The sequence below is a fragment of the Salmo salar genome, chromosome 04 (genome assembly GCF_965601325.2).
Source record: "Salmo salar chromosome 04, fSalSal1, whole genome shotgun sequence".
Classification (NCBI taxonomy): domain Eukaryota; kingdom Metazoa; phylum Chordata; class Actinopteri; order Salmoniformes; family Salmonidae; genus Salmo; species Salmo salar.
The window spans coordinates 47174262-47307000 of record NC_138294.1 but is presented as its reverse complement, the minus strand read 5'-3'; the positions used below and the strand labels follow the sequence as shown (position 1 = coordinate 47307000).

The 132739-nt window shown below is 43.4% G+C and overlaps 2 protein-coding genes across 3 annotated transcripts; one reads left to right on the top strand and one right to left on the bottom strand.

Moving 5' to 3' along the window:
• The first annotated feature begins 11862 nt into the window (after positions 1 to 11862).
• On the top strand, positions 11863 to 50434 carry LOC106603107 (calpain-5). Its single transcript, XM_014196334.3, has 12 exons — positions 11863 to 12038; positions 32755 to 32950; positions 34073 to 34204; positions 35652 to 35860; positions 35971 to 36163; positions 40030 to 40220; positions 40358 to 40435; positions 43705 to 44023; positions 48685 to 48887; positions 49015 to 49136; positions 49263 to 49399; positions 49557 to 50434. The coding sequence occupies exons 2-12, from the start codon at positions 32786 to 32788 to the stop codon at positions 49737 to 49739; spliced, it is 1932 nt and encodes a 643-aa protein (XP_014051809.3). The 5' UTR covers positions 11863 to 12038; positions 32755 to 32785; the 3' UTR covers positions 49740 to 50434.
• A 3323-nt stretch (positions 50435 to 53757) lies between these two features.
• LOC106603108 (serine/threonine-protein kinase PAK 3) lies at positions 53758 to 113228 on the bottom strand. Of its 2 annotated transcripts, XM_082974477.1 has the most exons (17): positions 113009 to 113228; positions 79696 to 79889; positions 74738 to 74827; positions 74389 to 74489; positions 73787 to 73940; positions 73584 to 73621; positions 71959 to 72021; positions 70138 to 70281; positions 69610 to 69784; positions 68949 to 69012; positions 55772 to 55820; positions 55492 to 55604; positions 55059 to 55176; positions 54836 to 54935; positions 54501 to 54697; positions 54251 to 54388; positions 53758 to 54044 (listed from the first exon to the last, which is right to left on the bottom strand). In XM_082974477.1, the coding sequence occupies exons 2-17, from the start codon at positions 79865 to 79867 to the stop codon at positions 53955 to 53957; spliced, it is 1806 nt and encodes a 601-aa protein (XP_082830603.1). In that variant the 5' UTR covers positions 79868 to 79889; positions 113009 to 113228; the 3' UTR covers positions 53758 to 53954. The 2 variants fall into 2 exon arrangements, with proteins under 2 accessions (XP_082830603.1, XP_014051812.1); XM_014196337.3 differs by lacking the exon at positions 74738 to 74827 and having other exon boundaries at positions 113009 to 113226.
• Between the last annotated feature and the right edge of the window lie 19511 nt (positions 113229 to 132739).

Here is a 132739-nt window from a genome sequence, read left to right as displayed (position 1 = left end):
AACAAAAATATAAACGCAACATGCAACAATTTCTAAGATTTTACTGGAACTGGAACACGCAGTCGTACATGTCGAACCAGAGCATCCCACACATGCTCAATGGGTCACACGTCTGGTGAGTATGCAGGCCATGGAAGAACTCTGACATTTTCAGCTTCCAGGAATTGTGTACAGATCCTTGTGACATGGGGCCGTGCATTATCGTGCTGAAACATGAGATGATGGCGGCGGATGAAAGGCACGACAATGGGCCTCGTGGTCTGCGGATGTGAGGCCGGTTGGACGTACTCCCAAATTCTCAAAAATGACTTTCGAGGCGGTTTATTGTAAAGAAATTAACATTAAATCAAAAATCAGCATGCCAAATTCTCTCTCCCTCAAAATTTCAGACATCTGTTGCATTGTGGTGCGTGACAAAACCACACATTTTAGAGTGGCCTTTTATTGTCCCCTGCACAAGCTGCACCTGTGTAATATTGGATGGATTATCTTGGCAAAGGAAAAAGGCTCACTAACGGATTTAAACAAAATTGTGCAATTTCTTTTAGATAAGCTTTTTGTGCATATGGAACATTGGTGGTCTTTTATTTCAGCTCATGAAACATGGGACCAACACTTTACATGTTGCGTTGATATTTTTGTTCAGTGTAATTTCATTGAAATTACATCGAAACTGTGTGTGCCCAGTTGGTAGCATCAAAAAGTAATGAAACTGTTACGCAGCGGATACAAGCGTGACATTTGGTAGAGCTTCTCTTTGGGATGTATTCATTGATATTAGAAGGGGTGCCCAAATTTTGGGGCAATTGGGTAATTTACTCTGAATGTGACGTTAAACTGGAGATGGCCATTCTAACATAGGCTTTTACATTACGCTGCAATTTTCTAATGTCACCTTGATATGAAACCGTTAGGGTAAAAGCCTTTGTTAGAACAACCATCCCCAGTTTTAGGTTATATTCAGAGTAAATTAACCGTGTTCTCAATAAATTAGCTACATAATGTAACTCCTAGGATGTGATGGCAATTTTTTTACTTGATAACATGGTGTTTTTCAAGCATCAAATTTGGTAGAGATTATCTTTGAGATGTATTACATGATATTAGAAGGGGTGCCGAAAAATTGGGGCATGGCACCCCAATTTCCTTTTTTACATAATCCAATATAGCCTCCAATATAGAATCAGATTTTTGGGGGGGGAAATTGCTGTTGAATTTTTGTTGCCATATATAATCAAAATCTTGCGTATTTGTGAGTAGTGGACCAGTCTTCAACAATATGCCATTATATTTCATCATTTTGTTGAACTACTACATGAATCACCTTAAAAACATCATGTTATCAAGCTTAAAAATTGGCAACACCCTAGGAGTTACATTATGCAGTTAATTTATTGAGACCATGGCTAACAACAGTCAGCATAGAAAGCTCCATTTTAACAAACCTAACGTTATGATTAATCTAAGCGCTGGCGGTAACGCTATAGGTTTGGGGGATGTGTCAGAAATATTTTTGCTATTTTCACAACCACAAATATCGGCACAGTTGCTGGCGTTGGCGTGAAAGGGCTGGGTTTTGATGAACAAACAAGTTGTGGGTGTGTCGAGGCTTGGCTCCTCACTGGCCAATCTGAAGGTGCTCCATGGCTATATATGTGGTTGCTTCAAGTTCTGTATTTATAGTCTATGATGTATTGCCTTGGAATCTACTCCAATTCCAATGTTAGTCCATTATAGTTTGTTAAACAGCTTACAGAAACAAAATAGCTAAATGTAACCTTTGCTAAATACGTTAACTTGAACCTGTCTGCAGTCCACATTGTTCTAAGTAACTGCATGGCTTCAATGTGGAAATATATACATAGCATTCACCTTGATATAGGGGCTAGGCCCACTGTAAATTGCATTATGGCTGAGCGTGGATATGCCAAATGTTGTCTATAAGCAAGATTAAATTCATTATTGACAAACCCTAAAAAGAGAGCGAATAATTCAAAGCAAATTCAAAGCAAAACAACAACTTCTTTTAAATAGGCCTTTTCTACAGTAACACTTACAGGCACCATACTTATGAGCTTCCTGTGGGCATATAATATCAAAACAACACAAGCCATGGAGGGTTTTACACACATCCAAACTTTTCACAGTAGTTGGACAAAGATCCAATATAAAGAGAAAGGGAGAATGTCCACTCACCGTTATACTGCTCCCAAATATGTTTTATATACATATTGGAACCATTTTACAGATCGCATTCACACTTCTCCAGAAGTTGCATTGGACAGTGAATCATTCTAATAGGTTTGGGTATAATTAAATTCAATGAAAAACAAGCAATCTGTTTGTTTTTTTTCAACAACAATAAATACATGTAAAATGTATTGATATCATAAAATCTCCATTGCTGTTGAGCCAGCTTTTCGTTATAGTAGGCCTAGGGAAAGGGTGGCCTACGGAGGGCTTAGTTTTTACAAATATGAAACAAACAATTATTACAGGAAAATAACTTCTAAATACGAGGTTCACCCTCATGATTGTTATTTTATTGTGTTACTTTAAATGTTTTACTTTTGTTTATTTAGTAAATATTTTATTCACCATTTTCTTAAAACTGCATTGTTGTTTAAGGGCTTGTAAGAAAGCATTTCACTGTTGTATTCAGCACATGTGACAAATAAAATGTGATTTGATTTATTCACAGAGGTTCTCATCTCTCGTTTCATGATGGGCATGGACACATGTAGCCTACATCATGGAGGGAGTTTTACTCACGTCCAAAGCATGGCTAAAATAATGTACACCCGCCTACAAACAGGCCGAGTCGGACTGGGTTGACGCACTGGAAGCCTGATGCGTGGTGCTGGTACTGGAGGTATCAGCCTGGGAACACGCACCTCAGGGCTAGTGCGGGGAGCGGGAACAGGACGAGTCGGAAGGGGCTGACGCACTGGACCGTAGAGGCGTACTGGCGGTCTCGAGCGCAGAACTGGCATCGCTCTTACTGGCTGGATGCCCACTTCCCCCTGGCAAATGCGGGGCGCTGGTATTGCGCGTACCGGCCTAAAAATACTTGGCCTCGCCACAGTACCCATTACCTCGAAGCACGGGACCTGTCCAGTCACTGGTTGCCCAAAAAAGGTACGGGGATTTGGCCTGGGGCTCAATCCTCGCCCAGCCAAACTACCCGTGTGCCCCCGGCAAAAAAATTATTGGGGCTGCCTCTCGGGCTTAAACGCCAGTCGTGTTGCCCTGTAGCGTTCCCTGTCATCGCTCCACTTCCTCCATGGACCTTCTCCGGCCATAATCTCCTCCCACGTCCACTTCTCACGATCGTCCATATCAAAGTCCATTTTCTCAGCGTTCCTCCTCTCCTTCTTCCGTTGCTTGGTCTTGTTGTGGTGGGAGATTCTGTAACGGTTGTCGTCGGGAATGGAGGACCAAAACGCAGCAGGTATGTGGATGCTCATCTTGTATTTATTTTAAAATAAAGAGAACACCAAAATAACAAAAAACCGAAGAACTCACGAACAACAAAACAGTCTTGTCATGCTCACACAGGCAAAACAAGAAACAATCTCCCACAAACACTTAACCAAACACATACCCATATATAGGACTCTCAATCAGAGGCAACTAGAAAACACCTGCCTCCAATTGAGAATCCAACCCCAATAAACTAGACATAGAAATACAAAAGACTAGAGACCACATAGAAAATACAAACCTAGAACATAACCCCAAAAACCCGGAAATAATAAATCAAACACCCTACTACATAAAACACCACCCCGAAACACAAAAACAAAATACCCTCTGCCACGTCCTGACCAAACTACAATAACAAATAACCCTTATACTGGTCAGGACGTGACAGTACTTGATTAGCTACATTAGGCAGGACAAAAAGAAAAAACACTTAATTGAGAGGAGGGGGGCTATACTTGGTTTTAAAACAAATAAAACAAAATGGGGAAAGAACATTAGTGTTTTATGTTTCTAAATACGAAGTATACAGGCACCAAATCACATATTGTTCTATGCGCATATGGGCAGTGTGCGTAACGGCTGGAAGGCTGCGTTTTCGCTGTCAAAATCCATGCAATAACCAACTGCGTCACCACTAAAACCAATTTTTGGTTGGTCTTAAATATCCCTACCAGCGTTGCCTGAAATTAGCACTTTGAATCATGTTTTTAAGGACACGACTCAAATATTTCCACCCCTCCCATCTGAGCGCAAGCGTGCTGATGTTAGACAGGTAAATTGCCAAACCTGGCGTTAGGGCTGGAAGATGTCAGTGCGACTGTCTTTACTTGACGAAATTGCAAACTAACTTGCGTTTGACACTAGCTCTGCCTTAACGCCAGATGAAAACAGAGTCCATAATATTAATTCATTGAGAAACTAGGCACTTCTCAATATAAAACATATCACAAGGAAGTAATTGTGGATAGGAACACATCTATCCATCAGAGCATTAAGAGGAATAATGTACCACTGCTTAAAAATGGAAACCTAGATTTGTTTTTCCACCTTCCAAGCGAAAAATCAGATATGCTAGGCCTGATCCTTGTAGATTCCTACCCACCTGTGCCCTGAAATCGATATTGAGTGGGACACATACAAAGAAGATAGTCTACAAGACTCAACAAGAGAGAAGCGAGGAAAAGGCATCTGAAAGAAAGTTGGGAAGACAACCAAGCTTCCATGTAAGTTCTCTGACTTTCTCAGAAATCCTAATAACAAACAGGAGCTTTTCAAAATGTTGACACAGAAGGTGTGCCAATGAATTTGAAGATGGAAAAGAGATATATGCTACAATTGATGAGTCTGTGGTCACAAAAAGGGCGCTCTGACATCAACGGCGGAATGTGACCACGAAGAGGCAGATAGAAGAGTATGCCTTCATCTTAAAACCTGTTGAGGACAGACGTTCCGCTAGCGGAACACCTGGCCAACATCCAATGGAACAGCATGGCGCGAAATACAAAACCTCAAAAATCGAATAATTTCAATTTCTCAAACATAGACTATTTTACACCATTTTAAAGATACACTTCTCCTTAATCCAACCACATTGTCCGATTTCAAAAAGGCTTTACAGCGAAAGCAAAACATTAGATTATGCTAGGAGTACATAGACAAAAATAACCACACAGCCATTTTCCAAGCAAGGATATATGTCACAAAAACCCAAAACACAGCTAAATGAAGCACTAACCTTTGATGATCTTCATCAGATGACACTCCTAGGACATCATGTTACACAATACATGTATGCTTTGTTCGATAAAGTTCATATTTATATCCAAAAACAGCATTTTACATTGACGCGTGATGTTCAGAAAATGTATTCCCACCAAAAACTTCCGGTGAATTTACAAAAATACTCATCATAAACGATGACAAAATACATAACAATTATTTTAAGAATTAGAGATACAGTACTCCTTTATGCAACCGCTGTGTCAGATTTTAAAATAGCTTTAAGGAGAAAGCACATTTTTCAATATTCTGAGTACATAGCTCGCCATCACAGCAAGCTATACAGACACCCGCCAAGTTCGGGGTCACCTAAACTCAGAATTAGTATTATAAATATTCTCTTACCTTTGCTGATCTTCGTCAGAATGCACTCCCAGGACTGCTACTTCCACAATAAATGTTGTTTTTGTTCGAAATAATCCATATTTATGTCCAAATATCTCCGTTTTGTTCGTGCGTTCAGGTCACTATCCAAAGGCATACCGCGTGAGCGCAATTCGAGACGCAATATGTCAAAATGTTCCATTACTGTCACGACTTCCGCCGAGGTTGGCCCCTCTCCTTGTTCGGGCGGCGTTTGGCGATCGACGTCACCGGCTTACTAGTTACCACCGATCTATGTTTCCCTGTTCGTTTGGTTTTGTCTTTATTATACACACCTGTTTCTTATTCCCTGATCATGTTCATTATTTAACCCTCTGGCTTTCATGTTTGTCTTGTCCGTGATTGTTTCCTGTTTTGTAGTTGTTGGAGGTGTTTTCTCCCAGCCATGTTTTATTACTGTGGGAGAAGTTGGATTATTGTTTTTGAGTAAAACGTTTTGTTTGCACTCATCCCTGTGTCCTGCCCCTGACTCCGATACTTCTCCTACGAAAAGCATTACAATTACCGTACTTAGAAGCATGTCAAACGTTGTTTAAAATCCATCTTTATGGTATTTTTAACGTAAAATTGCAATAATATTCCAACCGGACAATAGCGTATTCATTCAAGGAGAAAAAGAAGGAACAGCGCGCTCGTGGGACCGCGCATATCCAATCTCTTTGTCCCCAGGCAGTCCAGTCAGTGACTGATACTCTGCCCAGTGACAGGAGAATGCTCAAACAACTTTCTGAAGGTTTTTGACAGCCAATGGAAGCCTTAGGAAGTGCAACGTGACCCCACAGATAATGTAGTTTCGAAAGGGACTAGAAAGAAGAACTAAAATTCTCAGATCCTCCACTTCCTGGTTGAATATTTCTCAGGTTTTTGCCTGCCATATGAGTTCTGTTATACTCACAGACACCATTCAAACAGTTTTAGAAACTTCAGAGTGTTTTCTATCCAAATCTAATAATACTATGCATATTCTAGTTTCTGGGAAAGAGTAGTAACCAGTTTAATTTGGGTACGTTTTTTCATCCGGCCGTGAAAATACTGCCCCCTATCCTCAACAGGTTTTAAAGATTCCCTTCAAAAGGGTGCACAAACCATTATCATTTGAACATTGGATATAGACATCATTGTCCTCCTTGCTGGGCTGTTCTTCCATTTTACCAAGGATTATCCAACCACCAAGTTGTGGGTTGGTGGTTGGATAATGGCAGCAGATCAAGATGTTGGTTGTCTCCCCAACCCCTTGATCTGGATTGAAATGAACACCCCTTCTTAGATGTTTTCATATAATCTGAGGAATGTTTCTACCAAATGTCGTGCTTTTATCTGTTGCATAATGTTTTTTATGGTCAAATACCAGCTATTATGGAAGCCATTTACAATTTTTTTGATAACTCGTTTCCAGGTTCACTTTGAAGTGGGCACCCATTCTGGGATGTTTTAATAATCCTGAGGAATGTTTCTACCACATTTCATGCTTGTATCCACTTCGTAACGTTTTCTCCTCTAAGGCCATGGACTATTGTGAATAATCACGATCAACTCATACACAACAACACATGACTCGCAAGACACAGATCAAATAGAGGAAAACACTGAGTGCTCCCTAGCCTAGGCCATGTCCCTCTGATCTGATGGCCATGTGGCGTGAATGTGTGGCTCTGGTGCCCTCTGCTGCAGGACTGAAGTTCTGCCATCGACAGACCCCAGCATGAGCCATAGACCGGATGTCGTGGTACTCTTGGCTCTGGAGACTGACAGCCAGATCGTGCTGCATTGGAAGTTGAACTGACCCTCTCCCTAGTGTTACATTGGAAGTTGAACTGACCCTCTCCCTAGTGTTACATTGGAAGTTGAACTGACCCTCTCCCTAGTGTTATATTGGAAGTTGAACTGACTCCCTCCCTAACATTAGGGTTACTGCTATGGTTAGGGTTAGGAAAGTATTTATGAATCATTTAAAAAACAGGTTTGGAGAGCCTTTATGTGCTAAATATATTGGTGAATAAAAAAATGCGTTGGTTTGAATCTTCCTAAAAGTTGCCATATTCAATCCATGAAATATTGGAGGGTGAGATGTGTACAATAGGGGTTGAACAGTAGTACTATAAATCTACACTAATAATCCTCACTAATCATGGAACTGTGATAACAACGGTCCAGTCATTGTGAACCATGCATCAGGCTCCAGATTTAAACTGCTATGTTTGGTTTGCCTTCCATAATGATTCGAATAGGCTACATGTCCCAAATTATTGCACAGCTTGTAATATGTTAGCCCAGGTATTCCCAAACTGGGGTGCATGCAATGACGTCGGGGGTACGCCAAATAAAAACGTGATTCACATTTTTTTTAAATTATAATAAAATAAAAACTTTATTTAATTTTTTTCTTCACATTTTCACAGCCTCGTTTTACTGCCAAAAATCTAATGAAACCATCTTGTGTTCAGTGAAATAACAACACAATGTCAAATACAGGTAGCCTGGTCAAATAATTAACAGCCAATCACATTAACCGTTACATAGCTGCTGCTCATTCCATTTGCTCGAAAATGGATAAATGGTTAAAAATAGTAAGGCCCGCGTCCATAGAGACACATACAGTACCAGCTCTACTGGTAGTACTGCTACTACCAGCAGTACTACACCTGCACCTGTTGACGACACAAGTTGTTCTGCTTCCACGAGCACATCCAATGCTAGCATCAGTAATTCTAAATTTGTTCATAGCCCAGGTAGCATGGACACTGACAGTTGTGAATCTGATGCAGCCGAAGAGCTACTGCCCCCTTACCCGGGAAAGCACCGAACAGACAGGGACGTTGGACCATCGAAGAGGCGCAAATATGATGAGAACTACATTGATTTGGGGTTCACTTATATTGGGAGTAGTGCCTTTCCTCAGCCACAGTGTGTTATATGTGCAAAAGTACTATCTCACAACTCGTTGAAATCTTCACTCTTGGGCAGACATTTAGAAACAAAACATGGCATTTTGAAAAATATGTTTTTTGGAGCGAGCATTAAGATGACTTTCGAGTAGTAAGACATGTATAAAAGCAACAGATACCATTAATAAGAATGGGCTAGAAGCGTCTTATATGGTGAGCTCCCGAGTGGCAAGGACAGGCAAGCCCCATACCATTGTGGAGGACTTAATTCTTCCTGCTGCCACAGATACGGCTTGGACAATGCTGGGGGAAAAGGCCAAAAAAACTATACAGACAATGACTTCATCAAACAACACTGTTTCACGACGCACCAGTGACAGGGCTGGAGATGTTTTGAAACAATTACTGCTTCGCATACAAGCCAGTAAATTCTATGCGTTACAGCTGAATGAGTCAACAGACTTGGCAGGCCTGGCACAGCTCCTGGTATATGTCCGTTACATTTGTGGGGGGTCAATTAAGGAAGACATCCTATTCTGCAAACCACTGGAAACCAGGACAACAGGAGATATTTTTTAAGTACTGGACAGCCTTGCGACATGAAATGAACTTTGGTGGTCAAGATGTGTTGGTATCTGTACTGATGGCGCAAAAACCATGAGAGGGAGACGCACTGGAGTGGTAACGCACGTGCAAGAAGTTGCACCCGACGCCACTTGGGTACACTGCAGCATCCACCGAGAGGTTTGTACTGCCAAGGGAATGCCTGACAGCTTGAAATACATTTTGGACACCAGTAAAAATGGTTAACTTTGTTAAAGCAAGGCCCCTAAACTCTTGTGTATTTTCTGCATTATGCAATGATACGGGCAGCGACCATGTAACGCTTTTAGAACATACAGAAGTGTGCTGGTTATCAGGGGCAAGGTATTGACACGTTTTTTTGAATTGAGAGATGAGCTTAAAGTTTTCTTTACTGACCATAATTTTCACTTGTCTGACCGCTTGCATGATGACGAGTTTCTCACACGACTGGCCTATCTGGGTGATGTTTTTTCTCACCTGAATGATCTGAATCTAGGATTACAGGGACTCTCCGCAACTATATTCAATGTGCGGGACAAAATTGAGGCTACGATTAAGAAGTTGGAGCTCTTCTCTGTCTGCATTAACAACGACAACACACAGGTCTTTCCATCATTGTATGATTTTTTGTGTGAAAATGAACTCAAGCTTACGGACAATGTCAAATGTGATATAGCGAAGCACCTGAGTGAGTTGGGTGCACAATTACGCAGGTACTTTCCCGAAACGGATGACACAAACAACTGGATTCATTATTCCTTTCATGCCCTGGCTCCAGTCCACTTACCGATATCTGAACAAGAGAGCCTCATCGAAATTGCAACAAGCGGTTCTGTGAAAATAGAATTTAATCAGATGTCACTGCCAGATTTCTGGATTGGGCTGCGCTCAGAGTATCCTGCCTTGGCAAATTGCCTGTTAAAACATACTTCCTTTTGATATATTTTTGGACTAACTGTTTTTCCATGTATGAATCTGTTATTCAATGCATTTCTATGGGATAATAGCAGTAAGGCCAAATTCAATGTATCATCAAATAATTTTTTTATATCTTTTTTTGATACCTACAGGGGTCCTAAAATTCAAAATAAAATAGCTAAATGATCCTTAGCATGACCATCATAAAACAATTCCATAGGCTAGCTTAGTAGAACTCCAGCCCCAGGCCCTTAAGACCTTATTCATGTCTGTTATAAACAGTTCCCATTTTCTCTATTTGCTTCGTTCTGCGGTGAACCCCATAACAAAATGACTACAATCACTCCTGTCCTGACTTTGGACAATTCATCACACATATAGTGTGCTTCCAAACTGTTATGTAGAGAGATAGGGAGGGGGAAAGGGAAAGGGGGAGAGAGAGAGAGGGAGAGGGAGCTGCAGTTATCTTCCACAAGCTAGAGCTGAGAAGACAAAATAACTCACAAATCATACAGGACAGTAAAACAATGATGGCAGAGGCATCATCCCTCAGGGACTCAACAGCAAAACCACAACACCTGAAAATAGCCCTTTGTCTGCCGCAACACTACAATTACGAAGTCGAATAGAGACGGAAGAGGAAGGGAAACATCCCACTCTCTCATTTTTTCTGTTTCAATGAAAGTCAATGAACTAAGTACACCAGACCCAGCTGCTGTCGCACTGGTGTCTCTGGGAGAGTCTCCCCCTTAAGATATTGATGCCCTTTGCAACCAGGTACCTATGTGAGAGTGGATTCAGTTTGCTGCCATATGACTGGTTTCACATCTGTTTCCAGCGACCATAATATAAAATCGATCTGAAACAATTGTCATTTATATTTACAATCCCCTTATCCAAACGGCTTACTAATTGACCTAGCTCTTATCAATTTGTAAATTACAGTGCATGGAGAAAGGTTTTATTTCTATCGTAAAAAAAAATATGAAACCGACAGGTTGCTCGACATTATTCATCGTTTCATCTCGCATAAAGGTGTTGGAATAATGAGGGAATTAAGTCAAGATCAGAATACGGTATATCTGTAGACACGCCTTCGCCACACCTTCATTTATTTGATCTCCACCCCCAAACGAATAGCGGGTGAATAGAATACTATTCAGAATACGTGCAGAGAGAAAAGTGCATAAAGATGGAATTACGTTCCATTTACGCACGCTTAATGAACTATGTCTGGGCAGGGCGAAGCCAGAGGAAACTCTGGTGGAGGTCCGTAGTGGTCCTGACGTGCACATCGGTCATCCGACCTGGGTATAGGGTGGCGAAATACTCATCGAACAATCTAGTTAGTAGCTGGTTCCCTCCGAAGTTTCCCTCAGGATATTACCTTAGGTCGGAATTCCCACCTAAATGAATCCACTTAAAGCTTGGCATGAGGACCCGAGGTCTGGACTCTATAATTACTGCAATTACTGAAACACGTACAATGATTTAGCTTTGTGTGAACTGCTGATTATAGGTTTCAGCTGTGGTTGCCCTAGTCATATGTTTAGAAGGGAAATGGGTTTATAGCTAACAATCGTGTCTTATTGTATTTAACCGGCACAGGCAGGGCCAGACACAAGTTACCAATAGAGGAGTAACAGTTAACTCTGCAGTAACTACAGAAAAAGTGACTTCTCTCTCATACAGCTTTAATGTAATGTTGTCTCTGTAGCTGGAATACACACAGAGGTTATGGGGAGTTTTCAGACTGAGGAAAAGGGCGCAGGCTGATTAAGATATAAATAGCCGTTCATGGGACACATCTCTGCCAGTACACAAGTGGAGGGCTGTGCGTTGTTTGCCTTTGAACACAACGCTCCACAGAATGACAGGAGATAGCTTTTATATTCACCACAAGATGTCTGGGAATGAATCCGCAACTATATGATGCAGCGACTTCCTATTCATTTTCTCATGGATCACACAAGGACCTTGACCTTGTGTACGCAATTGATGGTGAGAATGTTAAGGAAGGGACATTTTTGAGAGTTGTTGTGTAAGAAGTTCTGTTTGTAAGTATAGTCATTAGTTTGAATGACGTTTTTGGAGTGAGTCAGTGTGGTTTTCGGAAATATCTGGGTACCCTAGAGTGTGCCCTGCCGTCACATCAGCATGGAGAGTACTAGTCATGCTGCGTTACATACAGTGGTGGAAAAATACCCAACTGTCATACTTGAGGATACCTTCATAGAAAATAACTCAAGTAAAAGGGAAAGTCACCCAGTAAAATACTACTAGAGTAAAAGTCTAAAAGTATTTGGTTTTAAATATTCTTAAGTATCAAAAGTAAATGTAATTGCTAAAATATACTTAAGTATCAAAAAAAGTATTTCAAATTCATTAAATTAAGCAAACCAGATGGCACGATAGCCAGGGTCACACTCCAACACTCAGACATAATTTACAAACTAAGCACTTTTGTTTAGTGATTCCACCAGATCAGAGGCAGTAGGGATGACCAGGGATGTTATCTTGAAGTGCCTGAATTGGACCATTTCCCTGTCCTGCTAAGCATAAAAACATTTAAACAGTACTTTTGGGTGTCATGGAAAATGTATGGTGTAAAAAGTACATCATTTTCTTTAGGAATGTGCTGAAGTAAAAGTAAAAGTTTCAATAATATAAACAGTAAAGTAAAGTACGGATACCCCCATAAAAAATACTTAAGTAGTACTTTAAAGTATTCTCACTTAAGTAATTTACACCACTGGTTACACAATCTATAACTGGACCCTTGAGAGAGTTAAGCTGGACTGCAGAAACTACATGCACAGTAAGTTCATCATGCATCCTTATTCGTTCATGCTTCGCTTACAGTATATTAGTATTGTGATATTGATGTTGTGAACTTTGCATAGGAGACCTCAGAGGCAGCAGCTCAGATGGTCCATTGTTGCTCCTCTCTGTTAATCCAGCTGTGTTCCCTTTATTTGGGGAACCTCTTCAGGCCATGTGTTTCACTCCAGCATGGATATGACCTAATTTGCTGCAGCCATGTTCAGAGTTGTGTGACTGTCCCCTGGCCCAGGCCAGGCAGCCAGACAGGGTTTGTGTATCTCTGTCTGCTGGGGCCTTGTTTTATCAAAGGTGCATGCACACAAAAAAGACTCCAAACCTTGCATGCTCCAGTTTTCCCACAAAGGTTGATATATACATTTTGAACTTGATGGGAAAGTGTGCTTATCTCCTTGCAAATCTAAGACCATCAGTACACAGAACTGTTAGTGCATGATCAACTGTATTGCAAGCAAATGTTGTTATTTTTAGGGGAAATGGAGGTGTTTGATGCACTGGAATTAAAATAATGTTAGGTTAATAAAAACATATAAACATAGGCCTGATTATAAAACAGATGCATTTGCCGTTTGTAAGAAGATTGCTTAGCAGCATGTCGCCTCATATACTTATTTTACTTTTATTATATACAGTAGGCCTAAATCATAATCATATTGCAGGGCATGTCTCTCCTTTTTTGTTGTTGCTAGGACTGTCTGGGAGTGGTCTGAGTGGGGAGGGGAAAACTAAAAACTAGCTCTTATTAGCTCTTATTGGCAGAGAGTTTTTGAACTCTCTTTTTCATTGGTCTATTAACCAATTTATCGCCTGGTGAGATCACCAGGCAAGCCAAAACTCTATCCCGGCAAACAGGCTGAAATTTCAGACGGCCTTTTCAAACAACTCTTATACTAAAAATGCTTATCATAATCTCTTCCTAAAGCTTGTCTCATGTCAAACAGGTCCCACCAGACCACTACATTATGTGGATGACCACACAGCTTATCCCATTACCAATGCTACCTCATCAAGACAGTACATGGCTCTGTATACTAAGCTAATATTTTGCTGTATTTTCAGCCCATTAACTTTTAATATGGCACTGAGTTTCCGCTTCATTAGACTGAGCAACCAGCCGTCAATAAACAGTCAGCTTCACAGACAACGGGTGCATGACGAAACATTGAAGGGAACCAGACTGTATTCCTGGAATTCTGTCGGTGCTCACAATTTTTTGGGGGGGGAGATAACATCTGAATAGAAAACCCTAAAGGCAATCATGCAGATTTAAAAATATATATATATTTCACCTTTATTTAACCAGGTAGGCTAGTTGTCAGTTACAACTGCGACCTGGCCAAGATAAAGCAAAGCAGTGCGAAACAAACAACAACATAGAGTTACACATGGAATAAACAAGCGTACAGTCAATAACACAATAGAAAGTCTATATACAGTGTGTGCAAATGGCATGAGGAGGTAAGGCAATAAATAGGCCATAGTAGTGAAGTAATTACAATTTAGCAAATTAACACTGGAGTGATAGATGTGCAGATGATGATGTGCAAGTAGAAATACTGGTGTGCAAAAGAGCAGAAAAGTAAATAAAAACAATATGGGGATGAGGTAGGTAGATTGGATGGGCTATTTACAGATGGGTTATGTACAGCTGCAGTGATCGGTTAGCTGCTCAGATAGCTGATGTTTAAAGTTAGTGAGGCAAATGTAAGTCTCCAGCTTCAGCGCTTTTTGCAATTCGTTCCAGTCATTGGCAGCAGAGAACTGGAAGGAAAGGCGGCCAAAGTGGGTGTTGGCTTTGGAGATGACCAGTGAGATATACCTGCTGGAGCATGTGCTACGGGTGGGTGTTGTTATCGTGACCAGTGAGCTGAGATAAGGCAGAGCTTTACCTAGCATAGACTTATAGATGACCTGGAGCCAGTGGGTCTGGCGATGAGTATGTAGCAAGGGCCAGCTGACTAGAGCATACAGGTTGCAGTGGTGGGTAGTATATGGGGCTTTGGTGACAAAACGGATGGCACTGTGATAGACTGCATCCAGTTTGCTGAGTAGAGTGTTGGAGGCTATTTTGTAAATGACATCGCCGAAGTCGAGGATCGGTAGGATAGTCAGTTTTACGAGGGTATGTTTGGCGGCGTGAGTGAAGGAGGCTTTGTTGCGAAATAGGAAGCCGATTCTAGATTTAATTTTGGATTGGAGATGTTTAATATGAGTCTGGAAGGAGAGTTTATAGTCTAGCCAGACACCTAGGTATAGCATGCATTTGGTTTTATTAGCGTTTAAGAGCAGTTGGAGGCCACGGAAGGAGTGTTGTATGGCATTGAAGCTCATTTGGAGGTTTGTTAACAAAGTGTCCAAAGAAGGGCTGGAGGTATACAGAATGGTGTCGTCTGCGTAGAGGTAGAGGGAGAGGAGGGAATAGAGGGAATAGAGGGAATCACCCGCAGCAAGAGCGACATCGTTGATATATAAAGAGAAAAGAGTCGGCCTGAGAATTGAACCCTGTGGTACCCCCATAGAGACTGCCAGAGGTCCGGACAACAGGCCGTCCGATTTGACACACTGAACTCTATCTGAGTAGTTGGTGAACCAGGCAAGGCAGTCATTTGAGAAACCAAGGCTGTTGTGTCTGCCAATAAGAATACGGTGATTGACAGAGTCGAAAGCCTTGGCCAGGTCGATGAAGACGGATGCACAGTACTGTCTTTTATCGATGTCGATTATGATATAGTTTAGTACCTTGAGCGTGGCTAAGGTGCACCTGTGACTAGCTCGGAAATCGGATTGCACAGCGGAGAAGGTACAGTGGGATTCGAAATGGTTGGTGATTTGTTTATTAACTTGGCTTTGGAAGACTTTAGAAAGGCAGGGCAGGATGGATATAGGTCTATAACAGTTTGGGTCTAGAGTGTCACCCCCTTTGAAGAGAGGGATGACCGCGGCAGCTTTCCAATCTTTAGGGATCTCTGACGATATGAAAGAGAGGTTGAACAGACTGGTAATAGGGGTTGCAACAATGGCGATGAATAGTTTTAGAAAGAGAGGGTCCAGATTGTCTAGCCCAGCTGATTTGTAGGGATCCAAGTTTTGCAGCTCTTTCAGAACATCTGCTCTCTGGATTTGGGTGAAGGAGAAGCTGGGGAGGCTTGGGCAAGTAGCTGCGGGGGGTGCGGAGCTGTTGGCCGCGGTTGGGGTAGCCAGGAGGAAAGCATGGCCAGCCGTAGAGAAATGCTTATTGAGATTCTCGGTTATCGTGGATTTATCGGTGGTGACAGTGTTTCCTAGCCTCAGTGCAGTGGGCAGCTGGAAGGAGGTGCTCTTATTCTCCATGGACTTCACAGTGTCCCAAAACTTTTTGGAGTTAGAGCTACAGGATGTAAATTTCTGTTTGAAAAAGCTAGCCTTTGCTTTCCTGACTGACTGCGTGTATTGGTTCCTGACTTCCCTGAAAAGTTGCATATCACGGGGACTATTCGATGCTAGTGCAGTCCGCCACAGGATGTTTTTGTGCTGGTCGAGGGCAGTCAGGTCTGGAGTGAACCAAGGGCAATATCTGTTCTATATCTGATCTTAGATACATCTCTGTGGTTTCATCCAAACAGCTGTTGTGTATCCTGGGACTGTTAGCTCTGCTAACAGGTATGCTAACTATTGTGGGGATGGGTCTATCAGTAGAAGAGATGGGAACGGGCACGGCCTGACCCCTTTAATCCAACAGAGTGGGAGTAGGCTCTCCTCCCAACTCCTCTCCTGGCTCTTTCAATACTTCCCCTCTCAGCACCCTGCACCTTGGAGAGCCTAACAGCCCCAGGCATGCAGTTGATAACATATCTCTCATTTTACCTCACTAGCCAGGAATTTGGCTGGGAGACAGCACTTTGCATGATGCCAACTGCCCAAAAAACTTGTCAGACCTTTTTTCAGTCAGTGTGTGTGTATGAATGTGTTGAGGGGATACAATCCTCCTAGGAGTGGAACATAACACTGCGATGTATCCCAGGCAATCCCTAGGTGAAAAACCTGAAATTCACAAATTGTATAAATCTGGCTGCTCTGCCCTCATATTTAACCTTGCATTGACATGTTTTACCATTTAATTATTAGGACAGCTAGGGCTACAAATAGAACACAAAACAATTTGCATTAATGACTTTTAATGACAAATGTCTATCAAAAAATATGGATCTTAGGGAGGTGGATAGAATTTGTGCCACCCTGTTGGTATATGAATGGTATAGTAATGTAACGGTATAGTAATGTCAAAATACCAAAATACCTTCTGATTGGGCACCTACACTGTCATAAGGTAGCACCTTCATTACCTTGTTTAGGAAGCTCATTGGATCTCACCCAGGGCATGGTCAAATTGACCGTTTTTTCGCACAGAGAGGGAAGAAATGTGTTCACTTTTGCAGACAGCTACAGCTAATAATAGTCTAGCTAGCAACTACTAGCTTCGTTAACTTCTGGTAGCGGTTTGCTGAATAATTATAGCTTGCTAAATTTTGATCAGCATGGAATTTTTACTAGGATTAAATTATCAGGAATTGTGGCAAACTGAGTTTAAATCTATTTGGCTAAGGTGTATGTAAACTTCTGACTTCAACTGTAGATCACTCTTCTGGTTTAGACACTTCCCTCTTGCAGAGTAGAAAGAAATTACAGCATTTCATTAAGGACTTAAATCTATGTGAACCTTGGAGGACTCAGAACCTGAGTAAAAGGGAGTTTTCATGTTACTCGTCGACATTTAAATAATATTCTCATATAGACTGCTTTTTAGTTTCTTGCTCAATGCTTCCCGATGTAGCATGAAGTGGATATGATAGTATTGTTCTGAGTGACCATTCCCCTGTGCCATTATTCTATAGGGATACAAGACTAGTAAAAGGATCCTCTAGATGGCGATTGCATCGCAGATGGTTATGGGACCCAGACTTTTTACATTACGTTGGAGTGCATATACAGTTGAAGTCGGAAGTTTACATGCACCTTAGCCAAATACATTTAAACTCAGTTTTTCACAATTCCTGACATTTAATCCTAGTAAAAATTCCCTGTCTTATGTCAGTTAGGATCAGCACTTTATTTTAAGAACGTGAAATGTCAATAATAGTAGAGAGAATGATTTATTTCAGCTTTTATTTCTTTCATCACATTCCCAGTGGGTCAGAAGTTTACATACACTGAATTAGTATTTGGTAGCATTGCCTTTAAATTGTTTAACTTGGGTCAAACGTTTCAGGTAGCCTTCCACAACAAGTTGGGTGAATTTTGGGCCATTCCTCCTGACAGAGCTGGGGTAACTGAGTCAGGTTTGTAGGCCTCCTTGCTCGCACACACTTTTTCAGTTCTGCCCACAAATGTTCTGTGGGATTGAGGTCAGGGCTTTGCGATGGCCACTCCAATACCTTGACTTTGTTGTCCTTAAGCCATTTTGCCACAACTTTGGAAGTATGGTTGGGGTCATTGTCTATTTGGAAGACCCATTTGCGACCAAGCTTTAACTTCCTGACTGATGTCTTGAGATGTTGCTTCAATATATCCACATAAGTTTCCTCCCTCATGATGCCATATATTTTGGGAAGTGCACCTGTCCCTCCTGCAGCAAAGCACCCCCACAACATGATGCTGCCACCCCCATGCTTCACAGTTGGGATGGTGTTCTTCGGCTTACAAGCCTCCCCCTTTTTCCTCCAAACATAACAATGGTCATTATGGCCAAACAGTTATATTTTTGTTTCATCAGACCTGAGGACATTTCTCCAAAAAGTACGACCTTTGTCCCGATGTGCAGTTGCAAACCGTAGTCTGGCTTTTTTATGGCGGTTTTGGAGCAGTTGCTTCTTCCTTGCAGAGCAGCCTTTCAGGTTATGTCGATATAGGACTTGTTTTACTGTGGATATAAATACTTTTGTACCTGTTTCCCCCAACATCTTCACAAGGTCCTTTGCTGTTGTTCTGGGATTGATTTGCACTTTTCGCACCAAAGTACGTTCATCTCTAGGAGACAGAACGCGTCTCTTTCCTGAGCAGTATGGCGGCTGTGTGGTCCCATGGTGTTTATACATGCGTACTATTGTTTGCACAGATGAACGTGGTACCTTCAGGCGTTTGGAAATTGCTCCCAAGGATGAACCAGACGTGTAGAGGTACAAGGTAGGCCTTGAAATACATCCACAGGTACACCTCCAATTGACTGAAATGATGTCAATTAGCCTATCAGAAGCTTCTAAAGCCATGACATAATTTTCCAAGCTGTTTCAAGACACAGTCAACTTAGTATATATATGTAAACTTCTGACCCACTGGAATTGTGATACAGTGAATTATAAGTGAAATAATCTGTCTGTAAACAATTGTTGGAAAAATTACTTGTGTCATGCACAAAGTAGATGTCCTAACCGACTTTCCAGAACTATAGTTTGTAATCAAGAAATTTGTGGAGTGGTTGAAAAACGAGTTTTAATGACTCTAACCTAAGTGTATGTAAACTTCCAACGTCAACTGTATATGTTTATTTTACATTGAACACTGACCAAACGTCAGCGAGTACCAGATGGGAGACTTTCAAAGCATATATTAAGTGGCAAATGTTTTACCAGTTTCAAATCAATGAAATCTGAAAATGAGTGAGATGGACAGCAAAATCAGAGAATTGAAGAGGGAAGTTATATTGGATAACTCAGTAGAAGTAAACAAAGGAATTATTTGCTCTTAAGATCAGTATGAAGAACTTTCCACCTGAAAGGCTGCGAACAGCCTGGACCAGTCCTTCTATGATCAAGGTGAAAAACCTGGTAAATTGCTCACCTGGTGCATTAAGAAGTTACATTCAGACAGAGCCATTAATGCAATTAATTATTTAAAGGACAATTATCAATGTATCCTGTAGAAATAAAACAAACATTTGCTTCCTACTACAACACACTTTACAACTCTGAATCTTCTGAGAACTTAACTAATCAGACATCCTTTTTGGATGGTCTTGATTTTCCCTCTTTTTCAGAAGACACAAAATTGCATCTGGATGGTGTTGAAATATCTTTTGCTATTTTCATTATGAAGGGAGGTAAAGTGGCAGGTCCAGATGGGCTCCCAATAGATATTTATAACATATTTAAGGACAAACTTCTAGGTCAACTTTTGGATATGTATACTGAATCCTTTCAGAAAGGTTGTTTCCCCCCCTCTCTAAGGAGTGCTTTAATCACTCTTATTCTGAAGCCTGATAAATCCCCAACAAAATGTGAGTTACAGACCGATTTCTCTTCTGAACTCCGACTCAAAAATTATTGCTAACACCTTAGCCAGGAGATTGGATAGAATGCTCCCATATCTAATACACCAAGACCAAAATGTCTTCATGAAAAACATCAAGGTTACTAAACATGTGTGAAGGGTCCCCTGATACAGCCATACTCTCACTTGATGCAGAGAAGGCATTCGATAGAGTTGAGTGGTCTTATTTATTTGAAGTGCTTAAGAGATTTGGGTTTGGGAACTACTTCTGTAAATGGAATAAGATATTATATACCGACCCCACTGCAGAAGTCGCCACTAACAACTTGATTTCACAACCTTTTAAGCTTTTTTGGAGCACGAGACAAGGATGCCAGTCCAGGACTCTTTATTTTAGCTATAGAATCCTTTGCCATTGCAGTAAGGGCCCACACGTAAATTAGTGGAATTAAAACATCAGATTTTGAACTTCGAATAGCCCTGTATGCCGATGATACCCTCTTATTCATAATAGATCTAAAGAATTCTATCTCTTCCCTCTCCAATTTAATTAATAACTTGGGTCAGTTTTCTGGGTATAAAGTTAATAAAACCAAATCTTCCATTATTTTCCTCAACAAGCAAAAGAGACTGAATCCAGTTGTACAGCATCCATTTGTGAATACAGAACAAGGTTTCACATATCTTGGTATTAAAATCACACCAGAAATTAGCTCCTTGAGTTCAACCAATTATGAACCCATGGTAACGAGTTGTCACACCCTGATCTGTTTCACCTATCCTTGTGCTTGTCTCCACCCCCTCCAGGTGTCACCCATCTTCCCCACTTATCCCCTTGGTATTTATACCTGTGTTTTCTGTCTGTCTGTGCCAGTTCGTCTTGTTTGTTCAAGCCTACCAATGTTTTGTGTCTCAGCTCCTGCTTTTTCCAGTCTCTCTTTTCTCGCCCTCCTGGTTTTGACCTCTGCCTGTCCTGACTCCAAGCTTCGTCTGCCTGACCGCTCTGCCTGACCCTGAGCCTGCCTGGCATCCTCTACCTTTGCCCCTACTCTGGATTACCAACCCCTGCCTGCCTTGACCTGTCGTTTGCCTGCCCCTGTTGCTACAATAAACATTGTTACTTCTACACAGTCTGCACTTGGGTCTTACCTGAAACCTGATGGTACGAACTGGCCATGACTGACCCAGCAGACTTGGACCAGCTCCGCAATGCCATCTCCTCCCAAGGAGTCACCATTAGTACACACGAGGAGTTGCATCGTGGTCTGATGGAAGGGTTCCAGGACGTGGCCGAACATCACAACCTAGCATTGGACGCATTGCGGGAGCAATTTCGTGGGCTGCTTACCAGGCAGCCTACCACAACGGTAACCTCCCAGCCCCTCAGTAACATGGCTGGTAGCAGCGCAATCACCCTGGTTTCCCGGGAACCCTGCTTACCTCCCCTGGAGCACTACGATGGAGATTCCCGAACCTGCCGGGCCTTTCTCTCCCAGTGCTCCCTCGTTTTCGAGCTGCAGCATTCTTCGTTCCCCTTGGACCGTTCAACGATAGCGTACATTATTACGCTGATGTCCGGGAGTGCACTCGCCTAGGCCACGGCGGTGTGACAGCAACAATCCACCATCTGCCTCAGTCTGGAGGTATTCATGGCGGAGGTGAGAAGTTTGAGGCTCCGGTGTCTGGGAGAGAGGGTGCCCGGAAGTTACTCCAGCTTCGGTAGGACACCCTCAGTGTGGCAGACTATGCGGTGGAGTTCCGCACGCTAGCAGCAGAGGGTACCTGGAACCTGGAAGCACTGTTCGACATGTTCCTGCACGGATTATCGGAGGAGGTAAAGGATGAGCTGGCAGCCCGAGAACTACTGACGGATCTCGACTCACCCATCGCTTTAACCATCCGGATCGATGGAACTTAGGAGGGAGAAGAGGTACGATTGCGGTCCCAATCGCTCACTCAGGGATATCACCTTGCATCTGATGAAGTCCCCGGCGTCTACGTCCCCGAGAGGATCCGAGCTTACCTCTATCCCTCCAAGAACCTCTGGAGACTGCCGGTTCACCTCTTCCCGAGCCGATGCAGCTCGGTAGAGCTAGGCTGTCTCCAGCCGACCGCGTACGCAGACTTGAGACCTAGAGTTGTCTGTATTGTGGTACTGCCGGTCATTTTGTCTACCTGTCCCTTCAAGAGACCCAGCTCATTGGTTTGAGTGACTACACCGGTGGGTCTTAAAGATAATTGTTCTTCTCCCCTTACTCGCCCCCCTCTCCATGCCATCCTGCTGTGGGGCGACCAGTCCAAGTCTCTCCAGGTACTCATCGACTCGGGCGCCGATGTGAGTCTCATGGACGTTACCCTGGCGTCCGAGCTGGGCAACCCCACTCAACCCCTCTCCATTCCCATGGGTGTTAGAGCACTGGACGGGTGCTTTATAGGCCGGGTCACCCACCAGACCACCCCCGTCAGCGAGACAATCAAATCCCTGCTGGTTGAGTATCCTCAGATTCCTGTGGTATTGGGATTCTCTTGGCTCCAGCGACATAATCCCTCCATTGACTAGGCTACTGGTGCCATCGTGAGCTGAAGCCCGTCCTGCCACACTCATTGCCTGAAGTCAGCTCTGCCTGCCCCGGGACATCTCTCCGCCAGCTCCGCAGACTACCAGGACCTCAGGGAGGGGTTCAGGGGCCACTTTGCTTCCACAGCACCGACCGGTATCCAAGAAGGTCAAGTCTGAGGTGCTGGCATGCTGCTATAGTGCCGCGGCTACGCCCCCGGAAGCTGAGACCTTTTCCCCCCGCTCCAAGATCATTAGCCCCTCTGCTGTTCGTCCTTTGTTGCCCCGTACCCTCCATATTTTTCCTACCTTTTCTGTGTCTGACTGCCCCTTGTCTTCTGTTTCGAGGCCCAGCCCTCCCCGTGTCTTCGATGGCCAGCCAGCGTACACTGTGAGACACCTCCTGAGGGTTTGACCACGGGCAGGGGTTTCCAGTACCTGGTTGACTGGGAGGGGTATGGCCCGGAGGAGAGGTGCTGGGTTCCCGCTAAAGACATCCTGGACCCAGCCCTCATCGCCGCCTTTCACCGCCGGCACCCCAGTCAACCAGGTATCTGCCCAGGTAGGACGCCAGGTGGCGTCCCTAGAGGGGGGGAGTACTATCACACTATCACGTACTATCTGTTTCACCTGTGCTTGTCTCCACCCCCTCCAGGTGTCGCCCATCTTACCCACTTATCCCCTGGGTATTTTTACCTGTTCTGTCTGTGCCAGTTTGTCTTGTTTGTTCAAGCCTGGATTATCGACCCCTGCCTGCCTTGACCTGTCGTTTGCCTCTCCCTTATACAATAAACATTGTTACTTCTACACAGTCTGCACTTGGGTCTTACCTGAAACCTGATTATGAGTGTAACAAAATCCATCAACAGATGGACATCATTGCCTACACAGGAGTGATGGGTGCTGATAATGGGCCTCTGTACGCCTATGTAGATATTCCATAAGAAATCTACCGTTTCCAGCTACAATAGTCATTTACAACATTAACAATGTCTACACTGTATTTCTGATCTATTTTAATGGACAAAAAAACAAGGACATTTCTAAGTGACCCCAAACTTTTGAACGGTGGTGTGTTTCACCCCTGTTAAGGTCCACAAAATTGACCCTAATATCCCAGACCTGTGTGTTAATAGTAACACACATTTAGGCACCTTAGATCATTGCCTGTGGGAATGTTTTGGATCTCAGTACTGCGCTATATCTCTGACATTATCTCTGAGACTACCCCAATACCACTAATCCCTAAACTTTGCATCCTAAATCTTTACCCAGAGAATTTCTCTTTACATAGGAGAGAGAAGAAATGGTTGACCTCTGTTTATTACAAACTAGACGTTCAATTGCTCTCCACTGGAAGTATGTCAGTTCCCTCACTTGGTCATTGGTTAAAGGAATTAACGTCAAGCCTGGCTCTTGAAAAATGTACTTATATAGTGAAAAAGATGCCCCAGAGTTTCATGATATTTGGGATCTGAGTTTTTGCAAACCGGTGATATTGTAGAAGCATTGTAACTGTAAATCTGTATATTCTCTATTTTTTTATGTGAATATTGGCTATAGTCGAAGCGTAATCTGCACTATCTGTGACTGCATATTATACTTTTTATTTATTTGTATTAGAAATGTGTTTTTTTCTGTTAATGTTTGGTTATGGTTTTGTCTATTTTAGGGTTGGGGGTGTGGTATGTGTGAAAAACAAGAACATTTCATTTCTGAAATTATTGATTGTCCTGTTTGGAACTAATAAATATATGTGTAATTTTAATCAAAATAGTTAATGTGTATATATATATATAATTTATCTTTCTTGTGTTATTATTATATAAAGCAACGTTTGTGTATGGCTACATCTCAGATAAAACATTTGCACATTTGAACAGTATAGGACCAATCTAACTTGTGTTATTAGGGCTCTAAAACAATTCTAGTTGTGCCCCCCATGGATTTAAAATGCCGTCTCAGGCATGTCATCCTGGCCTGTCCGCCAAGCAAAAACCTGATAGAAAATCAATTCAAAAGATTGCTGTAAATACAGAAATTGTTTGCTCAGTTGGAAATTAAACTAGTCAGTTCATGACAGCAACTATGTGAGCTTATTTTAGTATTACAGACACTATTTCCTGGGATGTCCAATGATCTTCTATGTCGAACTCTTACCTTCTGGCAACTTTTGTGTGGCTCGTGAGTGTCATAGAGCAAAACAGATTACATGCGTGTTTGTGTGAGTCTCAGCTTTTCGTAGTGGAGTCATAATAGTTTTTCTAGTTCTAACTGTTCAGACTTTACAGACATTTTTTTGTGAGAAGTACAGTTTTGGGGATCTGCCATTGTCTCACAAACACTGCTCTAGCTCAGCCCCTGTCAATTGCACAGGCTAATGGTTGGTATCAGCAGACGCAGAAATCTGTAGCTCAAAACCAGTGTTTAAAAGGGTCACTAAAACGTGCCGACGTTACCGTGGGTCTCAAAGAGCTAGTAAGTAGGAGTCAAATGATGCAGAATGTTTTCATAGGGAGGGGACAGATAGGACACAACCCTTTGGCTGTAGTTGGAACATCCCAGTAGAACTTGACAAGGCGTATCAGAGGTGGCATCTTAACAACCCTGTAAGGAACTCTAGGATTCCCATTGGGATTTTAGGAGGACAAGAACAGGTAAGAGCCACAACACTGTGGAGAACTAGGCCTACATTTGGTTTGACATTAACTTGAGCCATTTTTCTTGTGTATGAAGTTGTCAAATTGTCTTGTTTAAGAGGGCTACATAGCATGTACTCCCCTTCAGAAGCAGTATCACTCAATTTCTTCAGTAGCAGTTGTAGAGGGAACGGAACGCTGTCTATCACAGCCTCCATGAAACAACTTGCATCTAGGGCAGCTCTGCTATGTTAAACTGAAACCAAATTAGATGTGTTGGCCTACATACATTAGATAGTGATTATAGTATTCCAATTACAACATGTATCATACAGACATTATGACAGTGAATTAAGTTTTTAGTTTTGCCACCATTCTTTTCCTAACTGTATTAGTAACAAAACCTTTGATAATGCATTCTTATGAACTTACCAAAATCATTTAAACAGCCACAGCTTTTTAGTAGATTGTTGGTGACACCGAGTCTATGACCATTGTATCAGTATGCACTAAAATAGACCATTATCATAGTAAACACAACAACCGTGATAAGTAGAACAGTGACAGTGCGATTTGATTGATAATCTTCAGATTTCAGATAGGCCAAGTTCGGGTGGCTACTTGATATATGTCTTAAGATAAGCAGCTGTATTATCACACTGCCTTCAATATTATGGGAAAAAGATGTAACATATTCTGCTGAATTTATTACGATATTTGTGAGGAACAACAATGACCACCACCCAAAAGGCCACTTTGGAAACTGGATGTTTAATGGTAATTTCTGTTCATTCAAACAATATATTATTACATTCATACCATTCTCATTCCTTTAGTGGAAATGTGTGGAGTGCTCAAATACCGTGTGACTCTTGTGCTATATAAGCTTGGTTTATTTAATTATATTTACCAGTTTTGTCATTTCCTTAATTGTCTTTGGAGAACATGTGTCCAGTTTCTCCATCTTGTCCAATGTTGTTTAACACCCATAGATGTTTTTTAATCTTTATTTAACAAGGCAAGTCAGTTAAGAAAAAATTCTTATTTTCAATGACAGCCTAGGAACAGTGGGTTAACTGGGGCAGAACAACAGATTTTTACCTTTTTTCCCTCAGGGGCAGAACGACAGATTTTTACCTTTTTTTCCCTCAGGGGCAGAATGACAGATTTTTACCTTTTTTTCCCTCAGGGGCAGAACAACAGATTTTTACCTTGTCAGCTCAGGGATTTGATCTTGCAACCTTTCAGTTACTAGTCCAATGCTCTAACCACTAGGCTACCTGCCACCCCATGTACCTGGCGTGTGTGCCGCAATAGGTGTGGCTTGTTGCATATAAAGTGTCCGTTTGGGAATGTTTCGGCAGATCACTTTTGGGTAGCTCAAGGGGAGGCAGTATCTGAGCTGAGCCTGGTAGACCCCACCCGTGCCTTGTATGGTTAGTACAGGTTTTGCCTGAGAGATTTTTTCTTTTGAATAGAAACTTTTAAATCTAGAACTTTGTAAATATAATTGAATTGTACATTTGTCACCATCATCACCAGCGCTGTGTAAATACATTGAACCCCAATGTACACCTCTACCTGCCTGCCTCCTGCTGAGGAATTTGGTGTGTTATAAATGAATTATGAAAGTAATGTTTATTTAAAAAACAATGTAATGGCCTTTTTTCATTTTGAGAACAAATGTCTGTGCATAGCCCTTGCTACCCGGCTGGCAATGAGCACTCTGCAGCCTGCAGACCAGCCTGGTCTCATAGACTAGACCTTAATATAGTAAACGTAAATCCGAGACACTCAGATTAGTATGATATGTTAGGTTTGGTGTGGGTGGGCGTATAACACACACGTCTAGCAACCCAAAGGTTCTGAGTTTGAATCTCATTGTGGACAACTTGAGCTAATTAGCAACTTTTCAACTACTTACTACTTTGCAACTACTTAGCTAACCCTTCGCCTAACCCTAACCTTAACCATTTTAGCTAACCCTTCCCTTAACACTAACCCTAACATTAACCCTTTAACCTAATTCCTAAACTTAACCCTAACCACTAACCCTAACCCCTAGCCTAGCTAACGTTAGCCACCTAGCCACCTAGCTAGAATTCGTAACATATTATACATTTAGCAGATACGTAACATATTGTACGTTTTGCAAATTCTAACATATAATAGGAATTGTAATTTGTAGCATATCATACAAAATGGGCGATGGACATCCACAAATTAATACATGCCATACGAACCTAACATATCGTACTAAATGGAGTGTCTCGGATTTACCTACAGAGTAATATGAAATGCTCTGAGACCAGGTTGTGCAGAAAGGCTTCCCTCCAAAGTGATGGTGTGGTGCAGACAGAACATGCTTTCTATCCGATTCTGCAGCCTCATCTACAAGTAGGCCATTTGATTATGCTTGCTCTGGGGCCTCATTTATCAAACATGCGTGCACACAAAAAAATACACTCTTGGTATTTATACATTTTGAACTTGACGGGAAAGTGCTTGTGCGATATCTCCACGCAAATCTCAAACCATCCATGTGCACAACTTCTAGAAGGTTGATCAACTACTGCAAGCAAATAGGCTTATTGTTCGTTTGGGGAAAATGTGAGGTGTTTAATGCACCGGAATTATAATAATGCCAGGCTAATAAAAACATTTAAACGTAGGCCTGATAGAGCAAATACATTTGCTGTTGGTAAGAAGATAAACGCATAACAGCATGTCGTATAATGTTTTATTTTACTTTCTTATATAGGCCTAAATCATAATCATATTGCAGGCCGTCTCTCCTTTTCTGACATGACTGATTTAAATGATTTCCCGCTTCACAACAAGTAGTAGGCTACCATTTATCAATCACTAATTTAATAGCTGTCACGACTTCCGCCGAAGTCGGCCCCTCTCCTTGTTCGGGCGGCGTTCGGCGATCGACGTCACCGGCTTACTAGTTACCACCGATCTATGTTTCCCTGTTCGTTTGGTTTTGTCTTTATTATACACACCTGTTTCTTATTCCCTGATCATGTTCATTATTTAACCCTCTGGCTTTCATGTTTGTCTTGTCCGTGATTGTTTCCTGTTTTGTAGTTGTTGGAGGTGTTTTCTCCCAGCCATGTTTTATTACTGTGGGAGAAGTTGGATTATTGTTTTTTGAGTAAAACGTTTTGTTTGCACTCATCCCTGTGTCCTGCGCCTGAATCCGATACTTCTCCTACGAAAAGCATTACAATAGCCAAGCATGCCCTAAAGTAAATAAACCGGAAGCCTTGACAGTAGCCTATGTGACAGTGTGGGTAGGCTATAGTACTGCTGTGCAATAGGATTAGGAGCGTGACATCATATTGTAGCCTATTTAATTTCAGAGCCTATACCAAGGCAGGAGATATAAACAAAATAATGTAATAATAAACAAAATATTGAACAACAATTCGTATTTTGCATAGAAGCGTGGGCCGTAGCATTATATTTTTTATATCCAATTGCGATCTTGTCTCATAGCTGCAACTCCCCAACAGGCTCGGGAGAGGCAAAGGTCAAGTCATGCGTCTTCCAAAACATGACCCGCCAAGCCGCACTGCTTCTGAACACCCACTCGCTTAACCTGGAAGCCAGCTGCACCAATGTGTCAGAGGTGTCCAGCCCGCCACAAGGAGTTGCTAGAGCGCCATGAGCCAAGTAAAGCCCCCCTGGCCAAGCCATCCCCTAACCCACACAACACTGTACGAATTGTGCACTGCCCTATGGGACTCCCGGTCACGGCGGGTTGTGACATAGCCGGGGATCAACACTGTGATGCAGTGCCTTAGACTCCTGCAACTCTTGGGAGGTCACAGGCTCTAGCATTTATTTAGATATTGTTCAAAAGGACAAATATAACCCTTTGGTTGTTCTCAATCTCTGACACTAGCACCTCTATTTAAGTCTAGGGAAGAAAAAAATGTCTAAGCTTTTTTTGGTTGCGCGTTTGTATTTCATAGTACGGTGTTGTATAGTCCCCCCCGGCTTGAAAGGGATGATTTTAACCATATATGGTTAATTAGGGGCATTTGAAAGATCATGCACGAGCACTGAGCCTGAGATGGTTATCTGAGGCTGAGATGGTTATCTGAGCCTGAGATGGTTATCTGAGGCTGAGATGGTTATCTGAGCCTGAGATGGTTATCTGAGCCTGAGATGGTTGTCTGAGCCTGAGATGGTTATCTGAGCCTGAGATGGTTATCTGAGCCTGAGATGGTTATCTGAGCCTGAGATGGTTATCTGAGGCTGAGATGGTTATCTGAGGCTGAGATGGTTATCTGAGGCTGAGATGGTTATCTGAGCCTGAGATGGTTATCTGAGCCTGAGATGGTTATCTGAGCCTGAGATGGTTATCTGAGCCTGAGATGGTTATCTGAGCCTGAGATGGTTATCTGAGCCTGAGATGGTTATCTGAGCCTGAGATGGTCAATGGTTATCTCCTACTGGTGTGCATATTACGGTCGTAGGATTGTTTGATAAATCACACTTTTTCTATGCATAAGAACATTCTAAATTCCATTTGTAAGCAGTATTTTAGAATAGTTTATACACAATATTGATAAATGAGGGCCCTGTACTCCAGAGAAGTGACATGATATATCCCCAGTTGATATTGGCTTTCAGCTCCAAATGCAGGTGTAAAACGCAGATTATTTCGTTTTTCATGTGCGTGGGGTTTGTATGTTTTGTACGACTCCTTTTTGAGGGTTGCAGGTCAAAATGTTTGAAAACCACTGGAATACATGACAGTGGCAACAAACGGAGTTGGGTTGGATATAGTCATGGTAGACTACATTATCTCTTAAATATCTTCTATTTTGACTGGAATTGTGTTGGTCGTTGTTAATAAGTGTAGAATTTATTAAAGTTCAAAATAGTTTAGCAAAATACTTTACTCATCAGTGTGCTGCTTTCCCCTCGTATTGTAATAATTGCTTAAAGAATCTGTGTCTCCGGGTGCAGGGAAATCTTTTTTGGGGTGCACTTTTTGTTGTTGTTGACCACATGCCCCTCAAAATGTCTGTGCACAGCCCTGGTAAGTGCCTCTACTCTACTGCTCTTTGCCACTACGCAAATGCAATGCTATGCATACAGTGCTTTATTATAAAGTTAAAAAAGATATCATGCGTTCCTGTACCTCAGAGCTCCCCAGTTCTCCCCCTTCTCGCGCTCAATGTTTGTTACAGCAACTCCCGATTTACAAAATGTAGCAGATAATACAGGTAGTATAGACTCAAGCTAACCACCATATACAATATCCACACAAGCCACTAGCCAGCCAGACATACACTCACCGGACAGTTTATTTGGTAGACCCATATAGTACCGGGCCTGAATTCTTTGGGGCATTCTACACGGTGTCGGAAACGTTCCACAGGGATTCCACCAATTTCTATGAGTGAGGTACAGTAGACAGTAGTTTTGCTGAGCTTTCTTTTAAAGATACTTCAATTGGGAATGATTGGTATAGTACTACACATATGTAAAATGTGTGCACCATGACTGTAAGTCGCTTTGGATAAAACTGTATATTATTATTTATTTAGCAGGTTGTCATTTATTGTCATGCGTCTTACCCTGGAGGCATCTAGTCAGATGTCATGGTCACTAGCTGGCACAGCCACAAAGTCATAAAATCTGACTTTAAACCTAACCCTAACCTTAACTACACTGCTAACCCTAATGCCTAACCTTAGATTAAGATCAAAAAGAAAAGGTTTGTTTTCATACATTTTTACTATATAGACAACCTAGACTTTCCCATCTAGTGGAAATTGCTCAGTTCTGCCTCTAGGGCAAGATTCATGATGACAAACGTCTGTAATATAAATAATACAATAAGCAACCTGCATATATTGAAGTATCTCTTTGCTTTCTTTGTCTTAGTTTGAGGAAGATACATGCAATAAATGTACATTGTGGCTGTTCTGAGTGTGAAGGAAGGAGAGAGAGATACAAATATTCTAATTTATTCCACTAATTATTCTAGTGTATTGAATGTGGGGGCTTTTCTGCTTAATGTTCTGTCTGAAAACTGAAGGTAGCAGAATGTTGGACATGATGATAATGAACTGTCATCATCCTCATGACAGCCTTATCATGTACTGAATCTCACTGTGATACTAATGGGCTTCGCTTTGAGAGGCATTTTCTAAACTGTGTAATGTTTTTGGGAAACGTAATTACCGACAACTCACTGGGAGTTTAGAGCTTGATTGCGCTCCGGTGACCACAAAATGGAATTATTTGTGTCTGTGTTATTCATGGCAGACAGCAAAAGGACGTGACGGCAGTGGCAGACAGTCACAATATCAGATCTAATCTTGTTTATAAAGAGTTTGACCTCTGTGGTCAGGGGTCAGGGTGATGGGGTAAAGTGCGCTGTACCAGTCAAAGAGTTAGAAAATCATAATATTCCCAACGGACAGAAGATGTTTTGAACAGATGTTTTTCGTTTAAAAACCTGGCACACATGGGATGTTTCCATCACAAAACCAGTAAAAGTTGAGCCTTTTGCTGTTTTGGTAACACTTATTTTTAAGGGTCCATAATAAATAATTTACAAGGCATTTAGAAAGTATTTACCATTTATTAATCATTACTCCCACATGTATAAATCATTTACTAATCATTACTAAAGCACCTTTTCAGCCCTTAATCTAAAGTGAGCGCTATTTATGCTTTTTACATACTTTATAAATGTTTTGAGTTACCACTGTAATTTCTCACACAAAGATGTGCATGAAATTGCTAGACATTCCAGCAGTACCTGGTAAAAGAATAAGCACACAACACAAAACATTTAAGGAAATATGTATACATTTGTGAAAAACTAGCTTACTAACTGTTAAACATTATGGAGTATTGATTAATAAAGGGTGAGCAAACTGTAAATGCCTTATAAATGGTTTATAAATGCCTTATAAATGTTTTATAAATGCCTTATAAATGTTTTTTATGGACCCTTAAAATAAAGTGTTACCGCTGTTTTTGAGTCAATGGTCAGAGTACAGTAAAATACTGTATGGTTGACCATAACTTTGAAAGTGATGTAGAGTATTTGTTCGTAGATCTTGTTTGTAGAAGACTGTTTTTACTTCCATTTATTAAAATATGCACAATAGTTATTAGCATATTGGGTATTGGATGTATTTATCCTGAGACCAATTGTTTGCCCTGTGGGAGTTTGCCTTGGAGACTATATCCAAACTACGATGATTCAAAGGAAAAATGCCATTACAACATTTTCCAAGAAAGAGCTACTCTGGGATTTATGGGGTGTATTAGTGTACGGTATGCTGAGCTCTTGTCCAGACACCCAGAGTCAAAGGTGAACAATGATACACCCTCAGCTGACAAGGACTCTCCAGATAGTCTGCCTATAAAGTAACATGACGTCTTCTTCTGTGGTCAGTTTGCAGTTTGGAGATTGCAGCGTCGGAACCATGTTCTCCACGGCCACTTCATACAAGAACCAGCATTACTCGGAGCTGAAGAAGGAATGTCTGGAGGACAAGAAACTGTTTGAGGATCCAGAGTTTCCAGTTACCAACGCATCCCTGTTTTACAGGAAACCACCTCCTGGTATCGTGGAGTGGAAGAGACCAAGGGTGAGTGACTGAGACGACTAAACCGAGCGCTTGACTCATTCTAAACTTTTCTATTTGATTTTTGATTCACCTGAGCAGTCACCTGAGCAGTCACCTGTGAGCAGATTTGACCAAGAGAAAAATAAACCTTTGTGCTTTATTCTTTTATATTTAATACCAAAATCAGAGTCTGCATGCACTGTCTGCATGCAAAAACACCAAACAGGAAATAGAATGTCACAATTTGTATTGCTCATGTTTTTCCTCGTAGTTTTGGGGGAAATGTTATTGCTTAAAACACCAATTTATAGGTTGATTTTTGATGTTTGTCAAATTAAAGCTTATCAGAGTGCTATAGACTGCTGTCTGGGACCAGATCATGGTCTTCCTCTGGTGCAATATTGAAACCAATGTCATGTTTATGATTGAACTTTCATATGTTCTGGCTTTTACAAGACTTTTACAAGACCTCTGGCGTTGATGTACAAACAGTATGACTGTGTTATATTTAGCCATATAAAGGTATTGTGGAAGGTGTTGTTTGCTCATACAATATTTTGTGATGGAGTACTTCAATGGTTAATTCCTTTTGAGTAGTTGTCTCTGAGGATTGTGTTAAAAGTTGTCCAGAAGGAACAACAATGCTGGCCTTGGCGATGTATGTCATGGTGAATGTCATATCCACAGTGGTCATGGTGGTGACAGACAACAAACTGTGGTGTGAAATTGGGGTGAGGGTGTTAATGGGAATGGTCTCGAAGTGTGTACTTTACGTAGTGTGTGAGATATATAGTATATGACAGAACATGTGTTTCCAATACTGAAAAAAATGATCGATGGTTGTATCACTGCCATTCTGTTCAGTGGTGGGGGACAGAGTTATAGTATTCCTGATTAATTCATGTATTCCCTTATCTGTGCTTTATATGGCATGTTGCTCAAGAGCTCAAGTGACAAGAAGAGAAAGTACCATTTCTTATTTATCACAAAAGTACAACACCTCAAGAGAGTTCCAACTCATTTTAAAAGAAAACATGTTCAAAGCCAGAAGTATTTGGTAAATAAAAAATATTGTTACAAGCATAATCACTGAGCACATTTCTAAGAAGTATTTGCATTTTCCAAATCCTCTCGTTGGTACAGGAAATCAGCGACGAGCCTCATCTGTTTGTGGAGGGCATCAGCTCCCATGACCTGAACCAGGGCCTTGTGGGTAACTGCTGGTTTGTGGCGGCGTGCTCCTGCTTGGCACTGAAACCAGACCTCTGGCAGAAGGTGAGTTTGGTTTCCTCCTGTCTAGTCACAGTCTGAGATGAGTGTTGCAAGAGAAGACTGTAATGTGTATTTCCGTGTGAATTAGTTTCCTTTAGTCCCCTTATGGGGATATACATGGTGCTGTTTGGGAAGGAACTGTTATGTGAATTTCGCTATCAATGTTCATGAACTTAAATTCATCTACTCAGTCTGCAACCCAGAGTTTGTAAGATTCTGGTTGAATGAAACAGACGAGAGTCCCATCTTACAATAGTCAAAATGTTTATTCACGAGGGTACTCTGAAGTTCATTATACAAAGACATACATTTTATAGTTCACTTTCTACCTACGCACATATATCCACACAAACAGTAGATATCCTACGCACATACATACACACGAACAGTAGGTGAGTTGTGTGCTTCTCCAGAGTTCTCACCACTATGTATCGCTACCCAGCCCTGTCCGTTCCATTCCCCCGAGATTTGAGAAACCTTGAGAAGTACTCCCTGTCCTATCATAAGTTTCTCAGAGTTCTAGCCAGGTCGAGCCAAACACAGTTTTAATTGTTCTCGGTCTTTTCTTCGGCACACATATACACACATTTATCTCCCTCCCAGTGCAACCTAGTTGGACTTATGTTTAATACTTTAATTATGCATTATACTGTCATACGCGTCGTAAGGGACAGACCAAGGCACAGCGGGTATAGTGCTCATCTTCTTACTTTATTTAGAGAGAACACTCAAACAAAATAAACAAACGACCAAACAGTTCCGTAAGGCACACAGGCTATACAGAAAACAACCACCCACAAACCCAAAGGAAAAAAAGGCAGCCTAAGTATGGCTTCCAATCAGAGACAACGAAAGACACCTGCCTCTGATTGGAAACCATACTCGGCCACACATAGAAAACGAACATAGAAAATGACAACTAGAACAAATCCCCTCTAAATAAACCAACCCCAAAACACACAAAAACAACACCCCCTGCCACGCCCTGACCATACTACAATGACAAATGACCCCTTTACTGGTCAGGACGTGACATATACATGCTACATAAACAACTAATTACTAATTAGTTACGTTTCAGGGTAGAATTACTTCATCATTATCTTTTAAACATATAAATGATTTTATCAGGAACACATACATAATGTATGTGAAGTATGTGGATGGGCATCTATGTCATTCCATACTGTTGATACCTGACTCACAGTTTAATTAACATAGTTGATGTGATGAATTCACCTGAGGGGCTTTTTAAATGTCATTGAATGGAAAACAGTGTCATCTTTCCTTCTTAAATTACCCTACTATCCCTCAGCAACATTAATATTTTCCTTATATTCAAATGAACCTGGCTAGGAAAATAAGCACTCGCCAATATTCCCACCCAAGTTTAAAACTATTAACATTTTACTAGACATGTGGTTCACTGTGAAGCCCTGTGTGTTGACAGGTCATCCCCAACTGGAAGGAGCAGGAGTGGGACTCTCAGCACCCGGAGAACTATGCTGGTATCTTCCACTTCCAGTTCTGGGTGTTTGGGGAGTGGGTGGATGTGGTGGTGGATGACCGCCTGCCCACCATCAACAGAGAGCTCATCTACTGCCACTCCAAAGTCAACAGCGAGTTCTGGAGTGCCCTGCTTGAAAAAGCCTATGCTAAGTCAGTATACTCTAAACACTACTCAAACCTCCTTTCAAATCCCCTTTTTTTCCCATCTGACCTCTCTGTATCCTCTTCTGTCTCTCCTCTCTCTCTCCTCTTGTCTCCAGGCTCTCTGGCTGCTATGAGTCGCTGGACGGGGGCAACACTGGTGATGCGGTTGTTGATTTCAGTGGAGCCGTGACAGAAGCCATTAACTTGGAGGCTGAAGTTTTCCACAAAGACCAGGAGAAAATGGACAACCTGTTTGAGGACTTGCTCAAAGTCTACGACAGGGGTGGAATCATCAGCTGCTCCATCAAGGTCTATCTTCTCAATTGATTGTTTTCAATTGGTCAGCACACTGTATATAGTCACAGGTAACTTTAACAGGGACAGAACACACTGGGCAAACACTGATTAAATCAATGTTGTTTCAACGTATTGTGATGTGGATGTAACGGCCGTCGTAGGAAGTGGACCAAAATGCAGCGGGTACGTGAATGCTCATATTTATTTTATTACGAACTCCACACAAAAAAAACTAAAAATGAAAACACAAACGACAGCTAACAGTTCTGCAGGCTAAACATAGCAGTGCACGAATACAACTTCCCACAAAGGGACAGGTGAAAACAGGCTACCTAAGTATGACTCTCAATCAGCAACAACGATGTACAGCTGTTCCTGATTGAGAGCCATACCAGGCCAACACAAAGAAATACACAACATAGATAGAACCTAGAATACGACACATAGAACATAACCCAAAAACCCCGGAATACTCAAACCAAACACCCCTCTACATAAACACACACCCCGAACCACATAAAACAAATACCCCCCTGCCACGTCCTGACCAAACTACAATAACAAATGACCCCTTTACTGGTCAGAAAGTGACAGTGGAATCAACGTGGAAAATACATTGGATTTGAAAAAAGTCAGCAACCAGTACAGTTTCTCATTTCAACCAGCGTTGTAAACATTGAAATTATGGTAAAACTTCAACTTAAATACATTGCCTTAAACTGAAAAAGTGGATTATTAATATTGTGAATATGGCATTCTATTTATAGGGCTAATGGTAACTACTTCTAAACTTCCAAAGCTCCAATCAACCATGGATGAATGAGTGTATACAGTGCCTTGCAAAAGTATTCATCCCGCTTGACGTTTTTCCTATTTTGTTAAAAAAAAGCCCACCTGTGTGCAATCTAAGTGTCACATGATCTGTCACACGATCTCAGTATATATACACCTGTTCTGAAAGGCCCCAGAATCTACAACACCACTAAGCAAGGGGCACCACCAAGCAAGCGGCATCATGAAGACCAAGGAGCTCTCCAAACAGGTCAGGGACAAAGTTGTGGAGAAGTACAGATCAGGGTTGGGTTATAAAAAAATATCAGAACTTTGAACATCCCACGGAGCACCATTAAATCCATTATTAAAAAATTGAAAGAATATGGCACTACAACAAACCTGCCAGAGGGCCGCCCACCAAAACTCATGGACCAGGCAAGGAGGGCATTAATTAGAGAGGCAACAAAGAGACCAAAGATAACCCCGAAGGAGCTGCAAAGCTCCACAGTGGAGATTTTAGTATCTGTCCATATGACCACTTTAAGCCGTACACTCCACAGAGCTGGGCTTTATGGAAGAGTGGCCAGAAAAAAGCCATTGCTTAAAGAAAAAAATAAGCAAACACATTTGCTGTTCGCCAAAAGGCATGTGGGAGACTCCCCAAACTTATGGAAGAAGGTACTCTGGTCAGATGAGACTAAAATTGAGCTTTTTGGCCATCAAGGAAAACGCTATGTCTGGCACAAACCCAACACCTCTCATCACCACGAGAACACCATCCCCACAGTGAAGCATGGTGATGGCAGCATCATGCTGTGGGGATGTTTTTAATGGGCAGGGAATGGGAAACTGGTCAGAATTGAAGGAATGATGGATGGCGCTAAATACAGGGAAATTCTTGAGGGAAACCTGTTTCAGTCTTCCTGAGATTTGAGACTGGGCTGGAGGTTCACCTTCCAGCAGGACAATGACCCTAAGCATACTGCTAAAGCAACACTCGAGTGGTTTAAGGGGAAACATTTTAATGTCTTGGAATGGCCTAGTCAAAGCCCAGACCTCAATCCAATTGAGAATCTGTGGTATGACTTAAAGATTGCTGTACACCAACAGAACCCATCCAACTTGAAGGAGCTGGAGCAGTTCTGCCTTGAAGAATGGGCAAAAAACCCAGTCGCTAAATGTGCCAAGCTTATAGAGACATACCCCAAGAAACGTGCAGCTGTAATTGCTGCAAAAGGTGGCTCTACAAAGTATTGACTTTGAGGGGGTGAATAGTTATGCACGCTCAAGTTTTCTTTTTTTTTTTCTTTTTTTCTTGTTTGTTTCACAAGAAAAAATATTTTGCATCTTCAAAGTGGTAGGAATGTTGTGTAAATCAAATGATACAAACCCCCAAACAATCAATTTTAATTCCAGGTTGTAAGGCAACAAAATAGGAAAAATTCCAAGGGTGGTGAATACTTTCGCAAGCCAGTGTACCTATTTACACGTTGAAAAAATGGTGTCCTTTGTTGGGCAAATCAGATGTCAATATAGTCTACGTAAACACAACCTCACTCCGAATTTACTTTCACATACAGCTTGTGTAAGAAAAGTTAGAGGAGTTACTTTCAACTATTCAATGTTATTTAAGTAGTCTACGCAAATGAGTACAGAGTAAGTAAATTAAAAACACCCACAAATATAGTTATTTAAACTAATTATTATTATTAAGTAACTGGTTCCACAGCCTTTTTTTTTTTACTCAACTTTTTTAAGTGTTGAAGCACAAAAATGAAAAAGCAGTGTGTGTACCTAGTTCCACAGCCTTTTTTTAGGTAAGATGCCCAAATAATAATTTATAGTTGAATGAACATAAATAGGCAATTTGAGAAAACACGTCATTTTACATTGATTGAATTTTTGCCTACGTTTTCTCATGTTGGAACTAAGTTTGGGCCAACTAAAAATGTTAAGTTCGGGTAACACTTTGACCGAAAAGTTGAGGAAACAAAAGTCTGTGGAACCAATTACTTAATAATATTTAGTTGAAACAACTAGATTTATTTTTACAGAAATTTTAAAATAAATCTAGTTGTTTCAACTAAATATTATTAAGTAACTGGTTCCACCGACTTTTTTATGTTTACTAAACTTTTTGGTCAAAGTGTTACCTGAACTTAACATTTTATGTCAGTTGAAAACATTGTATGTTAAACGCAGTGTGTGTACCTAGTTCCACAGCCTTTTTTTAGGTAAGATTCCCAAATAATAATTGTTAGTTGAATGAACATATGAGACAATTTGAGCAAACACGTCATTTTAAGTTGACTGCATTTTGTTGGAGCTAAGTTTGGGCCAACTAAAAATGTTAAGTTCACATAACACTTTGACCCGAAAAGTCTGAGGAGCCAGTTACTTAATAATATTTAGTTGAAACAACTAGATTTCTTTTTACAGTGTATGGAACCTGATCAATATCTAAATGTCTTGACATGATAGCTCAGATGAAATGAGCATAGATTGTTTCCAAAACTAAGCAGTGTACATAGAATTAGGCATCTGAATAGTGGACTTGTTCTCACTTTAACTGCATTACCCCTCATATACCAGTAGGAGTCGCTGTTCAGGCAGAAATAGTTGGACTGTGGCTTCACATTTTATTTCAATATACCTCTTTGTTTAGGTTGATAGCATGACTTTGAAACAATAAAGTTGCTTCAAACATATCATTTTACTACCGACATTGAAACAAGGGCAAATAAAATGTGTCTAATCAAATAAGAATTCAACATCATTTCAACCACTCAATATATAGGACATATAGGACATTTTTCAACCCAATTTTAACTAATACATAGTTCTGATAATTATGTTGAAATTAGATTGTTGTAACAACCTGTTAGTCAGGTGAAGTTGAAGTTGTACCCTAATTTCAATGTTTACAAGCCTGGTTGAAATTAGATTAAAAACCGTACTGCTGGATGACTTTTTTTTTAATCCAATGTATTTTCCACATTGATTCCATGTCACAATGCGTTGACAAATTATGCTGAAACAACATTTATTCAACCAGTGTGTGCCCAGTGGGAAGTGACTGACTAATGTGTTTGTCACTCTCTTAGGCATCTCCTTCTGAAATCGAGGCTTGGATGGCGTGTGGGCTAGTGAAGGGCCATGCCTACTCAGTGACTGCAGTGAAGAAGGTACAGTTAGGCCACGGTCTGATGGCCTACTTCCAGAACAAGACCATCCCCCTGATCCGCATGAGAAACCCCTGGGGAAAGACTGAGTGGAACGGAGCCTGGAGTGACAGGTGTGGAGGACATGGAGCCTTTATCCTCCCCGCTCATGTGCTGTTCAACCTCTCCACACTTCAGTGCCCAAGTGGACACATCAACTCATTATTTCATTCTCCCTCTTTCCTGTTGTCTCTCCCCCTCCTCACTTCAGCTCAGCAGAATGGGAAAGGGTTGGCAGCATGGAGAGGGCTAAGCTTGGCATCACAGTAGAAAACGATGGGGAATTCTGGTGAGTGTAAACAAAACAATTAAAGACTATTATCTCTTCTGTTCAGCGCATGAGATAGTGGTTTATCTACCGTAAAATTTCAATTAATAGCCCGGGGAGTTTATTTGCTTTAATCAACACAACAGGCACTTTTTATAGACAGGCTTCTATTTGAGCCAGGCGTCTATTTCCTTAAATCACACAGATTTTTCTCATTTGCCATAGTTAATTGTTTAATACCAGCATTCACTTCCAGCATTTTATAAAAATTCTTCATTTCCTGCACTAATGTGTTATCATTTATACACTGTATCAAGTTTTTTGGTCTCAGTATGGCTCTATTTCTTTAAAAAAATATATATTTTCCTTAATAATAATTCTCTGTGATTTTTCGTCAGTTCTTACTTTTGTCACTAGATGGCGATTGGCCGATTTCAAAGGGTCTGTACTACCAAAGTTGTTGACTGTTCTTGTGCTTGTTTTTGTATGCCTTATTTGCTACATGTGGCTTATTTGATCAAACAGAAGTAATCAAATCAAATTTTATTGGTCACATACACATGGTTAGCAGATGTTAATGCGAGTGTTGCGAAATGCTTGTCCTTCTAGTTCCGACTGTGCAGTAATATCTAACAAGTAATCTAACAATTTCACAACAACTACCTTTTACACACAAGTGTAAAGGAATGAATAAAAATATGTACATAGAAATATATGGATGAGCGATGGCCGAACGGTATAGGCAAGATGCAGTAGATGGTATAGAGTACAGTATATACATATGAGATGAGTAATGTAGGGTATGTAAACATTCTATAAAGTGGCATTGTTTAAAGTGACTAGTGATACATTTATTACATCCAATTTTTAATTATTAAAGTGGCTAGAGATTTGAGTCAGTATGTTGGCAGGAGCCACTCAATGTTAGTGATGGCTGTTTAACAGTCTGATGGCCTTGAGATAGAAGCTGTTTTTCAGTCTCTCGGTCCCAGCTTTGATGCACCTGTACTGACCTCACCTTCTGGATGATAGCGGGGTGAACAGGCAGTGGCTCGGGTGGTTGTTGGCCTTGATAATCTTTTTGGCATTCCTGTGACATCGGGTGGTGTAGGTGTCCTGGAGGGCAGGTAGTTTGCGCCTGGTGATGCGTTGTGCAGACCTCACTACCCTCTGGAAAGCCTTACGGTTGTGGGCGGAGCAGTTGCCGTACCAGGCGGTGATACAGCCCGACAGGATGCTCTCGATTGTGCATCTGTAAAAGTTTGTGAGTGTTTTTGGTGACAAGCCAAATTTCTTCAGCCTGAGGTTGAAGAGGCGCTGTTGCGCCTTCTTCACCTCGCTGTCTGTGGGTGGACCATTTCAGTTTGTCTGTGATGGGTACGCCGAGGAACTTAAAACTTTACACCTTCACTACTGTCCCGTCGATGTGGATAGGGGGGTACTCCCTCTACTGTTTCCTGAAGTCCACGATCATCTCCTTTGTTTTGTTGACGTTAAGTGTGAGGTTATTTTCCTGACACCACACTCTGAGGGCCCTCACCTCCTCCCAGTAGGCTGTCTCGTCGTCGTAGTGTCGTCTGCAAACTTGATGATTGAGTTGGAGGCGTGCATGGCCACGCAGTCATGGGTGAACAGGGAGTGCAGGAGAGGGATGAGAACGCACCCTTGTGGGGCCCCAGTGTTGAGGATCAGCGGGGTGGAGATGTTGCTTCCTACCCTCACCACCTGGGGGCGTCCCGTCAGAAAGTCCAGGACCCAGTTGCACAGGGCGGGGTCGAGACCCAGGGTCTCGAGCTTAATGACGAGTTTGGAGGGTACTATGGTGTTAAATGCTTAGCTGTAGTCGATGAACAGCATTCTTACATAGGTATTCCTCTTGTACAGATGGGTTAGGGCAGTGTGCAGTGTGATTGCGATTGCGTCATCTGTGGACCTATTGGGGCGGTAAGCAAATTGAAGTGGGTCTAGGGTGTCAGGTAGGGTGGAGGTGATATGATCCTTGACTAGTCTCTCAAAGCACTTCATGATGACGGAAGTGAGTGCTATTGGGCAATAGTTGTTTAGCTCAGTCACCTTAGCTTTCTTGGGAACATGAACAATGGTGGCCCTCTTGAAGCATGTGGGAACAGCAGACTGGGATAGGGATTGATTGAATATTTCCGTAAACACAACAGCCAGCTGGTCTGCACATGCTCTGAGGACGCGGCTAGGGATGCCGTCTGGACCGGCAGCCTTGCGAGGGTTAAGACGTTTAAATGTTTTACTCACGTTGGCTGCGGTGAAGGAGAGCCCGCAGGTTTAGGTAGCGGGCCGTGTTGGTGGCACTGTATGGTCCTCAAAGCGAGCAAAGAAGCTGTTTAGTTTGTCTGGGAGCAAGACATTGGGGTCCGTGACAGGGCTGGTTTTCTTTTTGTAGTCTGTGATTGACTGTAGACCCTGCCACATACCTCTTGTGTCTGAGAATTGCGACTCTACTTTGTCTCTATACTGACGCTTAGCTTGTTTGATTGCCTTGCGGAGTAGCTACACTGTTTGTAATGCTTAGGTTGTTACGAGTGTACTGATATATGTAGGACACGTGACATACCGACAACTCTGAGAAAAAACACTTTATATTGGAGTTGTGCCTGTTGTTCACGAGCCTCTGCCGAGTCCCCAACAACCGGATGTTCCGGTTTTCAGGTGAAATGGAAAGAGAGACTGTGACCCGACTTCCACTTTGGAACGTTAACAATGCGACACTCCGTCTTAACTCCTCCACATTTACTGGATTGGTTGAACAGTGCAGAACAAAACTTCCCTCAACAGTTTGTTACTTTTAGGCTTCATGTGTTACTTTTAGGCTTTCTACGTTAGATTAGTTGTTCACCCACGTATCTGCTCTCTCATTGGCTAGAATGCTCCCACCTGATCTTGACTCCTCCTGACTGCCTTCCATGTTTGAAGACATTTATTTTCGTTGTTAGAGCGGCCACTTGAGTATCTGGTCAATATAATGGATAATCTGTGTAAAAACAGAAGATTTCCATAATTATTTTGATTTATTACTGAATTATTTATTGTAACAAATAAACCTTAAACCTAAAAAAAAAAATCATGATAATTCATGAAAACCTAGTAAACAATTAATTTAGACCCAGCGTTTATTTGAAACCGGTGTTCATTTGCTGAAATGTGTGCCCAGCTATCAAAAGGGACATGCGGCTATTTGAGACTGCGTTTAATTGAAGTTTTATGGTATCTACCAATCTTAATTTGTGTGTGTCTCTCTCTGTGTGTCATCTCCATAGGATGGCGTTTACAGACTGGTGTAAGTACTTCACGGATGCAGACGTGTGTCATCTCATCAACACCTCTCTGCTCACCATCCACAAGACATGGCACGAAGTGGTGCATTTCGGGAGTTGGACCAAGCATTCAGACCCCCTGCACAACCGCTGTGGCGGCTGCATGAACTACAAACAGACCTTCCTACAGAACCCCCAGTACCTGTTTGACATTACCAAGGAGGTGGACGAGGTTCTGATCTCCCTACAGCAGAGAGACATGAAGATCCACAGACGTATCGGCCAAGGAGAGAACCTCACCCTCGGCTTCGCCGTCTTCAAGGTAGTTCATATTAACACAATCTTAGATTGACTGCAGTGGGACTGGGGTGAGAGACTGGCTCAGTGAGGGTTTGTCCAAAGGACAGGGTGTATGTCTGGAGCGTGGGGCGTTGGTCCAACTGCAGTTTATTTTAGGGGAGAAGTTCTCTGTGCTACATGTTTGGCTTCCCCATCTGTACAAGAATTTGGCTAAATCAATGGAATTTCCCTTTTCTCTCTTTATCTATTGAACAAACAGCAAATCAGCCAGTGGGTGTTTACAATAATGGGTAGACATTACCCATAATGGCCACATTGGCCAGTTCATGTCTGGGACAAGAACTTCCAACGAGACCTGTAATCACGAAACGATTTGGTAACACTTCATTTTAAGGGGTCCTTATTACAGTGTAATTACATGTGTAATTACACTGTAACAAGTACTGCAGTTAATTGTAACTTGATTGAGTTTACTAAAACAGATAAGATATAGGTCAACCTCACTTACTGGGGTCTACCATACAGGTGTCGTCCCAGATTATAATAAACAAAGTACTTATAATTACTGTGTACATTACCCATTATGACAACCTGATCCGCAAATTCCATTCAAGTGAGAAGCTAAACCCAAAAGTACACCACAGAGTACATGTACATGTACATTACACAGGATTTAGCTACTTGTAGTTATCTTGTAGTTAATGTCTACTCACAGTGCATTCGGAAAGTATTCAGACCTTTTTCAACGTTTTGTTGCATTACAACTTTATTCTAAAATGTATTAAATAAATGTTCTCTCATCAAGCTCCACAAAATACCCCATAACGACAAAGCGAAAACAGGTTTTTAAAAACATTTGCAAATTTATACAAAAAAAACAGGAATACCCTATTTACATAAGTATTCAGACCCTTTGCTATGAGACTCAGTATTGAGCTCAGGTGCATCCTGTTTCCATTGATCATCCTTGATGTTTCTACAACTCGATTGGAGGCCACCTGTTGTAAATTCAAGTGATTGGACATGATTTGGAAAGGCATACACCTGTCTATATAAGGTCCCACAGTTGACAGTGCATGTCAGAGCAAAAACCAAGCCATGAGGTTGAAGGAATTGTCCGTAGAGCTCCGAGACAGGATTATCTCGAGGCACAGAAGTGGAGAAGGGTACCAAAACATTTCTGCAGTATTGAAGGTTCCCAAGAACACAGTGGCCTCCATCATTCTTAAATGGAAGAAGTTTGGAACCACCAAGACTCTTCCTAGACCTGGCCGCCCGGCCAAACTGAGCAATCTTGGGAGGTGACCAAGAACCCGATGGTCGCTCTGACAGAGCTCCAGAGTTCCTTTGTGCAGATGGGAGAGCCTTCCAGAAGGACAACCGTCTCTGCAGCACTCCACCAATCAGGCCTTTATGGTAGAGTGGCTAGACGGAAGCCACTCCTCAGTAAAAGGTACATGACTGCCTGTTTGAAGTTTGCCAAAAGGCACCTAAAGGACTTTCAGTCTATGAGATTATCTGGTCTGATGAAACAAAGTTTGAACTATTTGGCCTGAATGCCAAGCGTCACGTCTGGAGGAAACCTGGCACCATCCCTACGGTGAAGCATGGTGGTGGCAGCATCATGCTGTGGGGATGTTTTTCAGCGGCAGGGACTGGGAGAGACTAGTCATGATCGAGGGAAAGATGAACGGAGCAAAGTACAGACCTCAGACTGGGGCGAAGGTTCACCTTCCAACAGGACAACGACCCTAAGCACACAGACAAGACAACGCAGGAGTGGCTTTGGGACAAGTCTCTGATTGTCCTTGAGTGGCGCAGCCAGAGACCGGACCTGAATCCAATCTGGGGAGACATGAAAATAGCTGTGCAGTGACACTCCCCATCCAACCTGACAGAGCTTGAGAGGATCTGCAGAGAAGAATGGGAGAAACTCCCCAAATACAGGTGTTCCAAGCTTGTAGCGTCATACCCAAGAAGACTCAAGGATGTAATCACTGACAAAGATGCTTCAACAAAGTACTGAGTAAAGGGTCTGAATACTTATGTAAATGTGATATTTCATTTTTTCATTTTTATAAATTTGCTACAATTATCTGTAAGGTTCCTCAGTCGAGCAGTGAATTTCAAACACAGATTCAACCACAGGGAGGTTTTCCAATGCTTTACAAAGGGCAACTATTGGTAGATGGGTAAAACATTTTAAGCAAACATTGAATATCACTTTGAGCATGGCGAGGTTATTAATTACACTTTGGATGGTCTTCAATACACCCAGTCACTACAAAGATACAGGTGTCCTTCCTATCTCAGTTGCCGGAGAGGAAGGAAACCACTCAGGGATTTCACTAGCAGGCCAACGGTGACTTTAAAACAGTTACAGAGCTTAATGGCTGTGATAGGAGAAAACTGAGGATGGATCAATAACATTGTAGTTACTCCACAATACTAACCTAAATGACAAAGTGAAAAGAAGGAAGCTTGTACAGAATAAAATGTAAAAAAAACATGCATTCTGTTAGCAACAAGGAACTAAAGTAATACTGCAAAAAATGTGGCAAAGCAATTCACTTTTTGTCCTGAATACAAAGTGTTACGTTTGGGACAAATCCAATAAAACACATTTTCAAGCATAGTGGTGGCTGCATCATGTTATGAGTATGCTTGTATTCGTTAAGGACTGGGGAGTGTTTTTCAGGGTAAAAAAGAAACAGAATGGAGCTAAGCACAGGCAAAATCCTAGAAGAAAACCTAGTTCAGTCTGCTTTCCACCAGACTCTGGAAGATGAATTCACCTTTCAGCAGGACAATAACCTAAAACACAAGGCCAAATCTACACAAGTTGCTTACCAAGAAGACAGTGACTATTCCTGAGTGGCGGAGTTACAGTTTTGACTTAAAACTACTTGAAAATCTATGGCAAGACCTGAAAATGGTTGTCTAGCAATGCTCAACAATCATTAATCCAGGTGTGGAAAGCTCTTAGAGATTTAACCAGAAAGAAACACAGCTGTGTCTACAAGTATTGACTAGGCTGTGAATACTTATGTAAATGAGATATTTCTGTATTTCATTTTCAATACATTTGCAAAAAATTCTAAAAACATGTTTTTACTTCGTCATTACGGGGTATTGTGTGTAGATGGTTAATACATTTTGAAATCAGGCTGTAACACAACAAAATGTGGAATAAGTCAAGGGGTATGAATACCTTCTGAAGGCACTGTAGCTAGTTAGGCCTAGTTAGCTACCTAGCTAGTTGTTGTGTTATCTAGCTAGCAATAATAGTGCTTGTGTCGACACAAGTAGTTCGCCAGCAAGCTAACGTTAACATGCTGGGTGTGTCTCACGTAATACCCTTAGGGTACGACTACCCTGAGGACAAGGTTCAGGGAAGATAAGACCATCGAGCCCAGCTAATGTTAGCTATCTAGTTAGCTAGCAAGTAGTGATCATAGTATATTTGCCAGCTTTAGGTAGTTAGCTAGCTAGTTAGTCAAGAATAGACAATTCGGTGGTGTGCTAGCTAATCCCCCAAAAATTTACAGATTGCATGGAAAGTCTATTCGGTACATGGTAACTTCACTGAACAATAATATAAATGCAACATGCAACAATTAAAAATATTTTACTGAGTTACAGTTCATATAAGGAAATCAGTCAATTGAAATAAATTCATTAGGCTCTAATCTATGGATTTCACATAACTGGGAATACAGATATGCATCTGTTGGTCACAGGTACAGTACCTTAAAAAAAGATAGGTGCATGGATCAGAAAACCAGTCAGTATCTGGTGTGACCACCATTTGCTTCATGCAGCGCGACACATCTCCTTCACATATACTGTAGTTGATCAGGCTGTTGATTGTGGCCTGTGGAATGTTGTCCCACTCTTCAATGCCTGTGTGAAGTTTCTGGATATTGGCCGGAACTGGAACACGCTGTCGTACACGTCAATCGAGAGCATCCAAAACTTGCTCAATGGGTGACATGTCTGGTGAGTATGGAGGCCATGGAAGAACTGAGACATTTTCAGCTTCCAGGAATTGTGTAAAGATCATTGCGACATGAGGCCGTGCATTATCATGCTGAAACATGAGGTGATGGTGGCAGATGAACGGCACGAGAATGGGCCTCAGGATCTTGTGCATTCAAATTGCCATCGATAAAATGCAATTGTGTTCGTTGTCCGTAGCTTATGCCAGCCCATACCATAACCCCACCGTCACCATGGGGCACTATGTTCACAATTTTGACATGATGCCATACATTGGGCAAATGCTCACCTTCAATTGTCACTGGTAAGCTGGAGAAGTGTGTTCTTGACCCATTGTCAAATGCACAATTAAATTATTTAACAATTTAAAATACTGTTTATCATGTGGTTTGTGCAGGCTGAAATATGGTGCATTGGGATGCTATGGTAAAAAGCATTCGTTGTTACACCCCTGTAATCACAGACTGCAATTACCACCAGATACATGTTGTTACTACAGTGTAACTATGAATTATTATAATTAACTGCAATACTTGTTACAGTGTAATTACATATGTAAGCACACTGTAATAAGGACCCCTTAAAATGAAGTGTTACCAATGATTTAGAGTTTCAATCTGTTCAAGCTGAAATAACAAACATTGGGGAACAGTCATGGTGAGAAATGATTTCTTCTGATTTAAGGTGGAACTGAACAGAAAGTACCGCATGCATAACATTATCACCCAGATGAACGTGCAAACGTCAAAGTACATCAACGCCCGCACGGTGTTCACGAGGGTCACGCTCCCCAAGGGTCGCTACATCATCATCCCCTCCACCTTAAAACCGGAGATTCTGGGAGAGTTCATGCTGCGCGTTTATACTGATGTAGACTCAGGATGCAGGTACTGGAACTAGACCTGTGGCATAGCTAAGAGCCCTATTTAGATGTAATGACACACTTTAGTATGCTGTCCATGCAGTTTTTAGCATTACTTTAAAGGTATATGATGATCTCTCTTCGTCTCTCAGAGAGCTAACAGAACACAAGCCCAGGATGAGGTGTTGGAGTGCATTCACTGGCTACCCCCATGCTGTGTCCCAGATCTACATCCACGCAGCAGAGGGGCTGGAGAACCAGGACAGCACAGGGGGTTAGGGAACGCTCCACAACCTCTAATGAATACTATACATTACAGGGAAACATACGTCAGAAATAGACATTGTAAGAGTTTACTCAGCATGACCTTATGGCTGGCTCATACTGTGTCATTGTGCAGGTGCAGATCCATATGTGATCGTGTCCTGTGAGGGCCGCTCAGTCCGGTCAACAGTTAAGGCAGACACCCTGGACCCGGTGTTTGAGACCAGAGCCATCTTCTACAGAAAGAAGCCCAGGAAGCCAATCACTGTGGAGGTAAGATATAGAGGTGTCAAATATCATAAATACCAATGGGAAGGAAAGATGAAGTGATTCACGAATTGGTACATTTGATGTCCTTAGTTAGTGTTAGTGTATTTTTCATGCTTTGGTCTTACCTGGTCTACCCCTCCCTACTTGTCCTCTTCCCCAGGTGTGGAATAGTAACGTTGTGAAGGACCAGTTCCTGGGCCAGGTGGTTCTGACAGGCTCATTAAAAGACTCCACCAAACCCCAGAGGCTCCAGCTGAGGAAGAGAGGCAGAGCCATGGCCGACGAGATGCCTGGCTCCATCACCCTCCGCATCGTCACCTGCACCGAGCTCACAGACATGTGACCTGGATCAGCTGACTACTACCTGGGTCACATTGACAATGTATACAACACTCTGTCACCTCTTCCTTGCGGTAACAATGCAAGAAGGAAACTTTGGACAGGAGCTTATCACTACAAGACATCATTTGGTTGTCAGAATGACTATGAATGTGAGCTCGGAATCTTTTAAGGACCGGAGTCATTTTTTTCTTACTGTTATTGCATGACTTTGTGTTTTGTAAAGAGACAAGTTATGCCTTTTCGAAAGGTGAATGAATGTGAAAAAGTCAGCATGAAGCAAGACAAAATGCAATTATTTTATACTAAACTATACACTATGAAACACAATAGCCCATTGAAGTGACACACATATTGTATCTGTACACAAAACGATGCAACATATACATTTTAATAACATGTTTGTTATCATATACAAATGTATGTGCCTCTTTTGATATTGTTGAGAAACAGACAAAAGGTTTCAGTTTTTGCTACACAATATTGTAAAGTCTTGGATAACCTGAATGTACAGTATCTACAGTGTAAGTTTTGGACTATGGTCATCAATTTGTATCCTTCCACTGAGCAACTTGAAATGTCTAAAGGGTATACTGCATGTGTCTAAACTACCGTACTCGCTTGCTCAAAATGATTTGCCAGGTAATCCCTACTAAAAGATAAAAGTAAATCTATTCAAACCAAAATGTTAATTTACAATGATGTTTTAATATTTTTTTTTTATTTCAGTCCAGTTCCCAAACTGCAGTATTTTGTTGTTTTACACTCAAGACACAGCCATGCACAATTCATCATTTAAAAAAGTCTATAGCTTTAACCACAATTTAAAATAGCTTATCCGAAACCTTAGTTTTCCCCTGTCGCTTTTTCTCATCTGTCTGTTTCCAAAGATGGGGCCTGCTGAGGTTTACCAGATGGATCAGCAGTTTACAAACCCAGATGATAATAATAGTAGAATAATAATAGGAATAATTTAAAAAGAAACGCTTTTTTGTCTTTGTTCCATTCTCTTGATACACATTTATAGAGGAATTTTCACACCACGTGTACAGGTTTACACATTCAAAAGAGAGGAATGTACAGGAGCGATCGCAGAAGAGGAGCGGGCCGGCGGGGCAGGCCGGGGGGCCGCTAGCTGTCCCAGAGTTCATCTTTGTGCTCATAGTTCAGGTACATAGGTGAGACCAAAGTTCACAGGGCAGATAGTCTTAATACTCTCAGCCACAGGCACACTCAGCAGTCGTGCTCCGGATAGATAGACAGACAGGCTCCATGGGCGTGCTGGAGACAGACGGGACAGCGTCCAACGGCTCTGTGTCCAGGTGGAGTACTGTCTGACACAGCCCAAGCAGGATTGTTCCATCCAGGAGTGTAGAGACAATGTTTACTTTCTTCTTCAATTTTCAGGGTGCAAACCATTTACAAATACATAGGCCTACTATAGAGCAACCTGAATATTGTCATTGCATTTTTTCCATCTTATTTACATACATACACACATATCCTAACAATGTTAGCCTACTTGGAAAATTAATTAACATGTGTTGCTTCCCATGCATGAAATCGGCCATGTCCTCCTTGCAATGGCTCTCCTGCACTTCTACAGTACGTATAGCCTACAGTGGTGGTACGAGTGAGCAGCTACCCTGCACCTCACCGTCTGAGTTAAGGTGGACAACAGGAGTGGTATCTAGTGCTGAGGTAGCTCTCTCCCTTACAAACACACACACGTGCTCACACACACGTGTGTACACACAGCCACTCATGCACACACACACATGCACACACACACATGCGCGACACACACGCACACACACACACACACACACACACACACACACACACACACACACACACACACACACACACACACACACACACACACACACACACACACACACACACACACACACACACACACACACACACACACACACACACACACACACACACACACACACACACACACACACACACACACACACACACAATCTACCAGGGATATAGTTTGAGCTCAGGGTTTAGACACAACACAAAGACAAGGTCTAGACTTCAGTACAGTCCTAAGGGATGCTGTGGCTACTATGGACCAGGCAGAGAATGCCACAGGGATGGTTATAAGTAAGCTATTGAATTAAGAACCAAGGAACAGTCTATATTTATGTAGAGAGAGAGCTTTTCAGAGTACTTGTCCAGTAGCCTCTGCTATGGGATGATAGGAATGGCAGAGTAAAGGGGAATGTGATCCTCTCGTTTGCAATGGTCGATAAGACAGGTTACAATTATAGAATGGCACTCAGTCATCAATCCAAAAACCTTTTCATGGACAAATGATTAAATAACACCCAGCAATCTGCGGCCACACAGCCAAAACTCACAGAAACGCATAGAAACAGATACATCCAAACTCACACAGTACTTAGGAAAGTTTAGCTGCAACAAGACACTGGAGCAATGAGTCTAAACTCACGCTGAGGAAGCTAAAGAACGGCATCCCATTAAAAAAAACGATATATACACACCTTCTGGATGGATAAAGACAGAGAGAGAGAGAGAGAGAGGAGAGAGAGAGAGAGAGAGAGACAGACAAACAGACAGAAAAACAGACAGACAGACAGACAGACAGACAGACAGACAGACAGACAGACAGACAGACAGACAGACAGACAGACAGACAGACAGATGAACATGTGCACTAACTCAGGGATTGTGCTCATTTGAACAAATGGCTTCCGCTTCAGATACATCTAGGTCAATTCACAGATCAGAGGTTAAGCACGCAAATGTAAGGCTCACTGATGTGAAACAAATGGTAACATTGGCAAATTGACCCCCCAAAAATATTTTCAAGCTCATTTTTGTTGGCAGGCTATCCCCACATAGACAGTAATACAGTCTAGCGTCCTGTCTAGTCTGTCCAGTCTAGCCTGTCCAGTCTAGTCTGTCCAGTCCTGTCTAGTCTGTCCAGTCTAGCGTCCTGCAATAGACTGTGACACCTTCAGAATCTTTCGAACGGACCACGCGTCTCAGACGTTCTGACTGGAAATTGACTCTGGACAAACAATTACAAATAAATTAATTGACTAAATCGATTTTAACTAACTACAGGTATTAAGCCCATAACACGGGTTTCATACTTGAACTTGAAGAATTGGAAAATGTTTTCAAAGCTTTTGACTTTGGAAACGTGAACACACTGTGGCCCATCCGAGAGGCAGCAGTGATTGAATCAGCCTCCTCTACAGCCTTGGCCCAGCCATTCTCTATGTGAGATCTCTGAACATCTAGGAAGTTTAGGGTATCCAAGGAATTACAGCTATGTCCTGGAGTAAGCCAAATGGCTTTGATGGATGGTTGCCACTTCTCTCCAGCCGCTCCTTTTTTTTCTTACACACACACACACACACACACACACACACACACACACACACACACACACACACACACACACACACACACACACACACACACACACACACACACACACACACACACACACACACACACACACACACACACACACACACACACACACACCTGCAGAGGATGAGCAGGTTGCAAGTTGGTTACACAGAGCCAAAGTCATGCAGGCATATGTTGGTTCCCGAGTCCCAGAGTCTGTCTCGCATGTAAAATGTTCAATGCAGGAGAGGCCTTATTGGAAAGACCTAGAAGAAAAGAGAACCAAGGTGATCGCTGGACAGAAAGGGAAGGAATCACAAGCTCTCAGTGCTGTTACGTTCGGCTTCTCTTCCTGGATCTCTCCCTCTTGAAAAGGAGCACAAGTTTTTTTCTTTGTATTTTCTCTTTTTTTTTGTTTTTGTTAAGGAGCATCTACTCCCCTCACAGGACACACACACACACACACACACACACACACACACACACACACACACACACACACACACACACACACACACACACACACACACACACACACACACACACACACACACACACACACACACACACACACACACACACACACACACACACAGTACCGATGGACTGCTCCACATGTACAGAATGCTGGCGGACTTAAAGAGGAGGCAGGAAGGTGATTCAGCAGCAGCATTTCGGCCGCTAAGAGGCCATGTGGGCCAGCTGTCCATCCTCTGTATGAGGCAGCAGGAGGGTTGGTTACTGTCTATCTCTGTGCTGCCTGTCTCACAACCCCATGGAGCAGGGTCCAGCTCTGTGTGTGGACACACAGCGCCTCCTAACGACTGCTGTTCTTGATGGCTTCCTTGGCTGCAACAATCAGAGGGCTCAGGCTGGACAGGGGCTTGGCTAACTTCAGGAACGAATGCTGCAAAGAACACAAGCGAAGAACTGTAATGAGGGGAATGCTCTGCGTGTACAGCCCGTGATTTAAGGTTAGAACGGTATGTTAGTAATGTAGGGGTGGACTGGTCAGTGTGGTCGAGTTTGGGTTATGTTAGAGTGGTTAGGTTAAGGTTTGGGTTATGTTAGTGGTCAGTATGGTCAGGTTGGGGTTAACATGGTGGTCAGTACCTGGAGGAGCTCCTTGGCTGAGCCTCTGCGGTCCACGTCCATCTCCAGGCAACGGTTGAGGAAGTCTCTGAACACGGAGGTCAATCGCTCAGGGTTCTGGAGCTCTGGAGTCCCGTTGGTGGCGATAAGGTACAGTGCCTGAGGGGATGGGAGAGAGGGGTGGAGAGGGCCAATCAGTTATTGGCCCTTACTGATCAAATAGCTCCAGTATATCCCTGGATGTGTGTGAACTATAGATAGTGTGTCTTACCCTGAGAGGGTTCTCATTCAGGTAGGGAGGTTCTCCCTCCACCATCTCTATGGCCATGATACCCAGGGACCAGATGTCCACCTTGGGCCCGTAGGCCTTGCGGGTCACCACCTCGGGTGCCATCCAGTAGGGCGTGCCCACCATGGTGCTGCGCTTGTTCTGTTCTGGGGTGATCTGGGCACAGAACCCGAAGTCAGCTGCAGGGAGAGAGAAACACGTCAGACACGGCTTCTTCAACCCCACCACTCCCCACAGGACTCTCTACCCCAACATCCAATTGACCATCATTCCACCCTGGTCCCTCCTGCCTGTCCCTTACTAGTGAGATGACTTACTGAGCTTGACCGAGCCGTCCATGCCCAGCAGGATGTTGTCACTCTTGATGTCTCTGTGAATCACCTGGTTGGAGTGCAGGAAGTCCAGAGCCTGCAGACACTGTAGAGAGTGGAGACACAGACACACATCTGGATCAGAGGAAATGCCTAGGCTAGTGGTCAGAAGGGGCTCAGCTAAAGGCACTAGGGGGTATTTGTTGATAGTAGAGGGCTGGTCTCTTACCTCTCTGCAGACTGCAGCGATCTGGCCCTCGTCCATGCAGGTCTCAGTCACGACATCAGTCAGTGAGCCTCCAGCCAGGTACTCCATCACCACCCACAGCTCATCCCCTACCAGGTAACTGCAGACAGAGGAGGACAGAGAGATTAAAGGTAGGATCCAGAAAGTAAACCGCAAAGTGGATCAATGTCCGCATCAACTAAGAGCACTGGAGCTTGAGGCTTAACTTCTCTGTTTTGGTGCCCTGGCTACCACGCTCTGACAGCGTGAAGCGAACCCGTGCACGTGCGCAGATAATGTGTGTGACCGTGTGAGAGTGAAGTCGTGAATCTCGCTCATCTCAATAGCTACGGTGTTGCTCGTGGCAATGGTCATATTTACAGTATCTGCTATACTGGCTGTTTTCCCCATCAGTAACCATGGCTATGAAGGTCACCTGTCCAGGTAGTTGACTATGTTGGGGTTTTTGTTTTCCCTCATCACCAGGATCTCATTGATGATGAGCTCCTTCTTGGGCTGCTGCTGGAGATTCATCTGCTTGATGGCCACCTAAAAGAGGCACAACCACAGAGACTTTAGACAGTGTTTTCGGTGCTCTTCCGACAGATTACACAGTTACTGTGATTAGCCAGAAGAGATGGCTAATCAGGGTGACAGATAGACACGTAAGATGTGGATGTTTTTCTGAAGGGACTGCGGTAGTAAAGTTAGTTTACCTCCTGGCCAGTAGCAATGTCAATGGCTGTGTATACAGTGCCAGATGCCCTGAGGAAACAAGAGAACGACGCATTAGTTCCACATAGAAACAAGTCCTCATGCAAGGAGTTAGAACAGATCATGGTGCACACAAGCTATCCTTCCAAAACATGTCCCTCCACGGTATCTATCTCCATTATATTAGAGTTATGCAACTCTCCAGAGCCTGGAGGACACTTCCTTATTGTTTTATTAACACAAGAATCTTAAAGAAAACAATTACACAGTGTCTTTGAATGCAAGCAGTTCAATTGCTTTTTTCCATAGATGATCTGGTACCATTTCATTTGACCACCAGAGGGCAGCATTGATGATTGGCCAGTGAAAAGGCAACACTAATGCTTCTGGGTCAGTAATAAATAACTAAGAGTCATAAACCTGTCAATAAAGTGACCTTTCCTCTGTGATTTCTATAAATGTCTTGCAGGGGTTATGTCCCTACAGTATATAATGTACACATTATACCACTTGCATATCTGGATAATGTCAAGAGCTCATTCTGCTATGAGTGGTGGGTCTGAGTTGCATGTGAAGTGCGTGTGGACCAAGGTTATTTTAGTTTTTTATTTTATTAATTTTTAGGATTTTTATTTAGAATTCAGTTTAATTTCAGTATGTTTTCAGACCTGGTTTGCAAGTTTACATTTGTTTATATTTGCTAACTACCTCCTTCAAAGAGTGCAGTGTATAAAGTCAGAAAATCTGCTGTCTCAGTCACTGCCTGTCACCAAGGGAGTACCCCAAGGCTCAATCCTAGGCCCCACGCTCTTCTCAATTTACATCAACAACATAGCTCAGGCAGTAGGAAGCTCTCTCATTCATTTATATGCAGATGATACAGTCTTATACTCAGCTAGCCCCTCCCCGTATTTTGTGTTAAACGCTCTACAACAAAGCTTTCTTAGTCCAACAAGCTTTCACTGCCCTTAACCTTGTTCTGAACACCTCCAAAACAAAGGTCATGTGGTTTGGTAAGAAGAATGCCCCTCCTCCCACAGGTGTTATTACTACCTCATACTTGTATAGTCACCTCATACAAGTACTTGGAAGTATGGCTAGACAGTGCACTGTCCTACTCTCAGCACATACCAAAGCTGCAGGCTGAAGTTAAATCTAGACTTGGTTTCCTCTATCGTAATAGCTCCTCTTTCACCCCAGCTGCCAAACTAACCATGATTCAGATGACCATCCTACCCATGATAGATTACGGAGACATAATTTATAGATCGGCAGGTAAGGGTGCTCTCAAGCGGCTAGATGTTCTTTACCATTCGGCGATCAGATTTGCCACCAATGCTCCTTATAGGACACATCACTGCACTCTATGCTCCTCTGTAAACTGGTCATCTCTGTATACCCGTCGCAAGACCCACTGGTTGATGCTTATTTATAAAACCCTCTTAGACCTCACTCCCCCCTATCTGAGATATCTACTGCACCCCTCATCCTCTACATAAAACACCCGTTCTGCCAGTCACATTCTGTTAAAGGTCCCCAAAGCACACACATCCCTAGGTCACTCGTCTTTTCAGTTCGCTGCAGCTAACGACTGGAACGAGCAGCAACAAACACTCAAACTGGACAGTTTTATCTCAATCTCCTCATTCAAAGACTCAATTATGGACACTGACAGTTGTGGCTGCTTTGTGTGATGTATTGTTGTCTCTACCTTCTTGCCTTTTGTGCTGTTATCTGTGCCCAATAAGGTTTGTACCATGTTTTGTGCTGCTACTATCTTGTGTTGCTACCATGTTGTTGTTATGTTGTGTTGCTATCATGCTGTGTTGCCATGTGTTGCTGCCTTGCTATGTTGTCATCTTAGGTCTCTCTGTATATAGTGTTGTGTTGTCTCTCTTGTTGTGATGTGTGTTTTGTCCTATATTTATATTGTATAAATGTTTAATTTTTAATCCCAGGCCCCCGTCCCCGCAGCAGGCCTTTTGCCTTTTGGTAGGCCGCCTCGTTAAATAAAGGTTAAATACAAATATTTCGTTTTTATATTGTTTAGTTTCAGAAAGGATGTGTGGGAGGCTAGGAGCTATTTGGGTTGTATAATTGTTTTGATGTCGCTTCTTGCAACTGGGGGTCAGTAATACATAAGGTGATGGGTCAGGTCATAGGTTAGGTTAGCCCTTCTCATGACTCAGTCCTTCCACATCCCTTTTGATTAGCTGAGGTGATTTGGTCAAATGTGAAACGCTCGACAAACAATTTATCCTTGATTGAGATACAGTTTTGGAAACCTTGAACACTAAACTTGAACACAAAAGTTATCATACAAAATCAACTTTACATATAAAAAAGATGCACTTCCTGTTAGCTGTTCTACCACAGATTTCCACTGAGTTTTTTTGTGTCACACAGCTTCGAGCAGATGTTTTCTTTTGTTCCCTCCTGAGTTTCCATTAGGTCGGGAAGTGCAACACAAAACACCTCCGTGAGAATCTAAAATGCCTCACAGGAAGTGCATCTTTTGTATTTATTAAATCATTTTGGGGGGTATGAAAGTTTACTGAACAGAAATATGTATGTCAACTGTTGGCTCCATGTTTCATAAAATATTCCAGACATTTTTCGTATGCACACAAATATAATTTCTCTCAAATTTTGTGCACATCCCTATTAGTGAGCATTTTTCCTTTGCCAAGATAATCCAACCACCTGACTGGTGTAGCAGATCAAGAAGCTGATTCAACAGCATGATCGTTACACAGGTGCACCTTGTGCTGAGGACAATAAAAGGCCACAAAATGTGCAGTTTTGTCACACAACACAATGCCACATATGTCTCAAGTTGTGGCGGGGTGTGCAATTGGCATGCTGACTGCATTAATGTCCACCAGAGCTGTTGACAGAGAATGTAATGTTCATTTCTCTACCATAAGCCTCTTCCAACGTAATTTGTGAGAATCTGGCAGTATGTCCAACCGGCCTCACAACTGCAGACCATGTGAATGGCGTTGTGTTGGCGAGTAGTTTGCTGATGTCAACGTTGTGAACAGAGTGCCCCATGGTGGCGGTGGGGTTATGATATGGGCAGGCATAAGCTACGAACCAAGAACACAATTGCATTTTATCGATGGCAATTAATGCACAGAGATACCGTGACAAGATCCTGAGGCCCATTATCTTTCCATTCATCAGCCGCCATCACCTCATGTTTATGCATGATAATGCACGGCCCCATGTCGCAAAGATCTGTACACAATTCCTGGAAGCTGAAAAATGTCCCAGTTCTTCCATGGCCTGCAAACTCACCAGACATGTCACCCGCTGAGCACGTTTGGGATGTTCAAATCAAATCAAATTTATTTTTATATAGCCCTTTGTACATCAGCTGATATTCTCAAAGTGCTGTACAGAAACCCAGCCTAAAACCCCAAACAGCAAGCAAAGCATGTGAAAGAAGCACTGGGTAGACGTGTACGACAGCGGGTTCCAGTTCCCGCCGATATCCAGCAACTTTGCACAGCCATTGAAGAGGACTGGGAAAACATTCCACAGGCGACAGCCTGATCAACTCTATGCGAAAGAGATGTGTCGCGCTGCATGAGGAAAATGGTGGTCACACCTGATGCTGACTGGTTTTCTGATCCACACCCATACCTTTTTTTTAAAGGTATCTGTGACCAACAGATGCATATCTGTATTCCCAGTCATGTGAAATCCATAGATTAGGGCTTACTGAATTTATTTAAATTGTCTGATGTCCTTAGATGAACTGTAACTCAGTAAAAATGGTTGATATTATTGCATGTAGTTTTTGTTCACTATAGAATTTCTGAAATTTCCAAAACTGTATTGCATTGATAATTAGCAGTTCAAAGGAGAACCCTATGGCTGTATGGCTGTCACGTCCTGACCAGTAAAGGGGTTATTTGTTATTATAGTTTGGTCAGGACGTGGCAGGGGGTATTTGTTTTATATGGTTCGGGGTGTGTGTATGTAGAGGGGTGTTTGATTTATGTATTCCGGGGTTTTGGTCATTGTTCTATGTTTGTATATTTCTATGACTGTTCTAGGGTGTTTAGATCTGTGTTTAGGTAATTGGGATAGGGGCCTTCAATTGGAGGCAGCTGTCTATCGTTGCCTCTGATTGAAGGTCCTATAATTAGGAATGTGTTTGTCATGGGAATTGTGTGAGGTTGTTCGTTGCATAGCTGTGTGTTGCCTGCAAGACTGTTTGTCGTCCGGTCATTGTTTTCGTGGTTTATTTTGTCAAATAAACATGAGCATTCACGTACCCGCTGCGCCTTGGTCCATTCACTACGACGACCGTTACAATGGCATTGGGTTCTTGAGAGCTCAGGTTAGGTTATATTCGTTTCCATCCCAAACCGTTCAGATTCTGCAGACGTTTTCGTGAGAAGAGCGATTTTTCGGGATGTTTCGTGGTCTGACAGACACTGCTGTAACTCTGCCACCTTCCACCGCAGATGCTGAAGGCCAACATTGGCTTAAACAGATGGACAGATGGATTTTTGTTCTATGCTAATTGGGTGCGTCAATCAACTCTAGGGGTAACTTTAGTAGGACATGTAAGAAGAATCAAGTTTGATACTTAGCCATTTCTTCCCATTAGCTAGTGATAGCTTGTGAAAGCGATGCCCAAGCGAGGCCTTTTTGAAACATCCCCATCATCTGGCTGCAATTGCCCACCAGATTAAGTAGATTGAAAATCCCATTAGATCTTTGCCCAAAAATGTTACAAAAAAAACTAAAACTGAACATAATTCACAATGGTTTTCATTATATTTTCTATCGTTTTGGAGAAGCGAAAGTATAATAGTTTCAGTATAGCAGTATTTGCACTACACTATTGGAGCTAGGAAAACATTCATTTTGTTACACCCGCAATAACATCTGCTAAACACGTGTATGTGACCAATAACATTTGATTTACATTTACATTTACATTTTAGTCATTTAGCAGACGCTCTTATCCAGAGCGACTTACAGTAGAGTGCATACATTTTATTACATTTTTAAATACTGATTTGATTTGAGTTTGTTCATTTTTTTATTTCAGTTTACTAAATAGTTTTTTCATTAACTTAGTTTTTGTTTTAGTTTCTGTTTTAGTTTACTATAATAACCTTGGTGTGGAGTGCCCATTCCTCTACGATGTTCACCAACTCTGTAATGCATACAGTTCATGACTAGCATATGAACCTACTCTGCCAAGTGTACAGTGTATTTAAAGTGCACTTTTAACATGCACATTATTATTCATTGCAAAGTGTATGTCCTGTAACATATACAGTATATGTATTGTGCGTAAATTACGTGTTATTCTGATCCCTGTGCCACAGGGGTATCGAGGCTCCAGTGGAATCACAGATTTGATATTCCCTCTATGGTAGCCTGAGCAGCCTTTGAATTAGCCAGACAAAGATTACAGTAAGCTGATAAAAGCTGTGTGTGTTTGGCACCCCTGGCTCGGGTACAGTAATCTGCACCTCTCTCTGCCCTGACATTTTACCCCTCTGAGTGCTGGAGGGCAGAGACATGCTGCTGTAAACCACCACCCTGGACTCTGCCCTGGGGCAAGACACCACAGGCACCTCCCTGGGTACAGCCATGTTTTTACGATGCTTCCATTTCTGAATCAGCTCCAAGGGAATATAACACAGTCCCATGGTGAAGGAATATAACACAGTCCCATGGTGAAGGAATATAACACAGTCCCAGGGGTGGAAAAAGTACCCCATTTTCATACTTGAGGAAAAGTATAGATACCTTAATAGAAAGTCAGACAGTCAGCTACTTGAGCAAAAGTCTAAAAGTATTTAATTTTAAATATACTTAAGTATCAAAAGTAAATGTAATTGCTAACATATACTTAAGTATCAAAAATAAAAGTAAAAGTATAAATCATTTAAAGTTCCCTATATTAAGCAAAGCAGACAACACCATTTTGTTGTTTTTCACATTTACGGATAGCCAGGGGCACACTCCAACACTCAGAAATGATTTACAAAAGATGTGTTTGTGTTTAGTGAGTCTGCCAGGCCAGAGACAGTAGGGAAGACCACGCGTTCTCTTGATAAGTGCGTGAATATGACAATTTTCCTGTCCTGTTAAGCATTTAAAATGTAACGGGTACTTTTGGTTGTCAGAGAAAATGTATAGAGTAAAAAGTAAAATATTTTCTTTAGGAATGTTGTGAAGTAAAAGTAAATGTTTTGGTCAAAAATATAAATATTAAAGTAAAGTACAGATACTCCAAAAAACGACTTAAATAGTACTATTAAAGTATTTTTACTTAAGTACTTTACACCACTGCACAGTCCCATGGTGAAGGAATAAAACACAGTCCCATGGTGAAGGAATATATAACACAGTCCCATGGTAAAGGAATATAAAACACAGACCCATGGTGAAGGAATATAAAACACAGACCCATGGTGAAGGAATATAAAACACAGACCCATGGTGAAGGAATATAAAACACAGTCCCATGGTGAAGGAGTAAAACACAGTCCCATGGTGAAGGAATAAAACACAGACCCATGGTGAAGGAATATAAAACACAGACCCATGGTGAAGGAATAAAACACAGACCCATGGTGAAGGAATATAAAACACAGACCCATGGTGGAGGAATATAAAACACAGACCCATGGTGAAGGAATATAAAACACAGACCCATGGTGAAGGAATATATAACACAGAACCATGGTGAAGGAATATAAAACACAGACCCATGGTGAAGGAATATAACACAGACCCATTGTGAAGGAATATAAAACACAGACCCATGGTGAAGGAATCAAAAACACAGACCCATGGTGAAGGAATAAAACACAGTCCCATGGTGAAGGAATATAAAACACAGACCCATGGTGAAGGAATATAAAACACAGACCCATGGTGAAGGAATATAAAACACAGACCCATGGTGAAAAACACAGACCCATGGTGAAGGAATATATAACACAGAACCATGGTGAAGGAATATAAAACACAGGACCCATGGTGAAGGAATATAACACAGACCCATTGTGAAGGAATATAAAACACAGACCCATGGTAAAGGAATCAAAAACACAGACCCATGGTGAAGGAATATAACACAGACCCATTGTGAAGGAATATAAAACACAGACCCATGGTAAAGGAATCAAAAACACAGACCCATGGTGAAGGAATATAAAACACAGACCCATGGTGAAGGAATATAAAACACAGACCCATGGTAAAGGAATATAAAACACAGACCCATGGTAAAGGAATATAAAACACAGACCCATGGTGAAGGAATATATAACACAGACCCATGGTGAAGGAATATAAAACACAGCCTCCCGTGGTGAAGGAATATAAACCAGTCTAATTGGTAGAGGCATAATCCAGACTTTACTTATGTAGAAAAATAGGCATGTGGCATGTGGTATATCAGAATATCTGTAATATATTGTCAAACTAAAATATTGTCATATAATTATAAATACAGTTTATATAGGTGTTATATTTTTTTGTATAAATAGCCTCTAAAATTTTGAATGCTGTCTGTGAGTAACAGAACTCATATAACAGAACTCATATGGCAGGCCAAAACCTGAGAAGATTCCACACAGGAAGTGCCCTGTCTGACAATTTGTTCTCCTTCTGTGGCATCTCTATCGAAAATACAGCATCTCTGCTGTAACGTGACATTTTCTAAGGCTTCCATTGGCTCTCAGAAGGTGCCAGAAAGTGGAATGACATCTCTCCTGTCTCTGGGCGAAAAACAGCAGGATATTTTGTGAGTGGTCAGGCTGAGAACAGTGACACTGGAGATGTGCGTTCATGTGAATTCTCCATGTTTTTCTTTCAGCCTTTGAATGAATACAACGTCGCCCGGTTGGAATATTATCGCTATTTTACGAGAAAAATAGCATAAAAATTGTTTTTAACCTGTTATGGCTAGGTGGCAGTATTTTCACGGCCGGATAAAAAACGTACCCGATTTAATCTGATTATTACTCCTGCCCAGAAACTAGAATATGCATATAATTATTAGCTTTGGATAGAAAACACGCTAAAGTTTCTAAAACTGTTTGAATGGTGTCTGTGAGTATAACAGAACTCATTTGGCAGGCCAAAACCTGAGAAGATTCCATGCAGGAAGTGCCCTGTCTGACAATTTCTTGGCCTTCTTGATTATCTCTATCCATTACAGGGGATCTCTGCTGTTACGTGACACTTCCTACGGCTCCCATGGGCTCTCAGAAGGCGGCAAAAAGCTGAATCGTGGCTTTGCAGGCTCTGGCTGAAAAAAAGTAGCGCGTTTGGATAGTGGCTGGTCACAGTACTGTGAGACTCAGGCGCGTACCCGAGTCGACCCCATGCTTTGTTTTCTTTCGTCTGTTTACCTAAACGCAGATTCCCGGTCGGAATATTATCGCTTTTTTTACGAGAAAAATGGCATAAAAATTGATTTTAAACAGCGGTTGACATGCTTCGAAGTACGGTAATGGAATATTTAGAAATCTTTTGTCACGAAATGCGCCATGCTCGTGACCCTTATTTACACTTCGGATAGTGTCTTGAACGCACGAACAAAACGCCGCTATTTGGATATAACAATGGATTATTTTGAACCAAACCAACATTTGTTATTGAAGTAGCAGTCCTGGGAGTGCATTCTGACAAAGAACACCAAAGGTAATCAAACTTTTCTAATAGTAAATCTGACTTTGGTCAGGGCTAAACTTGGTGGGTGTCTAAATAGCTAGCCGTGATGGCTGGGCTATCTACTCAGAATATTGCAAAATGTGCTGTCACCGAAAAGCTATTTTAAAATCGGACACCTCGATTGCACAAAGGAGTTCTGTATCTATAATTGTTAAAATAATTGTTATGTTTTTTGTGAACGTTTATCGTGAGTAATTTAGTAAATTCACCGGAGGTTTGCGGGGGGTATGCTAGTTCTGAACGTCACATGCTAATGTAAAAAGCTGGTTTTTGATATAAATATGAACTTGATTGAACAAAACATGCATGTATTGTATAACATAATGTCCTAGGTGTGTCATCTGATGAAGATCATCAAAGGTTAGTGCTGCATTTAGCTGTGGTTTTGTTTTTTGTGACATTATATGCTAGCTTGAAAAATGGGTGTCTGATTATTTCTGGCTGGGTACTCTGCTGACATAATCTAATGTTTTGCTTTCGCTGTAAAGCCTTTTTGAAATCGGACAGTGTGGTTAGATAAAGGAGAGTCTTGTCTTTAAAATGCTGTGAAATAGTCATATGTTTGAAAAATTGACGTTTTTGTATTTTTGAGGAATTTGTAATTCGCGCCACGCCTATCATTGGATATTGGAGCAGGTGTTCCGCTAGCGGAATGTCTAGATGTAAGTGGTTAAACAGCGTTTGACATGCTTCGAAGTACGGTAATGGAATATTTTGAATTTTTTTGTCACGAAATGCGCTCGCGCGTCACCCTTCGATTACTGACCTGAACGCACGAACAAAACAGAGGTATTTGAATATAACTATGGATTATTTGGAACCAAAACAACATTTGTTGTTGAAGTAGAAGTCCTGGGAGTGCATTCTGACGAAGAACAGCAAAGGTAATCCAATTTTTCTTATAGTAAATCTGAGTTTGGTGAGGGCCAAACTTGGTGGGTGTCAAATTAGCTAGCCGTGATGGCCGGGCTATGTACTCAGAATATTGCAAAATGTGCTTTCGCCGAAAAGCTATTTTAAAATCTGACACCGCGATTGCATAAAGGAGTTCTGTATCTATAATTCTTAAAATAATTGTTATGTATTTTGTGAACGTTAATCGTGAGTAATTTAGTAAATTCACCGGAAGTTTGCTAGTTCTGAACATCACATGCTAATGTAAAAAGCTGTTTTTTCATATAAATATGAACTTGGTTGAACAAAACATGCATGTATTGTATAACATAATGTCCTAGGAGTGTCATCTGATGAAGATCATCAAAGCTTAGTGCTGCATTTAGCTGTGGTTTTGGTTTTTGTGACATATATGCTTGCTTTGAAAATGGCTGTGTGATTATTTTTGGCAGGGTACTCTCCTGACATAATCTAATGTTTTGCTTTCGTTGTAAAGCCTTTTTGAAATCGGACAATGTGGTTAGATTAACGAGAGTCTTGTCTTTAAAATGGTGTAAAATAGTCATATGTTTGAGAAATTGAAGTTATAGCATTTTTGAGGTATTTGTATTTCGCGCCACGCAATTCCACTGGCTGTTGACTAGGTGGGACGCAAACGTCCCACCTTGCCCATTGAGGTTAAGATTCATCCCAGAATGACAGTAGCCGACACCATACCATCATTTCCTGTCAGGAGGCACTTGAGGAAACTACTATGAGACTGTCTACTGCTTCCTTTTGCTCCTTTGAGCAAATATCCTTTGAGTCCGTCCTTGATACTGTAGCTCACATGAAGACCTCCTCCTGCCCCTTGGACATGATCCCTCCTAGACTACTAAAAAAGGTTATGCCTACTGTTGGCCCCAACATTCTGTCTATTGTAAATAGCTCCCTGTCCTCTGGCTTCTTCCCAGCCTATTTAAAAACTGCCCTGGTCCAACCTCTCCTTAAAAAGCCCAATCTAGAACCCTCCTCACTGAGTAATTATAGAATCCCATCTCTAAACAGATTTTTTTTAATCCAAGATTTTAGATGTTGCTTTCAAACAATTGGTGGCTTATTTGAGCATGAACAACTTATTTGAAAAATTCCAGACAGGCTTCCGCTCACTTCACAGCACAGAAACTGCTTTATTGACAGTCAGTAATGACTTTGTGTGGGCTGTCGATGCCAGTGAACGCTCCATTCTAGCTCTTTCATATTTGTTGGCTGGAGAGGTGGTTGGGAATCTCCAGCATTGACCTTGACAGGTTAAGGTCATATCTATGAGGCAGACATTTCTCAGTGAGCATGGGTGGTTCAGTCTCGTCCCCAGAACCTATTCACTATGGTGTCCCCCAGGGTTCAATTCTGGGCCCCATCGTTTTTCCCCTGTACATGCTTTCACTTGGTGACATAATCTGCAATTATAACATTCCGTTTCACTGCTATGCGGATGGCACATAGCTTTATTTACTAATCAGACCCAGTGACCAAGCTAGCGTAGCTACCCTTCACAAGTGTCTTGCTGACATCAAATGTTTGATGTCTGACAATTTTCTCCAGCTCAATGATAAGAAATCAGAGGTTGTTTTATTTGTCCCCCACCTTGCTAGAACCCAGATTGTAAATAACCTTGGTTATTTGTCTACCAATGTAAAGCCTATGGCCAAAAACCTTGGCGTCTTCTTTGACCCTTTACCTAAACCTCAAACTGAATGTTAAAAAGGTTATCCAGTCCTGCTTTTATCCTCTAAGAAATATAGCTAAAGTCAAGTATTTTATTCAGTCATTGATCTGAGCTACATGCTTTTATTTCCTCCCAACTAGAGTACTGTAACTCCTTGTATACATGTCTCAGTCAGAACTCACTCCATCGTCTACAGTTAGTTCAAAATGCTGCAGTTCTGCACCAGAAAATGTAACCATATCACACTTATTTTAGCTTCTGTGCCCCGGCTACCAGTCACTTTTAAAATAGATTAAATGTTATTAATCACGTTTAAGGCTAGACTCGGTTTAGCCTCATCTTATATCTCTGATCTTTAATCTTCCTACGAGCCAGGACGCAGCCTCAGATCCTCTGGCAGGGCACTGTTGACCATTCCAAAGTTTAGATTGAAAACGAAAGGAGACAAGGCATCTGCCATTAGGGTGCCTAGACTTTGGAATGGTATGCCAGAGGAGATCAGGCTTGCAGATTCAGTGCCTCTTTAAATCCCTGCTGAAGTTTTCATCAAGTTTCAACTTTTATAGAGGTGCTTTTAATGTATGATTTCAATTAGCAATCTTCTTTCTGTCTCCTTCCTCCTGTCTTTGTTAGTACTTTTATATTATTATTTTATGATGTGAAGCACTTTGTTACCTGCACTGAAGAGTGCTATACAAATAAAGTTCATGTTATTAAGTTATTATTAGACAGAATGAAGTGGAAGACTGATTTCACAAGTCACAAGTCAGAGCTTGAGTCAAGTTACACATCTCTCTCTCCCACTTCTCTCTCTCACTCTGTTCTCCTTGCCCTCTTCTCCCTCCCTCCATCCCTCCCTCCATCTATCCCCGAGACTCACGCTACACCAGTGTATTGCATTGTGAGAGTGTATGAATAATGAAAGAGTGTTCATGTTTGGTCCAGTCAGCTCTCATGGAGGCAGGCCCAGCCCTGGCCCCTGCCCAGGCCCTGGCCCAGGCCCAGCCCTGGCCCCTGCTCAGGCCCAGCCCAGGCCCAGCCCTGGCCCCTGCCCAGGCCCAGCCCAGGCCCAGCCCAGGCCCTGGCCCAGACACTGACACCCTGCAGCCAGCCAGGTAACAAATAGTCTGTTATGTAGCTGTACAACCAATCCATACTAATCAGGAATAGTCTCATGTGATCTATCTCCAGGTTTGTTAACAGCTCACATCCTTAGATAACATTTTCCTGCCGGTTCAATCAGAGGAATCTGTGTGTAACCACAGAGTAGTGTTCTTATCTTGTTGCACAGCTGTTTTCATTTATAGACAGTGTGTGTAGGTTGTCTGTCATCACCACCCACATTGATCAGGGGAGCCCTTAGGGGTGTGTTAGATGAGGCTGCACAGACAAACAGAGTGCCTCTGCAGTGCTGGAGGGAGCTGGAAGCTGCTGTTGTTGTGTTCAGGACTGAGGTGGAGGGAGTGGTGATATCAGGGCTAAGCTCACCCGAAACTCCAGCTCTCTCCGAGAGAGAAGGAGAGAGAGAGAGAGAGAGAGAGAGAGAGAGAGAGAGAGAGAGAGAGAGAGAGAGAGAGAGAGAGCGCAGGCTGAGCTCATCGGGCCAGCAGCCAAGCCTAGATACAGTTCTGATTTCCTCTGTACTTCTCTCTATTCTCTCTCAGACCCTTCGTTCTTTCTCTCCTCTCTGACTCTGGTCACTTCTGAGTGAGACTCCGTCTTTATTTCTCTCAGCTGGGCTGACTACCGAAGACGCTGGGCTGACTACCAAAGACGCTGGGCTGACTACCAAAGAATACTTTGGTCCAATAAGAGAAAGTAAGTAGCTGGTGGATTTGGATTGAAGGTGGACTTACCCTTGTCCTATTTTCTCAAAGCGTGTGTACTTCTTTTTAGGGTCCCCCACACTCACAATGCTCCCTGGGAGGACAGAGAGAGGTGATTAGTGGAGAGTGTAGAGAGTGTGAGAGCATGACAATAGGGGGTCTAGGTCAGGCTGAGACACACACACACACACACACACACACACACACACACACACACACACACACACACACACACACACACACACACACACACACACACACACACACACACACACACACACACACACACACACACACACACACACACACACACACACACACACACACAGCACGACCATGGAGAAGGCAACCCTGCATTACACACACACTCCTCTGCCCACGCCACTCAGGGATGTGGCCCGCTGTGGGGAATCGTACTGCAGCCAAATACACTGCTGCATGCTGAAAGGTTGGCCTGCTCAGTAGAGCACTGCTGATGTTTTTGGACAGGGACACAGGCAGACACTGCAGCACTCAGACTACGGAGGGGCGCTTGGCCATCCTAAGGCTGTAATCTCTGGCTTACTGAGCAGCCCACACTAATCACTGCAGTAGGATGGGTTTGGAGGCCTAGACACACAACACAGTACAGTTACAGCACACTCTCTATGGGACTCTTCATGCTCCATAGGTCCACAGAGAGACAACATACTCAGTCGCTCCAGAATCTCCTCGTCTGTCATCTTGGACTTCTTCTTCTGCCGGTCGGTGTTGCGGTACAGAGTGCTGGACGTGTTCTCTGGCTGGACCTGGGACTCCGGTGGGGTTGTGACCTCCTTCACAGGGGCGGGAGGCGCCAAGGGCTCGATGACAGAGCGGGTGTATATCTGTACGGAGAGGAGCAGGACACAGTCACAGTCAGAGAGGAGCAGAACACAGTCACGGTCAGAGGAGCAGGACACTGCCACAGTCAGAGAAGAGCAGGACACAGTCACGGTCAGGGAGGAGCAGGACACAGTCACAGTCAGAGAGGAGCAGGACACAGTCACAGTCAGAGAGGAGCAGGACACAGTCACAGTCAGAGAGGAGCAGGACACAGACACAGTCAGAGAGGAGTAGGAAAACATGCACACTCTACAGCTCTGTAGTGAGTTGAGTTGTTGAGGTGGGTAAGACTGTAAGTCTGTCTAGATCTGTAACAAGGTTTTAAGTCATCGTTCATAACCTCAGTGTGACTCACAGATTTAGTGTGCTCAGGTCGAGGTGCGATGACGGGTGGAAGCTCATTGTCATCATCGTCATCCTCCTCCTCTTCTTCCTCCTCCTCCTCCTCTTCCTCTGACACAGGGGGCGCAATCGGGGGTTCTGTGGATGTCTTTGCACCCTGAGGGGTAAAACAAGGGGTCAGTGAGGAGGTCTGTAGTACGTTGGACTGTGACAATCTGACACCGCTGGGACAGACTGCATCACCTGCATTACTGTCAATGGTTAGTCCAGGGACTCCTAATGTTCCATGTAATGAAGCATGTCCAAGCTCACAATAAAGACCTTCTATTACAACAGGGTGCCCGGCTGTGAACTAGGATAGGGTAAAACAAAAAGATTGTAATGGATTTGACATGTGTAATTAGGAATGTAGCTATTTGACATGATCAGCTTGCTTAAACCTGGAGAGGATAGCTACTAGAATGGCTGATGGGCTGAGGTATGTACCAGAAAGAGAAAAGACAAGAGAGTGGGGGATCGCATGGATGGGATTTGGGTGGGGTTGGGTGTTGTAGGGTAGTTACAGGGTGAGGTTTGAGAGTGAATCATTTTACAGCAAAAACAGAGTTAAAATGAGAGTTAAAAACAGAGTTAAAATTAGAGTTAAAAACAGAGTTAAAATGAGAGTTAAAAACAGAGTTAAATGAGAGTTAAAAGCAGAGTTAAAATGAGAGTTAAAAACAGAGTTAAAATGAGAGTTAAAAACAGTTCAAATGAGAAAACATACTACAACAAGGCTAACAGGGATAATCTCTGTCGTGACGTATATCCGCGTCAGCTCATAGAACTGCATTACACAGCATACAGTTGGACCTGGAGAACCAAACATGCAAAACAACCCCTGACCCAACACTCCAACTCCAACCAGAGCCACTAAAAACATCCTCCAGTCTTACAGTACGGTAGGCCACAATACCGACTATGACGGTGGTGAAAGAGCCATGCAAAGGCCCTCTCTATCATATTTGCTCCTCTATAAATGATTTCTAATGTCTCTCACCTCTGTACTGTACTCCATCATAAACACCATTATCTGGGTGAACCTGTTCTGTAAGGTGGGATAGACTTCATCCATCTCTAGCCTAAGTATGCAATGTAAGATGGCAAAGAATAGCCAAAGCAGCACAGCATAGCAGTAGTGGTGACTAGCTGCAGGCTATATGCAATGGTGGCAAGCCAGCAGTCCTTCATTTAGCAGTGGTTTGGTTTAAGCCCTGCCATGGGGGGATAAGAAGCGTCAGAGTTCTGAGAAGAGCCCCAGAGACAGAACAGATAGAGGTGAAGGCGGCAGAGGAGATGAGAGGCCAGCTGGCTAGTGATAAGTAGCGCTAGGCTAGCAGGTTTCTACTGGGCCGTGTGGCCAGATCTGAACAGCGGATGGACTATTAAAGCAGGCACATATTGGCTATGTGGTGAACATGGGATCAGCCATGCAGGAATGTGAGTATCGTCACAGCCCTCTCAGGCATGCGCCTCACAGCCCTGGCAGTTAAAGGATGGGCCATTTGGAATTGGTTAAGGAAATGCTTACAGCCAAGTGGTGAAATGGAGATGCAGCCATTACATTACGAAATGTAGCCAGATTCAATTTAAATATAGAGAACGACGATGTCTCTAAAATCTCAAACATTTGCGGGATGGCAAGTCATGTTCATTGGTAAGTCATGTTCATTTTCATCCAATGGAGCCTGGATATCTGGGCAAATCTAGCATCAACAACATTAAGAGTTCAAAATGGTTCCATGTAGAGTATAGCCAATGTAGAGGTATGTGGAAAGTAATATGGAGGAGTTACCTTGTCAAATAATGCGCTGCAGGTTCTATGGCTGACAGGAGGCCCAGACGACAGCAGTCGGTTCTGAATGTGAAGGTTGAAAATGTGAGGATTTACTGAACACACACCCACACAACATTACAGAGCTATGGACTGGACTACAGCGGGATGGGAGAGGGCAGAGGGCAGAGGGCAGGGGACAGAGGGCAGAGGGCAGAGGGCAGAGGGCAGAGGACAGAGGGCAGGGGACAGTGGGCAGAGTGCAGGGGACAGAGGGCAGAGGGCAGGGGACAGAGGGCAGAGGGCAGAGGGCAGGGGACAGAGGGCAGAGGGCAGGGGATAGAGGGCAGAGGGCAGAGGAGAGAGGGCAGGGGTAGAGGGCAGGGGACAGGGGGCAGAGGACGGGGGCAGAGGACAGAGGGCAGGGGACAGAGGGCAGGGGACAGGGGGCAGAGGGCAGAGGACAGAGGGCAGGGGACAGGGGGCAGAGGGCAGAGGACAGAGGGCAGGGGACAGGAGGCAGAGGGCAGAGGGCAGGGGACAGGGGGCAGAGGGCAGAGGACAGAGGGCAGGGGACAGGGGGCAGAGGGCAGGGGGCAGAGGGCAGGGGACCGCTACGGAGTAATGGGGAATAAATGACATCATCAACATCTAACTACAGAGTAATGGATCCTCACATACTGAAGAGAGATTTTCATGGGTGAAGAGACACAAATCATGTTTTGGGGAGTGGAGATGCCAAGGTGATCACTACAGTGATATTAGTGGCAGAACCTTTTGCTTCTGGACTGTAACTTAACACCACCATATTATTACATATATCAGAGGGCTGAGCGATTGAGAGGTGTGGTACCCACTGCCAGGCTCAGGAACCGGCTCCTTACGGACCTGCTCTATCAACACTTCATCAGGACCCTCAGAGTGCTGGGAGCCTTCTCCAGATATAGCAAAACCATAATAGAGAAAAGTGGCCCCGTGCTCAGACTCCTCACACCCAAGCCAGAGGTAAAGTACCAACAGACAGAAAGACTAAATGCAGGCGAGTGCACATGACCTCTGAGTCTTCTTTCTCAGTCCACCAATGAAACGTTACTCCGACAGAGACACTGTCCAAAGAATGTTTAGTCAATAGCAACTTTTCCCCCCAAATCAAATCAAATGAAATTGTATTGGTCACATACATATGGTTAGCAGATGTTAATGCGAGTGTAGCGAAATGCTTGTGCTTCTAGTTCCGACTAGAACTTACCAGTCTAGCTATCATACAGTGAGGAGATTGGTTCCATCACTTGTGTAGACAGTTACCCGTACACAACTACCGATTAAGGGCCTATAGGGACAATGGTTTTCAAAATATATGAAATATGACAGAACGGTTCATTATTAAAATAAACTGAGCCATTGTGGCAGCCCAGAGAGAGTCATTAGGCTGATTTCCAAAGGGACGTTTAGACTCTTAGACAGTCATGTGAGGTCAGGGAAATGATAATAGACAGTCTTTGCTTACAGTCCTTGCAAAAGCTCCACAGCACTCTACGTCTGAGGAGAGAATACTACAACGCGCTCATATTTTGTTTCTCGTTCAATAAATGTGGGCTAATTAGCTGTTGAGAGGAAAGGAACGTTTGAAATGGATGAGCACTTACCAGAGTGTTGACTGCTATGTATCCATGCGCGGATTTGTCTGAAAGAGAAAGGAATCATTGGCCCACGTCCAATTCTCTTACACTGACAACACGCTGACAGATCCGCATGTAGACTCTCCAATAAATAGTCAGCTTTTGCTCAGTAGCACGTAACGTAAGACAGAGAGAGATGATCCGGGCATGGTGTGTTTGTGTGTTCTCACCTCCGGAGGTGAAACTCATGTATTTCTGGTTGTTGACCGTCTCTTTGGAGTCGTAGAACTTGAGCACGTCCAGCACGGCCTGAGGGTTCTTCTTCTGCTCCAGCTTGGTGATGTTGGAGGTCTGAAGGAGGCGCGCCCACTGCTCTGGGATGCCCTGGGGGAGAGAGGTCACAGGTCATAGGTCAGGGGTTAGATGCACTCTGACCTCATTGCTACCGCCACTGCACACCTTTTCATGTCTGGGTTATAATTAACAAGTAGTGGTAATATGGGTGATAAGGGTGTACTAATAGCTACTACTAGATGCCTTCCTTGTCTGTGATGTACTGTATCAATATATGCACTGGAAATACCTTGATCTGTCACTTAAAGATGTACTATTGGACTATAAATTGTGCCTTCCTGTAATATACTTATGCTAAAATGTTTATTCTATTCTAATAAGCCATTTACTTCATGTTCGTATTCTTATCTTTTATTAGTTCTTATTGTTGTTGCGTTGTCGAGAAGGAACCTGCAAGTAAGCATTTCATTAGACGGTGTATACCACGTGTATCCTGTACATACGACTAAAATAATTTGAAACTGAAACTGAAACTTACAGTGAACTCCCCTGTAACAGCGTCAAAACCAACATGTATGGTGTGCTCAAAGTCTGAAGGCAGGGAGATCTCAGGACGCTCCTTCTCCTTCTTCTTGTTTGCTGCACGGAGGAACAAAAGAACATGCAGATCTATTTCTAATACATACACAGGGATTTTAAAGAGGTATACAGTGCCTTCGGAAAGTATTCAGACCCCTTGACTTTTTCCACATTTTGTTACATTACAGCCTTATTCTAAAATTGATTTTTTGTTAAATACTCAGCAATCTACACACATCGCCCCATAATGACAAAGCAAAAACAGGATTTTAGAAATGTTTGCATATTTATAAAAAATAAAAACACACCCATTGCTATGCGACTCGAAATTGAGCTCAGGTGCATCCTGTTTCCAATGATCATCCTTGAGATGTTTCTACAACTTGATTGGAGTCCACCTGTGGTAAATTCAAATGATTGGACATTATTTGGAAAGGCACACACCTGTCTATATAAGGTCCCACAGTTGACAGTGCATGTCAGAGCAAAAAGCAAGCCATGAGGTTGAAGGAATTGTTTATATAGCTCCGAGACAGGAATGTGTCGAGGCACAGATCTGGGGAAGGGTACCAAAACATTTCTGCAGCATTGAAGGTCCCCAAGAACAGTGTTGCCTCTATCATTTATAAATGGAAGAAGTTTGAAACCACCAAGACTCTTCCTAGAGCCGGCCGCCCGGCCAAACTGAGCAACCGGGCGAGAAGGGCCTTGGTCAGGGAGGTGACCAAGAACCCGATAGTCACTCTGATAGAACTCTAGAGTTACTCTGTGGAGATGGGAGAACCTTCCAGAAGAACAACCATCTCCGCAGCACTCCACCAATCAGGTCTTTATGGTAAAGTGGCCAGACGGAACCCACTCCTCAGTAAAAGACACATGACAGCCTGCTTGGAATTTGCCAAAAGGCACGTAAAGGACTCTCAGACCATGAGAAACAAGATTCTCTGGTCTGATGAAATCAAGATTGAACTCTTTGGCCTGAATGCCAAGCATCAGGTCTGGAGGAAACCTGGCACCATCCCTACGGTGAAGCATGGTGGTGGCAATCATGCTGTGGGAATGTTTTTCAGCTGCAGGGACTGGGAGACTAGTCAGGACCAAAGCAAAGATGAACGGAGCAAAGTACAGAAAAATCCTTGATGAAAATCTGCTCCAGAGCGCATAGTACCTCCAACTGGGGGCAAAGGTTCACATTCCAACAGGACAACGACCCTAAGCACACAGCCAAGACAACGCAGGAGCTGCTTCTGAACAAGTCTCTGAATGCCCTTGAGTGGCCCAGATCGAGCTCGGACTTGAACCCAATCGAACATCTCTGGAGAGACCTGACTATAGCTGTGCAGCAACGCTCCCCATCCAACTTGACAGAGCTTGAGAGGATCTGCAGAGAAGAATGGGAGAAACTCCCCAAATATAGGTAAGCTTGTAGCGTCATACCCAAGAAGACTCAAGGCTGTAATCGCTGCCAAAGTTGCTTCAACAAAGTACTGAGTAAAGGGTCTGAATACTTACAGTACCAGTCAAAAGTTTGGACACTCCTACTCATTCAAGGGTTTTTCTTTATTTTTACTATTTTCTACATTGTAGAATAATTGTGAAGACAACAAAACTATGACATAACACATATGGAATCATGTCGTAACCAAAAAAGTGTTAATCAAATCAAAATATATTTTATATTTCAGATTCTTCAAAGTAGCCACCCTTTGCCTTGATGATAGCTTTACACACTCTTGACATTCTATCAACCAGTTTCACATGGAATGCTTTTCCAACAGTATTGAAGGAGTTCCCACATATGCTGAACACTTGTTGGCTGCTTTTCCTTCATTCTGTGGTCCAAATGTCAAGTGTCTTCACTGACATTTTCAACCTCTCCCTGACTGAGTATGTAATACCTACATGTTTCAAGCAGACCACCATAGTCCCTGTGCCCAAGGAAGCGAAGGTAACCTTAGCACTCACGTCGGTAGCCATGAAGTGCTTTGATAGGCTGGTCATGCCTCACATCAACAGCATCCTCCTGGATAACCTAGACCCACTCGAATTCGTATACCGCCCCAACAGATCCACAGATGACGCAATCTCAATCGCACTCCACACTGCCCTTTCCCACCTGGACAAAAGGAACACCTATGTGAGAATGCTGTTCATTGACTACAGCTCAGCGTTCAACACCATAGTGCCCACGAAGCTCATCACTAAGCTAAGGACCCTGAGACTAAACACCTCCCTCTGCAACTGGATCCTGAACTTACAGACGGGCCGCCCCCAGGTGGTAAGGGTAGGCAACAACAAGTCTGCCACGCTGATCCTCAACACTGGGGCCCCTCAGGGGTGTGTACTTAGTCCCCTCCTGTACTCCCTGTTCACCCACGACTGCGTGGCCAAACACGACTCCAACACCATTATTACGTTTTCTGACAACACAAGTGTTCACACTGACAACGATGAAACAGCCTATAGGGAGGAGGTCAGAGAACTGGCTGTGTGGTGCCAGGACAACAACTTCTCCCTCAATGTGAGCCAGACAAAGGAGCTGATCGTGGACTACAGGAAAAGGCAGTCCGAACTGGCCCCCATTAACATCAACGGGAATGTAGTGGAGCGGGTCGAGAGTTTGAAGTTCCTTGGTGTCCACATCACCAACAAACTATCATGGTCCAAACACACCAAGACAGTTGTGAAGAGGGTACGACAAAACCTTTCCCCCCTCAGGAGACGGAAAAGATTTGGTATGGGTCCCCAGATCCTCAAAAAGTTCTACAACTGCACCATCGAGAGCATCTTGACCGGTTGCATCACTGCCTGGTAAGGCAACTGCTCAGCATCTGACCCTAAGGCGCTACAGAGGGTAGTGCGTACGGCCTAGTATATCACTGGGGCCAGGCTTCCTGCCATCCAGGACCTATATAATAGTCAGCGGAAAGCCCATAAAATTGTCAGAGACTCCAGTCACCCAAGTCATAGTCTGTTTTCTCTGCAACCGTATGGCAAGCGGTACCGGAGCGCCAAGTCTAGAACAAAAAGGCTCCTTAACAGCTTCTACCCCTAAGCCGTAAGACTGCTGAACAATTAATCAAATGGCCACCGGACTATTACATTGACCCCCCCACACCTCCATTTGTTTGTTGTACTGTACACTGCTGCTACTCGCTGTATATTATCTATACATAGTCACTTCACCCCTACCTACATGTACTAATTACCTCAACTAACCTGTACCCCCGCACACTGACTCGGTACCGGTACCCCCTGTATATAGCCTCATTATTGTTACGTAATTGTGTTACTCTTAATTATAATTTTTTTACATTAGTTTATTTGGTAAATATTTTCTTAGCTCTTCTTGAACTGCACTGTTGGTTAAGGGCTTGTAAGTAAGCATTTCACGGTAAGGTCTACACTTATTGTATTCGGTGCATGTGACAAAAAGTTAGATTTTAACTCATCCCAAACCATCTCAATTGGTTTGAGGTCGGGTGATTGTGGAGGCCAGGTCATCTGATGCAGCACTCCATCACCTTCTTGGTCAAATAGCCCTTACACAGCCTGGAAGTGTGTTGGGTCATTGTCCTGTTGAAAAACAAATGATAGTCCCACTAAGCCCAAACCAGATGGGATAGCATATCGCTGCAGAATGCTGTGGTAGCCATGCTGGTTAAGTGTGCCTTGAATTCTAAATAAATCACAGACAGTGTCACCAGCAAAGAACCCCCACACCATCACACCTCCTTCTCCTCCATGCTTCACAGTGGGAACCACACATGCAGAGATCATCTGATCACCTACTCTGCGTCTCACAAAGACACGGCGGTTGGAACCAAAAATCTCACATTTGGACTCATCAGACCAAAGGACAGATTTCCACTGGTCTAATGTCTATTGCTCGTGTTTCTTGACCCAAGCAAATCTCTTCTTATTATTGATGTCCTTTAGTAGTGGTTTCTTTGCAGCAATTTCACCATGAAGGCCTGATTCACACAGTCTCCTCTGAACAGTTGATGTTAAGATGTGTCTGTTACTTGAACTCTGTGAAGCATTTATTTGCTGCAATTTCTGAGGCTGGTAACTCAAATGAGCTTATCCTCTGCAGCAGAGGTAACTCTGGGTCTTCCTTTCCTGTGGCAGTCCTCATGAGAGCTAGTGTCATCATTGCGCTTGATGGTTTTTGCGACTGCACTTGAAGAAACGTTCAAAGTTCTTGACATTTTCCGGATTGACTGACCTTCATGTCTTAAAGTAATGATGGACTGTCGTTTCTCTTTTCTTATTTGAGATAATATGGACTTGGCCTTCTACCAAATAGGGCTATCTTCTGTATACCACCCCTACCTTGCCACAACACAACTGATTGGCTCAAACTTATTAAGAAGGAAATAAATTCCACAAATTAACTTTTAACAAGGCACACCTGTTAATTGAAATGTATTCCAGGTGACTACCTCATGAATCTGGTTGAGAGAATACCAATAGTGTGCCAAGCTGGTGGCTACTTTGAAGAATCTCAAATATAAAATATATTTTGATTTGTTTAATACTTTTTTGGTTACTACATGATTCCATATGCGTTATTTCATAGTTGTGATGTCTTAACTATTACTCTACAATGTAGAAAATAGTAAAAATAAAGAAAAACCCTTGAATGAGTATGAATGAGTGTTTCCAAACTTTTGACTGGTACTCTATATAAATGTATTTTTTTTGTTTTACATTTTTAATAAAAAACTGTTTTTGCTTTGTCATTATGGGGTATTGTGTGTGGATTGTTGAGGAAAAAACAATTTAATACATTTTAGAATAAGGCTGTAACCTAACAAAATATGGAAATGGTCAAGGGGTCTGAATACTTTCCGAATGCACTGTATGTTAAAATCGGTGTCATTATTCTTGAACAGTGATTTTCAATATTTTTGGAATAAGAACTGTGTTTACAAGGATTGTGTGGCTCTAGCAACTTTTATATAACTGAGATTGTTTCACTTTTTTGCCGAGGGCAGAGCTAAAAATAAATACAATACCCATATCCCAAATTGCATAGCTCAGAGAGGGCTCCTAGCCCTAATAAAACAGTGATGTTACTCTATCACTGATCAACGGGTTCCTTGTTTTCACTTGACCTCGTGAGCCAGTGAGGATGTCTCGGGTTTCGTGGAAACCCAAAAGAACTCCAGGCCTAGTTTTTCATATTTAGGTGACGTGGTCAGGACATACTCAGGGCCCTAGTTCTGTACTATAGTAAAGGGTGATGCAGATGTCTACTCACTCTTGTCTCCTCCAGGGAAGATGGAGCGCAGGCGAACCTTCTTGTTCTTCTCTTCAGGAGCCATTGGGAGAGGTTTGGAGCCGTGATTCACTGATGAAGAGTCTCGGGAACTACTGTTCATTCTCAAGGGAGGGGCTGGCGGTTTCTCTTCAATATCGACACTATCGGACATCTTTAGTAACACTCACAGTATCCTAGGACGAAGGGAAAAAACAAGAGAGAGCATGAGGCTATGATAGAAAATATGTAAGGGATTCTTAGGATCAAAGTGGAAAGAGAGAAGAGAGCCATGCCTACAGGCTCTCCCCTGAGATATCAAAATATACTCGAAATCCACCACTCCCTCTGCACACTGCAGGCTTTAAACAGATCAACATCCATCCCACATTTAAAAGTATTTTTCATTCCAAATAACTGAATCAAGAAATGTGAGGAATGTTGTAATGGTTTTGAACTTGAGTACAAATGCTGTAAGACTTTGTCAGGAGTTCAACAAAACTCTACAAGGTAACAGTCTTTGGATGGCTGTCTGTCTCCCCCTCACTGTGTAATGTTTGCTGTCAGTAGAGGCATGAGCAGCCTCAAGCCAGCGTGTTTAAATCTCCATGGGTCCCAAGAAGGGCTCTCTCTGTGCTCCAAGGGGGCACAATATCCCATAATCTGTCTTTACTTAGACCTACAATTTCCTGTCATAGTTTCACTCTCTGGTTCCTAATCCTTTTCTTGAAGGAAGGCCTCTGTGTTCACGAACTACTAATGTTTTAGATCTGCCGTGTGCCGGAGGAAAAAACAATCCAATCACAAGACTCACAGACTGGAAAACATCTAGCTATAAAACCATGTTTAAATCTAAATTAATACATTCAACAGAAGCTCCAAGTAGATTACAGATCTTTGCTGAGATCATCGTCTGCTGAGATGATGGAGAGAAACTGACAAGAAAGTGTGTAGTATGGAGACTGCAGCCCATCGACTTACATTCATCTAGGGGGAGATAAATCCACTCGTACACATCTGACTTCATTAGGAAGCATCTGTAAACAGACTATTTAGTCCTCAGCATAGTCAAACCGTTACATCCCTGATGTAAAATCCTGGACTACTGTACTACTGCAGTTGTAGCCTATACAGTATTTTCCATGTGTAACCTGATAATCGGAGATTCAACCAAGCCTCAGTACAAACAGACGCTCCCAGTTATTAAAACACACTTCACATTCAAATCGATCAATGTTTATGTAGGCCCACAACGAAACGTTTCAGAAACATATCTCACCTTTTGCAGTGTATGTCACATTGTGTTCCATTACATTGCTGTGCCTGTAACACTTCACACAACTTCACACAACATCCTCTCAGACGTCTCTGTACCTAAATGTGAATATGTGAGGCGGACGTTTGGGCCAGCGATTTAGAATGTGTGTTATAGGGCATGGCTGCTCAGCTGCAGCAAGGGTAGGGCCCAGTAAGGGTAGGGACCCAGTAAGGGTAGGGCCTAGAGTAGGAGCTAAGGTTAGGGCAGTAATATAATATGAAACAGAGGTTCCAACTGAGTTTCTTATTTTCCTCTGCTGCTCTCTTACATTGTTATTGCAGCTGTGGGCTTTTGAAGCCCTCTCCTGGAGCATCAGGACCAGGGTAATATAATGAGAGTGACAGGAGCATGCTCTGCATAGTAAACAGTAGGCCCTCTAGGAATGGCAGCAGCATACAGGACAGTGAGACAGAGCTGCAGCTTGCCGTAGAACAGGCCCCTAGTTAGGGATTACAACTACATCAGGAACATTGGCCTATTTAGGTAATGTGGAGAGGGCTCCCGGATAAAGATGGGATAGCCATCTGGAAGAATCTATGGGGGATTCATCTGTGCAAGTTAAGGTTAGGCTCAAGACAGTATACTCATTGTCAACCTGAACCCTGTTGACTACAGTTTGAGATGAGGGAAACCGCTACAGATTCAGTTAAATTAGGGTAATTCCCTCTCCCAATGTAAACAAGAGAAAGTCAATGAAGCGCAGCCTTCAAGTGACAGCACATTTTTCTCAGGCTGTTAGAAGGACGCGAGCTAATGAGCTGTTTGGCGCTGGAATGGTGCTAATGATGTCCAATGACTTTGTTCGACTGTGAAATCGCAACCGGGATATGGAGAGTGAGAGCTGGGCTACATGTTCATATCACTCATCCCCTCCCTCATCCTCAATCCTTCCATCCTCCATCTTAGGCTCTTTTCACAGCCTCGCCCTGAGGCCCATCATGTGATTTACAGTCAAACAGTCTCAGGGCCACACAGCCTCTTAGACTGGAGACCTACATTAGTGAACAAAGGCCACCAGGCAGCACAGGATTCACTCCCGGGCCACTTGCAAATGTCTGTCTGTGTGTCAAATCAAATCGAAGATTATTTGTCACGTATACAGTTTAGCAGATGTTATAGCTGGTGTGGCGAAATGCTTATGTTACTGTCGCCTAAAAATACAGTAAAACGTCAAACAAGTTCACAAATCATTTTAATGTTAAAAAAAAAAAATACTAAAAAGTACAACAAGAAATGAAGAATGAACGTCGGGACGAATCCAATTAACAAACCAGATAGCACTGTAACATTAATCAAAATGCAATCTATACGCACATACAGAGGATGAATTCACACCAGATATACTAAGAATTATATGTACATTAGTAGATATATTAGAGTGAGCTATATCAAAAATCCAGTACATGCTGTGTGTAAAAACAGTGTAACTAAATACAAAGTACAGTAGTAGAAATATTAGAAAGAGCTATGTCGGGAATACAATATTGAAAAGAGATGGAGACCTGCACACTGTCGAAAAATGAATAAATCCAAAACTGAGGCTTGAATGCAAAAAAACATGTTTATCAGAACATCATGGTGCCCAAAAAATCATAGTGCAAGAAAGGGCATAAATGAAATGTGAAAACAATCACAAGCGTTGCAGGAATTCAGTTTTTGTGAAACATTGTGAAACGGGAAGTGTCCAGTGGTTCAATGTCTCTATGACATGGGACAGCAGTGTTTGCTGTGTGTGAGTGGGTGAGTGTGTATGTGGGTGTGTTTGTGAGTATGAGGTGTGTGTGATAGCTTGTGTGTGTTTTGTGTGAGTGAGTGTGTATCACCTGGTAGACGGCTAGTGATGGCTGTTCAACAGTCTGATGGCCTGGTAATAGAAGCTGTTCAACAGTCTGATGGCCTGGTAATAGAAGCTGTTCAATAGTCTGATGGCCTGGTAATAGAAGCAGTTTTTTTGTCTCTCGGCCTTGGCACTGATGCATCTGTACTGACTCCGTCTGTCAGACGGTAGCGGAGTAAACCGTCTGTGGCTCAGGTCCTTAATTATCTTTTGGGCCTTCCTTTGACACAGAGTGCTGTAAATGTCCTGGAGGGCAGGCATCGTGCCCCCGATGATACGTTGGGCTGACCGCACAGAGCCATGCGGTTGAGGACGGTGCAGTTGCCATATCAGGCAGTGATGCAGCCCGACAGAATCTGTAGAAGCTCGTGAAGGTCTTAGTGGTCATGCCAAATTTCTTCAGCTGACTGAAGTTGTAGGGGCGCTGTTGTCTTCACCACGGTGTCGGTGTGGTGAGACCATTCCAGGTCCTCAGTGATACGCACACCGAGGAACTTTGAAGCTTTTGACCCTATCCACTGTGGCCCGTCAATGAGGATGGGAGCATGCTTCCTCTTCTGTCTCCTGAAGTCCACGGTCAGCTCCTTTGTTTTGTTGATGTTGAGGGAGAGGTTATTTTCCTGGCACCAATCCACCAGGGCTCTGACCTCCTCCCTGTAGGCTGTCTCATTGTTGTTGCTAATCAGTCCTAACACTGACGTGTCGTTAGCAAACTTGATGAGTTGGAGTCGTGCTTGGCAACGCAGTCGTGGAAATCTAGGACCCAATTACACAGGGAGGAGTTCAGACCCAAGGCCCTAAGCTTAGTGACAAGTTTAGAGAACACTACGGTGTTAAAAGCTGAGCTATAGTTTATCAACAGGATTGTCACAAAGGTATTCCTCTTATCCAGGTGGGATAGGGCGGTGTGCAGTGCAATGGCGATTGCGTTGTCCGTGGATCTGTTGGAGCGGTATGCAAATTGTAGTGGTTCAATGGAGGTGGAGATGATATGGTCCTTGATTAGCCTTTCAAAGCACTTCATGATGACAGAAGTGAATGCTACTGGGCGATAGTCATTTAGTTCAGTTACCTTAGCTTGCTTGGGTATAGGAACAATGGTGGCCATCTTGAAGCAAGTGGGAATGACTGACTGGGATAGTGAGAGGTTGAACATTTCCGTAAACATTCCAGCCAGCTGGTCTGCGCAAGCTCTGAGAGCGTGGCTTGGTATGCCGTCTGGGCCAGCAGCCTTGCGAGGGTTAACACACTTGAAGGTCCTACTCACGTAAGCTACAGAGATCGGGAGCCCGCAGTCCTCTTGAGCAGCGGGGGTCCACGTCGGCGGCTCTGTGTTGTTTTCCTCTAAGCGGGTGAAAAAGGTGTGCTGTTTTTCCCTTTATAATCCATGACACTCTGAAGTCCCTGCCACATATGTCTCGTGTCTCAGCCATTGAATTGCGACTCCACATTTTCCCTGTACTGTCTTTTTGCCTCTTTGATTGTCTTGCGGAGGTCATAGGTGGTCTGTTTGTACTCCGTCCATGTTTCCAGTCACCTTGCCGTGGTTAAATGCGTTGATTCTCGCTTTCAGTTTTGTGCAAATGCTGCTACCTATCCACGGATTTTGGTTTGGATATATTCTAATTGTCATTATAGGAACAATATCTTCTATGCACTTTCTGATGAACCCAGAGACAGAGTCAGTGTATTCGTTGATGTTATTCCCAGAGGCGGCCCGGAACATATCCCTGTCCACATGAACAAAACAGTCTTGTAGCATGGATTCCGATTGGTCAGACCAGCGTTGTACAAACCTTACCACAGGTGCCTTTTCTCATGAGATAATGGGATTGGCATTTGATCGTGAGGTATTCCAGGTCAGGGGAACAGAAACTCTTAAGGGTTTTGTACATTCCTACAATCGCACTATGAGTTGTTGAATTTAACATACTCCTCCGCCTTCGTTTTTTCCGCAAAGTAATTTTTCCTAGTCCGTGCGATGTCTGGAAAACCCTGATGGCTGTATAGCCTGATCAAGGCACCTCCCCCAAAATCCAAGTCTATGTGAGGCAGTTTACGTTAGTCTCTTGTATTTATCTGGTAGGTAATCTGCACTCTGAGCTTGCAAAGTTTATTTTCCAGAGACTGCACATTAGCAAGTAATATACTAGGAAGCGGAGGAGGGTTTACCCTTTTAACTTAAATTGGACTAGTACTACAGCTCCCCTTACCCTTCTCCGGCTGCATCTTTTTGGAAAAAGGGCTCCAGTGAAGAAAGGAACTGCTTCGGGTAATCCAGACAAAAGATCCAGCTCCGGAAATTCAAACTTGTGGTGAGTTCTCCGATCTGATGTCCAGAAGTTCTTGTCAGTCATAGAACATAACTGGAAACTTTCTGATCAATTAAAGTAAAAAATAACACTAAAATAAACAAAAGCCTGCAGCGTTGGTTGGGAGCTAGCAACAGGGCGACCATCGTTGGCGCCATCTTGTTCCAGGTTTCCCCATCTGAAGTGTGTGTGTGTGTGTGCGTGTGCGGTAGGGATGCAGATTTTAAATTTGATTATTCGACTAATATCATTATCTTTTAAGTTATCCGGATAGTAATTGCTATTGACTCTCGATGAATGGCAGAGGTAAACAGAGGACATGCTGCCTTTCTCCAGTGGTTTGGCTAACAGCAACAGTGAAAGAGAAGTAATATTTTCACCATGATGGAACTGATTCTGTAACAAGTTTTTCTGGTGATGTAACGGCTGTCTTCATAAATGGACCAAGGCGCAGCAGGTATGTGAATACTCATCTTTAATTAAAATTAAGGAGTAAAGCATCCACTTAATAACACAAAAAGGTGACAACAGTGACAGTTCTGCAGGCTGTGCAAAACAACCACCCACAACCCCAGTGACAAACATACTCCTACATATATGACTCCCAATCAGGAACAACGATCCCCAGCTGTTCCTGATCAGGAGTCACGAGACACACAGAACAATCAAACACACACACACACAAGACTGCCACGTCCTGACCCCCAAACTACTACAACAGCTCCATCTGCTGGTCAGGACGTGACAGTACCCCCCCCCCTCAAGGTGCAGACCCCGGAATGCACCTAACCACAAAAAAAACACCAACAAACAAAATCCCCAACAAAACCCATAAACACTAACCCTTAAACAATAAGGGAGGGAAGGGAGGGTGGCTGCCGTCACCGACGGCACTGTGCTACACCCTCCCTCCCCAACCCACCTATCCTGGAGGTGGCTCAGGTGCAGGCCGTGGACCTCGCTCCACCTTCGGCGTCGCCCACTTTGATGGCGCCGATAGCTGCGCCGGGCAGACGGGCCACTCGGGCTGGACTGGAGGGCAGGAGGGCCACTCGGGCTGGACCGGAGGGCAGGAGGGCCACTCGGGCAGTTCAGGGCAGTCTGGTGACTGTTGACTGGCGGGCAGCTCTGGTGACTGGCGGGCAGCTCTGGTGACTGGCGGGCAGCTCTGGTGACTGGCGGGCAGCTCTGGTGACTGGCGGGCAGCTCTGGTGACTGTTGACTGGCGAGGCTGGGCTGACACACTAGACTCCTGATGCGTGGGGCTGGTATTGGACGTGCCAGCCTGGAGACACGCACCTCCATGCTAGTGCGTCTAGCGGGAAACACCGGACCGAAAGGGCGCGCTGGCGGTCTTGATTGCAGGGTTGGCATCACCCCTTCCGGCTCGATGCTCACCTTGCCCTGGCACCTGCGGGGCGCTGGTACTGGGCGAACTGGGCTGTGCGTCCGTATAGGCGAGATGGTGCGTACCTCAGCGTAACATGGCACCCTCCACCTCATATGCACCTCCCTGTAGTCACGGGTAGCTGGCTTACGGCTCTTCCCTGGCCTGGCCAAGCTACCCGTGTGCCCCCCCAAAACAATTTCTTGGGGGTGCCTCTCACGCTCGTTGCGCTCTCTCTCTTCGTAATAGCGCCTCTCCGCTCTCGCCGCTTCAATCTCCCACTGCGGGAGGCAATAATCCCCAGCCTGAGTCCATGGTCCCTCTCCGTCCAGGATCTGTTCCCAAGTCCATTCGTCCATTTTACTCTCCTGTGGCTTCCTCCTCTTCTGCTGCTTGGTCCTTTGGTGGGTGGTTCTGTAACAGCTGTCTTCATAAATGGACCAAGGCGCAGCAGGTATGTGAATACTCATCTTTAATTAAAATTAAGGAGTAAAGCATCCACTTAATAACACAAACATGTGACAGTTCTGCAGGCTATAAACGCAGTGCAAAAACAACCACCCACAACCCCAGTGACAAACATACTCCTACATATATGACTCCCAATCAGGAACAACGATCCCCAGCTGTTCCTGATCAGGAGTCACAAGACACACAGAACAATCAAACACACACGCAAGACTGCCACGTCCTGACCCCCAAACTACTACAACAGCTCCATCTGCTGGTCAGGACGTGACAGGTGAGTGTTTTGCGTTCTTAAAATAGTCCTGATGACGATTTAGGAACAGCGGGTAAACTGCCCCTGCCTTGTTCAGAGGCAAAACAACAGATTTTTACCTTGTCAGCTCAGGGATTTGATCTAGCAACCTTGCAGTTACTAGTCTAATGCCCTAAACACTAGGCTACCTGCCACCCCCAAGTATTTGAACACTAAAATGGGTTCGTATATCCGGATATTCAATTAACCGCGCCCATCCCTACTGTAGTGTGCGTACATGAGCGCTTGAGTGTTTGTGGATTAGAAGCCTTTATTTAAATGTTTGTGGAGAGTTTGTTACATCATCAAGCCTCAGCATGGGAAAACAGTTTGTTAGATTTAAATCAGATCATTCCCATGAGAAACCGCTGATTTATGTCTGTCAGAAAGGTAGACAGAGGTGGTTCACTCACAGTGTGGGGAGATGGGCTGACTCCACCTCATAAAGCAGATAAGTGCTGCAGTGTGTGTATGTACAGTATATGTGTGTGTAAGTGAATGAAAGAGAGGGTGTGTTTTCAGAGAAAAGACACTAAAGTAGCTGTGTCCCTGCCCACATGAAAAAATACTACAGTTTACTATAGAATACTACAGTATTTACTATAGAATTCTGTAGTAAACTGTAGTATACTACACACTATAGTATCCCTCGATCATGTGCATTACTTACTATAGAATTCTGTAGAAAACTTTTGTAAATTGTAGTATATTGTAGTATACTATACTGCACACTGTAGTATCCCTCGATCATGTGTAGTACTTACTGTGGAATTATGTAGTAACCTGTAGTAAATTGTAGTATACTGTAGAATACTATACTACACAATGTAGTATCCCTCGATCATGTGTAGAACTTACTGTAGAATTCAGTAGTAAACTGCAACATACTATACTACACACTGTAGTAACCCTCGATAATGTAGTACTCAGCGTAGTATACTGTAGAATACTATAGTACAGACTGTGTCGATATGCTAATATTTAATTTGCATATACCCCACCCATTTCTCTCCCCCATAACCCAATTTGTGCCCCCCATGAGTGAGAAACCTACATGCCAAGTATAGACCATATATTGTGTTGCCCACAGGTTATGGAAAATGTCCTCTTTTAGTATACGTATGTCCAGTTGGTTTCCTCAAGGAGGAAGCCCCAGTTCTATGTCAAAGATAGTAAAACAAAAACACTATAGTAAATACTACAGTAATGTAAAAACACTGCAGTGAATACTATAGTATATACTATAGTTTGTTATTTAGTAAACAATAGTCTTTTTTAATGTGGGTGGGACTGAAACAGTCAACACAAAGCTAGTTCCTACACTTGTTTGGGTGTGGTGAGTCACGCAACAGTATATTCCACATCTGAAGCAGTTTTTCTGGATATACCTGAATGCACATGAGGGCTTCTGTTAGATTGTGTTACTCTCCCCACGAGGAGTGAGAGGTCGTTAGTTTCACTTTTACAGAATAGAGGACTGTCTGTCTCCCGCCCTGCAGTATGGTTACCCTGCACACTATCTGGGAACAGCTTAGAGTATAGCTGAAATACTGAAATTAAGCTTTGAAGCTAATTGAACAGTTTGTCCCCCCCAAGAAACGCTGTTAGATTGATCACAAGCGGCTAACGCTAGCCGGTATCTTTGATCAGAAAAGATCAACTGATTTCCAATGTCTCTAACCTAACTTATTTACATTATCCTCTTCGTTCCTGGAGGAACTTAGGGCCTGTATCTCTGTCCAGTTAAGCATTAAATATTCCATGCTAGACTCAATAGCCAACCTCTGAGAAAGATATCAATCCTGTGGTTAGCATGATGTCATCAGTCATGGCCCTTGTTACGTAACAACAGGCACCATGTTGAGAGACCGTCTACACTACCTTGTGGTAAAACAGTTGTGCTTTTCATTAGGTCACTATAATAGAGAAGTGTTGTACTGCAGTTCATATCCAGAGCCCTGACGCAGGCCTTATGTGACCATTACTGTAATAACACAGACCAAATCAGGTCCCTATCTGGTCAGCCAATCAAAGTGAAAGGAAGTTCAAAGCCTTCCGCTCGCAGGTCATTAAAACAACACTTGCGAACGCATCCCACTATTCCTCCACAGACAGACAGGACCACAGGGCCACAGCACAGGGCTTCATCGATGGCACCTCTGACTCATGGTCCTCTACAAGGACAACATCATCTGCGTGTAGGCCACGGGGCATATTCATGAACATGATGATTTGTGTTAACGCCCGCAGGCATTGTGGTCTGTAATATAAAGCACACTCAATGAGTACTCTATCTATTCATCAGGGAACGCACAATACACTATACTGTAAGCACTGGGAGCTAGAATCAATGCACTAGAAGTGAAAGGATAAGTACATAGAAAGTAAAAGGATTTGCACTGTTAGTTAACTATATCTCTGCTGTACACGTATGATGTCATCAGCAGGTTGACTGCAGGAAGTTCCCTTCCTTTCCCTCCCCCATGGGTGTGGCCCTCTGGCTAGTCACATGACTAATGGATGCTTTAGTACTGCTGAGTGGTCAGTGTCCACAGGGAACGCTAAAGATGGACATATCACAGGCGCCCATACATTCCTTATCCTTCACTGACCTATTTATTGGGCAATGTCAGCAGGCTGACAGGCAGGGAGGCAGTTAGTGTACTTTTTACTGTATGAGTGCACTGCGCCTAAGGAGCATCTCCTGTTTCTCCATCTCTGATCCCATCCAACATTAAAAAAACAACAGCACCAGCAAGCAACAAACAACTCTTTTTTTCCTATGTACACGACGGTAGGGTTAGATAACAAGAGGTTTTTGTAATGCTTAAATATGTCAACTGCCCAGGAGGGAAAACAGAATCGCTCTCTCTTTATTGATGAATCACTTCTCTCTGTGATTCATCAATAAATAGCGCAATACTTAATTTTAAAAAAAAATGTATTCTGTTGGATTATTCATCTGTGGATATGCAGCATCATCAAAATGATACCGTGATGCCAATTTAAGACCACAAGCTGTGAAAAAAAGGCAGAAAAGTAGCAACGGGGACATGAGGCTAACGTGCCTTAAATTGCCCTTCCTCTTCTTGCTCGGCGGGGCTTGCATTACGGTTGCCACATTAGAATATGCCGTCTTGACAGAAACAGGACTGTACACGTGTCAAAAAAGCCACAGGGAGCCAGCACACACACACACAACTTCCTACTGCCTATACAGTACATGGCCCACCATTATCTGAGATATTACTGGGGATGTTTCCTATTCAACTATCACTACATCCATGAAGAGCTGTTATCTTCCCTGCTCTTTGGCTCTGATCAAACATTAATGCTGAATTTCCCTGGCTAAAGCAGGAGGAGCTGTAGAAGGACTGTGATTTAGAGCTGGCCCGGTGATGTGGATGAGGATGGGGGAGGGCTGGCTGTAGGAGCCTGCCTAAGTTGAGCCTCACTGAGCAGGATAGGCAGGCTCAGCCTCTAGATCTGGCTCAGGCTCATGGCTCTATGTAGCATTAGGGCTGGTGGAGGGGAGGGGGGGACAGACCAACTGGGGAATGGGTCTGTTGTGGACGTTGAAGAGGCATATCCAGTTCTGCTCTGTTACAGGGGGGGAGCTGTTAGGATAACCAATCATCACCTCTTGAGACTAGGATGACAAGCTGTGCAGAATGTTTCTGCAGGATTGGAGTATTTCGGATTGCTTTACGTAGTTCTGAAAATGTTGGACGACAATAAATCCCTATTGTAATTTTGTACATTTGTATTTGGACACACGTTACTTCAAAGCCTATAAAATGACGTGTCAAAACAACAGCCTTTTTCTCCATACGCTCTCTCCTCACAGCACAGGGGAGGGCGCACAGCACAGACCCTGATCACAGCGGAGAGCAGACCACCACACACAGGCCAAACCACAGCAGATGTCATCTCTTTAAAGCCCAAACCCTCACCTCTCGCGTGATTTCCCTGTCAAGGTCACCACGGAAACATTTGTTCTGCAGAAGTAATTGAAGGAATGAAAAGATTATTTTATCATCCACTTCACTTGAACAGACAGAGAGAAAACAGTCCTGGGTTCAGCTGACAACAACAGCTCTCTTTGATGGAGCCACGGCCAATAGAGGGACCAGTCTCAGGGTAGAGAGCTCCAAAACTCTCTGAGGTCCACACTGATCCACTGGGTACAAACTATAGGCTATAGTTGTATTTTTGTACAGTAAATGCTAACTCATGTCCATAATGTATAGATAATCATGTCAGAGGGAAATGTACATGAACAAGAAAGCTCTTAGATTTAAACTTCTTTCATTCAATTCCCTTAGAAATGTAAAAGATAATTGACTCTATGTGATTCTGATTCTGTATAATCTGTCTTTCTGTTCCTCTGACTGATATATCAGTCTTTCTCTCTAGAAGCTCCACCTCCTCCCAGAGTTCCTTCCTGAGTCCCCCCTCCTCTAGGTGCTGCTGGGATACTGGGCCTGCTTTGCATACAGCCGCTAGACCTCCATTAGATTCACAATGAGCCACAGTTCAACTGCAGCTCAGAACAGGTGGCAGGTGGGATGTGGTGTGTGTGTGTGTTTGTGTGTGTGTGTGTGTGTGTAATTTTTTTTACTCTGAGATCCCAGTGAACCCAAGGTCATTCACTACAAAGCAAGTGGAGTATTCATCTTAGCGATAACCCTAACCAGCTGACCAACTAGAAGTGTTCCACTTGCTCATCTGATGCAAAATGAACTAAAAAGGCATAGAACTATTGTGTCTATACTCAATGACCGCTCAAATTGTTCACAAAAAAATAACAGGAAAATCATTCCTGCCATTTCTTCTGGGTCAGTTGTGTTAAAGTGATCTCTTTCCATGGGTAATACTGTACACTCGTCATACTGGTATTCACACAAACACACAGCTGTTTAGGAAGTAGGTATTCACAGAGAGGAGATTCATTTAGTAAGAGCTGGAAGAACCCTTACACCAGATCATCGCAGCTAGCTAGCTGCTATCCGAGTGGCTACTCCTGGCTAACGTCTCTGTCCCGAAGCAAGCACCAGTTAGCCTGGAGCTAGCCTTGAGCTAGGCCCATCTCCTGGCTAGCCGATTGCTGCCCGCATACGCCGCCCGACTAGCATCACTACACTGGACAGCTCTGACTTAGAATACGTGGACAACTACAAATACCTAGGTGTCTGGTTAGACTAAACTCTCCTTCCAGACTCACATTAAGCATCTCCAATCCAAAATTAAATCTAGAATCGGCTCCCTATTTTGCAACAAAGCCTCCTTCACTCATGTTGCCAAACATACCCTCGTAAAACTGACTATCCTGCCGATCCTTGACTTCAGCGATGTCATTTACAAAATAGCCTCCAACACTCTACTCAGCAAACTGGATGTAGTCTATCACAGTGCCATCCATTTTGTCACCAAAGCCCCATATACTACCCACCACTGCGACCTGTATGCTCTCGTTGGCTGGCCCTCGCTACATATTCGTTGCCAAACCCACTGGCTCCAGGTCATCTATAAGTCTTTGCTAGGTAAATTCCCACCTTATCTCAGCTCACTGGTCACCATAGCAACACCCACCCGTAGCACATGCTCCAGCAGGTATATTTCACTGGTCATCCCCAAAGCCAACACTTACTTTGGCCGCCTTCCTTCCAGTTCTCTGCTGCCAATGACTGGAATGAATTGCAAAAATCACTGAAGCTGGAGTCTTATATCTCCCTCTCTAACATTAAACATCAGCTGTGAGAGCAGCTTGCCAATCACTGTACCTGTACATAGCCAATCTGTAAATAGCACACCAAACTACCTCATCCCCATATTATTACTTATCCTCTTGCTCTTTTGCACCCCAGTATCTCTACTTGCACATCATCATCTGCAGGTCTATCACTCCAGTGTTAATGCTAAATTGTTATTATTTCGCCTCTATGGCCTATTTATTGCCTTACCTCCCTACTCTTCTACATTTGCACACACTGTACATAGATTTTTCTATTGACTGTACGTTTGTTTATGTGTAACTCTGTGTTGTTGTTTTTGTCGCACTGCTTTGCTTTATCTTGGCCAGGTCGCAGTTGTAAATGAGAACTTGTTCTCAACTGGCCTACCGTTAAATAAAGGTGAAATAAAATAAAAATAAAACCCTGCATTTCCATAAATAGACAGAATTCACATGAAGGCTTTGTCCTCTGACCAACATCCCACTAGCATCCATCCTGATAGAGGCATCTTCCCTCGTGCGTGCATGAGAGTGAGTGAGTGAGTGAGTGAGTGAGTGAGTGAGTGAGTGAGTGAGTGAGTGAGTGAGTGAGTGAGTGAGTGAGTGAGTGAGTGAGTGAGTGAGTGAGTGAGTGAGTGAGTGAGTGAGTGAGTGAGTGAGTGAGTGAGTGAGCGATTACAGTCCTACGGTACCTCTTGGAGGAGTGGGGTATTCTTTGGTTATCTAAAGACCCTACACATTATTCAGTGTTCTTAGCACACTGTGAACCTACTTGGTAGGTTGCCTATACAATTGGCTATGGTGTTGAAAGAATACAGCTTTCAGGGGTCTCATTTCAATATAGCCACCCCAACTTTCGTAGTGCGTGTTGATTGATAGAACAGACCTAGCTATATGGGATTTGTATCAAACCCTTGTCTGCTCACAGACCACGAACTGAGAGCTGTGGGGCTACTAAATCAATCAAATCAAATGAAAATGTATTGGTCGCATACACATATTTTGCAGATGTTATCACAGGTGTAGCAAAATGCTTATGTTCCTAGCTCCAACAGTGCAGTAATACCTAACAATACAAAACAATACACACAAATCCCCAAAATAAAAGTCTGGATATAAATAAACAATATATATACACACACACACACACACACACACACACACACACACACACACACACACACACACACACATATATATATATATATATATATATATATATATATATATATATATATATATATATACTACCAACAAATAACTTTCTTCTGAAACTCGCAGTCTATTCTTGTTCTGAGAAATGAAGGCTATACATGCGAGAAATTGCCAAGAAACTGAAGATCTCGTACAACGCTGTGTACTACTCCCTTTATAGATCAGCGCAAACTGGCTCTAACCAGAATAGAAAGAGGAGTGGGAGGCCCCAATGCACAACTGAGCAAGAGGACAAGTACATTTACATTTACATTTACGTCATTTAGCAGACGCTCTTATCCAGAGCGACTTACAAATTGGTGCATTCACCTTATGATATCCAGTGGAACAACCACTTTACAATAGTACATCTATATATTTTTTTTGGGGGGGGGAGGGTAGGGGGGGGAGGGTTAGAAGGATTACTTAATCCTATCCGAGGTATTCCTTAAAGAGGTGGGGTTTCAGGTGTCTCCGGAAGGTGGTGATTGACTCCGCTGTCCTAGCGTCATGAGGGAGCTTGTTCCACCATTGGGGTGCCAGAGCAGCGAACAGTTTTGACTGGGCTGAGCGGGAACTGTGCTTCCGCAGAGGTAGGGAGGCGAGCAGGCCAGAGGTGGTTTAACGCAGTGCCCTTGTTTGGGTGTAGGGACTGATCAGAGCCTGAAGGTACGGAGGTGCCGTTCCCCTCACAGCTCCGTAGGCAAGCACCATGGTCTTGTAGCAGATGCGAGCTTCAACTGGAAGCCAGTGGAGTGTGCGGAGGAGCGGGGTGACGTGAGAGTACATTAGAGTGTCTAGTTTCAGAAACAGATGCCTCACAAGTCCTCAACTGGCAGCTTCATTAAACTGTTGACATTGACACTGGTGTTTTGCGGGTACTATTTAATGAAGTTGCCAGTTGAGGACTTGTGAGGCGTCTGTTTCTCAAACTATACACTCTAATGTACTTGTCCTCTTGCTCTGTTGTGGACCGGGGCCTCCCACTCCTCCTTCTACTCTGGTTAGAGCCAGTTTGCGCTGATCTGTGAAGGGAGTAGTATACAGCGTTGTACGAGATCTTCAGTTTTTTTGCCAATTCTTCACATGGAATAGCCTTAATTTCTCAGAGCAAGAATAAACTGACGAGTTTCAGAAGAAAGCTTTTTGTTTCTGGCCATTGTGAGCCTGTAATCGAACCGACAAATGCTGATGCTCCAGATACTCAACTAGTGTAAAGAAGGCCTGTTATATTGCTTCTTTAATTAGAACAACAATTTTCAGCTGTGCTAACATAATTGCAAAAGGGTTTTGTAATGATCAATTAGCCTTTTAAAATGACAAACTTGGATTAGCTAACACAACGTGCCATTGAAACAAAGGAGTGATGGTTGCTGATAATGGGCTTCTGTACGCCTAGTAGATGTTCCATTAAAAATCTGCTATTTCCAGCTACAATAGTCATTTACAACATTAACAATGTCTATACTGTATTTCTGATCAATCTGATATTTGTATACAGTGAGGGAAAAAAGTATTTGATCCCCTGCTGATTTTGTACGTTTTCCCACTGACAAAAGAAATTATCAGTCTATAATTTTAATGGTAGGTTTATTTGAACAGTGAGAGACAGAATAACAACAAAAAAATCCAGAAAAAACGCATGTCAAAAATGTTATAAATTAATTTGCATTTTAAATGAGGAAAATAAGTATTTGACCCCTCTGCAAAACATGACTTAGTACTTGGTGGCAAAACCTTTGTTGGCAATCACAGAGGTCAGACGTTTCTTTTAGTTGGCCACCAGGTTTGCACACATCTCAGGAGGGATTTTGTCCCACTCCTCTTTGCAGATCTTCTCCAAGTCATTAAGGTTTTCGAGGCTGACATTTGGCTACTCAAACCTTCAGCTCCCTCCACAGATTTTCTATGGGATTAAGGTCTGGAGACTGGCTAGGCCACTCCAGGACCTTAATGTGCTTCTTCTTGAGCCACACCTTTGTTGCCTTGGTCGTGTGTTTTGGGTCATTGTCATGCTGGAATACCCATCCACGACCCATTTTCAATGCCCTGGCTGAGGGAAGGAGGTTCTCACCCAAGATTTGACGGTACATGGCCCCGTCCATCGTCCCTTTGATGCAGTGAAGTTGTCCTGTCCCCTTAGCAGAAAAACACCCCCAAAGCATAATGTTTCCACTTCCATGTTTGACAGTGGGGATGGTGTTCTTGGGGTCATAGGCAGCATTCCTCCTCCTCCAAACACGGCGAGTTGAGTTGATGCCAAAGAGCTCCATTTTGGTCTCATCTGACCACAACACTTTCACCCAGTTGTCCTCTGAATCATTCAGATGTTCATTGGCAAACTTCAGACGGGCATGTATATGTGCTTTCTTGAGCAGGGGGACCTTGCGGGCGCTGCAGGATTTCAGTCCTTCACGGCGTAGTGTGTAACCAATTGTTTTCTTGGTGACTATGGTCCCAGCTACCTTGAGATCATTGACAAGATCCTCCCGTGTAGTTCTGGGCTGATTCCTCACCGTTCTCATGATCATTGCAACTCCACGAGGTGAGATCTTGCATGGAGCCCCAGGCCGAGGGAGATTGACAGTTATTTTGTTTTTCTTCCATTTGCGAATAATCGCACCAACTGTTGTCACCTTCTCACCTAGCTGCTTGGCGATGGTCTTGTAGCTCATTCCAGCCTTGTGTAGGTCTACTATCTTGTCCCTGACATCCTTGGAGAGCTCTTTGGTCTTGGCCATGGTGGAGAGTTTGGAATCTGATTGATTGATTGCTTCTGTGGACAGGTGTCTTTTATACAGGTAACAAACTGAGATTAGGAGCACTCCCTTTAAGAGTGCGCTCCTAATCTCAGCTCGTTACCTGTATAAAAGACACCTGGGATCCAGAAATCTTTCTGATTGAGAGGGGGTCAAATACTTATTTCCCTCATTAATATGCAAATCAATTTATAACATTTTTGACATGCGTTTTTCTGGATTTTTTTGTTGTTATTCTGTCTCTCACTGTTCAAATAAACCTACCATTAAAATTATAGACTGATAATTTCTTTGTCAGTGGGCAAACGTACAAAATCAGCAGGGGATCAAATACTTTTTTCCCTCACTGTAATTGACAAAAAAATTGCTTTTCTCTCAAAAACAAGGACATTTATAAGTGACCCTAAACCACTGAACGGTAGTATATATATGCATATATATATATATATAATGGTGTGTATATATATAATGGTGTGTATAGACAGTATGGACAGTATACATATAGAAAAGGTGTGTACAGCAGTAGTTATATAGGATGATCCTTGACTAGAATACAGAATATATACTAGAATACATATGAAGTGGGTAAAACAGTATATAAACATTATTAAAATTGATCAGTGTCAGTGACTATGTTGCGCCTTCTTCACCACACGCTCTGTGTGGATGGACCATTTCAGGTTGTCAGTGATGTGCACACCGAGGAACTTGAAGCTTTTAACCCTCTCCACTGCGGCCCCATCGATGTGGATGGGGGCAAGCTCTATCTTCTGTCTGCTGTAGTCCACGATCAGCTCCTTCCCTTTGTTGATGTTGAGGGACAGGTTATTTTCCTGGCACCACTCCGACAGGGCTCTCACCTCCTCCCTGTACACTGTCTCTTCGTTGATGGTAATTAGGCCTAACACTGTTGTGTCGTCAGCAAACTTGATTGAGTTGGAGACATGCGTGGCCACGCAGTCATGTGTGAACAGGAAGTACAGGAGGGGACTAAGCAAGCAACCTTGTGGGGCCCCCGTTTTGAGGATCAATGTAGCAGAGATGTTGTTACCTACCTTCACCATCTGGGGTCGGCCCGTCAGGAAGTCCAGGACCCAGTTGCACAGGCCGGGGTTCAGACCCAGGGCCCTGAGCTTAGTGATGAGCTTGCAGGGCACTATGGTGTTGGAGGCTGAGCTGTAGTCGATAAACAGCATTCTCACATAGGTATTCCTCTTGTCCAGATGGGATAGGGCAGTGTGCAGTGCGATGGCAATTGTGTCATCCATGGATCTGTTGGGGTGGTATGCAAATTGTAGTGGGTCTAGGGTGTCGGGTAAGGTGGAGGTGATATTATCCTTAACTAGCCTCTCAAAGCGTTTCATGATGACAGAAGTGAGTGCTGCAGGGCAATAGTAATTTAGTTCAGTTACCTAGGGAGGACTGGTGGCAGTCCAGGTATCTTAAGCAAGTGGGGACAACAGACTGGGATAAGGAGAGATTGAATATGTCCGTAAACACTCCAGCCAGTCGGTCTGCACATGCTCTGAGGACGCAGCTTGGGAGGCCGGCAGCCTTGCAAGCGTTAACACTCTTAAATGTCTTACTCAAGTTGGCCACAGAAAACGAGAGCTCAGAGTCTTTGTTAGCGTCAGTGGCCCACATCGGTAGCTCTGTGTTTTCCTCAAAGTGGACAAATAAGGTGTTTAACTTGTCCAGGAGCGAGGCGTCAGTGTCCGCGACGTGGATGGATTTCCCTTTATAATATGTGATTGTCTGAAGTCCCTGCCAAATACATCTCCTGTCTGAGCCGTTAAATTGTGATTCCACTTTGTCCCTGTACTGTCGCTTTGCCTCTTTGATTGCCTTACGGAGGGCATAGCTGGTCTGTTTGTTCAAGTCCATGTTCCCAGTCACCTTGCCGTGGTAGTTCGCACTTTCAGTTTGTGGCCATCTATCCACGGTCTTTGGTTTGGATAAGTTCTAATCGTCACAGTGGGAATAACATCCTCTTTACACTTCCTGATGAACTTTATCCCTTAGTCAGTGTATTTCCCAGTCCATGTGATCAAAACAATCTTGAAGCATAGATTCTGATTGGTCAGATCAATGTTGAACATTGCTTACCACGGGTACATCCTGCTTAAGTTTCTGCCAATAGGAGGGGAGGAGCAAAATGGAGGCATGATCTGATTTGCCAAAGGGAGGGTGTGAAGGGCCTTTTAGCCATCCTGTAAGATGGAGAAGCAATGGTCCAGAATTCTCGATGAGCGAATAGCACAGGAGATGTGATAGAACTTCGGTAGCATTTTCCTTAGATTTCCTTTATAAAAGCTACAATAAATGCAGCCTCAGGATATGCGGTTTCCAGTTTGTGTAAGTTTCTGCTTTTCTTTTCTTAGTCTACCTTGTGATATTTTTCTTTGTGTTCTTGAACGTAGCACTGTTTCTTTGTGTTCTGGAACGTAGCCCTGTCTTTCATTTTTGTTCATTTATTTCACCTGTGTTCATTTCTCACCTGGTCTCATCAGCTCCCTATTTAGATCAGATCTTTCTGTTTGTATAGTTGTGAGGTATTGTTTGTTTTTGACTGCCTACCTGTGTTTGACCATTGCCTGCCTGTGACCCTGTTAATAAACATCTGCCGCGCTCTGCGCATGAATCTACACCTTTTTCTCCCCGAGTATTCATTTCAGAATACCTCACCCAATAATGGATTGGATTCAGCGGAGCTACAGCGGCGCCTAACCCAGGAAGAGGAGCTTATGGAGGAAATTTCCCATCTTCTCTGCCAGCCTATTCCTACTCCTCCGATGCCAGGTACTGTAACCCATAGCCCTCCTTCATTCATATCCATGCCTGGAAAATATGACGGTTCACCTGGGAAATGTCAGGGATTTATGATGCAATGCAGCAAATACATTGAGCACAACCCCATTAACTTAGCCACCGACTAGAGCAGGGTGGATTTTGTTGTGTCTCTACTCACAGGCAAAGCCCTGGATTGGGCCACTGCCATATGGACTGCCAACAGCACAGAACTCGGATCCGAGACCCATTTCCACACCCTCTTCAAAGAGGTATTCGATCATTCTCCCTTCAGTCGTCCTATAGGAGACCTCCTCATAGAACTTCAACAAGGATGCAATTCAGCTGCCGAGTATGCCCTCGACTTCCGCACCATGGCTGCAGGGAGTGGATTGAATGAGGCTGCTTTACTTACCGTCTACCAAAGACGGCTCAACAGGGAACTTCAGGCGGAGCTGACCTATAGAGGTGACCTTCAGGATTTAAATCAATACATTCGTATGTCCATCTCCATCGACCACCTCATCGCCGAAGAACTCTGCCACCCAGGAACCTGAAACCTTCTCTTTCCATGATTCCGTCATCCCGTCCGAGTCTTTCTGAGCCCATGCAGTTGGGCCATGCTCTTCTCCTGTGTATCAAACGTCAAAAGCAGATCCAAGAATGGCTCTGGCTATACTGTGGAGGGAAAGATCATCTACTCAGCCATTGCCCTGTTCGTCCCCCATGGAGAGATGTGAAGGGTCCCCCCGCTGCCATACAGGTGCGTGTCCTTATTTCTAAATATCTCCCAGAAGTAATTCTCCATCCCAGTATTGATAGCCGTGAAGGGGGTTACCAAGTACATAGAAGGCTTGATAGATTCGGGAGCAGCAGGTCATTTTATCGATCACCAGCTAGTACAAGAGCTTGACATTGATCTAACGCCTGTCACCCCTCCGTTAAGGATTAACACCCTGGACTGGCAGCCATTGGCCACGGGCTTCATCATGCACCTGACACAGAGCATCACCCTCCAGATTGGAGTCTTCCACACCAAAACCATTCAACTCATGGAACTCTCATCCCCCAAATAGCCACTCATCCTCGGACACCCCTGTCTTTGTCGTCACGACCCTGCCATCTCGTGGCAACAAGGTGAACTACTGTCCTGGTCTTCTACCTGCTTCTCCAGTTGTCTCAGCCTACCCTGCAGAGCCAACACCATTGAGGACTCTGCCTCGGTAGTGCCACCCACCATACCATCTGAATACGCCCAGTACAGCAATGTCTTCTGCAAAATCAAGGCCTCCACTCTGCTACCACATCGCCCAGGAGACTGTGCTATTGACTTACTCCCTGGAGTGTCCCCACTGAAGGGCCGTGTTTACCCCCTATCTATCATGGAAAATGAGGCAATGGAGAACTACATTGATGAATCACTCAAACGGTTTCATTCGTCCTTCTTCTTCCCCGGCTGCGTCCAGCTTCTTCTTCATTGGAAAAAAGGATGGTGGTCTTTGTCCATGTATTGATTATCGTTCCCTGAATGACGTCACGGTCAAGAACCATTTTCCTCTGATTCCAGCGACCCTTGAACAAGTGGGCCGCACCAACATCTATACTAAACTCGACCTGCGAAGTGCATATAACCTTGTCCGTATACGTGAAGGTGACGAATGGAAGACGGCCTGTATCACCGCTCGAGGGCACTACGAATACCTCGTCATGCCTTACAAATGCCCCCGCCATCTTCCAATCCTTTATGAACAATGTTTTCCAGGATATGTTCAACTGCTTTCTCATAGTCTATATTGATGACATCCTGATCTACTCCTACTCCCTGAAGGAACACATACAGCATGTGTACAAGGTTCTTCAACAGCTCCTTATGTGAAGACTGAAAAGAGTGCCTTCAATGTAACCTCGGTAAACTTCCTCGGCTTCGTACTAACACCTGGAGGGGTAATGCATTTGATGGTGAGGTATTCCAGATCGGGAGAACAAAATAACTTGAATTTCTGTACATTATCACAACCACACCATGGGTAGTTAATCATGCAACATACACCTCCACCTTTCCTTTCCCCTGTAGAGTTATTTCATCCTGTCCGCACATTGGACGGTGAATCCCACTGGCTGACAGTATATCTGGAGAGAGCCATGATTCCGTAAAAGAGTATGTTACAGTCACTGGTGTCTCTCTGGAAGGAGATCCTCGCCCTGAGCCCGTCTACTTTATTTTCCAGGGACTGAACATTAGCGAGTGATATACTCGGAAGTGGTAGATGGTATTCATGCTTCCTGAGTCTGACTAGGAGCCCAGCCAATTCAGTAAAGTCGAATTTCTAATCGAAATGCTGGTAAATGACCGCCAATCTAATATGTGACCCACCACCGGGATTCGGTGCTATGTAGCAAAATTTGAAATTGTGTTTTTTACATTGGATAAAAGTAGCGACTCCAAGCTAGAAAATGGTATATCATACACTGCAGTTGAGGAACAATGAGAAAGTAATTATGCTTTGAAAGTTAATAAACTTTTGAGAAAATGGCCCGTGAATGTTTTGGTACACATACTGGAGAGCTCTTGTTTGTTTACACACATTCAGCATCATTTACACCCTCTTAAGCCTTAGCCCCACCCATCTCTTTAAGGATTCACAGTGTAGTAAACAACCAAAGATTCCATGACAAAAATGAGTGAAAGTACTAGCAAAAAGTAATAGTAAAAATAAACTTGATCTTGTCCTATATCCTAATCTGACTTTGGTGCAGGTCATGTTGTTCTTCACATTACCATCTATGGTAAACACACATAAAATCTAAAGTGTATATGTCACATGCACAGGATACAGTTATATTAGCTAAAGAGCCACAAGCTGAAGTTAGCTAGCGAGCGAGTTAACAGTACGCTTTAACTTCCAATGAAAACAACTTTCTGACAAAATTAGAAACTATAATATCTGAAAATGTAGCTAGACTCTTACCCGTGTATATATGGATGAACGCTTCTCCCTCTGTCATGGATGCCATGGTTGCCCTTAGTTTGAAGATGTTATCCAGAGAAATGTGGTTTATACAGTAGTCTTCTTTTTGTGTTCTCTTTTAGAACTCTTTCTGCATTTGGAATTCATCTCTCTGCTTCCACTGGGCATTTCACTGATTTCAAAACTTGGTCAACTTCTTTTGTGACAACGACACAGTTTTTTCCCTAACAATGTCTGGTTCAATGAAAATGATTTTTACCTAAATCAGGGATTTCCTCTTTGATTCATTTTCATAGTCAGAGAGAGTCAGCATGGCACGATCATCCTTCAGAAAGAATTCCATCACAACGTTTTCCCACTTAGCTTTGTCGATAGCGTTATTAACTTCAGGGCAGCAATGTTGAGAGCAGTAGCCAAACTTTTTCAGTTCTTCATGATATCTTTCAAAAAAAGGCACGGTAGACAGGATTATCCACACATACTTAGCAGGTCATGTTATAGACAGAAGCATGCTACATGGCATGTCCAGCTAATCCATTATCTCAGCTAATCATGGCTAGCGGGAAGGTTCCTGTTTTTTTTTATCTACTATCCTGGCGTTCCAAACACCATGCTCTACCAACTGAGCTACAGAGGACCATAAAGTGAGAATATTACATTTTTTGCTATAATGCACAGTATATCGGCACAGTAGAATTCAATGGCTATAGTTAATTCTTACATGTTTTCTTTGAGCTGCTTTTGAAAGCAAAAGTCGAATTGAAAAAAATATTGGTATTGTTGAATTAGATTCTCATAATAGCAAGCTAGGATTGATGGTTTGGTTAGCTAGCTAAACTAACATGTCTGTTTGTTTGGTTACCAAGGCAACTACTGTAGCTATATTAAAATAGCTTGCTACTTCAGTGGATGTTGAACATTTCTACTGGCAAATGAACACATTCCTAGTGGCAAATGTGTTAAATTATTGCCATGGTATAAAAGGGATAATCAACTCGGGGCTCTATGCATTCTCTGGAAAATAATGCAACTTTGTGTAATGTCAGTTCCACTCCACTAGCGCGTTGTGGTCCACGCCGTTCATTATTTTCCATAGAACACGTAGCCCCTCGTTGATTATCGGTTACTTAACCAACGAGCTAGCTACGGTTTAGAAACATCACATTTTAATTGAATGGTGTTAATATGTCTTATGTCAGTATTAGTAACAGAAGTTACCCTAAAAGTAGTACTGTTGTGGTATTTTGAGTGCTATGTGTTGCTGTGTCTATTATTAGTGGTAGTAGTATATATAATCGCATGGCAGTCGGTGGATGAAAGTAAGTCTTGTGGAGTGGACCTAAAGCTAATGGGAGTCTTTCCCTCTCTCGCCATATAAGCCGTCGTAGTCAGTCAGTCAGTCAGTCAGTCATCGGGATCAGACAGACACGCGCAGCCTGGCCTGCTGTAGTACAGGAACAGATTGGGGCCGATCCTTCATTAACCCCATACTGTCATTGGCCAGCACCACTTTTCTCTGCCACCAGTCCTCCCCATAATACCACGATGAGAGGAAACAATCATTGTAGTTTTTTAAATGAAAAGGGAGCTTCGGAATAGCATGGTTAGCTAGTAGTCTGGTGGTGGCATGGTTACATCTGTGAGGTGCTATGCAAACGGTCCTCTCCTCGCAGGCTTGTAGTCTGACCACAGTGTGGCCGATATGGTTTGGTAAAATGTGATATTGGTTAAAGCTGCACAGGTTCCCATGGCGGCCGATGACTGATCTTTACTAAACATGCCCTGTCCTCAAAGACACCATAGACTGTAGGCACTATCTTTGCATGACACAAAGAGGGGTGGCAGGTAGGTACTGTAGATGAATGTACAACAAACCACAAACACACCCAGACATGCACGTGAACACACACCAACCACCAGCAACAGACAGAGAGCATGAAGATTGGGGGGGGTCAATGTGTGAGTGTGCATCCTACACCCTCCCTCTACCCCCACTTCTCTCAGGCAAAATGGCCAGATGGCTCTCAATCCTCCATGCTAATCCAGTACACAGACCATGGCCTTGATATCACCTAGCACCACAACACTACAGCTCCACACACTACAACACTGGAGCACAGCACCCTAAACTACAACACTGGAGCACAGCACACTATACAACAACACTGGAGCACAGCACACTATACTACAACACTGGAGCACAGCACACTATACTACAACACTGGGAGCACAGCACACTATACTACAACACTGGAGCACAGCACACTATACTACACCACTGGAGCACAGCACCCTATACTACAACACTGGAGCACAGCACACTATACTACAACACTGGAGCACAGCACACTATACTACAACACTGGGAGCACAGCACACTATACTACAACACTGGAGAACAGCACACTATACTACACCACTGGAGCACAGCACCCTATACTACAACACTGGAGCACAGCACACTATACTACAACACTGGAGCACAGCACACTATACTACAACACTGGGAGCACAGCACACTATACTACAACACCGGGAGCACAGCACACTATACTACAACACTGGAGCACAGCACACTATACTACACCACTGGAGCACAGCACCCTATACTACAACACTGGAGCACAGCACACTATACTACAACACTGGGAGCACAGCACACTATACTACAACACTGGAGAACAGCACACTATACTACACCACTGGAGCACAGCACCCTATACTACAACACTGGAGCACAGCACACTATACTACAACACTGGAGCACAGGACACTATACTACAACACTGGGGGCACAGCACACTATACTACAACACTGGAGCACAGCACACTATACTACAACACTGGAGCACAGCACACTATACTACAACACTGGAGCACAGCACACTATACTACACCACACTATACTACAACACTGGGGGCACAGCACACTATAATACACCACTGGAGCACAGCACACTATACTACAACACTGGGGGCACAGCACACTATACTACAACACTGGGGCACAGCACACTATACTACACCACTGGAGCACAGCACACTATACTACACCACTGGAGCACAGCACACTATACTACAACACTGGAGCACAGCACACTATACTACAACACTGGAGCACAGCACACTATACTACAACACTGGAGCACAGCACACTATACTACAACACTGGAGCACAGCACACTATACTACACCACTGGAGCACAGCACACTATACTACACCACTGGAGCACAACACACTATACTACAACACTGGAGCACAGCACACTATACTACAACACTGGGGCACAACACACTATACTACACCACTGGAGCACAGCACACTATACTACATCACACTATACTACAACACTGGAGCACAGCACACTATACTACAACACTGGAGCACAGCACACTATACTACACCACTGGGGGCACAGCACACTATACTACACCACTGGGGGCACAGCACACTATACTACACCACTGGGGGCACAGCACACTATACTACACCACTGGGGGCACAGCACACTATACTACAACACTGGAGCACAGCACACTATACTACACCACTGGAGCACAGCACACTATACTACACCACTGGAGCACAGCACACTATACTACAACACTGGAGCACAGCACACTATACTACAACACTGGAGCACAGCACACTATACTACACCACTGGAGCACAGCACACTATACTACACCACTGGAGCACAGCACACTATACTACACCACACTATACTACAACACTGGAGCACAGCACACTATACTACACCACTGGGGGCACAGCACACTATACTACAACACTGGAGCACAGCACACTATACTACAACACTGGAGCACAGCACACTATACTACACCACTGGGGGCACAGCACACTATACTACACCACTGGAGCACAGCACACTATACTACAACACTGGAGCACAGCACACTATACTACAACACTGGAGCACAGCACACTATACTACAACACTGGAGCACAGCACACTATACTACACCACTGGGGGCACAGCACACTATACTACAACACTGGAGCACAGCACACTATACTACAACACTGGAGCACAGCACACTATACTACAACACTGGGGCACAGCACACTATACTACAACACTGGAGCACAGCACACTATACTACACCACTGGGGGCACAGCACCCTATACTACACCACTGGGGGCAAAGCACACTATACTACAACACTGGGGGCAAAGCACACTATACTACAACACTGGAGCACAGCACACTATACTGCAACACTGGAGCACAGCACACTATACTGCAACACTGGAGCACAGCACACTATACTACAACACTGGAGCACAGCACACTATACTGCAACACTGGAGCACAGCACACTATACTGCAACACTGGAGCACAGCACACTATACTACACCACTGGAGCACAAGACACTATACTACAACACTGGAGCACAACACACTATACTACACCACTGGGGGCACAGCACACTATACTACAACACTGGTGGCACAGCACACTATACTACAACACTGGAGCACAACACACTATACTACAACACTGGAGCACAGCACACTATACTACAACACTGGAGCACAGCACACTATACTACACCACTGGGGGCACAGCACACTATACTACAACACTGGAGCACAGCACACTATACTACAACACTGGAGCACAGCACACTATACTACAACACTGGGGCACAGCACACTATACTACAACACTGGAGCACAGCACACTATACTACACCACTGGGGGCACAGCACCCTATACTACACCACTGGGGGCAAAGCACACTATACTACAACACTGGGGGCAAAGCACACTATACTACAACACTGGAGCACAGCACACTATACTGCAACACTGGAGCACAGCACACTACACTGCAACACTGGAGCACAGCACACTATACTACAACACTGGAGCACAGCACACTATACTGCAACACTGGAGCACAGCACACTATACTGCAACACTGGAGCACAGCACACTATACTACACCACTGGAGCACAAGACACTATACTACAACACTGGAGCACAACACACTATACTACACCACTGGGGGCACAGCACACTATACTACAACACTGGTGGCACAGCACACTATACTACAACACTGGAGCACAACACACTATACTACAACACTGGAGCACAGCACACTATACTACACCACTGGAGCACAACACACTATACTACACCACTGGAGCACAGCACACTTCTTAAGACTAGGCCATTTCACTACTACACTCTGCCCAAAGCGCTACTAACCTACTCCACTCTGGCAGAGCACTTTGCCCACTGCCCAACAGTCGTCAGCACCAGAGTGTTATAAGGCTTTGCGTTACTATCCTAAGCAGACGGTTGTAGGCCTATTTGTATGTAATATCACATTTCAGATGGCCAGCTGACAGGCAGCAGGCAGAGACAAGGCGCTGGGTCTTCTGGAGCTTTTGTTAGCAGTTGGCTGAGGTGATGTAAGAGAAGCCCCATGTGTTGGGTTACATTCACCGACCAACCCCCATACTGTCCTGTCCTGAGGTAGCACAGCAAACTGAACACAGCGCTATACAGCACACACACACACAACACAACCCTGATTGGACAAGCAGCCAGGCCACAGCCCACCAGTAGGCTAGGTCGGACAAGCCTGTTTATTTATGAATAGACTAGTATACACACGGCTCTTATTCTGATCTCATCTCTTATTTCACTCGTATAACTGACCTAAAAAATTTGATATGTTCTGATCTAAATCTGGTTGCCTCTGTTGGTCCGAGAGACTACTGAATTAATTGTGTCTTAAGTCACGAGGAGCATACAGTACGTGGTTAATGTGTTCAGTCAGGCCTGGAGGTGTGAGGGGTCAATGAGGGTGAGACACATTGAGCTGCACGGGGGAAGTGAAGTGAACAGCCAGTCTCCTCTCTTCTGCCTCCAGGAGGTTAACCACCACCATTCTTGTCCTGCCACCTCCTCATCCAATCACAGGTGTCCTGCAACCTCCTTATCCAATCACAGGTGTTGCATCCTGAGCCAGAGAGTGGACTTTTTTTGTACAGCTGCAACACTGGGCCTTGTTATTCTAGTGTCAGGAGAAGTTGTGTTTATTTGGATGGAAATAGTCACTGCTGCTCAGTGATCACTAGCCTGGGCTTGAGCACAAAGCAGAAACTGTCAGTGTACTCCTCTACACCCAGCTCCTCATCAAGCCCCCGTTTACACAGCCTCCCTCCTGTGGGGATAAGCCTCAGCAGCACCACGCACAGTCCTACTCTTCAATAATGACAGCCCTCTCTGTCATACACGTGCACACATGTGCACACACACACACACAAATTCTCCCCTCATCACTGTTTGTCCTTCTACTCTGCAAAGGAAAGCCATGCTCTTGCATGATTATTCAGATCTACACCAGTCAAACAAATTATTATTAGCCATGGCTTTTGGATTTATTCACACTAGGGTAAAATATAAAGCATTGACATACTAGAGCTTGTGAAACATTCCATGTCATTTCATGGAGGACTAGCTTGAATTGTGAGGAGGACCATACCATTTATTTTCATAATGAGACAAATCTATTGTTTTTCTAACCAAGGTTGCAAAGGAAATGTGATCTATTTAATAAAGACAAGAGACCAGCACAACGGATCAAATATTGTGACGGTATAGCAGGAACAGCTGCATTTAGTGGCCAATACCTGGTACGTTCACACTACATGGCAAATAATGCAAGCGAAAAAACATCACCAGATTCACAAGGAATACATGACATAGTATGGAGAAGCAATACTCCAAGCCACAGCTTCATACTGCTTGTCAAATATAGAGAACTGATACTGTATACTGGTTGTTAGGGTGGGATTGGCATGGGGTGTTAGGGGTAAGTGGGTGGCTTTTGACATTTTTGTGGGGGGATTCCTCATGTCTTACTCATTGGTAGGAAGAAGTTTAGTCCAAATAGGATGTTGGGTACTATATTTATTGAATATTATCTGAATCCTATAAATTAAAACGAAAGAAGAGTTATAAAAGTATAAGGTGCATTTTTTTAGCTCTCCTAGCGGTGCCGTTGAGGAACTACAGCAAGCACACTTGCAGTTGTTCTGTTTGGAACACAGCACTACATCCCTGCCTTTACACAATTACTGTTGTTCTTTATTCAATCCAAAAACGTTCCATTATAAATCGCAATCTGAGTCAGATGGGCATAATTTGTAATCGTGTTCTATTGCCAACATGACTAGCTAAATTATAAAATATGATCTTACATTGTTAGGCTTTCACAAGGCAATTCAGAGAAGCAGATTGTAATTTTGGTGTGCATAGAATGGAGTCATAAGTGCATTCCGATGCTTGTTCCATGGCAAATTTTCATCACAATTGAACAAACATTGTCTCATTCTGGTCAGGACAACCTAGGGTATGACGCCATGTCATCTTGTAACTGTACATTAAACATAGTGATCGTAAACGTTGACACTATATTACATATGAAAATGTGAAGTGCTCATTTAGACTCGCGGGTGTTTGGCTTGCTTATATGACATCAAAGCGCCATTTATTATAATCATCAACGTCTCATCTTTCAAAATACAAATACATATGTAATTTACAGCATTTCCCTGGGATCAGACACTGTGGGAGTTTCTCAAAATACATACTACTGGGCTCTGAGCACACAAATTGGAGCACGGGAGGGTCAGAGTACGGGTCCAAATCAAAGTATGCGAACGTGTTCTCCATTTGTACATATTTTTAAGCATGCATCAACAAAAGCTTTACTGGAAAGTATGCACGGACAAATGACGCAACCAGGTAAAAAGAATTACGCTACATTTCTTCGAATTCAATGGTAGCCAATATTTGAGCTGAACCGAGAGAAAATAAACTTTGACTTCGGAATTAAATGATTCTCATTCACATGTCATAGGTTGCCTGACTACAATATTTTATCTTGATACGGTAATAAATACATGCTGTGTTAATTTCGGCATGTTTACCTGCCTACAATACGCACTGTAGTGAGCGTAGATCGCAAGCCATAGTAAGTCAATAGGGCTAACTGGCTAGCTTTGACAGTTAGCTAGCTAGCTACCCATGAAGAATTGACATTTACCTTGCATAACATTAGTTTTAGGTCATTTTAGCCTGTTTAACTAGCAAGCTAGCTAGATTATTACGATTCACATATAGCTAGCTGAAAATTATTCTGTGAAACGTTTGCTTTGTGCATATTTTGTTTCGTCTCTATTGTTGCCATTGTCCAGGCTGGAAGAAGGTTCAGTGAATGGGAGCTGCAGAGTGAGATAATACAGTAGGGAGAATACGAGTGCTTCTCAAATGTATTGTTTTATGCGTTCTCCACAAGAGAACGTCCTCGGAGACTGTACCAGGAGCATAAGCGTGTGGAGCACGGTAGCATGCAAACTGAGAAACACCCTGTGACTCCAGACCAACACTACAGTGGAAGGTGTGGATACAGACACACACACACACAACCTCTCTGAAGGACTATTACACAGCCTCCCCTCCGGTCTGTTCTCCCTCTGTCACACACCAACAACACTGTCTGTCTGTCTGTCTGTCTGTCTGTCTGTCTGTCTGTCTGTCTGTCTGTCTGTCTGTCTGTCTGTCTGTCTGTCTGTCTGTCTGTCTGTCTGTCTGTCACCCAGCAACCACCTAAGGACAACTGTAACAAGAGGTCTTCAGTTTCCCTAGACAATACTGTAGATAAATAGCTGGTATAATCATAGTGTTTATATGCCTCTACATGAATAGGTTAAAGAAAACAGAGGGAATTAGAATGGCCTGCTGGATCTATGTTTACTTGCGGTGAGAGAACTTGCACCTTTCACACACACAAAAAAAGAAGAGCTCCTCTTAATAGCTGAAGTGGTTCCTCATTTTATGGGCCATGCTGATAGCAACAATGAGGGTATGTGAGGGCTAGAGGCTGTGCTAGTTCTGTGTAATTGTTGTCAGTGAGGAGCAGAGAGAGATGGAGCAGGTGTTCGGGTGGATATTGAATAGATGTAACACTCCTGATGTCTGCATCATCACTACAGCCCAACACACACATGGATTAGCACCCATTCCCACATCCTCCTCTTCCTCACTCCACCGTCACCCAGATGCCTTCCCAGCATCCTTTTTTAAAAGAGAACAGCTTTCCCAGAAGGTTGTGCTTCACACAAACATGGGGATGACTGTGCGTCCAGGAAGAGGTGGAATCTCTCACCCGTCCTCTCAGCCCTACTCTATCTTGCCCTGACACCAGCGTGTAAATGAACAGCAGCCGATTGTGATGGATAGAATGGATAGATGACTGACTGACCCAATCCCACTCCCTCCCTCACTGAGGCAGGATCGCTAGGCTCCCACAGGAGCAGCCCCCCGCCCCCATCCCCATCGCTGTCAGGTGACCAGACGCTGTATATCGCCCTGTGTCACCACAGCCGGCAGGGCCGCCATGAAAGAACTCCACACATACATGTTTAAACCAGGAGACAGACAGAGCCTCGTCACACACAGCTCTCTGTGTCTATGTGTGGAGAGAGGAAAAAAATCAATCATCTCAAAAAAATCTCTCTCTAAAACAGTGGGCCCAGAGGCAACAGCCCAGAGATAACAAAGGGCCATCCCTTTGCACATAATAACCATCCATCACTCCCCATCCCCATCCACAGCATCTACTGCTCAGATCCATCCGCGAGCTTCGCACAGTTTCGCACAGCTTCGCACAGCTTCGCAAAGCCTCGAACAGTCTTGCACCTTAGCACCCAAAATAGCATTTCCTCTTTTTGTTACCGTGTTGCCACTGCAGCTGCTGCTTTGCTACAGGGCTGGCACACACACACACACACACACACACACACACACACACACACACACACACACACACACACACACACACACACACACACGGCTCTAACAAATGCCACTGATTCAGGCTCTCACATCAACAAAGATGCTTTTTTGGAAACACAAGGGTGGGGGGGTCCATAAAATCCAGGAAAGGAGGGAGGGGATGGCGGGTTGATAACATTGAGCTGGCCAGTAATGGCATTGAAAGCCAATCCACACAGATGCAGGCATCCATTTCCTCTCTCTCTGTGATAAGACACAACGTAGATAAACACAGCTGCCTTCTCCTCCTCCTCCTCTCCAGCAAGGCAGAATGCAGGGATGAAGGAAATAAGGCTAGAAAGCACCCCCCACATGCACAGTCCACCTCCCTCTCATATCCACATATCCTATCGCATACACAGACAAGGGATTACCTGAAATATGTCTTGACATTCTCTTGTTCGGTGTGTCGCCTTTGGATCCAGTGTTCTGGTAGGTTCATCCTTAACTGTACAGTCCTATTGACAGTTCACAGGCAGGATTGCCATTCTCTTGTCAGACCGGTTCCTGACCCTAAACTCAGGCTTGTTCGGCAGGCGGATGCTTCACTGGCTGCTCACTGTTCCCTAGCTCATGATGTCATCCGCCTTGCTCAGTCCATTGGCTGGGAGGTGGCATATTAATGAAGGCAGCAGCTCTGGGGGAGGAGACAGGGAGAGAGAGGCAGACACAGTTGGTATTTTGTTTCATAGACCAAACTAGCTCAGCGAGAGACAGGAGGAAGGGTGGATTATATTTCTACATCTATCTCTTTTTATCTACCACTCTCAAGTCTGAATGGCTAAAACATATTCCTCCTAATTTTGCTAGTTATAACTTTATTTACATGTGCTACTTCCCAGAGGTGTGCACATTACATATAGACATACAGTAACAATACCTGTATACCTTCACAATTATTTCTGTGTTATTTCTTACAAGAATTAGACCTACATCGATTAACACTCAGTTGGAAATAGTTTCACAATACCAGGTTTCATTTAAATGCTATCAATATCATGCTGCATAAATGTGTTGACTATTTGATTTACAGTTCCCTCACAGTTCCTGGACCCTGCCAGTCTTACGGTCTATAACCATAGTGGACTGTAGTTGTCCCCCAGACAGAGGAAGGCAGCTAATGTAGACTGTGCTTTCTCTCTTTGCAGCCTCACCAGTCTGATAGATGCTATTTATCAATTCAATTCAATGCGCTTTATTGGCATGGGAAACATATGTTAACATTGCCAAAGCAAGTGAAGCAGGTAATAATTACATAATAATTAGGTAGATAATCATTTCTCCCTCTCTGACTTCCTGGATGGGCGGTGATGACAAACCACAGACTCACTCCATTTGCCCTAATTTGCCTATGATGTCATCTTTTTCCCCTTGCTCACCTGTGATTGGCTGGCTGGCTCAGCATCTGCTCAGATCTCAAGGCTAGTGCTTCTTGCTGGAGGTGGAGACCTATCCCAGGCACTCTGAATCACAGCTGGTTGTCGTGACAACCCGTGTAATGTCGATTCCTCATTGAAGAATAATATGGCTGTTCTGTGACAGTGTTCACTCAAATGGAGGACAGAGCCCTTGAGGAGGACCCCTCTTCAATCTGACGCCTTATGGAAACCTCCTCTAGAATAATATGGCTGTTCTGTGACAGTATTCACTCAAATGGAGGACAGTGCCTTTGAGGAGGACCCCTCTTCCTTCTGATGCCTTATGGAAACCTCCTCCAGTGTGACATAATAGAACATATCTCCATGATGGCCTTATCATTTATATTGATCATTGTGGGCGTGGAGGAGAAATGATGATTTTGTGAAATCAGAATCCCAGAAAGTATGGTTTTAATTATATGAATGAAGAACATTTTGAGGATTTATTCTACAAAACAACAACAGCATGGGCTGAGGTTTATGTTTGGCATCACATGGTTGGAATATAACTGACATCACACATAAGCTGCAGCAGACTAAATCCATACCTACAAAAATGGATTCTAAATATAGATATTGAGAAGGAAATGTATTTTCAAAGTCTGCTTTTTTTCTATGGCCTTGGCGATTGATTTACGTAGAAAATTAAGTCAACTAGCTGAGAGCTTTCTTTGGAGAATAAGCCCAATCATCCTGACAACAATGAGATACATAGACATAGTGAAAACGCCGGTGACATCATTTGCATCGCTTATATCCTGGTTAGGTTGCTACCTAATAATAAACTAACTGACTAGGTTCTGTTTTACAACGAGCTACAGTATTTCAAAAGACTAAAAACAGAGCTGATTCATCTAAGCAGCAGAGAGAAAATTCCAGACCCCATGTTTGATTTATATTTAACAGTAACATCCAGACACTTATTTTAGTGCACTGATGCAGAGAGATGAAGGGAATTTAGTCTGTCTCCGTACAGTCTCAACGAAGGTTATTTTAAAACGATCAAACTAAAACTACACAACTGAAACTCCCATCCACTATGCATTTTTGTTCATACGTATAGAGTTGCGACAGGGGTTACTGATGTGAACTGTACCACCCTTGTGAATTATAATAACATTGATACAATCAATCAATCCAACTCCCAGAGAAATGACACTGAGACACAGCAAAACTTACTTTCATTAGGGTATATGCAGGACTCCCACTCTGTTGGTTGTGCCTGACACCAAAGTAATGGTTGTCTCATTGATTCAATTATTAAGCTCTCATCACCCTCTATCCACACGGTCACCTCCTATAGCCAGCTGTAACCAAACCCAGCACTAGACAGACAGACAGACAGACAGACAGACAGACAGACAGACAGACAGACAGACAGACAGACAGACAGACAGACAGACAGACAGACAGACAGACAGACAGACAGACAGACAGACAGACAGACAGACAGACAGACAGACAGACAGACAGACAGACAGACAGACAGACAGACAGACAGACAGACAGACAGACAGACAGACAGACAGTCAGTAAGTACTGCGGTGCATTACAATTATCTTGACCAAAACCGTTTTTCCAAAAAGTGAGATGTGGTTAACTGACTTACGGTGTAAGAGAGGGTTAAGTCTATAGGGGAAAGAGTATGGTATGTGGTATGAGGAGTTGGGTACCTTTGAGAGATGGCTGGTGACGAGACAGTTCCCAGCTTGATTCCATGAAAGACAACACAGGTGTTTTTCAGCAGCAGACAGCATGGAGACAAAATAAGAGTTTTTCCTGATGAAATAAGACTATAACAAGAATAAATTGTTTATATCGTGCTCTGGGGAATGTTTTTGCTACCAGAAAATAAGTGCTAAAACTATTTCTATCTAAGTATCATGGGGCTAAAACTCACTGTGCACAAAATGAGGACTCTTCTTTACTCTAACAGTGAAAACATGGCACATTACAGAGAATGAGACCACTACACTGACAGCTAATTATCAGCACATCACACCATCTCCCCTGGTGCTGGGAAAGACAGTCACCCAAATATGCAGCATATAACATCATTACACAAAAAAACAAACACATGCATTTTATATTTCTTGGTTGTGTATGATACATTCTGTATTGTTCACATCACATTTATCTGAGATGTCGTGACTCAAACCAAACCAATTTCCTCTTCCCATCTTTGACAGGAGTGACCGAATATGAGACTAAAGAGAATTGGGTGACCTTCAGCAAGACTGATGACCTCCTCAAAGCACTGTATGTTACAGATGGACACACACTGAATCAAGTGTTCCTCCACTCCTCCACAGACACAGCCCTTTCACCTGATTTCCCACTATGACTAAACGATTCCAATACAGCCCTGATCTAACTGATTCAGCATTATTCTGCCAAATAAACAGAATGTACAAAACATGACAAACACCTTTCCATGACAAAGACTGACCAGGTGAATCCAGGTGAAAGCTATGATCCTTTTTTGGGGTATTTGGTATTTTATTAGGATCCCCATTAACTGTTGCAAAAGCAGCAGCTACTCTTCCTGGGGTCCACACAAAACAATGAAACATGACATAATACTGAACATTAATAGACAACAGCTCAAGGACAGAACTACATACCATGTTTTAATTACAAAAGGCACACGTAGCCTACATATCAATTCATACACACAAACTATCTAGGTCAAAAAGATGAGAGGCGTTGTGCCGGGAGGTATTGCTTTTTCTGTTTTTTTAAACCAGGTTTGCTGTTCACTTGAGCAATATGAGATGGAACGAAGTTCCATGCAATAATGGCTCTATATAATATTGTATGCTTTCTTAAATTTGTTCTGCTTTTGGGGACTGTGAAAAGACCCCTGGTGGCATGTCTGGTGGGGTAAATGTGTGTGTCAGAGCTGTGTCTAAGTTGACTATGCAAACAACTTGGGATTTTCAACAGATTCATGTTTCTTAAAAAAAGAAGTGATGCAGTCAGTCTCTCCTCAACTCTTAGCCAAGAGAGACTGGAATGCATAGTATTTATATCAGTCCTCTGATTACAATGAAGAGCAAGACATGCCGCTCTGTTCTGGGCCAGCTGCAGCTTAACTAGGTCTTTCCTTGCAGCACTTGACCACACAACTGGACAATAATCAAGATAAGACAAAACTAAAGCCTGCAAGACTTGCTTTTTGGAGTGTGGTGTCAAAAAGCAGAGCATCTCTTTATTACGGACAGACCTCTCCCCATCTTTACAACCATTCAATCTACATGTTTTGGCCATGACAGTTTACAATCTAAGGTAACACCAAGTAATTTAGTCTCCTCAAATTGTTCAACAGCCCACCATTCACTACCAGATTCAGCTGAGGTGTAGAACTTACAGTAGGGAATGTTTTGTACCAAATACAATGATCTTAGATGTAGAGATGTTCAGGACCAGTTTATTACTGGCCACCCTTTCCAAAACAGACTGCAACTCTTTGTTAAGGGTTTCAGTGACTTTATTAGCTGTGGTTGCTGATGCATACAGTATATGGTTGAATCATCAGCATACATGGACACACATGCTTTGTTTAATGCCAGTGGCAGGTCATTGGTAAATATTGAAAAGAATAGAGGGCCTAGAGAGTTTCCCTGCATTACACCACACTTTACATGTTTCACATTAGAGAAGCTTCCATTTTTTAAAATGTTGAGTTCTATAGATAGCTCTGAATCCACGATATGGCAGAGGTTGAAAAGCCATGACACTTGAGTGGGTTGAGTCACTGACGTGGTCTTCCTGTCTGGGTTGGCGCCTCCCCTTGGGTTGTGCCGTGGCGGAGATCTTTGTGGGCTATACTCGGCCTTGTCTCAGGATGGTAAGTTGGTGGTTGAAGATATCCCTCTAGTGGTGTGGGGGCTGTGCTTTGGCAAAGTGGGTGGGGTTATATCCTGCCTGTTTGGCCCTGTCTGGGGGTATCATCGGATGGGACCACAGTGTCTCCTGACCCTCCTGTCTCATCCTCCAGTATTTATGCTGCAGTTGTTTATGTGTCGGGGGGCTAGGGTCAGTCTGTAATATCTAGAGTATTTATCCTGTCTTATCCGGTGTCCTGTGTGAATTTATGTATGCTCTCTCTAATTCTCTCTTTCTTTCTTTCTCTCTTTCGGAGGACCTGAGCCCTAGGATCATGCCTCAGGACTACCTGGCATGATGACTCCTTGCTGTCCCCAGTCCACCTGGCCGTGCTGCTGCTCCAGTTTCAACTGTTCTGCCTGCGGCTATGGAACCCTGACCTGTTGCTTTCAATTCTCTAGAGACAGCAGGAGCGGTAGAGATACTCTCAATGATCGGCTATGAAAAGCCAACTGACATTTACTCCTGAGGTGCTGTTTCACCCTCTACAACCACTGTGATTATTAATATTTGACCATGCTGGTCATTTATGAACATTTGAACATCTTGGCCATGTTCTGTTATAATCTCCACCCGGCACAGCCAGAAGAGGACCGGACACCCCTCATAGCCTGGTTCCTCTCTAGGTTTCTTCCTAGGTTTTGGCCTTTCTAGGGAGTTTTTCCCAGCCACCATGCTTCTATACCTGCATTGCTTGCTGTTTTGGGGTTTTAGGCTGGGTTTCTGTACAGCACTTTGAGATATCAGCTGATGTAAGAAGGGCTATATAAATACATTTGATTTGATGACACATGTTTTCTCAACAACAGGTTATGGTCAATAATATCAAAGGCTGCACTGAAATCTAACAGTACAGCTCCCACAATCTTCTTATTATCAATGTCTTTCAACCAATCATCAGTCATTTGTGTCAGTGCAGTACATGTTGAGTGCCCTTCTCTATAAGCATGCTGAAAGTCTGTTGTTCATTTCATTACAGAGAAATAGCATTGTATTTGGTCAAAGACAATATTTTCCAGCAGTTTGCTAAGAGCTGGCAGCAAGCTTATAGGTCTGCTGTTAGAACCAGTAAAGGTTGGTTTACCACTCTTGGGTAGCAGAATGACTTTGGCTTCCCTCCAGGCCTGAGGACAAAGACTTTCCTCTAGGCTCAGATTCAAGATAGAGTCAGCTACCATCCTCAGTAGCTTTCCATCTAAGATGTCAATGCCAGGATGTTTGTCAATATTGATTGATAACAAAACTTTTTCCACCTCTCCCACACTAACTTTACAAAATTCAAACTTGCAATTCTTTTCTTTCGTTATTTTTTTTTTATGCAGGAGCACGATGGATCACTGTTCATTGTTGGCATTTCCTGCCTAAGTTTGCCCACTTTGTCAATGAAGTAATAATTCAAATAATTGCCAACATCAAATGGTTTTGTGATGAATAAGCCATCTGATTCAATTAAATGGAGTTGAATTTGTCTTTCTGCCCATAATTTCATTTAAACACTATAAAGTTGATTTCCATCATTCTTTATATCATTGATTTTTGCTTCATAATACAGTTTCTTCTTCTTTTTGTTAAGTTTAGTCACATAATTTCTCAATTTCCAGTATGTCAGCCAGTCAGATGTGCAGGCAGATTTTTTATCTACTTCTTTTGATCCATCTCTTTCAACCATACAGTTTTTCTATTCTTCATCAATCCATGGAGCCTTAACAGTTCGAACATTCAGATTCTTAACAGGTGCATGTTTATCAATGATTGGAAGAAGCAATTTCATAAATTCATCAAGTGCAGCATCTGGATGCTCCTTATTAATGACATAACACCAACAAATACTTTTAACATCATCCACATAAGAGTCACAGCAAAATATTTTGAACGATCTCTTATACACTATTTTAGGCCCAGATTTTGGGACTTTGACTTTCCTGGATATAGCCACTATATTGTGATTACTGCATCCAGTGGGTACGGATACAGCTTTAGAACAAAGTTCGATAGTATTAGTAAAAATGTGATCGATACATGTGGATGATGTTGTTCCTGTAATGTTTGTAAACACCCTGGTAGATTGATTAATAACCTGAACCAGATTACAGGCACTGGTTACAGTGAGAAGCTTCCTCTTGAGCGGACAGCTTGATGAAAACCAGTCAATATTCAGGTCCCCAAGAAAGTAGACCTCTCTGTTTACATCACATACACTATCAAACATTTCACACATATTATTTAGATACTGACTGTTAGCACTTGGTGGCCTATAGCAACACCACAAAAGAAAAGGCTTTAGATGTGCCAAGTGAACCTGCAACCACAATACTTCAATAACACTTGACATAAGATCTTCTCTAAGCATTACAGGGATATGGCTCTGAATATATATAGCAACACCTCCCCCATAAGCATTTCTGTCTCTTCTATAGATGTTATATTGCTACTTCTGTATCATCAAATGAAGTATCTAAGTGAGTCTCAGAAATGACTAATATATCGTATGTTATAAAGTTATTGATTTCATGAACCTTATTTCTAAGGCTACATATATTAATATGGGCCATTTTCAGCCCTTTCCTGGGTAGTTTATCAGAGATATACATAATATGGAAAAGAGAAAACAAAGCAAGATAAAAGAATATATACATTCAGCAGTCCATTAATCAATTGGTGTGTGTGTGGGTGTGTGCTGCAGGGTTGAAGCTATGAACCCATAAGCTTGGCTCTCTCATCCCTTCCAGGCTTCTGGGAGGGAGGGTGGACAATGAGTCATAGAGGATGTAAGCATGTCCCCACGCGCTCTGGCAGCTTCCGTGGCTGGGAGAAGTTCTTTCCTCTTCTGGCGCACAGCTTCAGGATAGTCCTCGTTAAGGAAGATATACAGTACGTTCCTCTCAAGTTCTTGGCTCTTTCCAGAACAGCTACTTTGTACTTGAATCTCAGGAACTTGACCACTATCAGCCTGGGCCTGTCACCTGGGCCAGTGGTGGGTTTTCCAGTCCAGTGGGCACGCTCCACCTCAATCTTCCTGTGGTCCATCTGTAGTGGTCTGGGTGTAGCTGGTGCAGAGGAGTCAGGCGCAGGATAGCAGAGATGAGTAACACAAGTAACTTTACTCAAATATTCCAATAACATGTCGTAATACCGAGCCCACAATAACGGACCGAACATACATAAAACAATCATGCACAAAAACCATGGGGAAAACAGAGGGTTAAATAATGAACATGTAATTGGGGAATTGAAACCAGGTGTGTAAAACAAAGACAAAACAAATGGAAAATGAAAAATGGATCGGCGATGGCTAGAAGGCCGGTGACGTCGACCGCCGAATGCCGCCCGAACAAGGAGAGGGACCGACTTCGGAGGAAGTCGTGACACTATCTTCAATTTCTCAACAATCATTTCCCTCACTTTGTCCTCAGACTCCGTCAAGGTCTCATGTGGAGATTCTGCAATTCCGTCCACAACCATCTTATTCCGCCTTGATTGTTAAGTCCACTTCAAAACAATGTAGCTGAAAGGGAGGAGATTTTTAAGGATTTTTAGGCCTTGAGACAATTGAGACATGGATTGTGTATGTCTGCCATTCAGAGGGTAAATGGGCAAGACAAAAGATTGAAGTGCCTTTGAATGGGTATGGTAGTAGGTGCCAGGCACACCGGTTTGAGTGTGTCAAGAACTGCAAAGCTACTTGGTTTTTCACGCTCAATAGTTTTCCGCGTGCATCAAGAATGGTCCACCACCCAAAGGACATCCAGCCAACTTGACACAACTGTCGGAAGCATTGGAGTCAACATGGGCCAGCATCCCTGTGGAACGCTTTCGGCACCTTCTAGAGTCCATGCCCTGATGAATTGAGGCTGTTTTGAGGGCAAAAGGGAGTGCAACTCAATATTCGGAAGGTGCTCCTAATGTTTCGTACACTCAGTGTATATGCTGTACTGTATTAGGCCCCATCCATTGAGCTGTACAATTCTCATTATATTTCACACAGGCTCTCTGTGAGCCCAGAGGACCTGACGGAGCAGAAGACCAGCCCTACTAGAGACACGGCGTCTGGAGAAGGAGCGTGGTGAAAGCTGTGGTCAGGACAGGTCAGCCTGCAACACACATCACACACATCACAGAGCTGCCGATCAGGTTTATGCAATGAAACCTATAAATATCCTCTATGAGACAGTTCAGTGAGCCCATCTCCCTCTGTGGTGACATTTAGTAATGAGCACCAGCTGTCTGGAATTGGCCCGCTCTACGAGATCTACGAGTCACCAGGGCATCCTCTGTCAGCAGCCTCCACAACCTCCACAGCCAAATCTACAGCAGCCACACAGCAGCCACATCTCAATCAGCCACACAGCAGCCACACAGCAGTCAAATCTCCATCAGCCACACAGCAGCCAAAGAAATCTCCATCAGCCACACAGCAGCCACACACCTTCCAAATCTACATCAGCCACACAGCAGCCACACACCTTCCAAATCTCCATCAGCCACACAGCAGCCACACAGCAGACACACAGCAGACACACAGCAGCCAAATCTATATCAGCTGTACCACATCCAAGTCCAGAGCAAGGGCACAACAGCCTAAAGTACTTCACACCAGAGCCAAAACACCACCTCCACCTCAAACCTAGTGCCAGAACACTGCCAACAGCCAGAACCACAGCCACCAGGATACAGTGCATGAGGGATGACATCATGACAACACTGAGGGGGTCACTAGATCACCACCATGTGACAGTCCATGTAGGAGGAGTCAGAGGAGAAACCTACAGCTCTAACAACCATAGAAATAGAATGAATAGAACAGGCGTCCCCATTCAAGTCAACAATGGCATAATGGGTGGACTGGCAGGAAGTAAAAGCAGGAAGTGGACCCATCAATCTGTGCTGTGATTTGTTGAATCAACTCCACTGACATGACCAACTCTCTCTGCTCAAGCCATGAACTGACCCTCTCCATCTTCAGAGGATGCAGCACTCAAAGACTTGGCCTCTATTGGTTGACCTTTCATGATATGTTGCTTGTTTGTTTTTTACTCTTGAAGCGCTTCAAGATTCTATGAAAAGCGCTATAGAAATATAATAAACTATTATTATTATTATAACAAAAAATACGTTCCATTGTATGAGTCCCATCAGTTAGTCTCATTTGAATGAACATTCTACATTCCCATGGAAATTATTGCATCACAATGCCAGGCAGCCATTGCAAGTGTACCACCACCAAACTTACCTGGTGGAGGTGATGGACTACAGAGAGGAAGAGACAACCTAACCTGGCCCTCATACTGTATGTATGTTCATTACTGTCCTCTATTTTCGTTGAAAAATATCCTCTAACTTTGTCGCGCTCATCAGAATTTCCTTGATTCGCTGCTAAGGAAGACTGTTAACTAACCCCCCCCCCCCCCCCCCCCCCCTGCAACCTAGCCAGAGTGAATCCTGCAAGTTGTCATGGTAACCCCTCCGCTGCCTCTGCTCACAAGGCGGCCATATTATCATCACTAGGGTTGTAGTAGAGTGTAATGTAGTATAGTGGATGCTGGGGTAGCACTGACTGCACCCCTGCCAATGTACAAGAGCCTGTACTGTGACGAGACTATTAAATAGGTGGTACAGGGTTACTGCTACATAACTGTACGAGCAATAACTGTCATTTGCAGTAAATGACACAGTCATGTTGGTTATATGCTGCTGGTGGACAGCGGGGCACTGTTGTGGTACTGCAGTGTTACAGAACTATACTCCCACTGCCTCTGCCCCAAGTAATAGCCTCCTGCTGATCCACTGGGGCCTATATTTAGCTGTCTGGGGAAGAGCCTGCTCTGCTCTGCGATGGTGTGTTTGAAAATATCACCCCACGCTGGGGGGTACTCAATTATTTCAGAGTTATTCTGGAAGAGGAGCCATGCTATCAAAGCCTTCTTAAGTGATGTAAAACGCAATCGCTCTGGATTATTTACTTTGCTGGGCCAAAATAATATTACAGTATTCTGAAAAGCTATTAAAATATGATTGTGATATTATATTTAGTATCAATAGGCTACAATATGAATCTGTTGTTGAGTTATTCAATATTTAGCTGTTGTTTTTTTTCTACATAATACTCGGCGTCATCGGCGTGTCCCATAGAAATGAATGATTTTGTAGCAGCGGTAGCAGTAGTTTGTAATGGGGAAATAATGCAGGGTAGCAGACCATTAGGTCCTGAGTGTCTGACCTCATTTTAGCCTCTACGGGCAAGGAGAATTATGGGAAGTAAAATGAATAAAGAGCATAGTGGGTTTAATGCAGGCTACTACTATCTACCGCTTAATGGGTAGGATAATCTACTGCCTATGCCCTTTGCATATTTATTTATTTTGACAAAATTACCTTTAAAATAAAATACATGTCTTTCAGTTGTTTTTCTCTTTCAGACAGTTGTTTTGCAAAAAAATATTTATTCCATACTTAATATGGTTATTTTATATATTTTCTCTCCAATATCCTGTATATTCAGCTATTTTTTTTAAATCAAAAGATACAATTTGCATCAATACAATACATCCCATTTAGATTTCATAAGACAAAAACGATTTGAGATTAATTGCAAGGAAAGTTCATATCAAGAATATCCCATTATTCACCCCATTCTCAATCACTGTCACCATCTTACCTATAGAAACCACATACGTTCCTTTTTACCCATACTTAAAAAAAAAAAATTACTTGGTTTTACTTTTAGATCTTCCAGGCTGAGTTCTTGTGCAAAAATAATTGTATCCATTTTTTGTTGTTGTATTATTATGTATTATTTATTCTATTTAAGTTGGCTTACTATGTAGGGATAGGTTTCTCATTGCCCAGATTGCACCACACAGACTTTCGCACATTGACCATTTCAGATAAAAGAAAGGGGAGAACTAGTCAGTTGCACCAATAAAGATACCTTTTTAAAAAATGGCTTTATAAATACATTTCATTGATTGAATGCATTGAACCGAAATGTATCTTCCTCATTTAATAACCCAACCCCTCTGAGTCAGAGAGGTGCGGTCACAGAGATGATCAGTACTATACACATACGTAATACACAAACGTGTGATAAAAAGGTTAAGGTTTTGACACCCGGACCTATGGTGGTATTGCAGAATAAGCGGCTATGTACATATTATTCAAACGGTGAAAAATTCAACATGCGTGGTAAAAATCGGTCTTACAGGCCCTTGCAGGTCTAAAGGTCAAGCGTGTACGTGTCTTCAAACTGATATGATTACAAACATTACAGCCTGTCAGCTCAGCCCAACAGGAGGATAGGGGGAATTCTTTGACAGAGTTACATGTTTTAACCATGAGACACGGACACTGTGCCGTTACTGGCTGGGCCACATCCACACTGCTACTAACTCCCCAGTGGCATGGAGGAAGGCTATTGTCTGAGGCTCTCCCGCTGCACAGGGCAGGCCACTCTTAAATCCAAAACCTGCCTCATTTGCATGGATGCGGGGATGGAGGAGGAGGGGGAGGGCTGGTGAGGCCAGGTATTTGCATGATAGGGAGAATGGGAGGGAATCTAGTTTCCTCACACAATAAAGACAAGCTTCTTCTTCTCTCTTTAGGTGGGGTAGAGTTCTGTGTTTTCACCATGGCCGGTTAGATATCACTGAAACCCTTGATCATTCTCAATCTTTCATTGAAATGCTTTACACTGTCACGCCCTGACCATAGAGAGCCCTTGTTTCTCTATGGTGTAGTAGGTCAGGGCGTGACGAGGGGGTGTTCTAGTTTAAAATTTCTATGTTGGTGTTTTGGTTTGGTTCCCAATTAGAGGCAGCTGGTAATCGTTGCCTCTAATTGGGGATCATATTTAAGTAGCTATTTTTCCCACCTGTGATTGTGGGATATTGTTTTGTGTTTTTGCATGTGCACCACGTAGTCACGTTTCGTTGTTCATTTATTGATTTATTTGCTTTTGCTTAAAGTTTCACTTTGTAATAAATATGTGGAACTCAACATCCGCTGCGCCTTGGTCCGCTCATTTCCAAGACGGTGACATACACAGCTAATGAACGGTTAGGAAAACTGGCTCACTCCCCTTTTCCTCGTAGGATCCATGCCAGAGGCTGTATAATGCCTAGATGGAAGTGTAATATGTAGAAGACAGTATAACAACAGAATTCTATAAACATCTCAATGTGATCAAGCAAAATCAACATATTTGATATGTAATTCTATGGTCAATTGGGTGAGACAGGAAACATAATCAATTACACGGTGTGATTTGACTCAATTCTCAGAGAATATGCAGCATACAAATCTATATTTCAGTGTGTTTACCCAGGATGAGTAAATGGGTTGTTTGGTGACAGTAAAACTACATTTACCTCCATCTCACAAACATTTTAGGCTCAATCATTAGAAGCTCTCAAAAGACAACTGATGACAGTACTTCTCCACTCACCCAAATATACGCCTGACAGAAGCATAGATCTGGGAGGAGAGGGGGTTGCTGGGGTGAGAGAAAGATCAAATGTCTACTATTTAAGTCGACAAAATAGTATAATAACTCTGTAATAGTATTGAGTATAATAATGCACATACTCTATACACCTACTGTATACCATATGTAGATGTCATACTATGCAGGGCAGCTGGTCTGTGCGGTGTGGTCAGTGGGAGTCAGGGCTGGAGCTACCAGTCTAGTCTATACAAGGGATTATGGAGGAGAACCAGAGGGGGGTTAAGTGGATATTTTAGTGATTTGTCTTTAAGGCTTTAACACTGTTTTATCACTACAGATTAACTCACCAAATTGTGGTCTGGGCTTACCCATGTACAGCAACAGACAATGTTGTCACGCTCACATGAGACTGATACCCATGCTGCAGCCATGTTCACTAGCAGGGGAACCAAACTATCCTCTGTCAGTGTGTATGGGTATGAAAGAGATTACACATAAAGCATCGAATGAGGTCAGCGGGCCTCTGTCTCAGACACTCAATGACACATATAAGTCGTAAACCAAATGTAATATTTACTCTCTACAAACACACCCACATAAAAGCACACACACACACACATATTGAATGGAATACATTATACTTCTGTAACCCAGGTTCTCTGATATTTTGAGTGAGATGTTTCACATGTGGGATTCGCCTGAATCTCAGAAACTCGAAGAAGACAGACAGGTCGAGTGGTAAATGAGCCCATCCCCTCATTATAAGGAGCCACTTGCCCGCCCTCTGGTCATTCTCGAGCATGCCGAACTTTCATACACTCTTGCGAGTAGGGGATTGTGGCGAGATATCGCACTCATAATATCAGAGAACCTGGGTTACTTAATTAACCTTGAGTTCCCTTAGTTATTCGTTCCGATATCTCATATGTGGATATGGCCAACTCCCGTATTGCAACATGCAGCCTCCACGTATCAACCCTCAGAAGCCCAAACACCGGAGACAGTATGGTGCATTGACGTCTAGTCAGTAGAACTTCATAAAAGTATGAGGGGATGCCCAACAAACCGCATAATAAATCTCCTGTAAGGAGATGCCCTTGAACAATGCTCAAGAGTTAGCCATACCTCTTGTGGAATGAGTTGTCAGGCCCTCCGCAGGCTGTAGATCCTTGCTATTATAGGCCAAAATAATAGCTTCCACAATCCAATGTGATAACTGTTGACGAGAGAGGGGCCTCCTCTTGCAGGGAGGTGCCCAGGACACAAAGAGTTGGTAGAGCTTGCGCAAAGCTCTCGTTATATCCAAGTGTATGCACAACGCGCGTACTGGGCATAAACGGTGGAGCCGCTCTTCTTCAGTAGAAGGGAAGGGCTCGGGTGGAAAGCCACAAGCTCCAAGGCGAGACAATTTTAATTGCTGCTAACCTTAGGCATAAAGGCAAGGTTGGGCAACATAAAAACTTGAAAAAAACCTGGGCAAACTGTAGGCACCAATGGTGACCTGACAGAGCATGTAGCTAACTCATTCGCTTTGCAGTAAAGCGGTCTTAAAGGAGAGGTCTTAAAGGAGAGGTCTTAAGGAGAGATATGTAATCTCCATGATTTCCAGCAGCTCAAAAGACTGCTGTGAAATAGCCTCAATCGCAATAGACAAATCCCATGATGGGACTAAAGACTTGGAAACTAGACGTAAGCAACGCACCCCTTCATGAAACGACATAACAAGGGGTGTTTTCCCACCATGTTATTGTCGAAGCCTTTAGGACAGGCTGAGATAGCGGCTAGATAGACATTAACAGTGGAGATCGTCTTCCCTCTGTTATAAGGTCTTGCAAAAAGCCTAAAACTGTAAGGAATTATCTATTTTTGGTCACACCACTTCTCAAAAATGTACCACTTGTTTCCATACAGTGTGTGACGCGTGCTCCCGCTACACCTCTCTGGCGCTCGAGGGCGCCAGGCTGCCCTTCATTGCACACCCCTGTCACCATCATTACGCGCAGCTGCGCAATATTGGACTCACCTGGACTCCATTACTTTGTTGATTACCTCCTCTATATCTGTCTGCTCCTCACTTTGTTCCCTGTGTCAGCATTGATGTCGTGATTTTCACCCTTTCCAGATGCGGTTCCTGTTCGGTTTCATGTCCGTGTTTCATTAAATGTTCACTCCCTGTACCTACTTCTCGTCTCCAGCACTGATCCTTACAGAATACTTTCACCACTAAAGGAAGTATGAGGGAGTTTTGGGGTTTTGCTTTGGTTGGTGACGTCAGGTCCAGGTGCCGTCGCCAATGGATCCGGGGATGCCTCAGCTAGCTCGTTGGGCTTCCACGCCTTAGCTGGCTTGAGAGGTCTTCTTGCCCCGGTTGGCTCGGCAGACGCCCTCCCCACGTCATGCTTCAGCTGGCCCATCAGGCTTTCACGCCTCAGCCGGCTCATCAGGCTTTCACGCCTCAGCCGGATCGTCAGGCTCCCATGCCTCAGCCGGCTCGCCAGGCTCCCACACCTCAGCCGGCTTGTCGGGCTTCTACGCCTCCGCCAGCTGTCAGCAATTCGAGGTAATTTATGTGAGCAATGTGGAGTTGTGTGGGTCCACACTCCGTTTATTACATTCCCCTCGTGAACTGCACCCCAGCCCATGAGTGACGCGTCTGTCGTCATCACCTTCCTCATTGCCATTACCCCTTGGAGAGTGCCAGGAATGAAGAACGAGGGGCTTTTCCAGTGTCAGTGAGCCGAGAGACATGCGGATGTCACCTTTATCTGACGATTGTGGCGACGCAGTGTGCACAGATGTTGGGCAAAGACCCAGCATTGGAAGTCTCTCATCCTCAGTAGGCCAAGAGGTACTAATGAGATGGGCCCCATCAACCCCAGCACTCAGAGGCACGCTCTGAACTTGACCGAGCACTCCTCCTGTGGACCAGGGAGAGGCACTGTCAGAACAACATGATGCGGTCTTCCGAGAGTGTTGCCTGTTAAGAGAGAGAATCCAGCATTATGCTTAGGTATTCTATTCTTGTTGGCACCAAACAGCTCTTCATCTGACTGATCTTGAACCCTAGCTCAGAGAGGTGGGTTACAAGGGAAGTCGTGTCTCTTACCACTTGCTCCCGGGATGGGGAGCCAAGCCGATAATCGTCTATATAGGTGGAAACTCTCAGCCCCTTGTTTTTCAGGGCTGTGAGAGCTGCCTCTACACATTTGCTGAAGAGAGCTAAAGGTAAGGTATTGCGCCTCCATGTCCTCTTCCTCCTCCGCTGCCTGGAGGAGGCCGTCATGCCCTCGCCATGATGAGGTCCCCTTCCCTCATCTCCGGGGCCAAGACCTGGAAGAGTGGATGAATGTCCTCGGGGTGGCCATCCAAGACATCAGGCTATGAGGGCTGAGTCTGTGAGGTAGTCTCCCTGCTCAAACCTACAATGGACGCATGACTGGGGGTCGTCAAACGCTGCTTTGGCGTGTTCGAGACCCAAGCAAACGACATCGGGGGCGTGCCTTTGCCTGATATGGCTAAAAAACTGCTATCTGAGAACAAAATGAAACGTAACTAGTGTTCGTCACATGGGCTAATAGCCTAGCTAGTTAGCACAGTGCTAGACAGAAAAAGATAATCCTTTAACAATGTGAATGTAGCTAGCGTTAGCCTCATGGGCGAGTAGCCAAGCTAGTTAGCACAATGTTAGCCAAAGGAAGCTAGTGCTTTGTTAGTCTTGCGACAAACAAAAGCTTGACTCTCGACCGATAGGCGGTGAAGTTAGGACGGTCGGTCTAGTCAACGTGGCACAGTAGTGGGTTGAGATAAACGAGAAAGAGAGTAATTCTACCCGTCCAGGTAGAAAAGCTAGTCGGTAGGATAGCCAGGTTAACTTAGCCTTGCAGCTACACTAGTCAGGTTTCAGTATCTAGCTGTGTGACGCTAGCTACCAAAGAGACAAATGGAAGAAAAAGCGGAAAAGCTCATTCTTACCCGAAGCGAAAATTTTCCTTTCGATAAAGTCCCCATCACAGAAGACGAGAGCTGAAAAACCATGCGCTTGTTGGTGTAACCTCGCAGGACAACTGCGAACAGTTGAACAGGAAAACAGATCAAGTTGTGCTGAGGAGAGCTTAGAGTAGTACTCTTCATGAGGAAGAGGTGAGAATGACCAGAGGACGGCGAGTTTCTCCTTATCGTGAAGGGAGGGGCTCACCTCATTTGCCACTCAACCTTTCTGTCTCTGTCAGACCTTGTGTAATTGGTTCCTTGAGCTTCTGAGATTCAGATGAATCCAACATGTGAGATATCGAAACAAATAACTGTAAGAAAACCGTATATTTACTTCATGATAAGGCTTTTGTCACTGTGGATATATCTGAGGCCCTTTTGAGTAAAGTTTCACACAAGATCTACCTTCACTACCAACTCATAACTGCAGAAAAATCCTTCCATATTTTTGCTCTTATCCTTTCTTTCCACTTTGCATGTTTTACTTTCTCTGGGAAACAGGTTGGAACTTTACACTTGAGCAAAACCAGGCCCTTAGACAAACAATGAAAAAGCAAATGAAGCACAGCCTTAGGCAATCTCCTAACCGAGTAGGGTGGAAGAGACTATAGGGAATGATGAGTGTGTCCTGTTCTCACACGTTATCAGTTATAAGCCTGGCTAATTTTACTGAATGATATATCAATGCATTTCCAGCAAATATTGAAATAGTAAAGGGTCTCAATTACTCAACTTTGTTCAGTGTGGTCATAGAATGAGTAAATATGTTGACGGCAACAATAGTGACCGACGGGATAACACAGTGCATCTAGGTATACACATACATAGTTCTTGTTCTAACTAACTTTCTACTCTGTTCTTTCTTTTAGTTTCACTTTGAGTCAAGTTCTGGATATGTTGGATCTAGGTGACTGCCCAGACAAGGCGTGCAACATTGCAGTTATCCCTCAGTGATTGTGATAGCGATGGGTCAGATATGGACTATGAGGGGGAGACAGGCCATTTGCCAGCCAGGCTATTGAATGTACATGCTGAACCTATGCAAACAGATCATGACAGGAATAACGTTATCAGTGATGATGACCTACCGCTCACCACCCCACACTCTCCTCCCTGAGACTGGGTTGGGTCATGGACCCAGTGTCATTCTTGGTGTTGCAGAGCAATCTCAGGTGCCTCAAGGTTGCAAGTTCCATCATGACAACCTCTTCACTTCGCATGCACTCCTCGATGAAATGACAAAAAGAGGATATGGGCGCTCTGGAACGATGAGGCAAAATCATCTGTTTGATGTCCCATTCAAGCCACAGAAGGACTTCATGAAGTTACCCTCGGGGGAACCTCTGAGGTTCTGACCCAAGGAGACAAGTTGCTGGTCCGTTAGAAAGACAATAACATTGTCACAGTGGCATCAAGCATGGAGGAGAAATACAGTGAGACCTCTGTCAAGAGATGGAACAAGGAGCGACATGCCTTTTGACAAAGTCCCACAACCAAAATGCATCAACCGATACAATGAGCACATGGGTGGTGTTGAACTTCACAACCTACAGGTTTCAAGATACCATATCTCCATCAGGTCTGAGAAATGGTGGTGGCCCATCTTTGCATGGTCTCTCAACAGTGCACTCGTAAACAGCCATTTATTTTACAGCGGTGTTATGGGAGGGACCATCAACCTGCTCACCTTCTCATGGATAGTGGCACAGTCTCTTATGCAAAAGTTTGGCACGAAACCACTGAGCCACGGAAGGAGATCTCTACTGGCTGCTACTGTTTTAGATCAGGAAAGATATGACAAAGCTTCTCACTGGCCAATCAACACGATGCACCGGTTCCAGAGATGTCGTCATTGTGGCAAACACACTACCTACGCATGTGAGAAATGCAAAGCGCCACTGCACATCGAGTGCTTCAAGATATACCATGGACAGTAGAAAAGGAGATAAGAGCGAATGAAAAAGGACTGAAAAAGCCAATAAAATTAAAATATAAAAGTGATGCACAAACTAATCGTGCACCTGGTTCTGAACCTCTATGATATATGGTCCTGTGTGGCTCAGTTGGTAGAGCATGGTGTTTGCAACGCCAGGGTTGTGGGGTCGATTCCCTCGGGGGACCAGTACGGGGGAAAAACATTTATGAAATGTATTCACTACTGTAAGTTGCTCTGGATAAGAGTGTCTGCTAAATGACTAAAATGTAAATTGTAAATAATATATAATGTGTATATACAGTTGAAGTCGGAAGTTTACATACACTTAGGTTGGAGTCATTAAAACTCTTTTTTCAACCACTCCACAAATGTCTTGTTAACAAACTATGGTTTTGGCAAGTTGGTTAGGAAATCTACTTTGTGCATGACACAA

Excerpts from the sequence above, each read along its gene's own strand:
- LOC106603107 (XM_014196334.3), top strand. The coding sequence starts at position 32,786 with ATGTTCTCCACGGCCACTTCATACAAGAACCAGCATTACTCGGAGCTG. Across the intron at positions 40,436-43,704 it reads GAAAACGATGGGGAATTCTG|GATGGCGTTTACAGACTGGT; the intron begins GTGAGTGTAAAC and ends TCATCTCCATAG. Across the intron at positions 49,400-49,556 it reads GGAAGCCAATCACTGTGGAG|GTGTGGAATAGTAACGTTGT; the intron begins GTAAGATATAGA and ends CCTCTTCCCCAG.
- LOC106603108 (XM_082974477.1), bottom strand. The coding sequence starts at position 79,867 with ATGTCCGATAGTGTCGATATTGAAGAGAAACCGCCAGCCCCTCCCTTG. Across the intron at positions 69,785-70,137 it reads GACCTGAGCACACTAAATCT|ATATACACCCGCTCTGTCAT; the intron begins GTGAGTCACACT and ends CTCTCCGTACAG. Across the intron at positions 54,698-54,835 it reads GGACGGCTCGGTCAAGCTCA|CTGACTTCGGGTTCTGTGCC; the intron begins GTAAGTCATCTC and ends CTCTCCCTGCAG.